Source organism: Xyrauchen texanus, chromosome 22 (genome assembly GCF_025860055.1).
Source record: "Xyrauchen texanus isolate HMW12.3.18 chromosome 22, RBS_HiC_50CHRs, whole genome shotgun sequence".
Taxonomy (NCBI): domain Eukaryota; kingdom Metazoa; phylum Chordata; class Actinopteri; order Cypriniformes; family Catostomidae; genus Xyrauchen; species Xyrauchen texanus.
Genome location: NC_068297.1, coordinates 11,363,620 through 11,471,119, shown reverse-complemented (window position 1 = coordinate 11,471,119; position 107,500 = coordinate 11,363,620). Strand labels below are relative to the sequence as shown.

General features: G+C 38.1%; 3 protein-coding genes and 1 pseudogene across 3 annotated transcripts; 2 read left to right on the top strand and 2 right to left on the bottom strand.

Moving 5' to 3' along the window:
* Positions 1 to 4,324: 4,324 nt before the first annotated feature.
* Positions 4,325 to 10,493, top strand: LOC127662221 (cytochrome P450 26B1-like). Its single transcript, XM_052153322.1, has 7 exons — positions 4,325 to 4,412; positions 4,869 to 5,226; positions 6,085 to 6,309; positions 6,786 to 7,061; positions 7,147 to 7,302; positions 7,669 to 8,076; positions 9,223 to 10,493. Exons 2-7 carry the CDS (start codon positions 5,023 to 5,025, stop codon positions 9,598 to 9,600), a joined length of 1,647 nt encoding a protein of 548 aa, XP_052009282.1. The 5' UTR covers positions 4,325 to 4,412; positions 4,869 to 5,022; the 3' UTR covers positions 9,601 to 10,493.
* A 9,005-nt stretch (positions 10,494 to 19,498) lies between these two features.
* LOC127662316 (solute carrier family 22 member 15-like) lies at positions 19,499 to 25,810 on the bottom strand (annotated as a pseudogene).
* A 12,770-nt stretch (positions 25,811 to 38,580) lies between these two features.
* On the bottom strand, positions 38,581 to 51,931 carry LOC127662216 (kinesin-like protein KIF11). The gene is made up of 23 exons (XM_052153313.1): positions 51,794 to 51,931; positions 51,500 to 51,626; positions 51,143 to 51,275; positions 50,946 to 51,043; positions 50,740 to 50,818; positions 50,142 to 50,327; positions 49,539 to 49,663; positions 49,336 to 49,426; positions 48,978 to 49,220; positions 48,787 to 48,882; positions 48,601 to 48,689; positions 48,170 to 48,257; positions 47,860 to 48,048; positions 46,669 to 46,876; positions 45,483 to 45,655; positions 45,164 to 45,289; positions 44,897 to 45,055; positions 41,324 to 41,463; positions 40,956 to 41,235; positions 40,428 to 40,650; positions 40,122 to 40,288; positions 39,221 to 39,331; positions 38,581 to 39,100 (listed from the first exon to the last, which is right to left on the bottom strand). The coding sequence occupies exons 2-23, from the start codon at positions 51,571 to 51,573 to the stop codon at positions 38,990 to 38,992; spliced, it is 3,189 nt and encodes a 1,062-aa protein (XP_052009273.1). The 5' UTR covers positions 51,574 to 51,626; positions 51,794 to 51,931; the 3' UTR covers positions 38,581 to 38,989.
* Positions 51,932 to 53,602: 1,671 nt separating this feature from the next.
* LOC127662215 (endoribonuclease Dicer-like) lies at positions 53,603 to 103,842 on the top strand. The gene is made up of 30 exons (XM_052153312.1): positions 53,603 to 53,689; positions 54,272 to 54,353; positions 58,330 to 58,392; positions 60,374 to 60,477; positions 63,373 to 63,561; positions 64,767 to 64,920; positions 65,449 to 65,576; positions 65,724 to 65,858; positions 67,494 to 67,654; positions 69,937 to 70,105; positions 70,230 to 70,702; positions 74,415 to 74,547; positions 74,625 to 74,867; positions 74,946 to 75,094; positions 78,218 to 78,350; positions 78,742 to 78,817; positions 78,905 to 79,044; positions 80,262 to 80,441; positions 80,627 to 80,840; positions 80,971 to 81,124; positions 82,769 to 82,951; positions 84,473 to 84,578; positions 84,752 to 84,927; positions 87,758 to 88,577; positions 91,826 to 91,978; positions 93,822 to 94,602; positions 95,678 to 95,946; positions 96,602 to 96,764; positions 96,943 to 97,018; positions 98,639 to 103,842. The coding sequence occupies exons 5-30, from the start codon at positions 63,448 to 63,450 to the stop codon at positions 98,802 to 98,804; spliced, it is 5,649 nt and encodes a 1,882-aa protein (XP_052009272.1). The 5' UTR covers positions 53,603 to 53,689; positions 54,272 to 54,353; positions 58,330 to 58,392; positions 60,374 to 60,477; positions 63,373 to 63,447; the 3' UTR covers positions 98,805 to 103,842.
* The last annotated feature ends 3,658 nt before the right edge of the window (positions 103,843 to 107,500 follow it).

Below are 107,500 nucleotides of genomic sequence, written 5' to 3'. Positions count from 1 at the left end.
ATATATATATATATATATATATATATATATATATATATATATATATATATATATATATATATATATATATATATATATATGTATATATATATATATATATATATATATATATATATATATATATATATATATATATATATATATATATATATATATATATGTATATATATCAAATAAAATAGTAAATGAAATAAAAGTTTAAAATATATATATATAATTTTAAACTTTTATTTAATTTTCTTTCATAATATTTTGTAATTAACATTACTGACACCTCGTTTTTAGTTTATTTTTTATTTCTCTTTTCTGTCACTCTTTATGTGAATGTAATGGCAAATAATTAATCCAGAAAAATCATGACAATAAATTGAAACTTCTTAAATAGTGAAAGAATAGAGAAGAAATATTATTCTGTCTCTTTATGTGTTTCTCTCTCACTCTTTGTCTATCTCTCTCCATCTCCTTTTTATTTCTTTGTACTATATCATTTCTCATACACCCTATAATTCTCATAATCATCTCTCTGCTTTTGTACTCTTTTCAAGTGTCTGATATCCTGGAGCCTTTGCGCACTGAGGGGTGTCTCTGTTTAACAGGAAGTGGTTTTTGTACTGTTGACAGATGAGGCTGTACCTCTGATCATTGGAAGAGACACTTTCTCTCCCGCTGACCCCTACACTGAGTCCAGAAGCTGCGGTCAGGAGCTGATGATTGAGCAGCATTAGAGAGCAAGGGATAGGGTGACCACTTAAAATGCAGTTGTGTGCATCTCTTTCTGTGTATTGTGTTGGGGAGAATTGTTGTGTGCTGCTCTAGATTTCAGAGAAACACTATATGGTTTTCTGCTAAGATTGCACATCACTTGGGTACTAAGTTTGAGCAGAGTTCAGGTTAAATTCCATGTCTGCCTTTGCAAGGTCAAAACTTCTGAAAATGTCCCCAGAAGTTAGCTAAATCTGAGAGATGTCCTCAAAATTAAAAACAAATCATAAAGCTGCTTAAAGGAATTTTTCAGGCTCAAAAAATAATTTTGACTCATTCTTCGTTTATTTAAGATAATGTAAAAGATGCAGTCCCAGTGAGGCAAATTACAATGGAAGTGAATGGGGCCAGTCCATAATGTTAAAATACACACTGTATAAGTATAGCCATGAGATGTAAAACATTATACACATTTACTTGATTTTGATGCAATAAAATCAGAAACTTACTGGTGTTATGGCATTAAAGGGTTCACTGGTGTAACATTGTCATGACAACAAAATTGTAATATTGGATGTAACTTTACACAGATAAAATTAGTAAGCAATTTTATCATACTAAAACCATGTTAATACAATGTTTATGTCTTGTGGGTAAAAATCTATTGTTAGCACCTTATTGTAACTGCCTATTGTAAACTTTTTTAAATAAACAAAGTAAAACGAATTTATAAACAACTTTATGCAACAAATGCTGTCAACTGAGCTGGCCTTGAATTGAACCTGGAATGTTAAGTTAATGTTTTTATTTCCTTCTAAAAATGGCAAAAGTGAATTGTAGGGTTAAGGTTTAGGTTAGATATTGGTTAGTGCAAAACTCACCAAGATGATAGGGTACTGTGGGTGGTTTCTTAGTGGTTGCTACGGTGTTCTGGGTGGTTGCTAGGTGGTTGTTTACTTGCTCAAAAAGCCCATTCCCAAGTTTCCATGATTTTTTGGTCCCTAGCTCAAGTCCATCCATCCATTTTAAATCAATGGGGTTTTCTGGTCCATTGATCATCTGCCTGGCAAAAATTGTATGTTTGATTGCTTAAAGTAATGGCACATCTCTCCTCAACGTGTCGCGCAATTTGAGACTTACAAACAGTGCAGGATGAGATATGCATTGAAGATTAATACTTTGGGATTTGTTTAAATCCCTTATCCAAGTATGAGTGATAGTATTGATTCTTGACTTAGCAAACAAAATTAATAATAATCGTTATGCTTGCCTCAGCAAGCACTGTTAAAAATATGCTTATTTTAAAAACAATTGAAGTCAATGGAATTTTCCAATTTAGAAAGCAACATGTGTGTTCATTGTCAATGCACTTAATTGCCGTAAAAAGCCAACAGGATGTTAGATCTGTCATGAAGAGCAAGTCTGAACAGAGAGAAGGGACATTTTCAGCACGTCACTAACCAGCCACAGAAAAATGATCCTCCAAATGTGTGTAATTACACACAAGTTGATCAAAGCCGATTTTTTATATCAAAGATGAGCGTTGTCAGTGAAGGCACTGAAACACTCTTTATATGTCTGTTTTAGCAAGTGGAAAAATCAACAGAAAGATATTATTGCCTTAGATAACGTCAACAGTTTCACGTTTAATGTTAATTTTGATGAATTTCATACAGGCATACTTTTGTTTTGTGATGTGGTTTTGGTGACTTGGGATGATGTCATCCTTTTAATATGATAGATGATTTGGTGAGAGGGTCAAAATGTTTCGGTGTAACAAATAGTTTGTCAGTTGACCTAAAAAACATGCTTTATGTGGCAACAGATAAATTAACTGTTTTTTTTTTTTAATTATTTATTTAAATTGGAATAGTTTTATTTTTTTAAGATAATCAACCTGAATACATTATGGTCACACTAACGAAGGTAATTTTAAGAGTCAGAAATAGATAAAAACTTTGTTCATCAACATTTTACAGTTTATTTTATAATAGAGTGTGTCTGTGAATGTGTGCATTTGTTTGTGGTATGTGTGTGTATGTGTGTGTGTGTGTGTGTGTGTGTGAGGGAGAGAGAGAGAGAGAGAGAGAGAGAGAGAGAGAGAGAGAGAGAGAGAGAGAGAGAGGAGTCCTGGCCATGAGTGTGTTATGTGGCAAGCCCTTGCATGTCTTTAACCTGACTTTGAGCTTTAGTTGGTATTCTGAGTCTCAGTTGTTAAAATTAATAAGGGGATTTGTTCACTCACCCCAGACAGGGAATGTCTTCAATACTTCTTCTGCCCTTTCTCACTCACCTAAAAGTCTAAAAGAAGAGAAGAGAAGAGAAGAGAAGAGAAGAGAAGAGAAGAGAAGAGAAGAGAAGAGAAGAGAAGAGAAGAGAAGAGAAGAGAAGAGAAGAGAAGAGAAGAGAAGAGAAGAGAAGCCTAATCAAACAGATCTGCTCACAACAGAAAGCTTGAGATACCACTGTGACCTGAGGGAAGACAGACAATTTATTTTTTTGTAATCATGTCATTACAATGTTAATATGCTGCATGTTTAATGCTTACAATTATACTTGATCCTTAAAATGATGATTACACAAGACATGTATTAAAGTCAGTTAATGTTAATTGCAATTAATTCATGGTTAGGTGTTGTGACTTTTTGTGAGTTTATTATTATTATTATTATCATTGAAATACCAACACAAATTATTTTGGTGACGTTCATGATACAATAACATATCAGCAAGCTTTGCTTTAGGCTAGAAATAGATGCCTTTAATTTATTTAGATACATTTTTTGGTCAGAGCTGCCAATGCGCGAACGAATACGATAAATGTACATCTCATTCAATTTTGTCAATGTCATAATTTGTATGACTATTAATACTTGAAGTCACCGAAAGAAAATAACAAACTTGAACACACGTCACGTTTGACTCATAATTTGTATTAAATTCCATGTAAATTAAGGGGAAATGCCATCCGTTTCATAAATTCTTTAAAGCAGTGTCGGGCATGTTTCTACGGCATGCGACTGTTTATAAAAGTCACGTTTTTTTACGTTTCTCAGGAATGTATCTATCTACTGTTTTTCCTGTTTAACGTTCGATAAAAACGTAATTTTAATTGTATAATTTTAACTGTCTGTGCCAATATCGATTTGAAATTATTCAGAAAATAAAAGATCACGTTTTTACTACTAAATGCTTTCCGAAAATAACGGATCAATAAAGGTTCTCACGGTGTTCGACCACTGGATTTGGCAATAAATACATAAAGTATAGGTATAATAAACTATTTTAAAAACGTAAATAAAATATTTACCATGCCTTTATTGTGTCATCTGACTTTAGAAAATGTTATGACAAGTGAAAGGAATCTAAATGAGGAAACTCTCTCTCTCTCTCTCTCTCTCTCTCTCTCTCTCTCTCTCTCTCTCTCTCTCTCTCTCTCTCTCATTCCAATTGTTGGCGCAATATAAAAGCTCAAAACTTCCCCATCCCCTGTGATCTATCCACGACCTCTTCAACTATTAGAGAGAGAGAGAGAAAAAAAAAAAAAAACCTTGATACGTCACTGGTGAAGGTGGTTCATAATTTGTGCCAATACTTATAAAGCCTGAGCGCGCGAGATGCAGTGAAGATTGCACACATTAGAGAGAAAGACTCAAGAAGCTTCAAGAGCTCACTGAATGTCATCGGTATGCTTTTACACTTGTTCTGAGGTGAGTACACAGTCATTGTTTCACTCTTAGCTCTGAAATTAAAGATGCGGTTATTTTCGATCAATTATGCCATGTTTTAAACATTTAAACACACAGATTTGAATGGTAGAGCCTACATTTGGGCACATATAATTTCACTTACTCGGAAGTGTTCTTAGAACAGAAAGGAATAGCACTGTTTTTTTTTCAATCTCTAGTATATTTCAAGTTCATTTCGAGTCATGGGTGAGAGAAAAAGGGATGTCCCATTGATTTTGGCAGCCCCCAAAAAGGTGGCTGAACTCGGATGAAAGACATGCCAGCGCATGCACTTGTAAAACTGTTTGGAATAGTTGTCAGTTTCTTGTCATTCTTTGGGAAGCTGGAAAAGAGATTATATGTAGCGTAGATTTTCTCTCATTTTAGTGCTGTGGACTGCATGAAACGTATGTCAAACCCATCTATGTTCATTCCTAGATATCCAAGCGCGTAAAGGGATCTTTTGGAGTGTTGCTCAACTTTTGGAGGCGCTCCATCAAGAAGTGCCCACGGGAACGACACGCACAAGCGCACGTGGATATCTTTTTTATTATTATTATTTATTGTTATTATTATTTTACTATCGTTGGAGATGTTCTGGCACGATTTCTGCCTCGTGCCTACGTTGCTGGCGGCTGTCGGTGCAGTCTTACCGGCGCTGCTGTTGCTCGTGATTTCGCGGCTGCTGTGGGAGTTCAGGTGGAGCATCACCCGTGATCGGGCGTGTAAACTCCCTCTCCCGCAAGGCTCCATGGGCTGGCCGCTGGTCGGAGAAACGTTCCATTGGCTTTTCCAGGTAAGACTTTTGAAGTAGCCTCAATAGAAGTCTAAGAAGCGTTCCAAAACTCACTCCCTCTCTCTGTAATAACACTTTTAACCTAAAAATGTGCCTCACTTGGTAACGTAAATCAACTGTTGATTCAAGTTAGAAATATTATTTATTATTTAACAATATCACTGAAACAACCTGAATGCATTATTGCATTATGCACACACATAAATAAAAAATAAACAAATAAATAAAGGGTTAGATCAGGCAGAAACAACTCTTTAAGATGACAATTGCACCTTTTATATTGTATGTTCTTTATATCTCAATTAGGTCTACATTTTGTAGCCCATCAACTATAAAGTCAAATCTTATATTACAGTGCTGTCAGTGTATTTACAAATATTATTTGACTTATAAACTACATGTGAAATTATCTCGTGCATCCTCTATGCATTACCCATTGTTTTTGGCATTGTAGGCCTACTATTGCTGTTGTTTTAGTGTTACCAATGATTATGGTAAACACTATTTAATGTTGTCACCATAAAACGTAGAAAGAAGGGTATGAGCCAGTTCTCTGCTGCCCAAAAAAAAAAACAAACGCACGAGGGAAATTATACCCTGGCATGTGTAAACTTGATGCGGGTGTTATTTCCTAACTGGTAAAAAAAGAAAAAGAAAAAATTCACCGTGATTTCCCTGTGCGGTGCCAGAACTGATCATTCCATTCCAGAAGTTGCAACAACAACTTCTAACAACTACTAACTACTAACAACTAGTCTGAAAGCTTTGCTATAAACCTCTCTCTCTCTCTCTCTCTCTCTCTCTCTCTCTCTCTCTCTCTCTCTCTCTCTCTCTCTCTCTCTCTCTCTCTCATAATAGGGGTCCGGCTTTCACATCTCCAGACGTGAGAAGCATGGAAATGTTTTTAAAACGCACCTTTTGGGCAAACCCGTTATACGGGTGACCGGCGCAGAAAACATCCGCAAGATTCTGCTGGGTGAACACACGCTGGTGTGCACGCAGTGGCCCCAGAGTACGCGCATCATCCTCGGGCCCAACACCCTGGTCAACTCGGTCGGCGACCTGCACAAGAAGAAAAGAAAAGTAAGCACAGTGCCTAAAATGCATGCAGACTATCCAGTTTAGGTGTGATGAGAAACTGGCTGGCACAAATCTCTGATACATGACGAAGTATCAAGTATGACTGGTTTATTTAATTGATTAAAGCCCACGCTTATTTACAAAACCACTCATAATGGGGCTGAATAAATAAGTGTTTGTTTTGCAAACGTCACTTTCACTTTAACAATTGAGCCCTGAACTGCTTTTTTAAAAACCAGTTTGTCTTATTTACAATTATTTTTAATGAACGTAGCTGTTCACTCCATTGCATTATCATGCATTCTTACAAACTCTGCTTTATGAATGCGTCAATGAAAAAAAAGAAAAAAAAAAAGCCTGCTGTGAATTTTATATGGCTTTTCTATTTTACTTGAATAATAGAATAGAACAATAGAATAGAAAAATTACAAAAAACGTTTTGTGTTTTATAAATAAACTATTTTTAATTTGCTTCTTAGATCCTCGCAAAAGTGTTTAGCCGTGGCGCACTGGAGACGTATTTAACGCGCCTTCAAGACGTCGTCAAGTCTGAAATCGCCAAGTGGTGTACCGAGACCGGCTCTGTGGATGTTTACGCCGCGGCAAAGTCACTCACTTTCCGCATCGCGGTGCGCGTCCTGCTCGGTCTGCGCTTGGAGGAACAGCGCATCATCTACCTTTCCAAAATCTTTGAACAACTCATGAACAACCTCTTCTCTCTTCCCATTGACACCCCCATTAGCGGACTGCGCAAGGTGAGAATAAATATCTCAGTCTGTGATAAAATCCTGGTCTCTTTATAACTTCTAGGCATGACCATATAGTGGCTTCTTGTTGTAGGGAATCAGAGCCCGTGAGATTCTGCACTCTGCCATGGAGAAGATTATAGAGGAGAAACTGACAAAGCAGCAAGCCAACGATTACTGCGACGCTTTTGACTATATGCTGAGTAGTGCGAAGGAAAATGACTACGAACTCACGATGCAGGAACTCAAGGTAAAACCTCAACTCATGGATCAGTCCAAACATCATAACGAGAACTGAACGTAAATTCCACACACGCGTTTATCTTCGTGCGCTATAAAATAAGGTGAATGCACCATGATTTGACTGTTACCCATTTTATTCAATTTAGTAGCCTAGGCAACGACTTCATAGTCACCCAAAATGCCTAATTAATCATCATTATTTTTTTATTATTATTATTATTAAAAATAACTATATTCTCAATATAGTTTGCATTTACACCCTTCAGAAAACTTTAAATGACCAGTCGTTTGTATTGTAGTAGGCCCTATCTCTATATTGCATTTCCCTTTAAGAAAAGCGCTTGCTGAATAAATCAATTCAAATGTATTTCAGGAGACTGCGGTGGAGTTAATCTTCGCTGCGCACTCCACCACCGCCAGCGCATCAACATCCCTCATCCTGCAGCTGCTGCGCCATCCAGACGTGAGCGAGCGCGCCAGAGCGGAGCTTGAAAGCGAGGGGCTGATCGGTGACGCGCACAGTTGTCAGTCTCGTTGCCATGGGAACGTCATCAGAGAGGCAAGCGATGCTTCAGAGAAGAGATCAGCGGTGAATAAAACAACGTGTTTTGAAGCAGGGGAAATGGAAGAGGGCCGTCGCTCTCGGACCCACGTCCCTTACCTAAGTTTGGAGAAACTGAGCCAGCTTTCATATCTGGACTGTGTGGTCAAGGAGGTGCTTCGGTTCCTCCCACCTGTGTCTGGGGGATACAGAACAGTGCTGAAAACATTTGAATTGAATGTGAGTTGATTTTTTTCTTCTTCAAAAACATTTAGAGTAATTAATTCACTGATTCCATCAATCACCCTTTCCTCAGGTTATATATATTTACCCGAGTAGGTGGTGACAAATGTGCATCTTTTATATGTTATTAATGAGTTATAGGATCGTGCATGATCTAAACAATGGAAGTCAACAATAAGATTTGTTTACTTAAAAATGAACATTCTCTCATCATTTACTCACCCGCATGCTATCCCAGTTGTGTATGACTTTCTTTCTTCAGAAGAACACAAACAAAGATTTTTAGAAGAATATCTCAGCTGTGGGTCCATAAAATGCAAGTGAATGGTGATCAGACATTTGTAGCACCAAAAATCACATAAAAGAAACATAGATGTAATCCATAAGACTCCAGTGGTTACATTTCTTCATAAGCAATATAACAGGTGCAGGTGAGAAACAGGTCAAAATTGAAGTCCTTTTTTTTACTCTAAATCTCCACGTTCACTTTTACATCTGAAAGTTACATGTGGTGCCTGTTTAGTTTCACATTTGAAAGTGAAAGTGGAGATTTAGAGTAAAAAGGGATTCGTTATTGTTCTGTTTCTCATCCACACCTATTATATTGCTTCTGAAGATATGGATTTTAACACTGGTGTCTTATGGATTACTTTTATGTTTCTGCAAATGTCCATTCACTGTATGGATTTACAGAGCTGAGGTATTTTCTTAAAATCTTTGTTTGTGTTCTGCTGAAGGAAGAAAGTCATACACATCTGGGACAGCACGAGGGTGAGTGAATGATAAGAGAATTTTCATTTTTTGTGTGAACTGTACCTTTAAATGTTTTTTCAAAAACACTGAATCATTCATGAACGAAATATCGTATTGTATAAGTAAAATTGCATTCTAAGAGAGCAGAGTTGCATTGATTTTCCTCAATCACAAATGCATAATGTATAATTTGATATGTCTAGTTAGTGTTAGGAACTCATTTAGTTTTCTTGATCGAATGCTTATGCAATTTGTAGTGTTTTTTGTCCACCAATCACTGTATGCCTAATTATGTTATTTATTTAGTTAGTTAGTTATCTCAGGAGGATATGCAATTACACATTTTGTGCTTTGGCTAACGTATAAACCCCCTCTATTCTGCATATGCAGGGTTATCAGATCCCGAAGGGCTGGAGCGTTATGTACAGTATCCGTGACACACACGAGACTGCAGAAGCGTATCAGAACCCGGAGCTTTTTAACCCAGACCGGTTCTGTGCTGATCAAGATGAGAGCAAAACTGACCGCTTTAGTTATGTTCCTTTTGGTGGCGGCGTGAGAAGATGCATCGGACGGGAACTCGCTTTGATTGTGCTGAAAACTCTTGCCGTGGAGTTGCTCGCCACAGCGGACTGGACTCTGGCAACGGAGAGTTATCCGAGGATGCAGACGGTGCCTATCGTGCATCCGGTCAATGGATTGCACGTGTTTTTTAACTACAGAAACCATGGGATTGAGAGAAACCGGAGGGAGTCCACTCATATATAGGAAAGAAAATGAAATTAGACACTGTTTCGTATAGAAATTGAACAGACAAACGACAAAACTGCTATTTGGAATCATTCAATTAAATGCAATGTCCCTCTTGATACCAGTGTAAAATAAAAATCTCATTTATCCACTTAAAAAACAGTGGGATGAAGTGATGGATATGGACATTAGACAACTGAATGCATGCAACTTGCTTAAGCCTGAAAAACCAAGCCATGTTGATGTGCATGACATCAAAACCTTTATATCTTGTTCATAGAAAAGAATATAGAATATAGATGCATTTAAATCTCAGCCTTGTTTGTGATACATAAACAAAACCAGTTTTTGGTTTGTGAAATGAAGTAGGAACATTATTAAGCTCTATTTATACTTATGTTAAGAGGACCAGCATTTTTTCAAGGAGAATAGTTCACTAAATAATAATAATAAAAAAAATATATTATGCCACTTTCTTTAGTTTCTAGACCACTGTCTAATTAAAATGACTGGTTATCTGTACATGCTGTCTTTGTGTACTCTAGTACTTACAGAAGTTACATATTGCTTTAATAATGTAAATAGGCTACTAATGAATAGTTGTTTGTGTTAATTATGAATGTAAGCTGTGAAAAACGATCCTTGTGTTGTGAACTGCATGGGGGATCGGAATAAATACAGGGAAGGAGAAAACAAGCAGCACTTTTTCTCCAAAATAGGAGTATATGTACTTGTCTTGTCAATAAATGTGTGTAATATGTAGTTCATGTGCTCATGTGTCTTGATGAGTAGGTGCTCAGTATTCATATTAATGTTATATATTCTACTGTACCTACTGTATTTTGAAATGTGCATTCAGAGTTCTGCTAGTGTTTAAGGTATCTCTGTTCAATAAAGAGATTTGATGTGTTTATAAGCAGTTTGTTCTCTATGAAATTTGTCTCTTTCTACACTCATAAAATGGTTCCCATTTTGAACCTAAATGGTTCTTTCGAAAACTCTCTATGTATTGGTGCTTAAAGAACACAGAAACCAACGTGCTGATCTGATCTGAAGAACCTTTAATGTATCATCAAGAACTTTCCGAAGAAATCTCTGAAGAAACCTGCATAATGTTCATGCCCAGATAAAGATTGCATTAAGCCTCCAAGACAATTTTCTTCTTCCAAGGCTACAGCTTGCAGTGAGATATGACTCTTAACAATGTTTACATTGTAATGCAACCATTGTCTGAACACATTTTGTGCTGTGTGAGCTTTAACAGATCTAAGGGTTAAAAGAGATGTTATGAATCGGTCTTTCGGGCCATCGGAAGGTCAGGTGGGACAGGAAGGGAAAATGGAAGCTGGCTAAACCCAATGCACATTGAAATGGCATGACTAAAGTGTGCATTTGTTCTGTCTGATGCAAAACATATCTAAATGATGAACCAAGGATTAAACTAAGGGCACAGGCTCACTGGCCTTAAAAGGTTCATGATAATTTGGAGATGGGTGTGCGTGGAGCCCATTTGCCTATATTGGACTCTGGTGATTAGTCAGGTCACCATAAAGAAAAAGCAACTTGTTGCAAAAATACAAACAGAAACTGTATATTAAGCATCTGATACTGTCACCAAACTTCTCAGAAGTCAATAAAGTATCCCGGTGTCCTAGCCAAATTCCCCCATTGGCCCCTATCTATCATGGCCTCCTAATAATCTCCATCCCTGAATTGGCTACATCACTCTACCATCTCCTCTCCACCAATAGCTGGTGTGTGGTGGGCGTTCTGGCGCACTATGGCTGCCGTCGCATCATCCAGGTGGATGCTGCACACTGGTGGTGGTTGAGGAGATTCCCCCTATACTATGTAAAGCGCTTTGAGTTTGAGAAAAGCGCTATATAAATGTAAGTTGTTGTTGTTTAGTTGTTGTTACTGTCCAATGTCACACATTGGCTTTTTATTGAAAATAACTGGCCAAGTCATCACACTTTCCACTGAATGAATCTCTCATCCTCTGATTGATGTTGTCTCGCATGGACAAGTGTGAAGCCATCACCTTTAACTCAGAACTACTCTAGAGCATGAAGGCCAGTCCTGTTTACATAAAGCAGAGCTGCCCCTGAGACAACAGTAGTAGACATGTAGCCTCTCTTATCAATACAAACCATTTAAAAGATTTTCAGGTCACTGAGCAAAAGAGCTACCAGCTTGCACACATGTATGGACATAAAACTGACAGAAGAATTTGTCAGACATGGACTAACACACCCTTAAGACTAGCAGCCGTAGGGCATACAGACATACCAGATGGAGAATGTACAGTGTGTTGGTGGTGGGAGAGATTTTTAGAGAGAGCAGGAGGAGAAATGGGGAAGGGTAAGTGAGGCACAGGTAGAACACAGAAGTGGTATATTGAAGGAGAGACAAAGAGAAAGAGAGAGAGAGGGAATGAAGGAAATGCAGCAAGTTGAAGGGGTTGAAAGTAATCAGAATGGAATTTCAATTCAACAATGTAAAAGCATAATGAGCATATAAACTGAACACTTTGCAAGTAGTGACTTTGTAGTGATCTTAAACTTTGACATTGATTGCCAAACATGGAGGAAATTAATTCAGCCTATACAGTAATTTTCAAATCTAGAATTAAAACAATTTATATAAAGTCAAATTAACACAGAAAAAAGTCACAAAGAATTCCCATCTTGCTATCAATGTTGCATCATCTCCTTTCTCATCGTTATTGTTCCGTCATGCCCCGGGCCAGTATCATAGTTCAGTCGAACTCCTGAACTGGATGACTTTTGTGTATGCGTGTATACACAACGTCACACCTACAATCATAGACTGCCAGCGGCATAAACAACATGATTTGTAAGTGCCAATAATTTAATCAAAGTGAGAGAGACTGGTAGGGCTACCATTAGCCATCCTAACTAACCCACCTGCAAATCTGTTGATGTCCTAAAACAAGTTCAGATGTCACTGTCTTGAACTTCCAATTTCCAAATGCATAGTTCCAATTAAAACAGCCTATCAGCTGCAATCTGTCCAAACAGCTATAAGTAACATCCAAAGTCTTTGTTAGGGGATCAGTCACGGTGGAAGCTATACGTGTCATGACCTCTGTTGGCAGCATCAGTGTGTGTGTGTGTGTTGGAATGCAGAAACAGCAGCTGGTGTCTACACTGTAATTACCCAGCAGCGCAAATGCTTCCTGCCCCAAACACACACTTCTCACCTTTATACAGGTACTCACGCCAGCCCTCTGAACACAGAGCGTGAAAAAAAGGGCAAAGGTGCACACACACACGCACAGATTTTTTCATCATCCACTGTTAATGCCTTCTTCTGATCAGAAAGTCCAGATAAAAAAAGCAAATAGGGGACAGAATAGTCCTATTATAGGAAAACTGATTTAGTCAGAAATTTGTGCAACCTTGATGTACAGTCCACATTACCTTTACCCATGTCATCCATACCTTTTGAGTAAAATCCCAGAATCAGTTAAATCTTAAATGTACAGGGTGTCAATACAGTGTATGTATTAAATAGCGCATAAATAATATACCGAATATTTCAGTTGAATTCACATATAATTTAAGGCGATGTTTAAACAGTAAGAATAAAGAGGATTTTGTAAAAATAATTAGTTTATAGTCTTTGATTGAAGCCTATCCTAGATTAGAATCCCATTTTCCCCTTGCGGAGAGACACTGTAATTTATTTATTTATTTCAATCTCTCTCACTTTCATCTTTATAATTAATTACACCTCCAGGCAAGATGTACTGTAGTAATCATCTGGCAGGTTCAAAGGAAGCCAAGTTCCCCAAAAGTGCATGTGCACACCGACCCTCCAAACATCCTATTACAGTGGAAAGGTGTGTACAATACCACATATCACCTCTACATGACCCCTGTTTCTTACTATCTTCAAATAAGGTAGACAATAAAGTTGATTGCTGATGCATTTGGGGACACTTCATGTGCAGATGTCATTGAGCACTTCCTTCACCAGGAATAGAGAATGAAATATCCATGAGTCAATGCTGAATGTGATGGGACTTGCTTTTCTGAGTTGACGTGAGATCGCTAACTTTAAGACAAAAGAATGGGAGAGATACACAGAGAAATTCTTATGATTGCCAACTGCAAGGCTGATATTTTAAAGCCACATTGTTCTGCAGTTTGACACATACACAGAAGTCGGGTGGGTTTTCAGGGTTCAGTAACAAGGTGACTGACACGCTTTAATAAAGAAGAATTGGTGCAATAAAACATACTACACCCATAAGCACTCTGTCGTCATATCGGCCTAAGCTTGCATTGATGCTGCAAAAATGTATACAAATGAATACAGTAGGTTCAGCCCGACTGAGTGTCTTCAACTATTCAAAAAGGAGTTTCATGTGTAAATGTGCTTTTCAGTTCTGAAATTGATAGGGAATACAGTATAATGGCATCTGAATAGATCTGTCATCAAACTTGATGTTTATCAGTGATGCTGTGTCACAACTGTCAGCTTCACATATTTCAATGGAAGTCTCTATAGAAAAAAAGAAGGAAACCTTTTAAATTAAACACTGTTGTTGAGACTTGCTTAGTATGCTCCAGGCATTAGCTTCAATGCCATATGTTATGTCAGTATTTTGTATTATTTTGCTAATAATATGATTCTAAATTAATGCCCTCATTCATTCTCATAGTGAAATGTTATTAGAGTCATTTCAGACAGGTTGACTGGAGTTGAAACCCCTTTCACCATTATAGGATCACTCCTTTCCCATCTTTCTCTGGAAAGAAAACATCACATGAAAGGCACATTATGGATCAACAAAAAGGATACAATCAACCTAGGATAGAGGTTCCCAACCTTTTGTCAGCTGACCACCAATAATCTAAATTGAATTATAGAGATTAGAAGTATAGAGATTTCAATAAATATAATGAATAGATCAATTTAATTACTGATTTTGTTAATGATACTTTTGTAAAATGTTTTATAAAAAGAAATATATATATATATATATATATATATATATATATATATATATATATATATATATATATATATATATATATATATATATATATATATATATATATATAAATAATACTGGATTTATTTATATTCATTTATTTACATATTCCTTGTTTACTTATATTGTTTTATTTTATATATTTATTATTTATTATAACTATTTAATGCCAAAATTGGGTAGTTGACATGTAATGCTTTTTTTTTAAACATTACATTTCCAATTATGACATGCTATATCACAATTATACACCATTTACAATTATAAACAGCATACTAATTATTTTATGCAGCTTTATTACCACAATTAATTAATTGAGAGGCTACATGGAATATTTGTTTTGCAAGACATTCCAGGCCCATTCAAAATGTATTTGTGAGGGCAAAAAGTTTAAAATAGTGAAAATACTATAAGAAATCACTGCTCAAAGTAATTGATTTTATTAAGCAGGGAAAATTAAATAATGCTAATTAGTTTAAATAAATTAGCCTTGTTCAGTATTTAAAGTTTAGTACCTAAACTTTAACCAAGTGACCTTAAATGAACTAGGTTGTTTCAATGCTTTCAAGCTTTACTTAAACTATTTGTGTCGGGAGAACATTATTATTTTTTTTGGTTGTTTACCTGAAACTAGGCAGGGGATTTCTAATTTCAAGCATTCTTTGCATGGCACTCTTTGTGCAAGATGAATGTAAAGAGGGAGACTTGTTAGTGTTTAATGTTTTTTTGTGTTGAGATTTGTAAGAGTTTCTGTTACACTGGACTCTTGGGGGTTACTATAATGGGGAGTGAAGCTTGAGTTTAGGTTGAGGACAGGTACAAGTTAAGAACGCTTTAAATAGTTTAACTCATTGAGCAATTGCTATACTAATCAAAGCATGTTTTCAATTAGCATGCTAGCATTAACTTTGCTAGTATAACAGAAAGAGAATTTAACATGTGTAATTAAATTGGGTTTAAAATACCCTCTTCTTGATTTATTTAACTTAAGATTGCATGGTCATTTTAGTTTAAAAAAACTAATTTCAAACAAGAGAAACCGCTGTTCATGACTGAATCCTGATCAGCCAAATAATTACATTCAAAGTTAAGTTAGATTTGAGTTAGCTTACTCAATATATAAAGTTAAGAGTGTTTAACATGCATGTGTAGTACAAAATAAAAATCTGAATGTTCTACTGACTTAATTTATTAACTTAAAAAATTGTATGTAACTGATGACCTCCATATTTTTAGTTCTGGTAACTTATAAGGGTTTACAGTGAATGGTGACCAATTACAGGACCAACGATATACAATTTGGCAGAGTTTTGAATGGCATGCTACCACACTAATCTACTATTTTTGTCATAGACAGATATAGCTGAAGTAGTAATAGTATGGGTAGCATACTGTACATTTCGAACTCAACCTGTCTTGAAAATTCATATACATTTTGACCTAAAATCTTGATGTTGATTTAAAAAAAGTCCATGGATATGCAATGAATCAACTACCCCACTAAATCTTCCTTAATTTAATTTGGCATTTCTATCACAATCTCATAAATGGCTGGATGAGAAACCTGCTTTATAGGGAATACAAAACTACTACTCACCACCTTTACATTTCAGCATGTGCACCCAGAATGCTCGCAGGCTGCTGGCACCAAGGAGCAGTCCTATTGGGCAAGTCTTTAAAGGAATATTCCAGGTTCAATACAAGTTATGCTCAATCGACAGCATTTGTAGCCTAACGTTGATTACCACCAAAATGTATTTTGACTTGTCTCTCTTTTTCTTTAAAAACAGCAAAAATCTGGTTTAAAGTGAGGCACTTACAATAGAAGTAAATAAAATAAGTTGTTTCAAAAGTATAGCCATAAGACGTAAACAATATGCATGCAAACTTGATTGTAGTGTGATAAAATCGCTTGATAACCTTGTATCCAACTTTATAACTTTATTGTTTGCCCCAATTCACTTCAATTGTAAGTGCCTCACTTTACCTTGATTTATTTACTTTAAGAAAAGTGTCAAAATTATTCTTTGATTGGTAATCAATATTATGCCACAAATGTTTTCATTTGAGCTTAACTTGTATTGAACCCGGAATATTTAAGTTAAAGGGACTGTGAGAACTGAGCAAAAAAGAAAAAGAAAAGAAACAGTATCAGTTTTCCTCTGAGTTTAAGAGTTCATACCAGTAAACAGTTCGTATGGTAATTCTTTATTTTATTCTGAAGTTTTTTGTTCTTTGATGTTCATTTGCTTATTTATACAGACACAACCAGTACAGTATGGCCTGAAGCAATATTCTAGCAGGTTCAGTCTTAGGTCATATTTTTCGGATTTTCCACAAATCTGGCTTCCTCCTCAGACTTCATATGTGTTGATGGCTCACCTCTCTCTAACTCTCGCTTCCCACACCCACTTGTTAACACAGACAATGATACTGACCTGATATTGAACCCAAGGTACTTTTTCTATACCAGGTGTGTCAATTTTTGTACTTTCCACATATGTTTAGGTACTGAAAGCAAGAAAACGACATCACCCCAGGCCTACAGGCTTCCATTCAAGATTAAGATGCCAGAGATGTTTATATGTTCATGATAATTCGTGGAAACTCAATCTTTCTGGAAACTGCAATCAGTTTGCTCATCCATAGGAATTCTTAAAGCTCATCCAATCTAAACATAGTGCAAATAAGCATTATATTTCCAAACACTGATAAAAGGAAAAAAGTTTAGTAGTTATATATATATATATTAGGCCTAACAAAAAACCTTAAAGGAATGTTCCGGGTTCAATACATGTTAAGCTCAATCGACAGGATTTGTGGCATAATGTTGATTAACCGCAAAAAAAAAATTTGACTCGTCCCTCCATTTCTCAAAAAAAAAAAAAAAAGCCAAAAAACAAGGTTACAGTGAGGCACTGGGGACTAAATGGGGAATGAAAGTGAATCTGGTCAAATTTGGAGGGTTTAAACAGAAACATAAAGCTTTGTTGACATTACATCATCATAGTTACAAAGTTGTAAAATGTACTATAACTTTACACAGAAAAGGTTAGTAAGTGATTTTATCTCACTGTAATAATGTTTAGACACATATTGTTTACACCTTGTGGCTATACTTTTGAAAAAGTTAGTATTTTAATGTAAAAAAAAAAAAAAACATTCTGCATTAGAAGTTTTACTCCTAGAGAAATGAATAGTCATTTTTAAACATATGTAAAATCAGGACAACATGAGATGACGAATAATTTCACTAGCCTAATAAAAGCCATTTTATTTCTACATAGAAAGGGTCCCTTCATGGGGGCTGCCATGTTAGAATCACATGACCAGCCAAACACAACTTGCTTAACCTCAGTATGTGCTCTGTTATTGGACACTTTCAATCATGTATTTAAGTAATCATGACAAACTGTACAACGACAAGTGAATTTCTACAATGGCATTAGTAACTGAAAACTACTGCATTTGATTGATGCTGTATCCATACCACTAGGTGTCAGTCATAATTGTAAGCCTTTTTAATGAGGAATACCTTACTGAGTGCAACAAGTGGTGACCTATGCCCTTAGCGGAATGCAAAACATAGAATTATGTTAATGTCAGAGACAGACATAATAACAGACACACTTGTTTTTGTTTTAAGTTGAACACAGGGTCTAGTCACAGATGATGCAGACGCGAGACTACACCTTCCCTACCTGCTATTTATCTCCCTGTGCAGGGTGATATAACGCCCGCCAGGCCTTGCAGGAAAACATAAGCATTTAAGAATGAAAACAGTTATTACAGTTACTGACTGCTCTCTCTCTCTCGACCTGTTCCGTCAGCTCAATGCAGCGCCACAGGCTGCGATTACAGCAAGGGAAGAGAGACGGAAACAAAATAAAACAGGTTTGCGGTTGCAAGTTATGTGTCGGCTTCTCTGAAGCTTCCAGCTCCCAAATCCTGTGGTTTACCTGAGCACGGTTCAACTGCGTCAATGCTGACATCATCACCATCAATGCAAGGAATGGGTCAAAGGTGGCCTGAGTTCAGGGTGGAGATGGCTTTCCACACGGCGCCATCTACTGGCCACAGACAGGATACGTTTAATTACAACAAAGGATTTGTTCATTTAAAAGCGCTTCCGTTAATTTTAGCGCATATTGATGAACATACAGAAATATGCACTTCACGTACGCTTCAGTTCTACCTTTGGATTAAGTATTGGCCTCTTAAAACAGTCTAAAATTAGATTTAGCTCTAACAAAATCTCATCACTGACGCTTGTGTTTGTATAATTGACTGAATGCTAACAAAACATATGAGGGTAAATGTGTTTCACAATTCAATATTCAAATAACAAATAAGATTCAAACAACCGAGCAAGACAAACACGGCAGTAAACATGAAAGTATTAGAGCTGTGAGAGAAGTGGTTATAAGAATCAGCTTTATTGCAAAGTATGTTTACACAAGGAATTTGTCTTGGTGACAGGAGCTTCCAGTGCACAACAATATAAAAACATTACAAAAACAGCAGCAAGACATAGATAATAATACATAGAAAAGTACATACACATAGAGAGAGAGAGAGAGAGAGAGAGAGAGAGAGAGAGAGAGAGAGAGAGAGAGAATGGTTGCATTTCCTGTATCAATAAATATGTTTGACAACGTTGGTCCTCTTGCATTGATCATAATCCCCATCCATTAGTTGATTGAATCAATCCACTCTCTCCTCTCCGCCAACAGCTGGTGTGTGGTGGGCATACTGGTGCACTATGGCTGCCGTAGTCCATAAGGGAGTCTGTGTATGGCACAATATTCTGATACTGGTCATTTGTGGTAAAAAAAAAATAAAAATATCAGTAAACTGGAATGCCTGTTACAAAATGTCTTCAATGGTCATGTCTCAATCACAAGGCACAAATGGAGCCAGAATCCCTCCTACTCTACAGGACATGGAACACATTCCCAGGCCTACATTTCTAATGAACACACACACACTTTCAGACGAAATCAATCCTACAAAAGCATAAAACAACAAATTATTTTGATTACAGTGCAGTTTATACTAGAGGGCACCGTTTGCTCTAGCACAATCTAATTATGCTACGAAACAGTTAATAATCTATGAAAAATTATTCAACATAAATTGAGCCAAACCACAAAAGGAATTTAAAATTAAGCAGACAGCTACCATGCTGTGTGATAGTACCTTATAATGGTATAGATAATGTATATAATGGGTAGAGCTCTGAAGTATACACATATACAATATTAAACCGAGCACTGACCAACAGTTTTCCCATTAGAGCCATTGACGTGGCACTTAATAGGGAACCTGGGGAATACAAACACTCCACTTAGGGAAAGCTAATAATACATGTATTAAATATCCTTTGAAATAATCATATTCTGTGGCCCAAAAATGTTTTTGGACACTAAGCTACACTTCAAAATTCCAACTGATCATAAACTAAAATGTGTGGTTGTATGAAGCCAGTTCCCATCAAGTTGTTAGTGGTGTATAGTGGTTCATCAATTTAACTATGGACATGAAGCACTAAGTTTGACAACTAAAATCTAATTCAAATACTTTTTGTTTTCAATTTGAACTGTATATGTAATGTCTCATAATTAAAATGGATATCTCACCCAAAAATTCATTTATCATTTACTCACCCTCATGCCATCCCAGTTGTGTATGACTTTCTTTCTTCAGCAGAACACAAAGATTTTTAAAAGATTATCTCAGCTATGTAGGTCCACACAATGCAAGTGAATAGTGACTAGAACTCAGAAGGTCCAAAAGGACATAAAAGGTAAAGGGGCAGCATAAAAGTAATCCATATGACTCTCGTGGTTAAATCCATGTCTACTGAAGCGATAAAATAGATGTGGGTGAGAAACCGATTCATATTCAAGTCCTTTTTGTTTTACTATCAATCTCCACCTTTGATCAGCAGTAGGTGGGTGAATGTGAAAGTGTAAATTTTTTGTAAGAAAGGACATAAATATTGATTTGTTTCTCACCCAAATTTATCATATCACTTCAGAAGATATGGATTTAACCACTGGAGTCTTATGGATTACTTTCATGCTGCCTTTATGTCCCTTTTGGACATTCAAAGTTCTGGTCACCTTTCACTTGCATTGTGTGGACCTACAGAGCTGAAATATTCTTTTAAAAATGTTTCTGTTCTGCTGAAGAATGAAAGTCATAAACAACTGGGATGGCATGAGGGTGAGTAAATGATAAGAGAATTTTCATTTTTGGGTGAACTATCCCTTTAAAGCTTGTTATTACTCAGCTCTCTGAAATACTCGATTCTGATATGCCAGCCAGGGAAAAAATTATTAATTTCTGAAACCTTCGGAGCAGAATTATTCTTTTTTTCCAGTTCCGGCATTCTGCAGCCAGTTTTCCAAATGTTAACCCATTAAAACTAAATAAAAGAAAGGCAAATAACATTCTTTTTAAAATGACAGTACTCTGTGCTAAGGGTCGGTGATATACCAGTTGTATTTTTTCCAGATTTTGCAAGAGAAACAAGGCACATGCTTTGGAAAATCAAGCTCAAAATAAGAGACTTGCCTCACCCAAAATAAGCACAAAAAAAGCAATAAAATGTATTCCAATGTGGGGGAATTTCAGGATATAAATCATAAGCTTTGTACACAGTAGCCTATATAAATAAACAGATACATTTCAATAAACATATTCTTAATGTTAAATATAATATAAATATTATTTGGGCAACAAGAAGGGGTGTAATTCTGAGAATTTAACTCGTTGGTCTATGGTTTCATGAAAACATTATCGGACCACAATTAACCGGTTGTTGATGGGCTAACAACATTTAAAAATTATGTTTTCACTCTGGAACATTGAAAGGGACTTTATTCCCATTTTCGGTTACATTCTGCAAAAATAAAGTTTGTTTTTTGGTTTTCGTTCCTTCTGAAACTGTTTTTAGTCCCCGATTCCAGCAGTCCGATATTTCTGAATAATGACCACACATCTAGGTGACAAGTAATATTTCTCCTGTCATCCGGGTATTGCAGGTCAGACATTTAGTCTCACTACAAGTAAGCTAATAAAATTATTTCAAGTCAAATTAATATTTCATATCCATTTATTTATTTAGTGGTCTTATTAATTGGAATAACAAACAGTTATTTTCACAATTACACGCATTACAGATCTACGTAAACTGGAGGTGGAATTAAGCTGTTTCTGGAGATGGTGCAGTCTCTTACTACTCATATAATAATTTAATTTCAACACAAACCTTTATTTTATGTCCATACAATTATTAATTTGGCAAGTAGCTGTGTAATAAACAGGACAATATACAGTCAGCCAGTTTTAATCTCAAAATAAACCTCTTCAAGGTGATACACGACCTCCTGACATCACTGTCGGGGTTTATAATGACCAGCAAAATGTAGATGATCCCTTACACAAACATCTTCTCTGAAACTCTTTGCATGTGAATTCTTTAAAAATAAATGCCAACTGGGTTATGTTCATCTATAGCTCTGACATTCATATGTTAATAAGTGTGGATTAAGTGTCCAAAAACATTTTGAGACTGTTTGAAGATTTGTTGCACCATACTTTTTGGGACCGGGTATTGACTGCAGGCATTCGCTGTGCTCTACACAAGTTTCAGCATGTCTTAAGGTTATGTCATATCTACATTCTGTGTTAATAGAACAACAACACAAGTTTAGAAGGAGAAAACTAAACTAAAATCAGTTTAAAATGTTTACAGTTTACCCACTAAACTATGCTGACAGAAATACCCTGTGGCAAAATGGGGAATTTGATTCAAATGAAAACTTATTTGGAAAAATTATCACCCGATACAGGTACAATCATTTAAAAGCACAAGAAGCACAAGAAGGACAAGGCTGCAAAGGCAAGAAAATTCCCCATTGACTTCTCCCTACCTGCCCTGAAAAATAAACATACAAACACACATGCACACACTAAATTAACACTTAATTGTGGGTAACATCAGAGCTGCATATCAAACAATACAAGACAGATCAGAAGTGTGCTGTAAGTGTGGTGAATGTATTTACCACTGTTTGTTAATGAAATACATGCAGTGAGGGTATGCAGGAAGTTCCACCAGGCCATATATGGCAACACTAAGGTAAGAATTACCTTTGTCCTCACTGGCATTGAGGGCCAAGCAGTCATACACAAGGCTATGGGAATACCTGCAATACACACATACACAGCAATGTAAATAAACATGCACAAAGATTTTAAGAAATTATGAACTATATTTTCACATTTTGTGAAGAAAATCTATGGTATAAGGAATTTTTAAGTATCTAAAGTAATACATTGTGTAACAGGGCGGAGGGCGGGGCCGGGTCGTGATTCTACATACCCGGTCCCTTATCAGGCTAATTAAGCCTCAGAGAGGGATAAAGGCTGATTGCGGACGGTGGTGCGACGAGAGAGAGATCGTTTACGGACATGTCCGTCATGTGTGTGTGTGTTTGTCTTTTGTTTAAGTTAATCATTAAAGTATTGTTTATTTCCCTAACCTCAAGTATGAGCAATTATAATACTCATTTCAAACTCATAAAATACTGAATGATATTGTTAACATACTCACCAGACATACATGAGCACCACAGTTCTCCAGCACAGTATGGGATGTGTGACCATCTGTAAAACCCCCGGGTTGGGTGCATCCAGGATGCTGGCACTAACGGTACGGTGGAGCTTAACTGGAACTCTGCCTTTCCCATTCATCACAGCAAAATCCTGCAGGATGTCCTCAGCCTGCTCCGTATGACCCTGAGAATACAGCCAGCATGGACATTCCGGAATAATCAAGGAAATATACACACTCAGATTCCAGAATGTTCTTGTAATTACAAATCGTGTGGATGCACTCAGTTTTAATTTAAAAAAATAAAGTGTGTGACTTTTTCGGTGTTAAAACGTATCCTCCTATCCCAGCTTATCATGCAGAAACCATAATAAGTAAGCCATTCATCTGTTATGAAAATTCCCGCTTGTTTTGATCAACCTGTAAAAGCACAACAACACTGACTTGACTAATGGCGTGAGTTTGGGGCAGGACTGTTTGTTCAATCAATGGAAGCGTATTCAGAAAACTGTTTTTAAAACCATGTTTATTTTTGCAATTCTCTTTGAGAGAACAGAAATTACACACTTACACATTCAAACGCGGGAGACAGTTAACGCAAGATCATGCGAAGAAAGTGAAAAATTGAGATTCAGAGTAAAAAAAGGACTTGTATTTTATGGATTCTATGATTCCTTTTTGTGATTTTTGGATCTACAAAGTTCTGACCACCATTAACTTGCATTGTACGAACCTACCACGTCTAGTCACCTCATAACTCAGGGCAGTGCCATACCCAAACAAAACCTAAAAAAAAAAAGAGACCTGAGAGAGAGAGTATTCACGGAAAGTGAGGTTGCCCAATGTAAACATGTTTCAATAGAAGTCACCATAACAAGAGCTTGTTTTATTCATAGAATTATAACTGTGCATTCGTCATGCGATGTGAAAAACCGGCTTACTCCCCTTCTTATCAGAAAGCGGTTCAAAGAAAACATTTCCAACCAGCACACCCGCAAAGAAGAGGGATCCCACCAAATTCACCTTATAAGCTTGCCGTTTAACCAGAAACCACTGCAACCGAAGACCAGAAAGATAGTCAAACAGCAAAGCCACAGATACAATACATACATATGCCGTATCACAATTTAATGGGGCCTGGGTTGCTCAGCGAGTATTGACGCTGACTACAACCCCTGGATTCGCGAGTTCCAATCCAGGGCATGCTGAGTGACTCCAGCCAGGTCTCCTAAGCAACCAAATTGGCCCGGTTGCTAGGGAGGGTAGAGTCACATGGGGAAGCTCCTCATGGTCGTGATTAGGGGTTCTCACTCTCAATGGGGTGCGCGGTAAGTTCTGCGTGGATCGAGGAGAGTAGTTGGGCCTCCACATGCTGGGAGTCTCCACGGTGCCATGCACACCGAGCCACGTCATAAGAAGCATGGATTGACTGTCTAAGAAGTGGAGGCAACTGAGACTTGTCCTTCACCACCTGTGCCACCACAAGGACCTACTAATTAGTGGGAACTGAGCATTCCAAATTGGGGAGAAAATGTGATTAAAAAAAATTAGATTAAAAAAGGTATCACAATGTAAGTGTATCTTCAGTATAGGAGAATATGTAAGTTTAAGGGATGGATGGATGTGTGGGAGGGTGGATGGATGGATGGATGTGTGGATGGATGTGTGGGAGGGTGGATGGATGGATGGATGTGTGGGATGGATGGATGGATGTATGGATGCATTGGAGGGTGGATGGATGGATGCGTTGGAGGGTGGATGGATGTGTGGGAGGGTGGATGGATGGATGGATGGAGGTGGATGGATGGATGTGTGGGAGGGTGGATGCATGGATGGATGTGTGGGAGGGTGGATGCATGGATGCATGGATGGATGTGTGGGAGGGTGGATGCATGGATGCATGGCATTCTCTTACCTCAGTCATAATCAAGCTAACATCCTCAGTGAAAATGATACTCTGTGTTATTTCAACAACAGCTTCTCCAGTAGCTGGTTCTACTATATAATCTGGCACAGCACTCACTAAAACGATCAGCATGGACTGACATGCCATGTAAATCTGCAAAAGACATGGGTATACTGTATCAAGTTGCTCACAAAAATGAGGAACATCCAAACTGATCTCAAATCTGTGCAAATATAAACTTTCTGGAATGGCAGAGGTGTCAATTAGGCTAGCCTCTCTGAATTAAAATAGTCTTTAAACCTGATTCCAAAGGCTTAAAATGAATACAGAAACAATCACATTATTCAAAATCCTCTACTTGAACTAAAAGATTGACTGAATTTAGGTTGAATCAAAGAAAATTCATCCCACTGCCAGCAGATAAGATGAGACACTGCACAAACCAATGCAAACATATCATGGATTCAGAGAATTTGACACACAAATAAGTGTTTTGCATATATTATTGGCTTGTGGAATGAGAAAATAAAGATATATACTTAAACAAGTATTCCAGTGCAGTGTTTATTGATTTGCACGTGTCATAATTTACCTGTAGAAAAATAAGGATGGTCACCATCCGCTTCTGGTGCCTTCCGAATTCTCCAACCACCTGGAAAACCTCCTCTAGATCCATTCCAGGGTCGTATCATCAGGAAGCATCATGTCGCGTCAGTATTTTTCACTTTTAATGGGTTTGACAGGTTCAGATGCTCAACTATAATCCTCGCTCAGACTTTGAATGAAACCCTAGAGTGCGGTGCGGCATCCAAGCACGTGTCACATGGGACATTTTTCGTTGGCCAAAACATGAAACAGGGAACTCAGAGCCATAGAGAGAGAGAGTTGCGACAACGAAAGTTCTAAATGCTTGATCGTCACGTGAGTCACGTAGACTTCAGATAGTTCCAGGAAGTGCTTTGGCGGGCATTTAAAACAGTTAGAGTAGAGTGACAGAACTGCGATTTCTGGTAATTAGCACTGACGTGCGGTCTGGGTAGGCAAACTAGGCACTGCCTACCCTGCCAAAATTCAAAAATAAAATGTTTATTAAATAATAAACTTGTATTTATATTTTTACTTTTTATTCTTGTGATTTATATATGCAATATGTGTTATTCCAATTGTTTAGACGTTATGATGACAAATGTAGCAGTTACGCATAATCAACTAAAAACAAATGGTAGAATAAGCAGTGCTTTTACGGTCCATTCATTGCAGGCGACAAGCGGAAAACCCATGTTGCGCATGCGCGCTTCGATCCTGTATTCTTTAACACGTACGGCAAAAAGCACAAATCTGCTGTGCCTTTTGGCGTAAATATGTTATGCCCGTAATCATCTCCGTTACGTATCAGACATGGACCAATTAAAATCAAGATATTCCTGGACATTTGCGTAGCTAACGTCATTACACCACAGCTAGCGTACATGCCTAATCCCCGCAAAATTCAAAATGACAGCACCAGCCGTAATCACGGAATTAAGAAATTTTTCCAAGCTCGATTTTAATTCCAAATAGGAGTTAATTGCAAGAGGGAGGTCTACGCCAGCCTTAGATGGACTAGTACAGCAAAAGGGCCCAAAAATTATCCGATCATTTCAAACTGATTGGTATGTAAGAAAAGATTGGCTATGTGGCTGTGCGCTTGTGTGTGTGTGTGCGTGAGAGAGAGAGAGAGAGAGAGAGAGAGAGAGAATACACGATATACATCCTGATTTGTACATTTCTTGATATGCCGCGCTTGTGCGTAACGTTCACTGTTTACGCGCGCGTGCGTGTGTGTGTGTGTGTGTGAGAGAGAGAGAGAGAGAGAGAGTACACACTATATACATCCTGATTTGTACATTTCTTGATATGCTGCGCTTGTGCGTAACATTCACTGTTATTACGTATTATTATATTAAACAATCAGGTAATCTGGCTTTCATAACCTCTTCTTTAAGACATCACCGCACGTCACTGGTAATTAGTAGTCAATAAATGCATTTATTTTATATATTTATGTAACACACCGACATATGTATGTAGCATGAGTATGTTGTTACAGCTGTTTTTTAAAGATCAAATCAGCTAATATTTGAGGATTAGTGTTCGCTTACCGTTATTTGCCTCAACTTATTTCAGGCTAGGGTTTCTGTTGACTTTTTATGTTACCTCATGTTCATTGTTTTCACTAATCTCATGGTAACTAATGTCATATTTATGACTTTTCAGATAGTACAGAGACAGGCTGGTGACAGGTGATTTCCAGCTCGCACCGCACAATGGGTCAATGAACTATTAACTATTAGCAGCAGTTACGTAAATGTAAAATTTAGTGAAATTAAGCTTATTGTTTACAATTCTTACAATTCTATATATAGTAATATAATTATTTATGTATTATAAATATTATATATCCTCTCCGGGAACCAGCACCTTATCGTGGTGGAGAGGTTTGTGTGCCCTTATGATCCTGAGGGTTGTGTTGTCTGGAGCCATGTGCTCCTGGTAGGGTCTCCCAAGGCAAAGTGGTCTCAGGTGAGGGGCCAGACTAAGAATGGTTCGAAAATGACTCATGGAAAAAGCGGCAAGAGGAGGAGTTACCCTGCCCGGAGGAAGCCCGGGGCCCCTGTCTGGAGCCAGGCCCAGATGGAGGGCTCGTCGGCGGCGCCTGGTGGCGGGTTTGTCACGGAGCCCGGCCGGGCACAGCCGAAGAAGCAGCGTGGAACCCCCTCTACATCCCTTGGGCCCACCACCCATTGGAGGAACCGCGGGAGTCGGGTGCGCTGCCATATGGGCGGCAGTGAAGGCCGTGGGCCTCGGCGGACCAGACCGGGCAGCAAAGGCTTGCTCTGGGGGCGTGGAATGTCACCTCACTGGGGGAAGGAGCCGGAACTAGTGAGGGAGGTGGAGCGTTACCAGTTGGATCTGGTGGGGCTTACATCGGCGCACAGTTTTGGCTCTGGATCCGTACTCCTGGATAGGGGATGGACTCTATTCTTCTCTGGAGTTTCCCAGGGTGTGAGGCTGACGGGCGGTGTGGGGATACTCACGAGTCCCGGCTGGCGCCACTACGTTGGAGTTTACCCGGTGGATGAGAGGGTCAGCCTCCCTACGCCTACGGGTTGTGGGGAAAACTCTGACTGTTGTCTGTGCATATGCACCGAACAGCAGTTCAGAGTATTCGGCCTTCTTGGAGACCCTGAATGGAGTCCTGAATAGGGCCCCAGTAGGGGACTCCATAGTGATGCTGGGTGACTTCAACGCATGCGTGGGAAATGACAGGGACACCTGGAAAGGCGTGATTGGGAGGAGCGGCCTCCCTGATCTGAACTCAAGTGGATGTTTGTTATTAGATTTCTGTGCTAGTCATGGATTATCTATAACAAACACCATGTTCGAACATAAGGATGCTCATAAGTGTGCGTGGTACCAGAGCACCCTAGGCCGAAGGTCGATGATCGATTTTGTAATCGTGTACGTGGGATCTGAGGCCATATGTTCTGGACACTTTCGGGTAAAGAGAGGGGCAGAGCTGTCAACCGATCACCATCTGGTGGTGAGTTGGGTCAGGGGGTGGGGAAAGACTCTGGACAGACCTGGGAAGCCCAAGCGAGTAGTCTTGGGTGAACTGGGAGCGTTTGGAGGAGGTCCCTGTCCGTGAGATCTTCAACTCACACCTCCGGTGGAGCTTTTCAGGCATCCCTGCGGAGGTTGGGGACATTGAACGGAGTGGGCAATGTTCAAAGCTTCCATTGCCGAAGCAGCGGTGGAGAGCTGCGGCCTCAAGGTTTTAGGTGCCGCAGGGGTGGTAACCCTCGAACACCGTGGTGGACACTGGTGGTCAGGGAAGCCGTCCGACTGAAGAAAGAGGCCTTCCGGGATTTGTTGTCCCGGAGGTCTCCGGAGGCAGTTGCAAGGTACCGACAGGCCCGAAGGGCTCGCGGCCTCGGCCGTGAGGGAGGCAAAGCAGTGGGTGTGGGAAAAGTTCGGAGAAGCCATGGAGAAGGACTTTCGGTCCGCACCAAAGTGCTTCTGGAAAACCGATCCGCCACCTTAGGAGGGAAGCGGGGAACCATTCAAGCTGTATACAGCAAAGATGGGGCGCTGTTGACCTCAACCGAGGAGGTTATTGGTGAGTGGAAGGAACACTTTGAAGAACTCCTAAATCCCAACACGCCCTCTATGGTAGAGGCAGAGCAGGAGGATGATGGGGGATCAGATTCTATTTCCCTGGGGGAGGTCACTGAGGTAGTCAAACAACTCCGCAGTGGCAAAGCCCGAGGATTGATGAGATCCGACCAGAAATGCTGAAAGCTCTGGATGTGGAGGGGTGTCATGGATGACACGCCTCTTCAACATTGCGTGGAAATCTGGGACAGTACCTAAGGAGTGGCAGAGCGGGGTGGTGGTTCCCCTCTTCAAAAGGGGGATCAGAGAGTGTGTGCCAACTACAGGGGTATCACACTTCTCAGCCTCCCTGGTAAAGTTTACTCCAAGGTGCTGGAGAGGAGGGTTCGGCCGATTGTCGAACCTCAGATTGAAGAGGAACAATGCGGTTTTAGGTCCTGGCGGTGGAGCAGCCGGACCAGATCTTTACTCTGCAAGGATCCTGGAGGGGGCCTGGGAGTATGCCCATCCGGTCTACATGTGTTTAGTGGATCTGGAGAAGGCGTATGACCGGGTCCCCGGGAGAGACTGTGGGAGGTGCTCTTGAGAGTGCGGGGTGGGGGGTCCCTTCTTAGGGCGATCCAATCCCTGTACGTCCAAAGCGAGGGCTGTGTCGGGTCCTCGGCACAAAGTCGAGTTCATTCCATGTGGGGGTTGGTCTCCGCCAAGGCTGCGCTTTGTCACCAATCCTGTTTGTGATATTCATGGACAGGATATCGAGCGTAGTCGAGGTGGGGAAGGTGTGCTTGATTCGGTGGGCTGGGGATCTCATCGCTGCTTTTGCAGATGATGTTGTCTTCATGTCATCATCGGTCCGTGACCTTCAGCTCTCACTGGATAAGCGGCAGTCGAGTGTGAAGCAGCTGGGATGAGGATTAGCACCTCTAAATCTGAGGCCATGGTTCTCAGCAGGAAACCGATGGAGTCGTACTCCAGGTAGGGAATGAGGTTTTGCCCCAAGTGAAGGAGTTCAAGTACCTCGGGGTCTTGTTCACGAGTGAGGGGACAATGGAGCGGGAGGTTGGCGGAGAATCGGGGCAGCAGGGGCGGTATTGCACTCGCTCTATCGCACTGTTGTCACGAAAAGAGAGCTGAGCCGAAGGCAAAGCTCTCGATCTACCGATCAATTTTTGTTCCTACCCTCACCTATGGTCATGAAGGTTGGGTCATGACCCGAAAGAACTAGGTCGCTGAGTACAAGCGGCGAAATGGGCTTCCTCAGAAGGGTGGCGGGCTTCTCCCTTAGAGATAGGGTGAGGAGCTCAGTCATCCGTGAGGAGCTCGGAGTAGAGCAGCTGCTCCTTTGCGTTGAAAGGAGTCAGTTGAGGTGGTTTGGGCATCTGGTAAGGATGCCCCTGGCCGCCTCCCTAGGGAGGTGTTTCAGGCACGTCCAGCTGGGAGGAGGCCTCGGGGAAGACCCAGGACTAGGTGGAGAGATTACATCTCCACACTGGCCTGGGAGCATCTCGGGGTCAGCCCAGTCAGAGCTGGTTAATGTGGCTCGGGATAGGGAAGTTTGGGGCCCCCTGCTGGAGCAGCTGCCCCGTGACCCGACTTCGGATAAGCGGTTGAAGATGGATGGATGGATGGATATTATATATCTAATGTATAATTCTTACAATACTTATTCATATACGCAATATATTCAGCTTTAAAACAACTTAAGCATACTCGTTATATAAACTGCCGTTCAAAGTAATGAGGCTGAAAATTCAGCTTGGCATCACAGGAGTAAATTACATTTTAAAATACATTAAAATAGAAAACAGTTATTTTAAATTGTAATAATATATTACTGATATTACTTTTTTTGTATTTTTATTCAAATAAATGCAATAACTATTTACAGCAATTCATGAATACATTTCTAATAAATTAAATAGCAAGCCAAGCATTTTGTATGTGTCCTTTCTTTCATGTTGTCGTTGCATAGTCTTCACCATGGTTTGCTGTGCTGCATGGGGATGCTCCAATCGCTCAGAGAAAGGTGTGCAAATGTATGGCTTCCCCACTGACATGGAGAGGAGGAAAAAATGGTTGGCTCAAGTCAGCAGGAGCAATCTAAATATAAATAAAAATTACAACAACAAAAAAATATGTGAGGTAATTATACATTTATTTGCACTTTTTCACATGGAAATACCCCAATGGGAATTTTTTTTACTAGAAATAAGGACCAAGCAAAGCCTTGCAAAACCCAGGGAGCTAAATCTCATGGTAAGGGTGCAGTCACATTGCAGGGAGTCATCAGTGTTACCTATAACTGTGCCTTTAACCATCATGCGATAAGTACAGTATGTGGGTAGACAAAGTTGTGTGTGGAAACTAAACTCAAATCACTCTGCAGGCACATTTTGAGGCAAACCAATTTGTCATGACAAAAAATTAAAGAGTAGGCTGAGACCAGATGCTATTCCCACCATCTTTGTGCATTGTCCTGTGGTCAAAAGAGGAGGGCCCCTGCACCACGATGCACCCCTAGACCTGTAAACATACAGCACATCGCTGCTGATCACAGCTATAGTATTACAGGTGACACATATATAATAAGTACAAACTCGTACTAGTTGAAGTAATATTTCTAATTTTGAAGTTATGTGATATTTTCAGTACTCAAAATTAGCAATACCATGTATTCTGCCTCTATCAGTTTCAAAGGTTGAGGAAAAAAAGGATGAGGACACTCAGAGAAGGGAAAGTGACAGTGAAGAAATAGAGGACATGGCTAGAGAGGAGAGACAGGGACAGGTGACACTACCCAGTCAGCCAGCAGCCAGTTACCTGGGTCTATTAAAAAAATTAAAGAGCCAAGAAAAAATATCAAAAAATGCTAAGGCAGCACTAAGAAAAATAAAGAAGGAAAATGCAGCTCTCAAGAAAACAATTAAAATTAGGGACAAAAATTTAAAACAAATTTTATCAAAAGACCAATTTATGTTATTAGGAAGACGAACCACAAAAGGGATGAAATGGACCAATGACACAATTAAGAAGGCATTAAAAATTCGCTTTGCAGCTGGTCCAACTGGTTACAAGACCTATTTTAAGAGTTTTTTGTTGTTGTTGACATAAATCCAAAATTCAGCTGAGCTGAAATATAGACAGGTAACTGTTAATAGTCAATTGAATCACAATGCCTAAAAACACTCCACCCATATGTTTTGCAAACTCAATTCACACTAAATTTATATCAATAGGGTGTACTTTATTATTAAGGAATTGTATTATTTAATACGTGTAATAGGGAACAAACTTGATATCCTCATTTTTACCACTTCCACCCACCGCTGTCACACGTGGTCAAACGTTATATTGAACTAATATGCAACTTACCTCACCTTGCAAAACATATATGTTTAGACTCCGTTTCTCTAATTCCAAAAACGATGGATGAAACTGAATCAAGAGAACAGATTTTACAATTAATAGGGTGTTCGTTACTAACTTTATCCAGCTCCAATCCTTGCCTAATCTGTTAGTTATCCGATAACATCCCTTATCTCCTAATTTAATGAGTAATACTCAACTATAAGGTTTTAATTTACAAGTTATTTTTATTTAGATGTACTGATAATATACAGAATAAGATAATATTATTCTTTAAACGTCTCACCTTTTAAAAGTGCGTCGCAAACGGTTTGTCTCTACGGCGCGGCATGTGTTTGCTGCTACTTCCGAGAACTATTGAGAGGCTCCAAGAGCCGCCATTGCTGTAAAAAAAAACGTTCCATTGGAGTCAGTGGAGTTGTCGCAACTCTCTCTCTCTATGGCTCTGAGGGTACTGAAGTGTGTTATATGGAGATATTTTTATTTTATTTTTAATTATTTGCATTTATTTATTTTTCGTTTTTTAATTTGGGCTCTTTGCTGTATTTATATCCCCCGCACTGTTTCTAATTTAAAATAAATGCATTGAATAAAAAATAACAACAAGAGCAGCAGCAAATAAACAGGAAACTACAAAAGGGTGGGGCTTGTAGTCCAGACGTCGTATTTAATTGTTCGGTTATGATTAGTTTAAACAAAATTTCCCCTATACTCTCCACTTTTTGGCTTCCAGTTAGCGGCTATTATAGTTTATCAGTGTCATTATTCAAGTGCAAATTATTGTCAAAAATGCTGCTGAAAGAGCCCGAATACGGTGATACCTGATGCCTTTTTTTCAATCACAGCCATTTGTTATTATTACTAGACATTATTCACAGCTGCGCCATCTTTCATTTGTGATGGGAATGACAAGGAGTCTGTGAGGCATAGACATACAGACATTTCAATGAGCTGAGCAGCAGTTTAAAGTGTTTTTGGATCTTTCCGTGGAAAAAACATTGAAAACAAAAAACTCCAGACATCATGAATTGTGGAAAATCAGATTTGATCTAAGAGCTTTTTTCAGCTTTATACAATGCATGCCATTGAAGAGATGTAAGTCTGTCCCTCACAGCCTCATTGTCATTTCCATTAAAAATCAACATTAAAATCACAGGCGGGGCCTGTGTAGCTCAGCATGTATTGACGCTGACTACCACCACTGGAGATGCGAGTCCAGGGTGAGCCGAGTGACTCCAGCCAGGTCTACTAAGCTACCAAATTGGCCCAGATGCTAGGGAGGGTAGAGTCACATGGGGTAACCTCCTCATGGTCAAGATTAGTGGTAAGTTGTGCATTGATTGTGGAGAATAGCATGAGCCTCCACATGCTGTGAGTCTCTGCGGTGTCATGTACAGCAAGCCACGTGATAAAATGTGCAGACTGTCTCAGAAGCAGAGGCAACCGTGACTTGTCCTCCGCACCCAGATTGAGGTGAGTAACCATGTCACCACAAGGTCCTAATAAGTAGTGGGAATTGGAGAAAAAAGGGGATTCAAAAAATTAATAAATCAACGATGGTGCTACCATTGAATAAGGTCTGCTGCGGTGGATTTAATTTGTTTGTCACACAAATCCTCCGGATTATATGTAAACAATTAAAACAATAGTGGTCAAAACGTCTTGCATAAGGATTTTTAAATTGAGACAATATGCATGGCACATGCTAATATTTGCACAGTTTGCTCCCACTTTCCAAGACAATATTTGAAGGCCCTATTCACTTAGAAACCAGTGTCAATGGATTAAAATAACGAATCACAATTTATCTAATGATTTCAAAAGTTTAATGAGCTGTTTATCTACAGTTTCCCTGACTGCTGTGGCCAATGTGAATGCAGACTGTTTTCTGGTTCCGGTCTCCATAAGAAGCAATGTAAAAACTACCAAAATGAGCAATCTAGATGGAAAGTAACTATTTTAAAGGTTCACTCAGTGATATTTTCCTAATTAAAAGATTTTGACTCCTAATTAAGTGAATAGTTATTTTGAAACTATTATGGGACACTTTGACTGATTGATTAAATTAATATGGCTGAATGTGAATAGTGAATTTCTACAAGAGCATCAGTAACTGAAAATGAATGCATTTGAATAATGCTGCACACACATCGCTAGGTGTCAGTGTAAATTCACCCTCATAATTTCAAACAAATAGTAGACTCAGTATAGGTCCTGGTCTGATATCCTTTTTGAATAAATGTCTGTTTACAGAATCACTCAAAATTGCAGTTGTCACTCCTTTACTCAAGAAGCCTTCACTAGATGATTCTTACCAATCTGTCTTACCCTTTATTTCCCAAATAATGGGGAAGATTGTGCTTATGCAGCTTCAGGTATTTCCTAAGAACAACCAAATCTTTGAAACCTTTCATTCTGGTTTTAAATCTTCACATTGCTCAGAATCTGCTCTTCTTAGAGTTTTAAATGATATTTTAGTAGCTAGAGATTCAGGTGATACTGTGATTTTAGTTCTTTTAGATCTGACCTCTGCGTTTGATACTGTTGATCATGATATATTACTCTCCAGACTTGAATCATGTGCGGGCTTAAGAGGGAATGTTCTGAAATGGTTTAAATCCTATTTGGCTGATAGAACATTCTCTGTTAAGCTTGGCAAATTTTCCTCTTCTGTGGCCCGCCTCACCTGTGGTGTGCCTCAGGGCTCTATACTTGCACCAGCACTTTTCTCTCTTTACATGCTTCCTCTGGGTTCCATTATCAGAAAGCATGGTATCTCCTACCACGTCTATGCTGATGACACTCAAATCTACTTACCGGTTAAACGAAATGATCACATTGCATTACAATATCTAGCTTGTCTGGATGAAATAAAAGGTTGGCTAGCCAAAAATGTTTTGTTTCTGAATAAAGACAAGACAGAGGTGATTGTATTTGGTCCTATAGACAATTTTGATGTCAGTAACGCTGATTGTGGAAATCTCAATGCTTTCCTTTTGCCTCAAGTATGAAACCTGGGTGTCCAGTTTGACAGCCAGCTTAAATTTGACAAACATATTAGTGCTGTCATAGGTTCCAGTTTCTTTCAGCTATGTCTACTCAGTAAAGTTAAACCCTTTTTGTCAGAGAAAACATTGGAGATAGCAGTTCATGCTTTCATCACGTCTCATCTGGACTACTGTAATTCTCTCTATTGTGGAATTTCCAAATCTCTCATTGCTCGACTTCAAGTAGTTAAAAATGCAGCAGCAAAATTTGTAAAAGGAGGTCAGAAGTACGATCATGTTACCCCCATTTTAAAATCACTTCACTGGCTGCCGGTTCAAGCTAGAATTGATTATAAATTGTATTGTTTGTTTACAAATCATTACACAACCAAGCTCCCAGTTACTGTCTGACTTACAGTATTACATCCTTACAATCCACCTAGAAGTCTGAGATCCTGTGATCAAAATCTCCTCGATGTACCATGCTCGAGGCTAAAGCGTAGAGGATGGAGAGCCTTTTCAGTTGTGGGTCCTATTTTATGGAATAGTCAGTATCAGATTGTCTCCTTCATTATCTGTTTTTAAATCTTCTCTTAAAACTCATCTCTTTTCACTGGCTTTTAATAGTATGTAATGTCTTGGTCTTAAATTGTTGTGTGTTTTTATAATTTTGTATTGTACAGCACTTTGGTCAGCCTTGATGCTGTTTCTAAATGTGCTATATAAATAAAATAACTTGAAATTCCAAAATGAATATTCTCAGTGACAGCGAATTTCCAGTTGGCTTGCTTGCGTGCCATGAGGTTAGATAATTGCTTTTTAATTGTAAGATGTCTCCAAAATTTCAGTTAATGCAGTTAATGGTTATCCAAATAATCAAGCAAAATTAAAGATTTATCTAAAACAGCAATGTTATGGTCTGAAACCATTTGAAAGCACATCGCTCTTGTCCCAGATGCTGCTTCTTCCTTCGACTTCCTACAGAAGGATTGACTTAGAAACATATGTTTGTAAAAGCTTGGAATAATTTGTTTGTGTGCTCTTTTCACTTTATTGGTAAGAAGTCAACAGCGGGGACTACTTATATTGTCCACTGTTACGCTCTGGCTGCAATAGATGTCCAGAAACAGAGCCCAATGAGAGCATTATTGTGGTAACAGGTGTGTGCACATATGCTGAAAGTTCATTAGACATTTGGAGAGTTTGTTCTTTTTTTTTTTGTGAGTGCTTCACGTGTTTTGAAATAGCATTATTATGAAGTATAAAATGAACAGTGTTTTACCTTAATTGTCTGAGTAGTGATGATGTTTTCAACTGTTTTCATGCTGATATACTAAATGGATAAATATTACAGTGGAAGACCATAACTATTAGACAAGACATGTACAGTAGTGAGATGTTTGCATTTCACTTTCTTTTGAGTGTCTTTGCAGAATGTGTATGTTTCCCTTAAGGAAAAAGGTGTATTGGATAACAGTGTTCTTGGATTAATGCAGTATCAATTACATTGTTTTTATTAATATATACTGTTTTATAGTTGTTTTACAGAAAACATTGAACTGTTGTGTGCAATGTAATATATGTCCAAATAAATATGTTTATTTGTATTGCATGTAGTTCTTTTTGTATGGTAGTTTTTAGTGTGGCTGTTAATACATTGTTATTCCCTCAACAGGATCAGTTGACACTAAAATATTTCATGTAAGGGTATAGCATTAAGATTAAGTATATAAATCGACAATTATAAAGATAGACTGAATTTACTACGCATTCATCGCCCACAAAAGAATTGTATTTCATCAGAAATACGGCAGCATGACAGATTCATCAGTCCTGTATTACATGAGCTTCCTGCTGTCTGGGCCTCCCCTGTATCAGCTGTAAGGAGATGCTCTCGGTAAAACAAACTCTTCAGGTTCTGACTAGACTCAATATATGCTTTAAAGTAACCATAATTATCTAGGGTTCCCAAACCTTGTCCAACTTTGTAGCTGTGAAGGCGCTAATATAGGCTACATAGCTTTTCAGATTAGTCTAGATAAAGTCTCAACAAAATAACTAAAATGCTTCTATTTGGCCATCATTCTCAAACCCATAATCATTAGCAGATAGGTGGGGAATATCATGGGTCACCTCGCTACAATCCTGCAATCATTTGCTATTGATTTTGTCATTTATAAAGCTGCCTTATTACATAATGATTGTTTAAGAATAACCGGAAGTTCCACCCACAAAGCGTCATGGGACTCAGGAATATTGTGGATTATTTGGTATAAGAGATAAACTGTTGTCGACTGGTCATTGCAACTCAAAGCAGTCAATGATATCAGCATAACTAACCATAGGTTGTAGCCTCATGCCATATCACTCTTTTGAAATTGACAAGTGAGGAACTGTCAATAAACAGTTATCGTGACTCTATACTATGAATCCATGTGCTTATAATATATATAGCAGTTTTAACAAATGTAATACACCAAACATAACATTGTCCACCAAAAACCAATGCCGTTGTGAGTGAAAACACCGGAGACAAAAAAAAAAAAAAAAACATATGTAATAATTCATGGAGCACTTCCATATTCAGGAAAAGCTGTAGGCCTTAATTTTTGTTTAAGTTATAAACCAACTTAATTTAAATAATTGGAGTCAACTTGGAGGTTAATTGATGCCTCTAGTGGACCCTGACCCCCTAGTTGAGAACCACTGCCTGCCACACACACACACACACACACACACACACACACACACACACACACACACACACTGATTACAGACCATGTATTGTTCATTATTAACTATTGAAAGGCTCCCTATATACATAAGGTTTAAGGCCATTATTAATTTTAATCGCTCTTGATTTAAAAGCACCAATTAGATGTCTTTCAGAATACCTTATGTTATTACCTTTATTATTCTCAAAAACAGAGCCATTCTGTTGAGGAAAAAATATATAACTACAAACACAAGGACCAATATTACACAAAGTGTCTAAATAAGTGACTAACAGAATACATTCAAGAATAACTTTGACCCAAAACATAGCACCTGAAAATATTTTTAAACCACCCTTTAAAAATATTTTTATTGGTTAAGATGGAGTGGATAATTAGTTCTTAAACAGATCAATACATTAAAATGTTCTGCAAAAATATACCACAAATGTTCAAAACTCTAGTGAAACTAATAGGACAATAACAACCACCCTGAACTTATAGCTTTAGTAATTTATTATTACCAACTGTGACAGTGTGGAAACAGACAAACATAAAAGTTGAAATACATACATATGCTAAAAAGAACACAATTTAAGACAGGAGAGTATAAAAACCAGAGCATTCTTGGTGTTAATTTTGACACCTGAGTGGTAGTTTTGAACGGGGTGGCGAACACATGTTCTCATTTTCCACCTTTGAACGGTTCACAGACTTATTGCCATTTTCCTTCTTGCTTTTCTTCTGTTTAGGGAATGAGAACAAAATATAATGTCAAAAGTTGCATAATCAGCCAACAAATGTATTATTTGTGGCCACAAGCTATTATCAGTCTTGCATATCATAATGTGGGAGATGCCTCACCTTGAAAAAGGGAACCCTTCCGCTCTCATAACACATCAAGTTCTCATCAGAGCAAGACTGTTCTGTGATGTTTCCATCACTTGAACCACTGACTTCATCCTCCAGAGAGTCCTGAAAACAGCCATTAATGAGGTTTGTCAGGACAAACAAGATAGAAAGAAAAGAAAAAAACTAGTCAAATTTATGAAATTTATGCACCCACCCTCAGGCCATCCCAAATGTAAATTACTTTTCTTAAGAACAAAGATGTTTAGAAGAATATCTCAGCTCTATAGGTCCATAAATGCAAGTGAATGGTGGCTAGAACATTGAATCTCCAAAAAGCATATAAAGGCAGCACAAACGTAATCCATATGACACCAGTGGTTAAATCCATGCATTCAGAAGCAATATAATAGGTGAGTGAGAAAAAAAAAATATTGTTTAAGTCCTTTTACTATAAATCTCCACTTTCACATTGTTTTTTTTTTTTTTTTTTTGGAGATTCACAATCTTCATGCATAGGCTGGTCAAAGGTGAAGATATATAGTAAAAAAAAGGACAGAAACATTGATCTTTATGACCCACAATAGTGTATCTTCAAGACATCATATGGAGTCTTATGAATGACTTATGCTGCCTTTATTAGCTTTTTGGAGCTTCAAAGTTTTGGTCACAATTCACTTGCATTCTATGGACCTACAGAGTGGGGATATTCTTCTAAAAATCTTCACTAGTGTTCAGCGGAAGAAAGTCATACACATCTGGGTTAGCATGGGGGCAAGTAAATGATAAACATGTTAATTTTTGGGTTAACCATTCCATCAACACATTGAGAGCTATTACAATGTATTTACTAAAGAACCATTGATTATATCTGCTCCTTTCAAAACTATGGGTGATATTAGACTGATTTTAGTACCTGATAGAGAGGTTTGTCCTCCTCTACCTCGATGACGGGCTCACACTGGCTCAGTGTGCTCTGAAGCTCCACCTGCTGAGCTCTAAACTCCTCTTCCAGCTCCTCTCGACTTCTAGGCTGATTCAGCACACGTGGGTACTTGTACTCCTTACGCTGAGGGGTCGTTCCTACAACAATATGCACACCATAAATTTATTTCCCAGTAGACATAGGAAGATTACACACTCTGGCAGAACAGATGTGTACATACACCAAACACATTTTTGTCCATTAGATGGAGCATGCAATCCAAAGCTTCTCACTCACCTGTAGGTAAATCTTGTCGGAGCTCAGAGCTGAGAAAGTTGTGTACAGTGTCTAGTGCCCGAGTGCTAATGGAAGAGAGGGTCTCTCTGTGCTCCTGCAAGGTTGTCTCATCCTTGCCTGTTTGCACTTCCACACTACTCAAGATTCCTTCGACTTCCTGCTGTATTGGACTCAGACGGCCTTCACAGTCCTGAAGTGCTTTCTCCACCTTTTCTTCAACAGACTACATGCACACAGAAAATAAATAAATATAACTGTACACATGCAACTAAAAGTGCAACCTCGTATTATAATTCAATGTTTCTCAACTTGTGGATTGCAACCAAAAAATGTATCATATAGCTATGCAATCAGCCATTTAATTGTGCATTTTTTCATCAACATATTGCACAAAGGCTCACAATGTCCGATTTGAAGGACTTTTTTTATTCATTTATTTTACTTTTTGTAGTTGTGGACCACTTTTAGTTAAATTTGTTCCTCTGACTAACAAAATGTCCAACTAGTTCGGTGTTCACACCAGCTAACCTTAAGCAGGTCTTGCATAGCAGTCTCTGTCACTCTGATGTGCTCGAGCTGCTCCTGGGCTTTGCTCCCAGTCGAGACTTTGGCTTCATAACACCACTTGAGTCCTGACTCAGCTAGCGAGCCCAAAGAAGTTTGCAGATGTCCACAGTAGCCAGCACATTCCTCTAGCGCCCTCTCTCCCTCTTCTGTTACTGCTTTCATCTCTGATATCACTCCATCCACAGAGGAGCCCAACCGAACATGGACAGACACCGTGTGCTCCTCAGCTGCAGTGCATTTACTGAAATGAAGATGCAATGTGTTACAGGTTTACTTCAAGTTATAAGAAACCTGCTAAACAAGGTACAGATTTGTACATCACTTCTTACCTCTGTATGGTGTTCTGTAGCATTTCTAGTGGCTCATTCTGGGCAGATGTTGCCTGGGTAAGTCCTTCAAAGTCTGTTTGAGTGTCTAAAGCCAAGAGATTCAATTGGTTCTGCAAACACTGAATCAGCTGGGCCACACGCTGTTGAAGGGAAACAATTTGAGTGCAGATCACAAGTGGTGCGCTAATAAAATGTAAATGTTATGGGAATCTTTGAAGTCAACATGAAATGCAGTTCTCAACCCGTTTACTTGCTTAAGGGATAATTCAGCCGAACATGAACACGAACGAACACACACACACACACACACACACACACACACACACACACACACACACACACACACACACACACACACACACACACACACACACACACACACACACACACACACACACACACACACACACACACACACACACACACACGTGTTTTATTGCCACAAACAAAATCTACGATTGAGAAAATGTCATAATTACGAGAATAAAGACTTTGCATTACAATATTAAAAATGGAATAGTTTGAGAAATTACCAGAAATGCCGCGTCATTATCACTACGATAAAACGAAGAGCCAGCAGCTTCATCAATGCAAGAAATGGATGTACATGATTTAGATAAATCATACTGCAAGGATATTTTGTATGCAACATTTAGAAGGGTCTCTTTAAATTATACTGTCCTTATTGTACATTATTAGGTCATGAAATGTATAATGGAATTAGTCTAGTTAGACACCATTATAAATTAGATAAATGACAAATAAAATCATAATACAATGCATCTGCTCACAAATTCTACTATAAGGAATTAGCTTTAATAAGTGAATTGTGATTCATTCACTTATTGGAGTGATATTATTCTTATGGCTTATTGAAAATAATATCACATTTATGTACAGCTTTGAAGTGAAATCTTTTAGAAACAGGGATGAGATTCTTTTTCAAAACATACTACGGTCATACATCTTTGAATACAGACAAACTTTAGATTTATGTTTAGAATATCAATAAAGAGTCTGTTGACAATACCTGAAGAACCATTTACAATTTTTTTTGTCTACATCGATATGCTATCGGATTACCCAAAGTATTTAGCAAATACACCAGCACTTGGAGCACAATATTGGAGATGTACTTGCGTATGGTGGCGTTTCCTTGCATTCTTTGTGCCGCTTTGTTCTTGGTCGAAAGTTTGTTCCGTTGATGTTTTAGACCTCTGTAAGAGTTATTGTCTGTATGAATGATGAGGTTGGCTTTGAAGCGAGGCCTTCTCAGGGACCACAGAGTGAGAGGCTTTCTCAGGACTTTGAGTCCTGAGCTCCCTTGGACCTCACATGGCATGGACCTGGTTCCGACGAGATCCCGAGAAGACCACGAGGGAAGAGTCAGAGCGAAGTCTGAGCAGTCAGACGAGCAGAAGATGAAGCACGTGAAGGCAGAAGAGAAAAGAGAGCGTGTTCTTCCTGTTTGGAAACATTTAAACTGAAATTGGCCGGATCCCCCAAGGTGTCCTGCACCAATCAGAATGTCTGTCCCGGACCATCAGAGGCAAAGCGTGCACACGCACAGAATCCACAGTCACTTCCAGGACAGCGGCGACATGTGGCAGGGCATCCAGGCCAGCACCAACTACAGGACAACATCAGTTGCCTGTGACAAAGATGCCTCCTTCCAGATGCGCTGAACAACTTCTACGCTCGGTTTGAGGTGCAGAACGACATGGTGGCGAGGAAGACCACCCCTCCTCCCAACGACCAGGTGCTCTGTAGAGTTTTCTTCACATCGATGTGGTAAGAGTCAACCCACGGAAGGCTGCTGGACCAGACAACATTCCTGGCAGAGTGCTCAGAGGATGTGCAGACAAGCTGGCAGATGTTCTTACAGTCATCTTCAACATCTCTGAGCAACGCCGCAACATGCTTCAAGGCCAGCACCATCGTCCCCATGCCAAAGAAGTCTTCAGTGTCCTGCCTCAACGACTATTGTCCCTTCGCACTCACACCCATCATCATGTAGTGCTTTGAGTGGCTCGTCATGAGGCACATTAAGACCCAGCTGCCTCCCTCACTAGACCCACTGCAGATCGCGTATCGTCCCAACAGACGACACCATCGCCACCACCCTCACTTGGCAGAGAACCTCACCTGGTCCCTCAACACCAGCTCTATTACCAAGAAAGCCCAGCAGCATCTCTGCTGTCTTCGAAGGCTGAGAAAAGCACATCTTCCAACCCCATCTTCACTGCATTCTATAGAGGGACTATTGAGAGCATCCTGAGCAGCTGCATCACTGCCTGGTTTGGGACTTGCACCGTTTTGGACCGCAAAGCCCTGCAGAGGATAGTGAGGACAGCTGTCTCTCTTCCCTCCATCAAATAAATTTACACAAAACACTTCATCCGCAAAGCAACCAGCATTGTAGATGACCCCACCCACATTCTCTTGCCGTGTGGCAAGAGGTAACGAAGCATTCGGGCCCTCACGGCCAGACTGAGTAACAGCTTCTTCCCCCAAGCCATCAGACTCCTCAATACTTGTACTTTAATTCATTGTCACTTTATACCTGGCTCCTACCTCAATAACTGCTATGTCCATAGAACACCATTTCATAGCATGTCATGTTTACATTCAGCATTTTAGAAAGGGTCATCTTTTTGCACTACTCGATTACAAATGTGTACTGGTCGGCGCTGCACGGTCCCTTACTGTAATTTATTGTACAGTCATGTACTTTTTCCACACGTTTGCACATGCACTACGGTATGTAGAAATGTTATCAAGTCTGTGTAGTCTCATGAGTTTGTCCTATGCTGATTTATGTCTGCCAAATGAATAAATGTAAATGTAGCACCATGGTCCTGGAAGAATGTAATCTTGTTTTGCTGTGTACTGTACTAACTGAATATGGTTGAACGACAATGAATGGCAGAGGATGAATCTCAGATAGAGATACTCTTCTAAAAATCTTAATTTGTGTACAGCATAAGAAAGTCATACATATCTGGAATGGCATGTGGGTGAAAAAATGAGAATTTTCAGTTTTGGGTGAACCATCCCTTTAAACTGTTTAAAAAGAGGATGTTAAACAATAACAAAAATGAAGGGCAGAACTTGCATTCATCGGTAATTGGTTGGATTATGAAAAGTGGGTGTTCCATACTACAATAAAAAGAGGGGTTGAAAAAGAAGAGTGCTTGGTGACATCAGCTGAGAATGGAAAGTTGTCTCAGAAGTGGAGCAAGTTATATTATTTCAACTTGTTACTAAAAGAGCTCTCTCTTCTGTTAACATTTATTTTTCCTGGCCTAGTCTGGACAGGGAGAAGCTGCTTTTGAAATCTTTCCAAAATACTTAAGTCTGCTAAGAGCATTTCAACATTTACAATAACAGCTTGTACAAATCAAATTAAATTCCTTGTGGTCTCTTGGTTACATTTAGAGCACCCATAAAGTTTGTGAACATCTGAGCCAATCACCACTTCAGAAATGTGGATACAACACTGTCAGGCATGATTGTTTGATAACCTAGTCCAAGAAAATGTTCTCAAAAATCTGTCCAGCAGAACAGACTTACCGTCTGATGGTTGTTTCCTGCTTGGCTAATCTCCTGCTTGAGCTTGTCATGTTCAGCATGTAGAGCGCTGGAGCCTTGCACAGCACATTGTCTCATACTTGCCAATGATTCAACATGGGAGTCAAAAAATGACATCATCTCTGCTTTCAGACCCTGCATCTGTGAAAAAGAGAAAGAAAAGTTAGTACAGTCTTAAAAACATCAAAGATGTATTTATTGTTTTAGGCCAATGTGGCAGTAGATGATGATCAGTTTTAGGTCACATACCTGCTCAGCCAGAGTGTGGTATGTGTGAAGGGTTTGCTTCAGACTGTCATTCATGGCTATGATGGACCTGATACCTGGCAATGACTGGGCAACCAAAACCTCCTCTAGATGATGTTTGTGTTCATCCTGAGAAGACATTAAAAAGTACTTATTTAATTTCTGAACTCCTGCGTAATGCCTTACATTAATGTTTATGCTATTGTATATTCAATATCACATATCTCTGACAGGCCCACATTACAGTAAGTGTGACTATGTATTTTACAGGTTGAGATGCATCTTGCTTTTATTATCTATATTGGAGGTATGGAGTCCTAACCAGTATTTCCAGCATGTTGTTCTGTGTCTCCTGAGAGAGTTTCTCCTGCTGTAGCACTTGTTGTTTACACCGCTCCACACCTTCTCCCACAGTACCTTTAATGTTGCTGTACGACTCGCACACAGCACCTAATGTCTCCTTAAACACCCTGCCGTTCACATTCAGGAGCTCACCTGAAAAAATAAATCATTTTGCTGCTTGGCAAGACTTTCTACCTGGAAATTATTTCTAAAAACAAAAAATAGGATATTAGACTTCAAGAGTAGAGCCCTGTAATGTATTAGAGCTAAAAGTTTTACTCAGTTTAATTTTTGTAGCATAAAGAAATAGGAATGCACCGAAATTGAATGTCTGGACATATACTGATAACACACAGCTCATTGTGGCTGATACAGATATATTACAAACGTATGCCGATTTAAATGAGAAATAAATAATTCACTTGAAGAAATTATGGTGTCCATTTATGCACGTTTATATTTATTCTCGTTACTCGCTCAAAGAGAGACAGTTGTAAAAATGCATTAAACCAAAATAGTGTATTATTAGTGCCGGCATTTGGACTGTGAGTGCAGCGTGTGGTGTGTGTGTGTGTGTGTGTGTGTGATAAATGCGCATGCTTGTGCTTATGTCATTGACAGACGCTTGCTACGGTGCGCTCATCTGTGACAGTTCCACTTTATATCTTATGAAATGTGCCATTTTAGGTTGTGCTTGGATTTGTTTTAATCACAATGCAAGTAAGTATGTGGTATTTCCCACATTCCGTTTATATTTCATGAAGTAATAAGCGAAAACAATAGCCCCATTTTAACAAATGTCATTGTCTTGTTTCATTTAAAGCCTCATGAAGCAAATAAAATATGGGAAATGCCATCATTACTTACAGCAGATAACTAAAACCAGCCCTAAAAAAATCAGAAGGGGCAGAGATGTCAAAATAATCCTCAGAGCAACATGAGCTTGGCTCTCACTCACACAGACACGATGTGTATGTGCACACACGGTCACTTGAGACTGCATGAGTCCTTGTCTGAGGGAAAGACGCTGCAGACAGTGCAAGCAAATAAACTAAACAAATTTTCACCGCAATAATAATAATTCGATTTTTCCGGTTACCGGCCAATTATATATCTGCCGCCGATATATTGTGCATCTCTAGAAAGAAACAAAGGTGGTTTCTTACCCACTGATGAGCGGTAATAGTCAATTATAGAGGCTTGTTTGTGGCCCTGTTCCTGCAGTGAAATCTGCATGCTGTTGTAGCAATTCTCCATGCGCTGGACGAAACTTAGCTGGACCTCCCCATTATGAAGCTCCACATCCTTTTTCCGCTGCAGCTTAGCATGGAGACCACTGACATCCTGTGTGCTGGTTTCAGCCGTACTTAACAACTGGGGGTAAGAGAATGAGTTAGGATGATGTTTGATTGAAGCCCCCAAAAAAAGTACATTCTGGTCACCATTAATATTTTACTGGTCCGTCAATACAATAAACCAACCCAACAGCACTCGTGCATTACTAATAGTATTAGGTTGCCGCTAGGGGGTGTAAATCGGCAGTTTAATCTCGATACAATTGTGTATCAATTCTCAGAGACAAAGATCCAATGTTTGCCGATAACTCAACATCTGCCACAATACGATTTTGATTCCATTCAGGGGCCTTTGGTCGATAATACAATATTATGTGCCCATTTTGCACAATCAATCAATTACATTATGATATCAAAAATGCAATAATTTTTTTTGAGCCACCTGAAGTGCAAATCCAGTCTCCACACTGGGACAACAACAACAAAAGGTACTTCAGTTAATACAGAAAGAAAATGTCATGCAAATAAAAGGTGCATCTTTTATAAAAATAATAAATTATATATACAGTACATATATACAGTACACACATATATATATATATATATATATATATATATATATATACACACACATACAGATCTTTTAAATATATATATATATGAGCAGTCTCCTTCACACATTCACTTAAAAGCACACAGCTCATGCAGACTTAGATTGCAGCCTTTCTTGGTTTATTAATCACACTAGGACATATCACAAATGTAATTAATGGTGCATTCCTTTTCTTTTCCAAATGAGTCAAATTGTTATGCGAGCATTTGGAAGCATTCTTGTGTCAGTCAGACAGCGCACAGGTATTGAATTGAGTCAGTACTACCCAAACACTGGTATTGTGACATCTTTTATATTTTGGTATCAACTTGGTACAAAAGTACTTTTGTCAAAGTTACAAATATACTTACTTAGAGTGAGCAGTGCTAGTTTTAAACAGGAATATAGCCCAAATAAAATATTAGTAACCCTTTGACAGTCAATTTATTTTGCCATCTTAGCCTCCCCACCTGGTCAGCAGTGCTGTAGAGCTGGCACTCATTGCTCTGGAGCTGTGCAGTGATGTACTCTTCCTGAGTGAGGCGGTGCCTGGTATCTGTTAATTCTTTGTTAACCACTTCTAGTCTCTGGTTCTTGTCCTGCAGGTCCTCAGTGCACTGCTCAAGTTTCTGCTTACTGTCCGTGAACAAGTCCAGTATCTGCAGCAACAACAACTGCATCAGACATCTTAAGCACAGTGCATTGACATCACATACTTAAAGGGGAAGTTTGCTAAACTTTGTAAAAAGCAGAAGTAGAATTGACTTCAAAGATGCTAACCCGCTTGAGCTCCTCCTCTGCAGCCGCGATCTGCTCAGTGTATTCTGTAATCTGCTCTTCCTGACACACCAGTTTACTGTTAATACTCCTGAAAACAATGTAAGAATGTTCTATTAAAAATTCTACAGTTGTTCTATAAAATATCTATGCAGTTCTATAAAGTAAATGTCAACATTTCAGATGCAATTTGACAGAATATTTTTGTCATTATGTTCCACCAATAAAAATGGACAAAGTCAGTGAAAAACAAGAACAGTAACAAAGCTGCACACCATAATTAAATTGTATGCAACAAATAAACAAGCAAAGCAATTACAAACAGTGTAACATTCTAGTGCCAGTAACACTCTTGTAATGCTGCTTGTCCAATAAAATGAATGATTTGGAACCAACTGTAATACAATGATTTATAAAGCACATATAGAACTCACTCATAGTTATCAACTGAGATGTACACTCCATGTTTGTCACGGGTGGCAGCCAGATCTCGTTTCAGACGCTCAATCTCCTCTGTGTATTCCTGGATCATTTCAAAAAGTATTGGTAACTAAACAGGCAATGTATAAATGTTTGAATATCATGAAACAGAATATACAGCAAAGTCCCAAGCAACTTGCCTTGATAAGTGTTCTTTTGGTCAGTTTCTGGTTGACCTCTGGCTTATTCATGATATTCTTGGCCCGGTTAGCATAGTCTAACGTGCTCAGGGTTTCCTACAATTAGAAATATATATATATATATATATATATATAAAAAAAACACATTCTTGAGAGATCCAGAAAACCTAGTCTAACAGAGCACGACATACCTCAAGATTAATGGAGGCAGGAGAAACGGTGGCAATGATGGAGGTTTTGGTACGTCCTCCCAGGGAGTCCTGCAGTATGCGGGTGAGCTTGGACTCTCTGTAGGGCACGTGTGGCCCTCTCTCTACCAGAGCCTTGATAACCCGACCCAGAGTCAGCAGAGACTGGTTTATGTTGCCAGCTTCACGTGCCCGCTTATCCACAGCACCAGATCGCCCGATGTTCTCACTACCTGCAAGATCCACCTGAGCATAGAGGAAATGGGCGATACTCTTAGGACACAGAAATTGACTTGTGTATTCCTCAGCCGGTGGAATTTTACATGAGAAAAACTGAATTGAAAAGATTGAATCGACTCACCAAATTCAATTTTCCAATCTTGACCAACTCCTCTCCATCCAGCGTGATCTCCTTCATGTGAATAGTGACTGAGAAAACGGAGTGGGATCGGCTGATGGAATTAAAGTGGTGTTACAAACACAGTACTGTTATGCATCAACTTGACTTTCTGTCTCTCTCTGAGGCACGTAATTAATTGGGATGTTGGTATCCTTTGTGATTACCTGGAGTAGGCGTTCATGAGCGTGGAGGCAGTCTTTCTCTTGGCTGCTCCTCTCTCCAGGATCTGATAAACCTCGTTCTTGTTGTGCACTGTGATCTCCTCCAGACCTTTAATGACCACACCTCTCTGAGAAATATGCAAATAGAACGGTCTCATCTTAAAAAGATAGTTAATTCAACGTTTTGGATTATCTCATCATTAACATGATTCATGCCATCATAGATGGGTTTTTCTTGCCTACTTCTGCAGAAAACAAATTGTGTATTTCTGAAAAAGACGACACCGATTAAACCACTGGAGTCTTAAGGATTACTTTTGTGCATTGGAGACAAACTTTGAAGCTCCACAATTACTTGAAATGAATGGACCTACAGAGCTGAAATATTCTTCTAAAAATCTTAATTGGAGTTCTGCAGAAGAAAGTCATACACATCTGGGATGGCATGAGGGTGAGGAAATTATGAGAATTTTCATTTTTGGGTGAACCATTACTTTAATAAACAGAGAAAAATATAAGCCAGGCTTCAGAACAAACTTAAATTGCATGGATGAAACATATATCATGAATGGCAGCAAATGATCTAACGAAAAACAAAAAACATACTTTGTTTCTGGGATCATCAAATAGTTGTAGTCTCTCAGTGACATCAGGAGCAGGGCTGAGCAGGTCAAACAGTTCCTCATTATAGATTTCCAGAAGAGACACCTTAACAGAGAATTCTGTGCCATTACTGGACAGTTTCTCAAAGATCTGATGAAGAGTTCTGGGGATGATTCCAGCCAAAGGGTCCTATAAGGGAAATAACAAAAATCCATAAGCAAAGTCAAACAAAATGACACTTAAAAAGATAAAGATAAAACAGTCACATCATGTAAAAGGGGTGTTTTCCATAAAATGACTTATATTTTAGGTGTCATTTTATTACGGTCCATAATAAAAGTATCATTAGTACTTACCATAACACACACAGTTTATATAAAACATCTTACATAGCATAGATGTTTGCATTAAAAGTGCAGAAGTTACTAGGTAGAAAAACCATTTAAAAGGTCCAAGAGACTACGACCACTTTTCGTGCAAGAAACCTTGACAATCATGAGTGGGCTCAGACAAACACTTGGCTGTTTTAAAGAGTCATCAAACTGGTCAGTGTACTTTAATGGAATCAGATAGAACTGGCAAACATCAACTAAAACATTACCTCTTCCCAGGTAAATTCAGCATTGGGTGACCTCTCGCCCTCCATTGTGAAGGTTTTCCCGGTTCCTGTTTGCCCATAGCTTTAAAGCAAACAAACAAAATCGTAAAAAAAAAATAAATAAATAAAAAAATCAGTTGAAATTACACATATAGCCATCAATACACTTGAATGATCAGGTATTTCAAGAAGCACTAAAAGCTACTTACGCAAAGACAGTACAGTTATAACCCATGATGACCTCATCTAGTATGGGACACACAACACTTCTGTACACATCAATTTGTTTGGCAGATGGACCGAACACCTAAACAATAAAAAAAAATGAAATACATATATGCGAAAAAGCTTTGGGGGTCATTGATGCACAGGATGACAGGGTGGGGGAAACAGGCCAAAGCATCACCATGTCAAAGGTGTATGATTTCCTGGCTGATTTGTCAGTGATGCCTGCGGTACGGACTGTAACCTCTTTTCGGTTCTGGTCACATTCGACAACTGTATGAGAAGCAGATTTACGCTCCACTGTGTTGAATGGTCTGTGAATTAAAAAAAAAAAAAAAAAAAAAAAAAAAACAGCATGAAAATAACACCCATGTACACAGAGAGAGAGAGAAAAAAAATCACATTTTTATTTTAGTGAACATGGGCAATGTCACATTATATTGTGCTACATTATTAAATATGTTTTACCCCTCACTCTGTATATGCGGAATTCGGACATATTTACCATGGTTTTGAAATTATAAATAAAATTATATACCTGCATCGTACAACCACTTGTATATTTCTGCCTTTCTCATCTTTTTTGGTTGCTGGTATCTGAGATGATGCCATGTTAAAAGGGCGTCTTTTACTCTCCAGATTTGAAAACGCCCTTTAAATGTAACCTGTAAAACAAATGCAAAATACAAGCAAGTAACTATGAGGCTTTAAAATATAACATATTACAAACCCGTTACACGCACCATGTCAAACCTAAATGGCGCCTAACAAAAAATAAACAACGAAAACAACAAGCCGCTAGCGCTAATCCACATCTGTTAAGTGCGCGTACCGTTTAATTGATCTCTTTCAAAAGAAAACCAAATAAGACACAAACGTTGTTTAAAACCCTCCAGAAATGTAGTTTATATCAGTTCAGTCTCTGTATGTAAAGCTCCGACTTCGCGTTTTCTCGAGCAGCAGTTAGTTTACTTTGAATATTGCGCATCTGCAGCTTTAAGCCAATCAGAAGCAAGAATGTTCTTACCCTCCTCCTCATTGGCCTAAATGCATCGAAGTGGAGCTGATGCATCACGGGAATTTGCAGTTTTTTAAAATAGTGCTGGAAGCAGGAAATATTTATATGCTCACATTTAAATGGATAAATTAAGCTAAATTAAGAAACTGATTTAACTTGGCAGTACTGTCGTGTCAATAAAGACACCAAGAGACAAATTTGATTAATTTTAATTAGTTTTAATGTAGTTCCCAAAATTACCTCAACGTGGTCAGCTGATTTTAAATATTTTTTACGATGACGCTTAGAATATCAAAGTACTTTGCGAAAAAATTAAAAGTTAAATAAACGCGCAAAAATAATAGAATTCAATAAAAATGTCCAATAACAATACAGCCACTGCTATCTATTTCCATCTATATCCTAAATCCAGTAATAATGCTATTACTACTACTACTAATAATAATCAGAATCAGCTTTATTGCCAGGTATGTGTACACATACGAGGAATTTGACTCAGGATTGTACATTGCTCACGATGTGCTTACTCATACAAAAATACAATAATAAAATAAAATTAGATACAGGCTATAGTGTAGACAAAACAAATATACACACTATGAACAAAAACAATATACATATTGACAAATAGTGCAGTGATCAGAGTGCAAAGGATGCAGGAGTAAAGTTATTATTATCATTATTATGTACATGTCGGAGGTGGATGTGATATACAGGTACACATACATGCATACATGTACACAGTGCGATGAAGCATAGTGCAAAGGATGCTGGAATAAATAGTACAAGTATTTTGTGCAGGAATTGTGACTTGAGGTAGGTGGATTGGTATACAGTATATACAATATGACAATATAACAATATGAACAGTATGAACATAATGAACAACTGTGAAATATAGAATGATGAATACAAATAAGTAGTAACCAGTAAACAGGTGGCTGATTAGAGACAGAGTTACTGGGTTATTGCACAGGAATTGTTCCTGACACTGTGAGTCAGAAATCAGCTGTAATAATAATTATTATTTATGACAATAATAATAACAAACATTTAGAGCATATTTAATACATGTAGATCATTTTACTGAAGAATTTCATAAAATAATTCCATAGAAGAACACTTTATCAATGAAATACTCATAAAACTTTACAAAGAATTTAAAAGTTAAGTAAAGATATAAAAATAATAGAATCAAAATAAAATATAAATAACTATACGGCTTCAGCAAAATAAATAAATTACAATTCACAGAAAGTTCAGCAAGTATGTATTTTCTAGATTTTCAGAAGGTTATTTAGAAATATCCTTTATAAATATGTGCAAAATCTCTCATTTATTTTTCATTAGTCACAGAAAGTGAGGAGAAGAGGGGCTTTTATTTTAAAGAAAAACAATTCATCAAATATAGCATGCATTCAAATATTTATCTGTAATGATCAGTTTGAAATAATGATATACAATATAAAATACAATACTCTGTTGACTCCTTTTCATTTCCGTTCAGTCAAGCGTTAAAAAGTTTGGGCTTTTATATTAAAGAAATATAATGTCTCGGAATAAGTTGCAGTCTCATTGTCGCTGGCTTCACACGCATGCAGCAGTCTGACAACAGCAGCAGAAGGGAATGGGGAGAGAGAGAGGGGGGCACCGCACCGTTTAACAAGATACTTTTCAACACAACGTGACCAATAAAACAATTCACCATCGGTGAGCACGAGACTCTCTCTGCAAAACAACACACGCACACACTCTGATCGCTTGTGTTTTCTATTTCGAGATCCCGAAATAATCAATAAAACATCCAAAGCTAACGCTAGCTCGCGTGCTAACCACTCGGGCCAAATGTGCTGTGACATTTCTAACCAATGTGCATTTGTTGTAAACCGTTTGTACACTAAGTCCGTGTTTGTAATTGAGATATGAGGTTAATTTATTGGACTTTTTAAGTTTAGTTAAACAATGCATAGTGTATTCTTTTTGAATGACGGTGCCTATTTAGCTGCACGCGTCTGTTGGCTCCCTTAAAATTGATGCACATGGCAGATGCAGTGACTAATAGTACAGCTTCAGATCCTGTGATGTATTTCTGGTGTAACGAATAATATTGGTAACGCAAGAATCACGTTTGTATGATACATGAGATTTGAGGGGCCTCGTATATGTTGCAGGCTCATTCCAAGGCCAAGGTCGCAATGAGGCCTAACTGATCTGCATGAATAATCATCTGTAGAGTACACTGATCAGAGTTTAAAAGCTACTGATGCGATATTTATGTTGTGTGTTATGCAGCTAATATTTGCTCGGTGGAGTCGTGCTGGAGGACATTGGGTTTTCATCAGTTTGGCTGGGTGATTCTGGAATTATTAAAAAGGTATTTGTTATCCTTTTTAGGTGAGCTGAAGAATAAAGTAAAGGTGGTGTTACATTAAGATTATTTTGTTAATAAAATATTTACATTGAAACATCTAAAAATATCATTTGTTGGATTTATCAGGACAACGCTAAAAATAGTTTTATTTTGTGCATTGTAATGTAATGATTTTGAATATGAATATTCTTTTAGTACTATGTATATCAAAGCTGCTTGGCATTACTATTTGATACCATTACTGTGCCATTCTACTAGAACTGTCACAGTACAGCATATTTTGAAGTAGTGAGAGCTGTTAATGATTAATTTGTTGTGCTTGTGTCTCTTTTGATTTTATTGAACTGATAAACTGATAGTGCCAGCTCAACTGGCAAGTTGCTTACTGCTGTATATCATTAGAATATTGCACACTTTTGAACACATGCTCTGCAAATGCTGTATCCCACTAAATCAACATGTTGCTTTCCACAAAATAAAGTGACAGTAATTTAAGCAAAATGAATTATTGATGAGAATACTTGTGTGCATGTGAGCCGGAGGTTATAGAGACCCGCTCCTTATTTTCAAGATCAAATCAGGTGACCTGCTGGATAGGTTAGTCTGAAGCGCTCTTTCATGTGACAAGTGTGAGTTCAGAGGCCCAAAATCAGGTGCGGTCACATTTGTTTTCATATTAGTGATCCTGCATGTGTATTGTGGAAATACTTTTAAGCCAGTTTTTGTTTTGTTTGTATATTAATATATTTTAGTGATTGTTTAATTTGATTGAATGGCTGAAGTGGACAACAAAACTCATAATTCATGTTTGTCCATTTATATTGTTTCCTCTGGCTCAGATTAAAGGGATAGGCAACACAAAAATGAAAATGTCTTTATTATTTACACACCCTCAAGCCATTTCAAACTCAAATAAGTTCCATTAAATTACATTTTTGAAGAATTTAATCTCCCCCACATATAATGGAAGTCAATTTACATGTGTTTCTGCAATAGTAGGCCCTAGAAGTAGCATTTTAGCTTTCTTGGATGGAATTATAGTAGTAAGCGAACAGTCCTCATATCTGCTGCTACACTCAGTCATTCACATGGTAATGTAGGTATTGCTCAACACTTTGTTCTTAATTTCGACTGGGTCTGCCGGATGCAGTCAGTCTGGCCTGCTCTTAATATGCCTACAGTGAGGCTGGAGGTTAGCATGAAGTCTAGACGTCTACGGCGATTTGTTAGAGCAAAAATAAGACTTGCATGCTTCGCAATAAAGCAACCTTGAAAGTAGTCGATGGTCATAACCTGATTTTGGAGAGATAAAGTTTTCTCTCCCTCCAAAATTTGTTAGGTTAATCATAGTTTCCACCAAAATACTAGACTGCAATTTTTACGATAATAAATTATAATAAATGATTATTAGCCTAATTATTATTAGCCACCACCATTGTATCCAAAATGAAAATAGCAAATTTCAAAATCTGTAATTTTTAAAGACTCTTGCACTGTAAGAACCAGAAAGTATATCAATTTATGATTATATTAGTATATATATATATTTTATTATATTAGTGACGATAAACATAGTAACCAGGGATGGAATGGTATGACTGCAATAGAAATGTGTCTGTCAACTAGGGGTTGGTAAAAATATTGTTTTTCCAATTAACCACAATCTTAATTTGAAGGGTCTCAATATCAATTCTTAATCCCAAGATAGATCTTTCACTCAATGCTCAACCCTCTACTACAATGAGAGGAAATCACTTGCATTTGCAACCAAATTTTGGGCTATGCATCTAAAGTGAATATATTTGTCAACTGGCTTGTAAATGTTTACGTTTCTCTCGCCAGTAATTGTGTAGTTTAGTCATCACCAAGATTCTTTCACATCATGTTGAGCGTAAAAGTTGTTCTGTGTAATGTGTGTCCAAGACGAGATCCACGAAATCCATTTTTCATTGAATACAAAAAAACATTTAAATTGAATCATGCTTCGCTCAGATGAGGTAAAGCCAATCGAGTCCTCTCTCATTAACATGCACTCATTTAAAGGTGCTGTTTACAGAAATGCAGTTTTTTGTAAAAGGGACAGTACCGTTTTTAGCACGTGTTCAACAAATCAATGTAAATACTTGTTAGTAGTAAAAATTTTGCAATTTACAATAAATATGTAACAGATAGTATAGTAGATATACATTTATTCAATCAATAAATAAGATATTATTTGTTCATTTTTAAAGAGCCAAACTGTGACAAATGATGAATAAAATATCATTAGTAAAATGTATATTTTCCTAATGTACCTTGTTCAAAGGTCCCCTACATAATTAACTGCATTAGCTGGGAGATAATTAATTTTATATGTAAGCAAAAGGACATTATAACTGAAATGAATAGATTTTGAATCGATTACAATAGTTTATGACTTGTCCCAAACTATTTGAGATACGTTTGTCATTCACAGTTTCCAATTAACATCTATGTAGTTCCATGTAATTAAAATATTTAACGGATGTGCGATCACAAATGTGTGTAAATTGGCTATTTACTGTGCCTTCAAATGTAACCCCTCCAATCAGAATTTAGAGTTGAAACTACAATGAATGTAATGCAATAATTTTTGTTAATTTGCTATGATTAATCCTATTATTTGTTTAGTGTCCAAGTTCTAATATAAAGAAAATAATCACATTTGATGTTGGCCTCCTAATTTGCATTTGTAAAGCATTCAGTTCTCTACTAAGGAAAACAATTTTATTTATTTATATATATATATATATATATATATATATATATATATATATATATATATAAAATTTTATTTATATAAATAAATGGTATACATAAATATTTGCAGAGATTGCCCCTCAAATACCAATAATTCAATTAATATATATTATAAAAATTATCATTCAGATAAATAAAATGCATTACATTATTGTGACAATACAAAAAGTGGCTTTATAATGCAATATATTTTTTATTTCCTTATCATTGAACTGCAGCCTATTTGGCTTAGTCCACAGTAATCAATTTTGTAATTTAATCTGTCTGAGAGATTTATCGGCATTTAAACGCAGCGTTTTAGGTTGCTGTGTCAAGTTAAATTAAGTTTGAAATTTAGAAAAACAAGTTTCGAGATCCCAGCATTCAGATTTTTGTTCTGTCCAGCTGTGTTTAAACATAAGGACATTCCTCATCTTGTGCTGTCGCTAGTGTCGAACAAGTGTGAGGTTTGTTATCTGTACAGCTGCACATTGCCTATACAGCTGGATTTTGTTTACTGCCCCCTGCTGAAAACTGGTGGTACTTTAAGCTTGAATTGCTCTGCCATATTGGGGAAACAATGAATTGCGTTAATCTTTTTAACTCTTTTCGTATAATTATTTGCAATTAACGCTTCTAATTGATAGCCCTAAAAATGGCGCATACTGTGGTATGACATTTCGCCCACCTCTAACTGCAACTATTTTTGCAAGGATGTTGCCCTCACTTATTCACTAAAAGTAACCACTGGTTCATAAGTAGTTCTTGGCCTTAATTTTCAACACTTATAAATTCAAAATCTGCTTGTGTATTGTGGAATTGGGCAGCCGTAACCCAGCCAGCTGTTTTTCAGCCAGGCATTTAACATAGAGTCGTTCATCGAAACAGATGTGTGTCAGCGTTTTAAAAATCTGAAAGTAAATAACCTGTGTTGTTGCATTAGCGATGCACAAACCTGAACATGGAGTCGGAGAGCAGATTTTAACTAAGAGCAAATGTGTTCGCTCACTGAAAATGAAGCCTTGTGTGACTTGAGCTGAAATGACTCGTGGTGATTTGTTGCAGCTGTGCTGAACAACAGTGTTCAGAAGGAAAGTGTGGGCTTCATCTCAAGTGGCAAAAATGTGTTGACAAGCCAGTTGTCATCCAAATTCAGCCGTCCTCTGCTTGCCAGAGATGTGTCCATTATCACATTCTATATTTTCTCTCTCATTATTTTCAGGGCATTGAACGAATATTATCTCAGGCTTTGACTCGAGCCCCCTCCCCCATCTGCAGCATAACGGTACTTTGTTTGTATCTGCTGAAATAGTAATTTAATTTAGTATTCAACTGAATCATGTGTTTTAATCTGTATGCTATATAAAGTAGTCAGTAAAAAAAATATTAGTAAATGTTTTTGGTGTTTTGGTTACTGTTTCATTTATTTATTTAAAAAAAAAAAGTTCATTATTTTCAAAATATGTATCACTGAATACAATTTTTGATTTAAAAGTGTGTATGTGTATATATATACACTCACCTAAAGGATTACTAGGAACTTCAATTTCACATGGCAGTTGCTTCAATGCATTTAGGGGTGTGGTCCTGGTCAAGACAATCTCCTGAACTCCAAACTGAATGTCAGAATTGGAAAGAAAGGTGATTTAAGCAATTTTGAGCGTGGCATGGTTGTTGGTGCCAGACGGGCCGGTCTGAGTATTTCACAATCTGCTCAGTTACTGGGATTTTCATGCACAACCATTTCTAGGGTTTACAAAGAATGGTGTGAAAAGGGAAAAACATCCAGTATGCGGCAGTCCTGTGGGCGAAAATGCCTTGTTGATGCTAGAGGTCAGAGGAGAATGGGCCGACTGATTCAAGCTGATAGAAGAGCAGCTTTGCCTGAAATAACCACTCGTTACAACCGAGGTATGCAGCAAAGCATTTGTGAAGCCACAACATGCACAACCTTGAGGCGGATGGGCTACAACAGCAGAAGACCCCACCGGGTACCACTCATCTCCACTATAAATAGGAAAAAGAGGCTACAATTTGCAAGAGCTCACCAAAATTGGACAGTTGAAGACTGGAAAAATGTTGCCTGGTCTGATGAGTCTCGATTTCTGTTGAGACATTCAGATGGTAGAGTCAGAATTTGGCGTAAACAGAATGAGAACATGGATCCATCTTGCCTTGTTACCACTGTGCAGGCTGGTGGTGGTGGTGTAATGGTGTGGGGGATGTTTTCTTGGCACACTTTAGGCCCCTTAGTGCCAATTGGGCATTGTTTAAATGCCACGGCCTACCTGAGCATTGCTTCTGACCATGTCCATCCCTTTATGGCCACCATGTACCCATCCTCTGATGGCTACTTCCAGCAGGATAATGCACCATGTCACAAAGCTCGAATCATTTCAAATCGGTTTCTTGAACATGACAATGAGTTCACTGTACTAAAATGGCCCCCACAGTCACCAGATCTCAACCCAATAGAGCATCTTTGGGATGTGGTGGAACGGAGCTTCGTGCCCTGGATGTGCATCCCACAAATCTCCATCAACTGCAAGATGCTATCCTATCAATATGGGCCAACATTTCTAAAGAATGCTTTAAGCACCTTGTTGAATCAATGCCACGTAGAATTAAGGCAGTTCTGAAGGCGAAAGGGGGTCAAACACAGTATTAGTATGGTGTTCCTAATAATCCTTTAGGTGAGTGTATATGTGTGTGTGTGTGTATATATATATATATATATATATATATATATTATAAATATTGGCTGTGTTTTGCTCAGCTTTGTGAGATTTGCTAATTTTTACAAGCCGAGAATATGACTACTGCAATAGAACAATATATTGGTCTGGCAGATTAGCCAGACGATATTTGGCCATTTTGCAAATATTAAAATTGGATAAATTATGATAGCTTAGTCGATTAGCAAAAATGCTAGCTTCCTGATTTTTGTACATTTCCTGTTTTTAAATATTTTTTTAGTGAATTTACTTAATTTTTTATGTAATATAGCTTTTATTTCTATTCCAATTCTCTCTTTCTATGATTAAGTTGTATTTTTCAAAAAAGTTTGAAAAAGGTTTCAAACCTTTATTTAGTATCTTTTCGATTTTGCTGTTACATTCTTGCTTACATTCCATAATTTAAAAAACTGAAAGCTATTACAGTGTGATGAGTAATCTGAACATTTCAGACCTATTTACTCCAAACATCTTTATTTCTATTTTACAATTTGTGAATGTTCTCTGTTGTGTCTGTTTTTCCATCTACAGACAAACTCTTGGGGGAAAAGCATGAGCTGATTTGCAGATCACTGATAATGACTCCCAGAATAAATGTGGCCTGGTTACACAGCATAGCAGGGAACGTACATGCTGTGAGTAGTAGGGCTGAGTATTGATGCAGGTTTCATGATTAGATTCCAGTTCACAAGCTTTCAATTCCGATTTTGATTTGATACAGATTAATACGGGTATGTTTAAGTTATAATGTCCCTTTTGCTTGCATATATAAGAGACTCTTATATACTTGCATTGCAAGTAAACTGAACATAATTTTTAAATAATGTTAATTAGTTACAAGTAAGCATAACTCATCTATGATTAAAGTATTGTTATTTTGATTTAATTATTTAAATTGGGTTATAATGTATTAAACGGTATAAGGGAAATTATGACTAGACTCTAGGTTAGCCATATGGCACACTGGATTTTACTCCGTACTACTTGGTGCACATAAATCTGCACTTTTGTAAAGTACAATTGAGTAAAGGGGACGGGCTTAACATTAACAGGCTCCAAGTTCACCAGAGGTAACACTAATCACCCTCGTGGTGACAACAATTGTCATAAAAATTAAAACTAAATATATTTTTAAATAAAAAAAAAACTATTATTTTACTACATAAGTTCCCTTGTTTTGAGCAAACAAACATAATTTATTAAAATGAATTTAAAAGTGTTTATGGGTATTCCACACAGCCGAAATGTTGTACTTGGTAATTTTGAGTTATTAGTACTCGACGCCAAAGTTTAAAGAACTTATGTATTTGAGTTATGATTCCAAAATGTGACATTTCAAGTAATATTTAATTAGGACCTCTTAAATGTTTTTATTAATGACTACTTTAGGATTTGGAGAGTGAAGGTAACTTAATTAAATCTAGTAAGAATTGAACTGCGTAAGAACTGTGCCTTTAAGCAGCTTGGAAAATTCCAGAAAATTATGTCAAGCCTTTAGACAGTTAGTCAATTAGCTTCTGATAGGAGGTGTACCAGTGGATGTGTTTTAAGGCCTACCTTCAATCACATCATGGGAAAATCAAAAGAAAAAAGCTAAGACCTCTGGAACTCATCTGTACAAACAATAGTATGCAAGTATAAACACCATGGAAATACATTGACATCATACCGCTCAGGAAGATCTCCTAGATATGAGCATGTTTTGTGCGAAAAGTGCGAATCAATCCCAGAACAACAGCAAAGGAACTTGTGAAGATGCTGGAGGAAACAGGTAGACAATATCTATATCCACAGTAAAACAAGTCCTATATTGACATAACCTGAAAGGCTGCTCAGCGAGGAATAAGCCACTGCTCTAAATCACCATACAAATCCAGACTACCGTTTGCAAGTGCACATGGAGACAAATATCTTGGAGAAATGTCCTCTGGTCTAATGAAACAAAAATTTAACAGTTTGGCCATAATGACCATCATTATTTTTGGGGGAAAAAGGGTGAGGGTTGTGAGCCGAAGAACACCATCCCGACTGTGAAGCATGGGGGTGGCAGCATCATGTTGTGGTTTGCTTTGCTGCAGGAGGGACTGGTGCAATTCACAAAATAGATGGTATCATGAGGAAGGAAAATTATGTGGATATATTGAAGCAACATGTCAAGACATCAGCCATGAAGTTAAAGCTTGGTCACAAATGGGTCCTCCAAATGGACAATGACCCCAAGCATACCTCCAAAGTTGTGGCAAAATGGCTTAAGGACAACAAAGTCAATGTATTGGAGAGGCCATTACAAAGCCCTGCCCTCAATCCGATAGAAAATATCACATCACGTGGCTTGTTGAGTGCATTACCGCGGATGCATAGCTTGTGTGGAGGCTTCACGCTATTCTCCGCGGCATCAACGCACAACTCACCACGCACTCCACTGAGAACGAGAACCACATAGTGACCACGAGGAGGTTACCCCATGTGACTCTACCCTCCCTAGCAACTGGGCCTATTTGGTTGCTTAGGAGACCTGGCTGGAGTCATTCAGCACGCCTTGGATTCGAATTTGCGACTGGTAGTCCGTGTCTTTACTCACTGAGCTACCCAGGCCCATGACATTTAACAGTCTTAAAATAAAGTAGTGAAATAAAGTAGACAGGGAGTGTTTTCTATGATTAAATGTCAGGAATTGAGTTTAAATGTATTTGTCTAAGGTGTATGTAAACTTCTGACTTCAACTGTATTAGTATTTATAGTGCAGCTAACGCTGATAATTATTAAGGGGACCAATTTGACTAATTACATTTTATTAGTTTTTCATAATTTTGGTCACATTTTGGCTTTTTAAAAACGAAAAAATCCATGTATTCAGTCAAAACATTTGATATTTATTAGATTTTATATATTATTTTTGTTATTGTTTAATTGCATAATTTCTACTATTTACAAGTATTTACATGAATTTGTTTAACACGTGATGAAACCGGTCTTGTTTTTATCAAAATGGACATTTCTGTAAAGAGTGTCTGTAAATGAGCTCATGTTAATGAGAGATACTTGAATAATTTTATGCATGATTAAAATAAAAATAAAAATTGTTTTGATCATCAACTGACTGTAGAGAACTGACAGGGTATTAAAAGAGACATTGTTCAATGACAAATGGGTTGCGTGTATCTCGTCTTTGGACACATTACACGGAACAACTTTTAAAACTCAACACACAGTGAAACGATCTCACTGCTGAATACTCCACCACGATACTATACTTTACTATACAAAAAAAAATGATCTCGTGATTTAAGAAATGAAGATCACGATGCATCGAAAAATCTATATTTTTACGCACCCCTAGTGAGTAGACCCATCAATAATGGAAACCCACCTAATCCAGATGGCCCCTAAACAGACCTGAACAACATATTGCACAAATGCACTTATACCCTGGAGCTAACCAGCGCAAAATGCCACCTATTTTACTGATGTTGTAAAATGTTGTTTGTGAATTCCACTAAACTGATTGATGTTGCATGGTCCCCTTACAGTGAGATTTCGAAGGCCATGATGCAATGAAATAAACACTGGATGACTGGAGGTCCCCTGCTTATCAGTCTCTAAGCATGGCTGGACTACAGCTGGTGACCCCTGCCTCCTCACCCATGGGGCCCTTCTTTGGTCTCCCATGGCAGCAGGAAGCTATCCATGACAACATATATACACCAAGGAAATATCAGGCAAGTATTTTGAAATTGTTCTTGGGTTAGAAGATTACTTTACAACCGAAAGCACTGGTGGAAGTGCAGCAGGCAATAATGCTCTGCTGGTTTAGACCGCTACCTGTGCATCCGATTAGCTGTTCTTGCTAGCCATTTGCTTGTGTTTTGTTGTTGTTGTTGTTTTTTGTCTGTGTGGCTTCGTGTCTAATTAAAGGCATAGTTCTCCAAAAATCATGAAAATAGTCATTATTTACTCGTCCTCATGTCATTTCAAACCAGTTTGACTTGCTTGCTTCTGTGGACCAGAAAAGGAGATGTTTTAAAAATGGTCATTGCTGCTTGTTTCCATACAATGAAACAATGCAGTGAGTAGGTTATGTCAAGCTCCAAAAAGAACAAAAACAAAAGTGCCAGAAATGGACCATAACATTCATCCATATGACTTGTGCATTGTATAACAAGACTTCTAAAGCCATTAGATAGACCTCTAAAGGAACAAACCAAAATGCAAGTAATTTTTACTGAAAAATAACTTGCTCGCGACTCAATTGGACTTGTTTAATACATAATGCACTGTCATTTGTGACATGCCGCTATAATGGACATTGGCGTTTTTGATATCTACTTTAGTCACTGTTACTATGATTACAGCTGTTGAGATTAAAGCTTGACTCCCGCCCCCCAAAAAGGCAAATACAGAATAATTCAGCATTGCTCACAGCAGGCAAGTACAGAAAGGAAAATCAATTTGCAATATTCAAGAAGTGTTTTTATTATTCGACTAGCTGATGCAGAACAAGCACTCGATTAGTGGATTAGGTGTGCACGTCTCTAGTTTGTATATGCGGATGTGTGAATGAGATTTGAGAGCTGTTGCTGACTTACATTTTTGTCTGTTCCCCTCACACAACTAATGCGTGGTTTTAGAGATTTTAATATAGTGCACGGGTTGTGTGGAATATTTTTATAGGGCTTTTTGTTGTTCCTTTTGAAACTTGACAGCCCATGCTCCCTGTCAGCTCGAACGTTCTGCCAAACATCTCATTTTGTGATTCATAGAAGAAAGAATTCGTCCAGGTTTGAAACGGCATGAGCACAACTATATTGATCATCAAATTTTCTTTTTGTTGAACTGTTTTTTTTTTTTTTACATTATTTACATGTTACTTGTATGTTACATTTTACTGTTTGAATAATTTCACCCTATTTTATTATCCTACCAGGTTGAACTTCTTGAAGCAGCTCTTGAACACAACACTATAGTCTGCTTAAATACTGGCTCAGGGAAGACCTTTATCGCAGTACTCCTAATCAAAGAACTCTCCCACCAAATCCGTGGAGAGGAGGGGAAGAGGACAGTTTTCCTGGTGAATGCAGGTGAGGAACATACTTGTCTCACAATTTCAGCATGCTTTTTGGGTGGGGGGGTTCCTTTCACCCAATTTGGAATGGCCAATTCACAATGCACTTTTAAGTCCTCAATCTTCAATCCGGATGGCGGAGGACGAATCCCAGCTGCCTCCACGTCTGAGACCGTCAACCCACGCATCAACCCGCACATCATGTGGCGTGTTCAGCGTGTTGCCACGGAGACATGGCACGTGTGGAGGCTTCACTCCATCCACTGCGGTATCCACGCTCAACTCACCAAGCACACCACCAAGAACGCACCACATTATCTCGACCACGAGGAGGTTATCCCATGTGACTCTACCCTCCCTAGCAACTGGGCCAATTTGGTTGCTTAGGAGAACTGGCTGGAATCACTCAGCGTGCACATAGCCTGCGTCTTCTACCACTGAGCTACCCAAGCCCCCCACAATTTAAGCATGCTTTAATGAAACCAGTTGAAAACATGATTGTCTCGCTGAATATTTTTGTTGGTTTGTCTTTTTCGGATCAAAGCATCATCTGTGGTTCAGCAAGCATCTACTGTAAGAACCCACTCCGATCTCCAGGTAGGCGACTACATGTCAGAGGAGATGACATCATGGCCCGAGGAGATGCGGAACAGAGAGATGATGGAGAATCAGGTGTGATTATACACCCTTTTAACATGCTGCTGAAATGATTTGAATAATTTCTATTGCCGAATGTCTCAATTAGGTGTCATCGTGCAATCTCTCCTATACCATATTCTCTCATCCCATCTGTTTTTCCCATAATGTCTGTTCTTTCAGGTTCTGGTGATGACATGCCACATCTTCCTTCATGTGTTGAAGAATAGAGTCTTGCCACTATCAAAAATCAACCTGTTGGTTTTTGACGAATGCCACCTTGCAATCACGGACCATCCATATCGGGAAATAATGAAGGTGAAATTGCAGTCCGTTACAGCTTTGAACGACGACTGTGAAATCGCATCTGTCACCGTAAAGGGAGGGATGATGAAGGCCTCACCTAAATGTCATTCCACTGAAATGCTAAGAGGTGTCAATCCATCGGTCTGGTAATAATGGGCATGTATTTAGTTCTGGAGATTGAATATAGGAGGTCTGATAAGATATTGTTGCTGGCCTGAAACATTCTTTCCTGGACGGTTTTATATAAAGGATAACAATCATGACAATACACAAAAGCATAGTTCACCATAAGATGAAAATTCTGTCATTATTTTCTCACCCTTAAGTTTTTCCAAAACAGTATTACTTTTTATTTCTTCCTTGGAACACACAAGGAGATATTTGGCAGAATGATAGCCCCAATTACCATTGACTTTCATTAAATATATTTCCCATTCAATGAAAGTGAATGGCTGTCAGTCTTCCTAAAAGAATTGTGTTCCACTCAAGACAAAGTCATACAGGTTTAGAATGACATGAGGGTGAGTAAATGATGGCAGAATTGTCATTATTGTGTGTGCTCTCAATTCAGGTCCAGGGATTAGCTGAATGCAAATTTGATTTATATATCCGGAACACAAACAAAGATTTTTTTGAAGAATATCTCTGCTCTGTACGTCCATACAATGCTAGTGAATTGTGACCAAAAGTTTGAAACTCAAAAAAAGCACAAAATGGCAGCATAAAAGTAAGCTATATGACAAGTGGATTAATCCATGTTTTCTGAAGCAATCCTGTCGATTTTGGGTGAGAACAGACCAAAATGTAATTCTTTATTTACCATTGCAGCCTCTAGATGGTGCTAGGAAGTGTAATTGAGCTTGAAATCATGATTGCCAAGGAGATTGCTGATGTGAAAAAGGAGTTATTTTTTGGCCCGGTCTCACCCAAAACTGAAAGGATCGCTTCATGAAGACATATCACTGGAGTCATAGAGGTTACTTTTATATGCTTTTTAAAGCTTCAAAAGTTTGGTCCCCATTCACTTTAATTGAATGGACTAACAGAGAGCTGAGATTTTCTTCTAAAAATCTTTGTGTTCTGCAAAAGATAGTCATGCACATCTGGGATGCCACGAGGGTGAGTAAATTAGGAGAAAAATGTCATTTTGGGGTGAACTATTCATTTAAGAGTGGGTATAGTGCCCTGGATTAAATTTTTATTCAGGGATAAATTATTCAATTTAATTCCAAAACAATTCTCAATACAGACAGTAAAAGGGTTTCAAATCCTTTGCAAATTATGTGGCTGGGTGCCAAATGCTGTGTGAAGCCATAATAAAATGTCTGTTCTGACCGCCAGTAGAAATATTTTAAGTAGGTGTAATAAGCTAGTATAAGAGGTGGTTCTCCAGCTTTTGTTCTTTCAAAAAATAAATTGTTGTACTGGAGCGACCTTACATTTTCTTTTTCAATCAGTCTGCATCATTCTTTTTGTGGATTTGCATGATAATGATCAGATTTCTAGTGTGTGAAGCATTAGGTCCTGTGACTGTGATTCCTGTGTAAATGTGTTTAGTTCCTTTAAACAGAGTTTGTGTCACAGAAAATTGGTTCAATGATGCAAAATAAAGATAATTCAGCCTTTTGTCCTTGGCTGTCTTTGCAGATTTGTGAGGGTTGCCCATGCTGTCCCCGCATTCTGGGTCTGACTGCTTCCATTTTAAATGGCAAATGTGACCCATGTGACCTGGAGGAAAAGATTCAGAACCTTGAGAAGATACTGCAGAGCAATGCAGAAACTGCCACTGATCTTGTGGTGCTGGATAGGTACATTTTTCCTTACAACTTTCCTGCATTTTTGTAGTGTTTCCGTTAAAAATCTTTGTTATGTTTGCAACAGGGTTGAAATGAAGTGCATATGTCCTTTTAAAGGAATAGGTCTCCCACTATTTAAATACTGTCATAATTTAACTCAAGTTGTCCTGAACCCATATGACTTTCTTCTTATTCGGAACACAAAGGATAGCATTTTAGTGAACAATTCTGGTTTGTGCTTTCAATCCAAAGGCTTGTCATGCACTGCAAAACTGAGTATTTATGTCTTGTTTTCCAGAAAAATGTCTAAATATTCTTGAAACAAGATAAATAAACTTGAGTCTGGTTTTCAGAGAAATCTGACATTTATGCTTATCACAATAAAAAAAAACTTTGCTCAGTGGGGTTAGAAAAAAAAAAACTTGATTCAAAGAAAAAATTTGCCATTGCCAAATATGTTTTTCTTGTTCTAAGCATAAACCCCTCCAAATGTTGTTCGTTTTCTGAAAACAAGACAATATCTTGTCACATTTCTACCCTTATAAGGGCACAGCATGGACTACTTTTATGATTCTTTAGGGTTTTTAAAGCTTTAAAGTGAGCCACTATCAGTTTTGGAACGACAAGAGGGGTATGTAAATTATTAGAGAATTTTTGGTGAAGACATTTCTATTAAGATGCTGAAGGAATGTTCTGGGTTCAATACAATTTAAGCTCAAAGTTTAAAGGTTACGGTGAGGCACTTACAATGGAAATGAATGGGGACAAAGAAGGTGAATTGTGGCCCATTTTTGGAGGGTTTAAACACAGAAATGTTAAGCTTATAATTTTATGAAAGCATTTGAATGAATTATTCTGTTCAATTGTGTATTTAAGCTGTAAAGTTTAAATAATAATTGTAATTTTTACAGACATTTTAGGGTTTGTTGACTTCGTCATTGTAACGAAGTTGTAAAATTGGCTCTACTTTTACACAGAAAAGGTTAGTAATCGATTAATCCTGTTTAAACGCATATCCTTTAATGTCTTGTGCCCATACTTTTGAACGGTGAGTATTTTAATGTTGAAGAATTGGCCCCCTTTTACCTCCATTGTAAGTGCCTCACTGTCACCTCGATTGTTAAGGTTGAACAAGTCTAAATCAATTTTTGTGGTAATGCACATTATGCCACAAATGCTGTCGATTTGACCTTAACTTGTATTGAACCCAGAACATTCCTTTTTAAGATTTTCCTAGAGGTGTGATTCTTCACTGGCCTCATGATTCAATTACGATTCAAAGGGTAACGATTTAATGACAAAACGATTCTCGATGCATCTTATCCTTCAAATTTTTTTATCAATACAGTCAGATTTAAAAATAATATTCCTTTCAACTTATAATTTAACAGCTGTTTTCAAAAATCAGAACGAGTCGCAGTGTATAAAAACCTAATAAATTAACTGATTATATTAAAATATTTTTTACCATTGTTGATCATTGTTATTTAGTTTTTTGTTTGTTGAAATAATCTATTCCTAGCCTATAACTTGCTAATCCAGGATGGCTACATGATATATCTGCTTCTGTGAGAGTGGAGACGTCAGCTTTTCCTTTCCTCACCAAATGTGATAGTAAAGTGACACCAATAGCTGAGTTGTTGCTTAAGAGATCAATCAAGCATTTTAAAATGCACACGGTTTCTACGAGCGAGAGCCCAGCAATGATGAACAGCCAAAGAATTAGATGCGCAAGAGGAGAGAAAGGCACTGGGAAACAAGAGATAAAAACATCACCCACGTCCTGAAACCACAGTCTCAACGCTATTTTCAGCAGTTTTATCCCTTTCTGTGAAAATCAACGCAATAACTGGCACATGCCCATATGTTGTTTTTTGACGTGCTATCATGAATAAGCTCTCCCGTTGCAGTGTATGTGATTTCAGGATCATGGTTTCAGTCGGGGACGATGGCCATGTTCAAAGAATTGTGTGCCAAGGTCAGACCTTACAGTGGGCTTGTCACATCAAGCTATCGCACACTCACACGTGCACGAATGGTCAAAACATGTCATCATTTTGATACACCCTGTCTGCGATCAATATGTGTATGTGTGCATTTCTAGCATCTCACTTTCTCTCTGGCATGTACATAAGCGTCACTGCGCTTCAGCAGTTTAAACTGAACTCTGAATCTATTCTGGATTTGAGAATGGATTTCATTGGATTTTCTCACCCCTAGATGTCTATTATTTTCCCTTTAAAATAGCATTTCTTAAGATGCTTAAGATTTTGACTGTGTGTGTTTTTGTCCAGGTATGCGTCCCAACCTTGGGAGGTGGTGCTAGACTGTGGACTGTACCAGGATGAGAGTGGACTCTCTGATAGGCTTCTGGGCGAGCTGGATGAAGCCCTTTATTTTCTTAATGACTGCAACTTGTCTGCTCATCGAGAAGACCGAGACCCCACTTTCATCTCCAAACAGGTTCTCTTTACAGAATTTATAAAGCAATAAAGTCCTTAACAGGAACTCACCGCTGCAGTTGTATGATCTCAAACTATTGATGTTTTTCTTTATGCATTTTTTTTATTTGTTTTGACTTCTGAAGGTGCTGAATGACTGTCGGGCCGTATTGACTGTGCTGGGTCCGTGGTGTGCCGATAAAGCTGCTGGAATCATGGTTCGGGAGCTGCAGAAATACATCAAACACGAACAGGAGGAGCTGAACCGCAAATTTCTGCTCTTCACAGACACCATTCTTAGAAAAATCCATGCCTTGTGCGAAGTGCATTTTTCTCCGGCCTCTCTGGACCTGAAGTTTGTCACTCCAAAGGTCATCAGACTTCTAGAGATTCTCCACGAGTACAAACCTTTCGAACGGCAGCAGTTTGAGAGCGTGGAGTGGTACAACAATCGCAATCAGGACAATTATGTTTCATGGAGCGATTCTGAGGACGATGATGAGGATGAAGAAGCAGAGGCAAAGGAGAAACCTGAGGCAAATTTTCCCTCACCTTTCACCAACATCCTCTGTGGAATTATCTTTGTGGAAAGACGATATACAGCGGTTGTTCTAAACAGGTTTGTTTAGAATCTCTTTCTTTTAAAGCAGAATTTACAATGTCTTGAAAGAATGGTGGTTCTTGGGTATCTAGCAGTGTGTTAAGCATTTTTCTTTTCTAAACCATTTATAACAAACCTCTAACTAATTAGCAGGTAAGTATCATTTTAATTACAGAAGACTTGTATATATATTGATGCAGAACTTATTCTGGATCATTTGTACTTCAAACATGAATGATACCTAAAAATAAATGGCTTTTGTAGAAGAGATGTGATTTCACTTTTCTAAGCGATGAGACTTGAAATTTTATTGGCATACAATAAAAAGGGCAACAAAAAAAAGTCCCATATAGTCCAGGTCATATCTAATAGAAATTGACTTGTTCATAGCTTTTTATATATATATATATATATATATATATATATGTATATATATATATATATATATATATATATATATATATATATATATATATATATATATATATATATATATATATATATATTAGTATTCGGTGCTGGTCAGGGACTAATATGGTTCAAGGACCCAAAAATATATTTTTGCAGAACATAACCAAAAACTGATTTTAAAGTGATTTTCAATTGTTACGGAGTGATTTTTTTTTTTAAATGCTGGTAACGGGTTATAACCAGATAATTTAGTTCTGATATTTTTTAGAATATGAAGCCAAAGGGTTTATCACAGTAAATATTTGGAACTACACTTCATGTTGCCCGAAATAAAGTTCTTTGATCCTGAAGGAAACTGCTGCATCTCACATTTCTTTGCCTAATTTCCCATTGTGGATGTTGCATTCTCTGAATGAAGACCTTTTTGATAACTATGTATAATTACTACATATACGTGCACTGCTAATCCAGATACAATGAAATCTTTATTAGAGTTAAAAATTGCATTTCTTAGATGTTTCCAAGTCTTTACTGTTAGATATGATGCATTAATACAGATTGCATGCTGGCAGGTTTTGACTGAGAATCAGATCTGTAATTAAAATGATACTTACCTGCTAATTAACTGTATGCTTGTTTTCTATGCTGATAAATGCTTAACAAAATCCACTAAACAGGAAGAAATATAGATTTGTTTCACTTATTTTGGTGAGACAAGTGACTAATTTTGGGCTTGTTTTTCCAGACCAGGTTGCTTGTTTTTGAGATGTGGCAACACCACCATTAGTGTTTCACCCAACCCTTAGCGCAGATAGCTGTCATTTTAAAAAGAACGTTATTATGCATAATTTTTTGTTCTAACCGGTTACCATTTTGAAAGGAGGCTGCAGAACTTCTGAACCAGAATGGAAAAAATACCGTTTTTGCTGGGGACAAAAAACATTTAGTTTTTTTGTCCCTTGTGCTGATTTCTTTTTTCTTTTTTTTTTGGAATTATCAGTTATTCTATGATCGATTTGTTGCATATATACACTGCCATCCAAAAGTTTGGAATAATGTACTGATTTTGTGCTCATAGGAAGAAATTGGTACTTTTATTCACCAAAGTGGCATTCAACTTATCACAATATACAGTGCATCCAGAGAGTATTCACAGCGCTTCACTTTTTCCACATTTAGTTATTTTACTGCCTTATTCCAAAATAGATTATTAAATTTTCCACAAAATTCTACAAACAATACCCCATAATGAGAACGTGAAAGAAGTTTGTTTGAAATCTTTGCAAATTTATTAAAAATAAAAAAATCACATGTACATAAGTATTCACAGCCTTTGCCATGACACTCAAAATTGAGTTCAAGTTCATCCTTTTTCCACTGATCATCCTTGAGATGTTTCTACAACTTGATTGGAGTACACCTGTGGTAAATTCAGTTGATTGGACATGATTTGGAAAGGCACACAGTTAACAGTGCATGTCAGAGCACAAACCGAGCCATGAAGTCCAAGGAATTGTCTGTTGACCTCCCAGACAGGATTGTATCGATGCACAGATCTGGGGAAGGGTACAGAAACATTTCTGCATCATTAAAGGTCCCAATGAGCACAGTGGCCTCCATCATCTGTAAATGGAAGAAGTTTGGAACCACCAGGACTCTTCCTAGAGCTGGTCGCCCGGCCAAACTGAGCGATTGGGGGAGAAGGGCTTTAGTCAGGGAGGTGACCAAGAACCTGATGGTCACTCTGACAGAGCTCCAGCGTTTCTCTGTGGAGAGAGGAGAACCTTCCAGAAGAACAACCATCTCTGCAGCACTCCACCAATCAGGCCTGTATGGTAGAGTGGCCAGATGGAAGCTACTCCTCAGTAAAAGGCACATGACAGCCAGCCTGGAGTTTGCCAAAAGGCACCTGAAGGACTCTCAGACCATGAGAAACAAAATTCTCTGGTCTGATGAAACTGAATGGCAAGCGTCATTTCTGGAGGAAACCAGGCACCGCTCATCACCTGGCCAATACCATCCCTACAGTGAAGCATGGTGGTGGCAGCATCATGCTGTGGGGATGTTTTTCAGCTTCAGGAACTGGGAGACTAGTCAGGATCGAGGGAAAGATGAATGCAGCAATGTACAGAGACATCCTTGATGAAAACCTGCTCCAGACCTCAGACTGGGGTGAAGGTTCATCTTCCAACATGACAATGACCCTAAGCACACAGCCAAGATAACAAAGGAGTGGCTACGGGACAACTCTGTGAATGTCCTTGAGTGGCCCAGCCAGAGCACAGACTTGAACCCGATTGAACATCTCTGGAGAAATGGCTGTGCACTGATGCTCCATATACAACCTGATCCTGCGGTGAAGATGGTCCTGCAATGAAGAATGAGAGAAACTGCCCAAAAATAGATGTGTCAAGCTTGTAGCATCATACACAAAAAGACTTGAGGCTGTAATTGGTGCCAAAGGTGCTTCAACATAGTATTGAGCAAAGGCTGTGAAAACTTATGTACATGTGATTTTATTTATTTTTTTTTCATTTTTTTTTTTTTTGTTGTAAATTTGCAAAGATTTCAAACAAACGTTCACGTTGTCATTATGGGTTTGTAGAATTTTGAGGAAAATAATGAATTTAATCCGTTTTGGAATAAGGCTTTAACATAACAAAATGTGGAAACAGTGAAGCACTGTGAATACTTTCCAGATGCACTGTATTGACGGGACATTAATTATGTGAAAAATTGCCGTTAAAATTATTATTTTTTTTTCAGAACTTCTTAAACTACTTCAAAGTGTTCTCGTCAATAAATCCTCCACGTGTCAAAATAAGAGCCCCTTGTGTTATTTTTGTTTTTTTTTACAGTTATTATGTAATACGTTTTTTTCTAGTTATTAATGGGATTTTTGTTAATTAACTGCATCTGAGATTTTATACATGAGCCTCTGTGCCTGTCATGGTAAGGAAAAAGTTTGTAAAATCGAAATGTTTTCAGTTGTTCAATTGGTTATCTGCCTTTTTCACCACCTTAGTTTTTGGTATCACAAAATCCACTATCGATCAAGCTCTAAAATCTTGGAACCAGAATATCATAGAGAATTGGGTGGGCTTTATTTGACTTGGGCCAGTAAGCAACCCCCCATAAGACCCTGACAACTTCCTATCAACCAACCAGGATATCCTAGCAATCACATAGCAATGCCCTAAAACCCACTCTAAATTTCTTCAAAAAATTTAATATTCTTCTTTTCTGATGGTGACTTCTGATTGAATTGCAAAAAAATTTATAGATCTCTCTCATTGCTTGTATTTTCTCTGTGTATTAGGCTCATCAAGGAGGCGGGGAAGCAGGATCCAGAGCTGGCCTACATCAGTAGCAATTTCATCACAGGTCACAGTATTGGCAAGAACCAGCCACGCAACAAACAGATGGAGGTGGAGTTCAGGAAACAAGAGGAGGTGAGTGGGTTCTGCAGACATGGGAAGTCACTTCCTGAACTTGATCCAATCAGCTTCATTGATTTGATTGATTCCAGGTCCTGAGGAAGTTCAGAGCCCATGAAACCAACTTGCTCATTGCAACCAGCATCGTGGAGGAAGGCGTTGATATTCCAAAGTGCAATTTGGTTGTGCGGTTTGACTTGCCGACAGAGTACAGGTCATACGTGCAATCCAAAGGTCGCGCCCGCGCTCCAGTCTCCAATTACATCATGCTAGCTGACAGCGAACAGAATAAAACCTTTAAGGAGGATCTTAAGACCTACAAGGCCATAGAGAAGGTCAGTACTTTTCATGAGACCTCCTTACTGAAAGTGGTTTGGTGTAATTCAATTATTCTAAAAGATATTTCACCTCAGATCCTCAGAAATAAGTGCTCAAAGTCAGCAGAATGCAGTGATTTGGAGCCGGAGACCGATGATGACAATGTTCTCCCACCTTACATCCTGCGCTCAGAGGATGGCAGCCCCCGCGTCACAATTAACACAGCCATTGGACACATCAACAGGTAATTTTCCTTTACTGAATAACTTTTTTTTTTTTGGTGAAGTGTGTAAATGTTTGTTTTGGATTTTAAAAAACTTGCACCAAACTCAGTTTAATGTAAAGACAACAATAAGTAAGCCGTTTGTAGGTTCATTTCTGCAAAAATTGTGGCTTTGTTTTTTCCTAATCCTGTAAAATTAGCCTAAAACGCCTAATCAAGGCATACCCAAAGTAAATTTAAAGCTGTTCTTGAACCTTTTGGAGTACATGCATGGTTTTGGTCACATTTGAAAGGGGACACTCTGAAGTTGTTTCCCCAGCAGTCAGAATTACTGTAAGTGCTACTGATTTTGAGTAATAGAAGTTTGAACACAATGAAATAGAAGTTTGTTTTTCCGCCTGAAATCTTTTTTTGCATACAGATGCCTGCAGATGACTATAACTTGTAGCTATTAGCTTGAGAACACAATGGGATCACAGCATGAAGCCTTACCTAGTCCAAGTTCAAATGTTATAACAATACCATAAAAAATGAATATTTTACACATGTTTTTCTAAGGGTACACCCAGGTGTTTTACAAAAGTGCCTTTTGGATACTCCAAAAGGACCCTTTGGTAACCTAGGACAAATAGGCTACTACTTTTGAACGCTTCAACGTACAGTCATAATTTTGGGCTCTAATGAAAGATGACACTTGGAGCTATCATATTCCATATCCAGATCCACTATTAGTTTTGCTGACACAGAGTAACTGATGCATAAACACATTAGAGTGCCTTTTCCCTTCTTGAAACTAAATGTTGTGCATATAAAAGAGTCAAAACTAGTGCTATGGTGGACAATTTGTTTATATAAAAAATACACAACAAACTATTTACATGAATTTTTACACAAAGTATTTACAAACCATTATAAAATTGTACATGTTTCTAGCAACATGCCAGTCACTGTAGCAGTCACATTTGGGTACAAAGCACAAAGGCACATCACAGGAAGAGTACTTCACTGGTGTCTTTGCATGACACTGCCTGCACTTCAGATGACCAGCGGTGCAAGATTTGGTGATGTGCAACGGCCTGTGATGTGCTCTTCGTGGAGCAGGAGATACGGGTCTGGCTGTGGAGTGAGACCCCCAACTCTGCCAGCTCCTCAGCAAGGGTCTCTCTGAAAGCCTTCTGGTTCATGGGGCTCCTCTCTTGATGAGGTGCTGTCCTGCTGCTCCACTTTATGTGGTCGCTTGCTGAGTGGGGGAGAAGTATCCGGCTCCCAATCGCTATCTGATTCAGTGAGAATAAATAAATGTAATTTACAAAGCTAGACACAACTTTTCCATCTTTTCTGTATTCTATATATATATATATATATATATATATATATATATGTTTTTCTTTTCGACTGTGTAAATATGTATTATTGTATGTATATTTACTGTAAATACTGTATACTTTGCCAATGTACTATGGAACAAATAGATGGGCCTACACCTCCCCCCATGAATTCAGCATTGTACAAATAGATGGGCCTACACCTCCCCCACCTCCCCGCATTGTAACAAATAGACTCTCAAACACAACATATATTCTTATTTTCAACTTATATTTATTGATTTATTTATATATGTATTTCACGTCCATTTATATATGTATATATATATAAATACATATTTACAGTAAATATACAAAACATCTAAATAGCATGTCAATAGATCTGAAACAAACAATGAACTAAAACCTCACACACGCACAAACAAATACAAAAAACACACAAAAACGGTTCAAACACTCACTGAGGAAACACACGACAAAGGGTAATTACAAAATGTGTATTCATTATTCAAACTAAAGCTTATTTATGCGGAATATACAGTAAGATATGTTATAAAACACAAGAAAACACTTACTTGTCCAGAGCAATGTCTCATCTCTCCATAAACATTTCCTCTGCCTCCGAATTATCCGTATTGTTTTCAGAAATTTCATCTCCAAACTCTTAATTTAACCTTCTTATATCACATCCTGGGGTGAAAATCCTGTTTTTCGCGTCCGTTTCACCATATTTAAATCTCCAAATGTGTAAACAGTTCCAAAACAACACTTCACCTTTTTACGCATGGACGCACAAAACACTCGGTAATGGCAAGGCAACTTTGCGCACACACATTACAGAACCGTGCTCTAATCGTCCCACTAAAGCCGCATATCACTGTTTTCAGAATTTCATTGGCTATACGATGCGTCAGTCATTTCCACTCTTCGATGTAATTGGTTTGATCAGGGAACAAAGGAAAGTGGGGAGTCCCTTACATTCGACACAGACAGTGGTTGGCTATTGAAGGCTTTGGACAGGACATGGAAGCTCCTATTGGGTCAAATGAGGTGTCAATCGAATGGTCAGAGTGCGTGCTTCCATTTTGATACCGGATATAGGAAATGTTTACATCTGAACTGAAGTTATTACCGATAATATGTGAAAGTTTAGGTACATCTGCCAGGTGCTTTGAAATGATGCAACAAGAGTCTGTGGATATTTATTGATGTAATAATGTGATTTGGACTAAACATTTTACTTGATTTGATCGTTTGGACATTTGACAATGAAACAACACCGTTTTTGTCGGGAAGTTATGGATCAGTGGAATACTATGAGGCTTCATAGGCGAGTTGCCTAAATTTTGTTATTGGTTGTTTATATGTTGGTGGTCTGACAAAGATATAGATTGTACCTGCTGTTGTGATTGTATCTTAAAATGGTTTATATCAATAGAAAATCAAGAAATGTAGCTTTCCAAAGATATGTGGCATGTGTACCAATGTACACACAGCAGTTTTGTTTATCGCATACTTTTATTTTGTACATTTAAGGGCCCGTCCGCGGGCTGTCTCAGTCCATAAAGTTAAGCGTCAGTCATAAGGTGGCTTTCAATCCAATTTTATGTGCATTTTGAAATTGTGCATAAGAAATCCTGAATGGAAATGCTTGATATGCGAATATCAGGTTTGTTGTGGAAAATCTGAGTTTTGCAATACCGTTTGGTGACACTAGTGGTGCAGATATTACACACTTCACCTTAAAATGGACAAACACTTTATTTTATGGCCCATCATGCGTTGGCACCTGAATGTGTTTTTTTTTTTTCTTGTGTAGATATTGTGCACGGTTGCCCAGTGATCCGTTCACTCATCTTGCCCCTAAGTGTAAAACTGTGGAGCTGAAGACTGGAGGTTACCAGTCAACTCTCTTCCTTCCCATCAACTCTCCACTCAGAGTTCCTGTCACTGTAAGTGCTGGACAAAACATCACTTTTCAATCAAAATCTGACACTTATTCTTCTTGACTTGGAGTTAAAGGAAGGTAAACTCTATCGAGAGCATGTGTGGCATAATGTTGTTTATGACAACAGCTTTGTCTTTGTCCTTCCTTTTCTTTAAGAAAGCAAACATCTGTGTTTTAGTGAGGCACATACAATGGAAATAAATGTGGCCAATTTTTGAAGGGGTTAAAGGCAGAAATGTGAAGCTTATAGTTTTATATGTATAAAAAAAAAAGCACTTGCATTAATTCTTCTTTTAATACTTATTTTATTTAAGCAACTTTTAACATGCATCCCTGATTGAGTAAAAAGGACAAAAGGAGGTAAGATTTTTAAATCTGTTTCTTCATCTTTTTAGGGGCCAACAATGAACTGTGCAAGACTTGCTGAGAAAGCAGTCGCTCTTCTCTGTTGTGAAAAACTGCACAAAATTGGTAAGCATGAAAGATCCCAATGATAGCTGATTTATGGTGCATTCTGGGACTGAAGATCACTGGCTGATGCATGATGTCTGTTTATAGGGGAGCTGGATGATCATTTGATGCCGGTGGGGAAGGAAACTGTGAAGTATGAGGAGGAGCTGGACCTGCATGATGAGGAGGAGACGAATGTGCCAGGAAGACCAGGCTCCACAAAACGGAGACAGTGTTACCCAAAAGCAGTGAGTGTTTTTCGCAAAATCATAAAGTGGTTCAAATGTCAGAATACTTGGATCATTAAAGGTGCACTTATTTATCTTTTTTTTTTTTTTTTTTTTGTGAATTGCTTAACTTTTAAACAGAAAAAAAAGGAATAATAAAAAAACTATGATTCTATATATGATGCTGGCCACACATTCATGAGCACCACAGTATTGAGATCATGTGACCAGCCGAACATAGCTCACTTTATATTGATAATCCAGTATAAACAATAGAAACATAATGAGTGCACCTTCATTTTTGTAAAACATTTTAGTCATAATAAGACTAGGACTGTCAATCTATTAACATTTTTTATCAAATTAATTATATGATATGCTGATTAATAGTTGGCATATATCAATTTCTGCCTTGAAAGGCCCCCAAATAAAAATAATTTAATGTGATTTAAATTATTATTCAGCTGTGTTTGATTGCAAAATGAGTCTTCATTTTGAGCATCTGTCTAGATTTTGTCATACGGCCCCCTTCTGAAAACATAAAGCTGGTACTTCAAGCTTTATTTGCTCTGATGGTAGGAATATTCCTTATAACAGTCTGGGGGTATGTTTATTTTGTGTAATATATATATATATATATATATATATATATATATATATATATATATATATATATATATAAGTATTAGTATTTTTTTTAAATGGATGACCTGGACTGAATAATTAAGAAAGGAAGCCACTAAGTTCACAGTATATAGACCGGAACTCCTTCAATACTGTTTAAAAAGCATCCCAGGGTGAAACCTCAAGAAGTTGGTTGAGAAAATGCCAAGAGTACATTTCTGCAAAATGTGGCCACTTTGAAGATGCTAAAATATAACACAGTTTTGATTTATTTTAGATTTGTTTAATATTTCTATTTCATTATTCCATAGTCTAAAATGTGAAAAAAATTAATAAATAATGATTAAGTGACCCTAAACCTTTGAACAGTTTGTATATATAATTAATCACATTGAATTAACGTGTTTAATCGACAGCCCTAAATAAGAGTAATTCATCGGTCTTCTCAGTATGTTGCACTCTGATTCTGTGGAGAGATGCCGTTTCCTTTTCAAATTTCATCATAAAGTTGTGTTTTATTTGTGCAGAAAATGTAGACTTGGTGTGAAATAGTGCATTTACATTTTTTGTAGTGTTACATTTTGAACCGTATGAAAATGTGTATGTTCTCTTAGATACCAGAGTGTCTGCAGGGTTGTTACCCTGTGCCAGAGCAGCCTTGTTACCTGTATGTGATTGGGATGGTTCTCACCACCCCACTTCCTGATGAGCTCAACTTCCGCCGGAGGAAGCTGTACCCGCCAGAGGACACTACCCGATGTTTTGGCATTCTGACAGCTAAACCAATACCTCGGGTAAACGCGTTCTGTACCATCTCTTCCTGAAAATGGCCCTCTTTGTTAATGAACAGTGAACTTCCATACAATACTCTTTAAGTCAATGAGTTATTGTTTCACAGTAGCTCCTTTTGCATAATTTCTAAGTTAGGTTTTTGATTACATTTTAACCTCCTTAAACATATGTCCCTGGATTTGGACAGATCCCTCACTTCCCTGTGTACACACGCTCTGGTGAGGTGACTATCTCGATTGAGCTGCAGAAGTCGGGCTTCATTCTGAGCACAGAGCAGCTGGAGCTGATCACTCGCTTGCACCAGTACATTTTCTCCCACATACTCCGCTTGGAGAAGCCAGCACTAGAGTTTAAACCTACAGAGGCAGATTTTGCTTACTGCATTCTACCTCTCAATGTCGGTGAGTGCTACAGACGCAGTCAGATGTTCAAGCTTTCATGACTTGTCATATCACTGTTTGAACAGTTATTCCCTTGATTTTGCCAATATATATCTTACGGAAACGGTTTTGTGTACGGATTTCTGTTCAGTTGAGGATTCCAATATGTTGGACCTGGATTTTAAGTTCATGGAGGATATTGAAAAGTCTGAAGCACGCATCGGCATTCCAAACACTCAGTACACCAAGCAAAACCCATTCATTTTCAAATTGGAGGACTACCAGGATGCTGTCATCATTCCGAGGTAAGACAAATTACTCCTGGATCCTTTGAGTTCCTCTTATTGTCGCTGTAATTAAGTTCTTATTGATTACTTGTTAGCTCTGATCCAAAACTTAATAAGCTGCGCACTGCCTACATAGGCAGCTGCCTTCTATGGCAACAATGTAACCATCATGAAACCTCACAAGTGACTGATTTGGAACACACTGCATAGGTAGCAACTCTGCACGCAGTACAAGTAGCACTCCAAACCTCAGTAGCACTTTATTTTACTGTACTGTTCTTCATTTAAGTACTATATTATTACAACAACTACAGTAATTACTAGGTACTAAACCTAAGCTTAACCTATATTAAGTACTTTAATACGCAGTTTGTAAACAGAGTACACATACTGTAAAATAAAGTGCAACCCAAACCTCACTGGTTCTCATCACATCTTTTAACCAATCATGTGATATGTGTCATGATATTTGGTCATGTAAATGACAGATTTTTCATTTTTGGATTAAAGGTTATGAAACACTGTTATCAGATATGTATGTGTTACACATGATAGAAGACAAAGTAGATATACATACATTTTAATTTTAAGACAAAAGTGGTTCATTTGGGATTTTTTGCCCTATTTTTGTCTTCCGGGTTTAAAATCAACATCGAGTCAACGTCATACGATGTGACGTGTCCGTGTACTATAGTGCATAGATGCTTCATCATTGTCTCATAAATATTAATGAGACTGCGTGGCCTTATCCAATTAGAATGGGCTATCTCATAATTATTATACCTGTGACCAGCCCTTCAAACTCTCAAGTGCCTCCGTGTCCTCCACCACGCTCTGCTGACAGGAACAGAACCATCTTTCAATTATTGCCAAAACCTTTTAAATGTTCGTGCAGCATGCTATTATTAACGTTAGTGTTTGGAGATATGCAGTGAGGTGGACTGTTTATGACTGGGGCTCATTTGCGTCTCTGTTAACATTTGATTGATCCATCCATCTGTCCGTCCGTCATGGAATAAGTCTCAAAAGTTATTAAAATTTAAAAAACAGAGTACATGGCTTGGCATTTATTTGTGCATTAATTTGCAGATATAAAATGACCAGTTTGATTCTGTGTACTGTATTGTGATCTTACAAATCAGTGTATATTTTATTTGAGCATTCTGTTATGAGCATTTTTGAAAAACCTTGATGTTAACTGCATTAGTGAAATGATGCTCTGTGACTGGATCAGACAGTCGTTGTGTTCCTTCTTCCCTCTCTCTGATGGCTGTATCTTTTGAAAATGTGGTGAGAACTCCACTGTGCTGAAACAGGCGATGCTGTGATCCTTCAAGGGACACAACAGATGGCGTTCCATCATATTTAGTTAGACTTTAACTTTACCAGCTAAACAAATCATACTATTTGACATAATTTATCATAATATTTAGTAAGAGCTGGCATGGGCAACTGAGAGATGACATATTGCTCCCCTCATTCTCCCCAGCCCTGCCCCACCCACTAGGGGAGGGATGGGCCCTTTTTCCCATAGCTGTCCACACCCAGTTAAGTTGCATTTTTCAAAACAGTTTTGAGGCTGAAGGTGGAGTGTTGGATGACCAGATAACTATTCCAAATGTTAACTCAATCCTATCCTTCTGCCCATTTTCTTTCTCCTAGGTATCGTAATTTTGACCAGCCACATCGGTTCTATGTGGCTGACGTTTACACAGACCTCACGCCGCTCAGTAAATTCCCCTCTCCAGAGTATGAGACTTTCGCTGAGTACTACAAAACCAAGTACAACCTTGACCTGTCCAATGTTAACCAGCCCCTACTGGATGTGGACCACACATCTTCAAGGTAGGTTAACAAAAAAAATAAGACAAATTATAGGATTGTGTGTGCTCTCTCTCGCTCTCTCTCTCTCTCTCTCTCTGTTCATTTTCAATTTAAAGTACTTTATTGGCATGATTGTGTTTACATGCAATTTTGCCAAAGCATTAGTACACAAAACAGATAATGACAAGACAAATAATAATAATAATAAAACAGTAACAAATAACAATAAAAATATAATTAAAATATGGTGCCAGGTAATTAATAAAATAAAAACTATAATAACAGTATACACTATACAATATAAAATAAGCATTTAACAAGACATTATGAACTAAAAAAAACACAAATTAAAATACTGTGACTGAAGTGCATTAAGGCAGTAATTGGTATCTGAGGGTGTGCATTTCAAAAATGAATTTAGCTGCAACTGACGCATGATTGTCCTCCCCAGTAACACCTGCATTTGATCCGTTTCTGCTGTACTAGAAAAATTTGGCACAAGTTTTGAGAGTTTGTCAAAGTATTTCTGTCTCACCTCTGTAAATTTCTCACAGTGAATGAGAAAGTGTGTCTCTGTCTCGACCTCACCAGTGTCACAGTGAGCACAGATTCGTTCTTCCTTTGGAAGCCATGTTTGTCTGTGTCGGCCTTTTTCTATGGCCAGACTGTGATCACTGAGTCTGTATTTGGTGAGGATCCATCTCTGTTTTGTATCTCTTACAGTGTGGAGATATTCTGCTAGATTATACTTTCTGTAGGGCCCAATAACATTCCAGTTTGCTTTGATTTTTACTTTCATTTTCCCAATGGTCCAAATCAAATTTTTTGCTTTCGTTTGTTGGTGGGTTTGTGAGTTTCAGAGCCAGCTGACAAAAGGGACTGGTTTTAAGGGCTTCATGCTGCAGTGTGTTAGGGGGAACTTACATTTAGGTGTGTCCAAAATTTGAGGGATTGTTTTTCAATATGTATAATGAGGGGGTATCTGCCTAGTTCGGCCCAGCATGCATTTGTAGGTGTTCTTCTCTGAACTTGTGCAGTAGCTGATAGCAGCACCTGATCATCTGCATAGAGAAGAAATTTAACTTCAGAATTATTTAAGAGTAAAACCGGATGTTCCATATTGTTCCAGTAGCACTAGTAACTCATTAATGTAAATGTTGAACAGAGTTGGACTCAAACTGCAGCCCTGTCTCACTCTACACCCTAGAGTGAAGAATTCTGTTTTTTTATTGCCAATTTTAACTCTGCACCTGTTGTCCGAATACATAGATTTGATTGTGTCGTACATTTTACCCCAATGCCGGATTGTAGAATTTTATAATATAGACCATCATGTCAAATGGAATCGAATGCTTTTTTTAAACTTTTTTCAACAAAATATTGCTGATTTTGATGAACATGCTGGTTGACTATCATGTAAATGTGGTCGGTGGTGTGGTAGGAGTCCAGTCTGACTCTTACTCAAGACATTGTGCTTGGTAAGGAAGGCCTTACCCCCCCCCTTTCATTAATGAGTTTGTTTGTGGTGGTCTTTTCCTGTAGATTGAATCTTTTAACTCCCCGGCACCTTAATCAAAAAGGCAAAGCCCTTCCGCTCAGCAGTGCCGAGAAGAGAAAGGCCAAGTGGGAAAGCCTACAAAACAAACAGGTACTAACTGGCGAAAAGAATTTGTTGTAATAATTACAAGTCATCATACCTGAATTAGTTATAAACACACTGTGTGTAAATATTTCCTCCCACTGAGAGTGTTAACAGTTGAACAGAGTTTTTACTCACATCAGATAGCAGTTTTAGGATGTATTTATGTTCCATCTGCTCAGATTTTAGTTCCGGAGCTCTGTGCCATTCACCCCATCCCCGCCTCTTTGTGGAGGAAAGCTGTCTGCCTTCCCAGCATTCTCTACAGACTTCACTGCCTTTTGACGGCTGAAGAGCTGCGGTCTCAGACAGCCATTGACGCTGGCGTAGGGGCTCAAACACTGCCTCCTGATTTCAGGTCAGTTAAACGCCTCCATGCCAGTTGTAATAAAGGAATATTCTGGGTTCAACACCAGTTAAGCTCAATCAACTGTATTTGTGTTATATCCAATTTTACAACCATTTTAGGACCATAAAAGCATTGATTTAAACAACTTCACAGCTAAAATAATTCAGTTTTATTGGAATAATGGAAGTGCTTTTATAAAATTATAAGATTCACATTTCTGCCTTTTTAAACCTTCCAAAAATTGGCCCCATTCACTTCCATTATAAGTGCCTCATAGTAACCTTGATTTGTTAAAGAATAGAATGGATGAGTCAAAATTGTTGTTGTTAATCGACATTGTACCACAAATGCTGTCGATACAGCTTAACTTGTATTGAACTCAGAATATTTCTTTAATCTGTTAATCACTGTGTTTCTTATAAAGCACTGATTCTTGAGATAAGGGACATAACATGTATTGCATACAAAAGTCATCTTTATTAAAAATCAAGGAATTCATACTAATAAAAATAATGAAAATTTAAGTAAGTAAATGTGTATACTCGGGGCATTTATTACTTATAATTGTATTTTCATTTTTTTGATAAGGGCTCTATATTTGAAAGCACATGTAACTTAACCTGTCCTCCGCAAGAGGTCACAATGCTAAACTTCCAAACAAAGTGTTTAAAAATGCAGCACATTCATAATTATATAATTATATACACTCACCTAAAGGATTATTAGGAACACCATACTAATACTGTGTTTGACCCCCTTTCGCCTTCAGAACTGCCTTAATTCTACGTGGCATTGATTCAACAAGGTGCTGAAAGCATTCTTTAGAAATGTTGGCCCATATTGGTAGGATAGCATCTTGCAGTTGATGGAGATTTGTGGGATGCACATCCAGGGCACGAAGGTCCCGTTCCACCACATCCCAAAGATGCTCTATTGGGTTGAGATCTGGTGACTGTGGGGGCCATTTTAGTACAGTGAACTCATTGTCATGTTCAAGAAACCAATTTGAAATGATTCGAGCTTTGTGACATGGTGCATTATCCTGCTGGAAGTAGCCATCAGAGGATGTGTACATGGTGGCCATAAAGGGATGGACATGGTCAAAAACAATGCTCAGGTAGGCCGTGGCATTTAAACGATGCCCAATTGGCACTAAGGGGCCTAAAGTGTGCCAAGAAAACATCCCCCACACCATTACACCACCACCACCAGCCTGCACAGTGGTAACAAGGCATGATGGATCCATGTTCTCATTCTGTTTACGCCAAATTCTGACTATACCATCTGAATGTCTCAACAGAAATCGAGACTCATCAGACCAGGCAACATTTTTCCAGTCTTCAACTGTCCAATTTTGGTGAGCTCTTGCAAATTGTAGCCTCTTTTTCCTATTTGTAGTGGAGATGAGTGGTACCCGGTGGGGTCTTCTGCTGTTGTAGCCCATCCGCCTCAAGGTTGTGCGTGTTGTGGCTTCACAAATGCTTTGCTGCATACCTCGGTTGTAACGCAGTGGTTATTTCAGGCAAAGTTGCTCTTCTATCAGCTTGAATCAGTCGGCCCATTCTCCTCTGACCTCTAGAATCAACAAGGCATTTTCAGCCCACAGGACTGCCGCGATACTGGATGTTTTTCCCTTTTCACACCGTTCTTTGTAAACCCTAGAAATGGTTGTGCGTGAAAATCCCAGTAACTGAGCAGATTGTGAAATACTCAGACCGGCCCGTCTGGCACCAACAACCATGCCACGCTCAAAATTGCTTAAATCACCTTTCTTTCCCATTCTGACATTCAGTTTGGAGTTCAGGAGATTGTCTTGACCAGGACCACACCCCTAAATGCATTGAAGCAACTGCCATGTGATTGGTTGATTAGATAATTGCATTAATGAGAAATTGAACAGGTGTTCCTAATAATCCTTTAGGTGAGTGTACGTATATATATGTATGTATGTATGTATATATGTAAAATGAAAGGTAGGGAACTGTAAGATATCAAATAATACATAAAGTAAACTTGTTTTCCATAAAAAAAACTGTCAAAGTTGTTTCCTTTGTGTCCATTTTTTATAATCCTGAATATATCAGACAACGGCATGCTCAGCTATAACTCTTGAGTACCCCGCTTCCTGCTCATGGTGAATGCAACAGTAGGATGCTTGGTCTGGTAAGTTTTAGATTTTTTTTTAGATTTTAAACAAACAATGTTTAAATCTCTGCGGTCACCGCTTCAAAATTTCAACAACATCATCCCTTTGTGATAATTTTAAATAATTGTGGAATTTTATTTTAGGTTACAGAGGCAGCTTTAACTGCGAAAGAAAAAAATAATATGGCTCCAGTGTACAACACATAGTTAAGATGGAATTTTGTTTTTTTTATATTTTCAACTCAAAATATTAGAATTTTCAGAAGTGTTAAAAAAAATAAATGTATGGAATGTATTTTATCTCTTCACTCCAATACTGAAAACCTTTATTAGATCATTAAAGACTACACTCTTGTTGGATGAGGCAAGAATAGATTTAAATAGTTTCCTTTTTATTGTGTCTGGCAGAGTTGGCAACATTTACAGTAAGATGATTTTCAGGAAAAAGCGTTTTTCATAAAAACCTGTTTGTTAGCCGAGACCTTTTGTCTACAAAACAAATCCATTGCAAATTAATTCAGTATTAAAAAATAAAAACTTTTAAACATGTTTTGTCCCTTATCTCAAGAATCAGTGAAAGAACATCACAATGGAAACTAAAAAAAATAAAAATTAAAATCAGCTGCAGCAAGCAATCAGAAAAAGCATTCTGATTTGGTGTGAGATTCCTAATCTTATTAAATATTGACAACAGGTATCCTAACTTGGATTTCGGGTGGAAGAAATCCATCGACAGCAAGTCTTTCATTTCTTGCTCCAGTGCATGTATGGAAGAGGATGATCACTGTAACCTCGACACAAGCTCAGATTCAGACCACACTGTCCATGAGGGCTGCAGCACGGAGGCCTCCCAGTCTCCAGAGGGCACTCTCCCTTGTGTCAATTGCAACACACCAGATGAAAAGCTAGAAACCCACATGCTCCCTGTGACTGATCACCAGACGCTGAACAAAGATCCCAGCAACTGCGTCTATTCCCAAAATCTCCCTAACGGCACTCGATCCGACGGTGGCGACCTTCCACACCAACGTGACATTTGCCAGTGCCCTCAGCTGGGCCCACTGGAGAGTGACCTATCAATGCAAACCACTACCTCAGTTCCTGTGTGGACCTCTCCAGCCAGTGAGCCACAGCCCCAGCCCGGTTATGAATGTAACCCAGGCAGGAAATCGGATCTCTGTGACGGTCATGTGAAAAAACCTACCTCATACTTTTGCCCCAAACTGGAGATGGCAACCAGCACCACAGCACCTTCAGCTGTGTCTTCAGAGGTCTCTGACTTGACTTCTACATCTGCCTGTGTAGGCCCAGCATGGGATTCTCCGAAAAACTTGGGCCCCAACCCTGGCCTCATCCTGCAGGCCCTGACACTCTCCAATGCCAGCGACGGCTTTAATCTGGAGAGGTTGGAAATGTTGGGGGACTCTTTTCTGAAACATGCCATCACCACCTACCTGTTCTGTACATATCCTGATGCCCATGAGGGCAGGTTGTCATACATGAGAAGCAAGAAGGTGGGATTTAATTAGAAATACTAAAATTAATAGTGGTGCTACAGCAAACTGATATTGCTATTGCTCATACTTGGGACAAACCCCTAATTATTAAACTTTTGCATTTAACAGTCCAGCACTCTTTGTGCTATGGACAGATTATGTGGCTTTATTTATTTATTTATTGAAGGGATAGTTGACCCAAAAAAGAAAATTCTCATCATTTATTCAACCTCATGCCATCCCAGATGTGTATGACTGACTTTCTTCTGCTGAACAGAAGCAAAGATTTTTAGAAGAATATCTCTGCTCTGGTCAGAACTTTGAAGCTTCAAAAAGGACATAAAGGCAGCATAAATATAATCCATAAGACTCCAGTGGTTAAAGCATGTCTACAGTAGTGCTATGATAAGTGTAGTGAGAAACAGATCATTATTTAAATCCCTTTTTACTCAACAAATCTCCTCCCTGCCCAGTAGGTGGCAATATACACCAAGTATAATAAAAGAAGAAAGTAGAAGTGGAGATTTGTAGTACAAAATTAACTTACCGTAAATATTGATCTATTTCTCACCCACACCGATCATATCTCTATTGAAGACATGGAATTAATCGCTGGATTACTTTTACACTGCCTTTGTGCTTTTTGGACCTTCAAAGTTCTGGCCACCATTCGCTTGCGTTGTATCGTCCTACAGAGCTTAAATATTATTTTACAAATCTTTGTTCTGCAGAAGTCATACACATTTGGGATGGCATGAGGGTTAGTAAATTATAATTATACATTTTTAGTTTAAGGTTCCATTGAAGACATTGCAAAAAAAAACAAAAAGCGAAACATCATAAACAGTATCACAAAAAATAACTATATGATAAGAAAAGGGAATATAACATAGCAACAATTAACATGCATACAAATAAACAACAAAACCACAGACTCCATAATATGTATGACCCTTAAGGGTGAAAACACTCTTTAGTATCATCCATATTTTGGACTCTGTGGTCCTCTTTAAGGGTGCTTTCACACTGGCAGTTTAGTTTGAAACGGCACGGTTCGCATGAAAAGTTGGTAATGTGAAAGCGGTCATGCGGACCGGGAAGCGCACCATGATACCGAACCCGAGACTACCTGTAGGAGGTGATCTGAGTTCAGTTGCAATGGAACTGTAGCGCAATTTGCGTGAATGTGAAAACAACTCAGATTCAGGTGCGTACTCGTTCAGGAAGTAAAGTAACTTGCGCGTGCGTTTTTCATTCCTGAAAGTCCCAAAAATTTAATGACACCACAATGACATACAAGTACAATCAACATTATAAATACTGTCTGTCTGTCTTATAAATACTATATATAAATTCTATTATAGGTTATAAATGTAGGGTATAATAGAAGATAACAGTGGTGATAACTTCACCTTAGACACAAGCGATGAATTCCTTGCAGTTAGCTGTCTCCTCAAAAAACACCCTTTGCGAGCAGCAGCAAGCCGCCTTCCCTGGGCAACTGATGAGATACGCCATGAAGAGCCTATATACACAGTTGTCGTTCACTTTGCTGTGAATAATGGCACCAAAATAACAATAAAACAAAAAGTATGAGGAGTCACGTTGTGTTCTCCATGCGTGTTTGTGATGACGTAAGATGAATGCAAATGGACCGGGTTCGATAGAATCAAGAGAGTGTGAAACCAGACCAACACTGCGGGGGGGCACCTGGAACAATCGCACTCTGAACCACACTGCAGCAAACATGCCCAGTGTGAAAGACACCTATAAGAACCAAACTCGGACCCCTTTAAGTGGACCAAAAAGTGGACCGAGTGAAAAGGACCCAGTTCTCTCTCAGACAACTGCGTATATATGCGGCTTGCTGCTGCTCGCAAACAGCGTTTTTTGAGGAGACTTTTTTGACTGCAAGGAATTCATTTGCATCTTTGTTTACACTGCACGCTCTACGCTTGTGTCTAAGGTGAAGTTGTAGCCACTGTCATCTCCTATTATACCCTATATGTATAACCTATAAAAGTATTTATATATAGTATTTATAAGTTGTATAGATAGACAGACAGTATTTATAGTGTTGATTGTACTTGTATGTAATTGTGGTGTCAATACTTTTTGGGACTTTCAGGAATGTGTTTTTCCTCGCGAGTTGTCGAAACTAATGATGTCGTCATCTGCTAAAATGCATGTGCAGGTTACTTTGTGAACGAGTGCGCACCCGAGTCAGAGTTGTTTTCACATTCACACTAATCACGCTACAGTTCCATTGCAACCGAACTCAGACCAGCTCCTACAGGTAGTCTCAGGTTCAGTACAACGGTGCACATCCCAGAATGACACACCCCAGAATGACAGCTTTAACCTTACCAATTTTTTATTCGAACCGTGTTCTGTATCGAACTAAACTGCCAGGGTGAAAGCACCCTAAGACTACTAACCAAAAAGCTCATTTTTACTTCCCAAAAAGTTAAATGCACCTTACTTTTTAGAGTAAAGTCACATTTATGATATGCACTTATGCTCACAATTATAAATATTAAAAAAGTAATTTAAATATTTATGATATTGGAAATAACCTTAATCTCAATCTTCAAAAAAAAAGTCATTAATTTTGCCGATTCTCTAAAAAACAAAAATATCTTGTCATTCTGTCTAACATTTAATAACATGAAAATAATGATAAATGAATGCTATTCATTTTCTAAGTGATTGGATATATGATTTTTAGATGGTGGACAATTAAACGAGTGAACAAATTCCATGCTACATCCCAATTTCAAACTTTGGATCCATTTAAAGTTTGTATATGATTTCAGTCTTAGCTGTGATGTATTTTTGTATTTCTAAATTATAAAGTTTAGGAATTGTAATCTAGACTTTGTTAGATTGATGATGTCGTCATAATATTTACATTCTGAATTGTGATTGGCCTTCCAAGTACTGATATTAACTGAAGTAAATGCCAATCCTTTTTAACTTAAAACGTACTGCTCCTGCATGATACGCTGAAAAAAAATACACGTTCACATTTTTTTTTAAACCGTGCTGATGGACGCAAAACGGGTTCAGAGTGAACGGCCCCTTAGGAATTCTGAAAATGCAAGCAATTTACCAGAATTAAGTCAATGAATTTGGAGCGTCACAATACTGAATTTCAGATTATATTAAAAAGCATTATTGGTCGCTTTTATTTTATTTTTTTATAAAAATAACTTGCTTCCTACCTTATTTGCAAAATAAGCCTTTTTTGTTTTTGAAACCTCCAGGTTAGCAACTGTAATCTTTACCGTCTGGGCAAGAAAAAGGGCCTTCCTAGTCGAATGGTGGTGTCTATCTTCGATCCCCCTGTAAACTGGCTGCCTCCAGGCTACATTGTGAATCAGGACAAAAGCAGCACAGACAAGTGGGACTCAGATGAGGTATGACTCACAGAACCTCTCCGTTTGTATACACCATGGCTCAAGTCAAGCTTAACCCTTATCAATATGCATCTTCATGCACAATTACAAGTCTGTTTAAGTGGCTCTGCCATGAGCTGAAGAACATGTTGGCAGCATTGGGTTGCAACTGTTTCCTTTCATGGCCACTAGAGGGCAGGTCCATCCTTTCTGGGAGAGCCATAGTTGCAGAACAGAAGACATGGAAAAGATCAGATTAATAGTCCTGTCAGTGTGGAGCACCTTTGGTGTATATTTATAACTCATTCCAAAATAAAATTCTCAATTCACTTGTCACCAAGAAATTCCTTTCAAACCTCTGAATACAAGAAATGGATGATGGAAATTGTCGCAGCCCCAACTCATTCTAAATTAAATGTAATAATGGCAACCTACTGAAATTGTTAGAGATTAAGGGAATCAACTTTTTTATAATTATAATTGATAAATTATTTTACTAAGTAAAAGTCCAGGACATTTATCATATTGGGCAGCACAACATAAACAAAAAACTATTGAGTCAAAGAGTCAACTTAAAGTTAGTTATTTGTTGGTTGGTGTCTCCAATTTTAATTTTTTTTCCAACAGAGCAGTATTGGCTCAACCAATTTGAGGCAGGGTTTTCTTGTTTGTCTGACCAATGGTAGATGAGGAGTGTTTGTAAAACTTACTTGACTTCAGTCATTATTTTTGCAACTCTGTTTGGTGCCACTATTTACCTTTAAAATTAAAAAGCTAGGCTATTTATGATTTAGTAGAAGTCACAATTTTCAACTGTGTTTTAGCATTTCCATTTGTATTAGGGCATTTGAACAACAAGTAAGAAAAATGAAGACAAAAAAAACAACTCGATATGATTCTGGTTTCTGCCATTGGTTTCATCAGAGATGATTTAGCTTTTCTATTAAAATAAATAGGAGAAATTGGACTGCTCAACCAAGGAGCTCTGAGCGCCTAACGGTCAACAGATGTAGAAAGGAAGTCCCACCTTACAGTTCAAAAGAGCCAATCACCTTTTAGATACAGACATCACCTGTCAGTCAACTCTAGAACATGCATTAGTTATACAAGCTGGGAGAATTTTCTTTAATATGAGGTAAATAATCACAATTTATGAGACCAATATTGTAAGATTTTATTGGTGATTTGAAATGTTCTTTGATTGTAATCTTGACCAACAGTTTTTGAGATTTTGTTCTTTGGTCTACATTCAAGTAGATAGGATCTACACTGGCATGACTGGAAATAGCTTCCCAAGAGCGTTCCAAAGATGGACTACATTATACAGGGCTGCCAACTGTCACGTATTGAGCATGTGACTCAAGCAATTGGCACCGTTCTCATGCTCTCATGCCACACGTCCCTTTTCTCACACAGTGATAACATTGCGGAGCAAAGAGGACACTGACAGCACACGAACAGATAAGACAGAGCAGGCAGCACCGTGCAGCAGCAAGCTATTCAGACCAATCATGGGGAAAGCAACAGCACAGCATCTCGCCCTCTCCTCTCGTGCACCACTCTTGTTGATAGTTCACCCCAAAATGAAAATTCAGTCATTGTTTACTTACCCTGTGTTGTTATAACTCCATTTGACTTTTGTTGACTTTGAACAACCCGCCTTCAAGCATTGATATACCACTAGATAGCGACAACACCGAAGTGCATTAGAGGCAGCACTTATATATTAAAACTAAAATAAAAACTGAGAAGTTATAATAGAAAACTGAAAAAAATAACATTGAGTGAAAACTGAATTGAATGGACTAACAAATAAATACAAATAGAAAACCTAAAATAACCCAGATTTGCTTTTGTTTCTTAGAATAAAGATTTGCACAATGGAAAAGCCAGTGATGATGATGAGGAGGAGGAGGAGGAGGAGGAGGAAGATAATGAGGGAGAGGTTGCGCCATCTAAGGATGAGGTGAATGTTGATGATGAGCTGGAATATGACTCTGATCACATCAGGTTCATCGATAACATGCTGATTGGCTCCGGCGCCTTCGGGAAGAAGATATCCCTCCAGCTGTCCGAACCCGGATATGAATGGAAAACGCCCAAAAAAAACCACAACGGCCCCTTTCCCCCAGACAGTGGTGCTGATGAGTTTGACTACAATTCCTGGGATGCCATGTGCTACCTGGACCCCAGCAAAGCAGGTGAGGAGGATGACTTCGTGGTGGGATTCTGGAACCCTTCCGAGGAAAATTGTGGCACAGATATCGGAAAGCAGTCCATCTCCTACGACCTCCACACCGAGCAGTGTATCGCAGATAAGAGCATTGCTGACTGCGTGGAGGCCCTGCTGGGATGCTACCTCACCAGCTGTGGGGAGAGGGCAGCCCAAATGTTTCTTTGCTCCCTCGGCCTGAAGGTGCTCCCGGTGGAGAAGCAGAGTTCCGTGGGGTCAACTGAGTTGCAGTACGGCTGGCTGAAGATCCCTCCACGTTGCATGTTCGACCACCCAGATGCTGAACGGACCCTGAACCACCTCATCTCAGGCTTTGAGAACTTTGAGAAGAAGATCAACTACACGTTTAAAAACAAGGCGTATCTTCTGCAAGCCTTCACCCACGCCTCGTATCATTACAACACCATCACAGGTCTGTGGGTTTAATTTTTTCAGCGCAACCCTTTATTATTTTAACCGCTGAATTTAAACAATTCTTTTTCCAATTTCGCATAAGCAACCAAATTTCCTGCTCTGCGACAAAGTCTATATCAGATTTTACTTGCCCCAGTAATTGAGTAGTAGTGACAGCGAGGTTTTGTACAGAGATCCTTACACTGCATGTTGAGAGTAAAAGTTTTGTTTGACTCGTTCCATGCAATGTGAGTCCAAAGACAAGATCCACACAATTACAATCATAGCACTTTAGCACTTGTTCTACATATCAGTTTAAATACTTGTAAATATTACAAATTATGCATGTAAAAAAAAAACATGTAACAAAATACTGTATATGCAATAAATGCCATTTCCAGACATCATATTTAACGATGGAATATATGGAATTTGTTAATTTTTAAAAACAAATGTTAAAATAAAATTAAAAAATGTGTAATTAATATTTTTTAAATATACCCAAATGAATCTGAATCGAATTCATTTTGAGGAGCTAATGCTACATCCACACTAAATATGTTTTCATTAAAAATCACATTCATTTTGCTAAATTTATGACTCCTCCACATGGGAAATGTGTTTTCTTGCTTCGATGTCAGGTAACTGAAGACTTTATTAGTGTAGACGTGGCAACAATACTATTTTGGGTAACCTATTTGAATGTCCTTTTTTCTTGTTATTAAAGTACCATTTCTCGCAACAAAATTCCAAAGGATCCTGTATGTGAGTTGTTCGATGGATTCAAATGTATTTAGTAAACCACCCATGCCACTCACTAATCTCTGAAATGTGTTGTATTTACATTTACATTTATGCATTTGGCAGTTGCTTTTATCCAAAGTGACTTAAAGTGCACTTATTATAGGGACAATCCCCCTGGAGCAACCTGGAGTTAAGTGCCTTGCTCAAGGACACAATGGTGGTGGCTGTTGGGATCGAACCAACAACCTTCTGATTAACAGTTTTGTGCATTAGCCCACTACACCACCACTACTCCTATATTAATGTTCTAATTTTTATCTGTTTTCCCCCCGATCCTGAACCTCGGACAGATTGTTATCAGCGGTTGGAGTTCCTTGGTGATGCAATTTTAGACTACCTCATAACAAAGCACCTTTATGAAGATCCACGGCAGCACTCCCCGGGTGTGCTGACCGACCTGCGCTCTGCACTTGTCAACAACACCATATTTGCTTCCCTGGCTGTCAAGTACGATTACCACAAGTACTTCAAAGCTGTCTCACCCGAACTGTTCCACGTGATCGACGATTTTGTGCAATTTCAGCTTGAGAAGAACGAAATGCAAGGAATGGATTCCGAGGTCAGTTATCACCCCAGAGTTATCTGGTAAAGATATTAGGTCTCGCAAATAATCAAACCCTCCAACATTTAATTTCTACCATTGTCAGCATAGATGTATAATATTTTATAAAGATTAAGTACCATGACTTCCTATCATTGGCAGTCAACGGCAGTCTGTTCTGTGTTTGTATTTGTTTTCGTTTTTTGGATTGTAAAAATGCAGTTGGATTTAATTTATTTTGAAATGGTTATCTTGGCACTGAATCTAGTCTTGTTTGACTGGAAAGCAATTTAGGCCTTAGGGACAAAACTGGATACCGAAAGAGGAAAGACAAATTGAATAAAATAAGTAATGTTCCCCTTAATTGCATAGCTGGGTAATGTTGTCCCTAATATTGGACGGATAGGTCTTTTGTTAAGTCTAATACTAAAAGTAATTGATCGCAGTTCATTTTAAAAACATAGCAATTCTGTCAGTGCACATTTTAAATTACGACCGCAGCAGTATTTTTATTTAATTTTTTAAAGACGTTTCCAGCTGTCTGTTGTCCATGATTTGTTTTGGGATGAGAATTTGACATGGATAAGCACAGTTTTCTGTCCTTAAAGAAAACATTTATTTCCAATTTATGGGAAAGGAAAAATTAACTGGAACTGTTTTTACTTTCTTTTAGCTTCGCCGATCTGAGGAAGATGAGGAGAAAGAGGAAGACATTGAGGTCCCCAAAGCCATGGGAGACATCTTTGAATCGCTCGCCGGTGCAATTTACATGGATAGCGGGATGTCAATTGAAACAGTTTGGCAAGTGTATTATCCAATGATGAGGCCACTCATAGGTAAGGGCCAAAGTCATACGGATGGGTAAATCAGTTCTGAATTTCTTTTCTGTCTGATTGTCTCCCAGCTCATGTGGCGAGGACCATAAGTTCAGTCATTTTAAAATATTCTGCTGTTTTTTTGCATGATGAAATGTCAGATTGAAGAGTTCCGCTTTTCTTATATTTTGTTTTTTAGAAAAATTCTCTGCTAATGTTCCTCGTTCACCGGTGCGTGAACTCTTGGAAATGGAGCCAGAGACAGCCAAATTCAGGTGGGAACGTCATTTCGATTAATCAAGCTACTCCATCTACCTCTTATCATGATTTGCAACATACACACATAGAAGTGGTTGTTTGAATGAAAGTTATGACATTATTGTGTGGTTCTTTAATTTCAAGGCCATACGGTCTCTATCCCCTTTGGCGATAAGAACTGTAATGTGAGTAATGTTGGTTTGATAGCAAAATCTTGCTTTTAGGATGATACCAGCCTCTGGAACCTTGATTTATGGAGAACTAAATTGATACGTTAACTGATGAAAATAAACTATGGTTGTTGGATTCTGTGTTGTTAATTTCAAGACACCTAAGTAGATTTCTGCAACAGTGCTCATATTTTATTTTTCACAAACTGCATCAAAACAAACAGGATGCAAACACAAATGTTAAATCATAATTAAATAAAATAACTTTTTCTAGCATTTTACTTATATGTAAGATGTTTTTGCTGCTGTCTCAATGTTTATACAAAATATAATATTTTGAACTTCGAACTTTGATATTTAAAATTTAAATCCAATTGACTTTGTTAAAGGAATAGTTCTCCCAAAGAATTTCTCATCATTACTCATCCTCATGCCATCCCAGATGTGTATGACTTTTTCATCTGTTGATCTCAAATTAAGATTTTTAGAAGAAGTTCTCAGCTCCTTTGGTCCATACAATGCAAGTGAATGGGTGCCAAATTTTTGAAGCTACAAAATTCACACAAGTCAGCATAAAAGTAATCCATAAGACTCCAGTCCAATCAACAGCATTTGTGACATAATATTGACTACCTCAAAAATAAATTTTTACTTGCCTCTCCTCTTTTAAAAAAGCAAAACTCAAGGTCAAAGTAAGGCATGAAAGTATTTTTTTACTTTTAAAACTATAAGCCACATGACATAAACAATAAGGATGTTGACATGATTTAAGTGTGATAAAATTACTTACTGTTTCTTTGTAAAGTTATATCAATTGTACAACTTTGTTGCCATGGTGAGTTAATATCAACAACCCTTAAAACCCTAAAATTACTGTTAAAAATTACATGATGATTCAAACCTCTTTACAGCTCAAATAATACATGTTATATCAGAAGAATAATTATGTACGTTTATAAAATAAGCTTCACATTTCTGCCTTTAAACTCTCCAAATATTTTCTCCATTCAATTCCATTTTTAAGTGCATCACTGTTAACTTTTTTTTTTTTTTAAGAAAAGGAGGGACAAGTCGAAATTCATTTTTGTGGTAATCAACATTATTCCACATATGTGGTCGATTGAGCTTAACTTCTATTGAACCCGGAATATTCCTTTTAATGAATGTCACGTGTCAATGCATTAACTTTTACACAATTAGTCACATTGAGTAATGAGCTGAATACATCACATTGTCGTCTTGGTCAGGTACCGAAATTCGCAAAGTGATGAAATTGTACCGCAGCACCTTTTGTGCCGGCATACCATTCAATTCTAAATGTGCGATGAAATATTCTCACATGTTGCTCTTTTTCATAGTAATTATAGTTTGTTTGTTGCATCAAAAAGCACAAAGGCCTTTTTTGTTATGTCTTTTTTTTTGTCATATTTTTAATTAGCAAGCCATCTCTTTTATCGCTCCCAACAGCCCTGCGGAGAGAACCTACGATGGAAAAGTACGGGTGACGGTGGAAGTGGTGGGGAAAGGCAAGTTCAAAGGTGTGGGCCGCAGCTACCGGATAGCCAAGTCAGCGGCCGCCCGCCGAGCTTTGCGCAGTCTCAAAGCCAATCAACCTCAGGTCCAAAACAACTGAGCTTCAGACAGCAGAACCCCTCTCGACACCATGTGAAGACTCCTCGCTGACCACGTTCTCACTGGGGTTGTCAAATGAGATAAATTAAGCGTCAAAAGATTTCAATATAATCCACATAGGGTTCATTTTTCATTTTCTTCTTACGTGCGCAAACACAATCTTTCTTTTTCTCCCCAGCTTTGTTTGATCACAAGTGCTTTTTTATGTATTGCAAGTGTTAAAAAGGTCAGGTCTTTTTCCCCCTTTTCCCTCTTTTTTTTATTAACATTAATAAATTATATATGCTTTGCTTTGTGGTAGTGAGTAAAGAAGCTAAAGCTTATAGGTTGTATTAGAATGTACATATTTAAACTCCAGTGTATCGGATAAATAAGAGAAAAAACAAAACTGATTTAAAAAAAAAAACATCATCAATCTGTGCACTAGTGCCAGTTTTGCGGCGGTTTTTAAACGCTTTGGCAGAATGGGCACACAAAATGTTGTTGGAGTGAGATAAGTGGGTTTTTTTTCCTCTCTCTATCTTGAGATGATATTCTCAATCATAATTGCACTTCTCTAGGGTCCGTTTGTATTTTTATCAATAGTTGTGAACATTTTGTCAACACCAAAATCGTTTAGATCTTTATTCTAGCGAAAGAGAAAGGCCCTCACATTCTTAAAATGGATAGGAATTTGACATTCCCGATTACTGTAATCAATGTAGCTGTAAACAGCAATTGAGGATGCATCTATTATCGAAGCCAACTGGATGAGTTGTATAGACGACATAAAGCTGCCAATCTACATTATATAGAAAATACAATATTAAATGTCTGACACATTAATATTTGGGTTTCAGTAATGTCTTTTTGATACCGATATTGATCAACATATATTGATAGTCTTTATGAATATTAGATGTCTCCATAGACTGACTGACTTCATTTTGATATAAAGATATGAACGAAAAAAGGAGGACATATCACCAGGGCAAATATGCTGCAGATTTTATATTAACAAAGGAAAGAGAAAAATAGGATTGGATAATAAGACACAAAGCACCTTTACGTACCGTCTTTAAGACAAACCGATATTTCGCTAGATGACTTCACTTGCATCAATTACCAAAGTCGATACTGATGCAACGTTGTGAGGTTGCACCTATTAAAGGGATAGTTCACAAAAAAAGCTGATTTCTCATTTTTGGGTGAACTATGCCTTTTAAGTCAATCCCTCAACATTCTCACATTTTTCAAGATGTGGTAACCAGCCTTTATTTTAGTGTAAATGTGTTGTAGCCTCTTGTCTAGCGTAAATGTTTTCATATTAATAGGCATTCTTCACTTGAATACCTCAGTTAATTGCATGCATTTTTTTTTCTTCGGTGCTATGTTTAAGCTTGAATTTCTCATCTTTTTGCACTGTAACTGTATTACCTCTTAATTTTACCTTTTGAAATCTGTTGGGTTGGTTATTCTGTTCTGTCAGCTGTCAAGCTGTAGAAATTTAGTTTGAGAATCGTTACCCCATTTATATTTCTTTTTGATTTTTATGCTTGAATGGGGAAAAGCTGAGAAAATTGTTCTCTGCACATAAGCTTGATGCTTCTCCATCATTGTGCATCCGATTAGAAGGGTTACTTAACGCTTGAGAAAATCGAAAGATTGCACTCTGATACGTTCTGCGTTTCCATCTTAAAAGCCATGCATCTCGTCTTTTCACTTTCCTCTTTCTGCAGCCTTACTAGGTAGGCTAACTGTAATAACTTTTCAGTCAATTATGAAGTAGTATGTCGACAAAAAAGTGGGCACACTTAACCATGTTTACTCTAGGAGTAAGGGTGTGAAAACTGTAAACTATTTTTAATTTTGTTGGGACACATCTTGAAGGCTACCTAACTTTTTCCGTTCCTTGTTCTGTCTGCATCTCCTTTACTTCAGTTATGTTATGGACAAACTATTCCTGAAGTTACATAATCCCAGGCATTGCTACCTCAGAAGACCCCTGCGAATAGTTTGACCTTATCATAAACCAATGTTTTGTGATGTACCTTTTTACAGTTATGAATGGCAGTTAGGCACAGTATTGTATACGTCAATCAGCACCTTACAAGGGGATAAATATCTCTTTATATATACAGTATATGTATACACACACACACGACTATTTGCACTAGAAAACATTCCCACTGGCATTGAATTTGCGTCTTTTAATGGAGTATGCTCTAAAATAGTGCCTTTCAACCCTGAAACAATAATGTAACATCTAGATTCAATGGAATCGCAGATTTTTGCTACTATAACAATTATTTACTATACAGTAAAGGACTTTTGGTGCCATGCTTCATACTAGATATTTTCTTCAGGTTATTTTGAACATGTGGCATACTAATCTGACGTTTTTCTGTGTCTGAAACTCGTAGACAATTTTGTTTTCAATTTATTGGCTACAAAATTGTGTTGTGGGCCAATTTAGCCAAGATTTTTGTTAGTTTGAGGCTGTAATCAAAGTAGGCCGCTGCCCCATCTTGACGGGGAGTGCAATCTGGTTCCGTTTTAGCAAGAGTTGAGTGACCCTCTTTACATGATCTCGGTCGCAACCCCAGAATTATTCTTGCGATGTGAATATAGAAAGTAATTGGAAATTAATGGTTTTCCACACTCAACCCTCAGACTATTGCAACGTGTTTTTTTTTTTTTTTTTTTTTTTTGGTGTTTTTTTTTTAAGCATGTTACAATGTTTGTCCAAGCCTCTGAATGGCACACACAGATTTATTATAATTTTTTTTTCACATTTCTTTATTGTAAACTTATTCACTTGGATTTGTTTTTATGTCAACTTTCAAAGAATGTGAAATCACACATATGGTTGCACCACATAGATACAGATTCATTCTTTTTAACAAAGCAAAATAGATTTTCACGACAATTAATTAATTATTTATGCCAGTGCTAATCCCACAGAACAGATATCAAGCTAAGTGATATCTTAGTCAAATGAAAAAGCTGAAATGATTTTTTTTTTTTTCATTATCTGTGAGTGTTGACAAAGTGGTCCTCCATCGTATCATATGCTGCAGATTGTTTTCCTTCATGGTGGGAAAATAATGTTTGTTTGTTTATTCTTTCTTTTTTTTTCTTCACTTTTTTTTACATGTAGCACAAATAAGCATTGCACTCGGGCGCCATACTTTACCTCATGTCAGAACGAAAGAAAAAAAACTAAACAAAACATGTAAATATGATGTCGTAATGTTTAAAGGAATAACTTGTGGTTTTGGCCTGGCTGCTGTTTGCATCGCTGGTATTTTACCAGTGTATTTAAAAGATCACAGAGATACAGTACAACGTGTCTGCAGGATATCAACAGAGAAAATACACTGTAGAAAAGTTTTGAATCTCTACAATCTGGATCTACATATGTGTCCTGTGTACCTTCATGTCCTGCCTTAATGTAATTCTTTAAATGTGGAATTGTAATTTAATCCATCTAGTCCTTTGACTGACATGATTTTAAAATGTTTGGGGACCACACTGTCTCTCAACCAGCACACCCTTCCTGCCCATAATATTTCGATTAACAGTCCAGATGTTATAGTGCATGTCGGAGACGACCCCTTCTTCCCACACGTTTTTTCTTTTATTAGACTAAAACATTGTACAGATCTGATTAAATCAGCCCTAAATTTATTTAAAAGGGCTTTATTTCATTGCAGAGTGTCATACTTTTTTTTTCTCTCTCTCTTCTTTTTAAGAAAAAGAAATTGCCTGATTAAAAGTCAAACACACTCACAGTAGCAAGGTGTTCAAAGAGAACATAGCAGCACATGTGGCAAGCTCCTATTGAAGCTCCTGTTAACCGAATGGGGAAGACAGTTGTTAGGGTTTTAAATGGGGAATTATGGGCTACACATTGCAGCGGAATCTGTATTTTTAAGGGATGCGCATTTAAATGATTTTCTCATACTGTATCCGTGCTGCAGTGGTTTGCATTCTGCACCTTATGGATCACAAAAACTTTTAAAATTCTGTTCTCCCCCCTCTTTTTTTAAGTAATTGTAGCTGAGTATATCTACAATAAATTTATGGTATGGTTGTTCAGATGTGTGTGTGTGTGTGGTATTTTCTTTCCTGTGTGTTTGAGAAAATGTCTGTCTTTTGCTGCAGTAGTCTAGATGTGTTTCCATACACTTGAAGGGGAAATTATGTATTGCGTTGTTTTATAAACTGCATGGCTGTGGCTACTAATACCCTGTGAAAAGCAGGTCAGAGGCCACTGTGTAAGTGTGGGCTTTGCAGCGCAAGTGTGCGTTGATGACCTCAGTATTTTCCTAACCCAAGGAGCGCTTTTGCCTTCCGTTTATGAGTGCTCGGAGGCTGTTTGGATTTAGATGGTCTCCGCAGCCATGACCGATGTTTTAATCACATTTGCACAGAGTCTTATGTAATAGATGAAGTAGGTATGAACTGTGTTTGCAAGTATAATTTTTCACTCTCCGGGATTTTTTTATGGCCTTGTGTATCCAATTTGGTACTTACACAGTTTGTATCGCTGTAGTGATGTTTGCCAAGTAGGGGGGAAAAACATTTGGAGTGCTCTCTCTCAGTAGGTGAGAAATGACCTCACATCAGCTTTGTAAGTACAAGCAGTGTAGAACTTTTTCGGATAGTCTTCTTTGGCCACTGTATTTCAAAATCTAACTAATTGAATTTGGATTCAAAATGTCATTTGTTGATTTAGGGCAGTGTTAATTTCCATATTCCATGCATGATGCTCCTGTGTAACTCCAATGTACCTATTAAGGCCTCATAAAAACTGCAGTACTCAAGAGTTTCAGAACCTAGTCTTGCTCCGCATCTGAATATGCTTACTTCCCTACTATATAGTATGCCAAAGACAACATCAATGCAGCTGTATGTCTGAATCATAGTGATGCAGCAGAATCTGAGAAACTACATCTGAAGAGATTCTTACATGTGCATCCATGAAAATGCCACAGGAGCTGAGATGTCATTTTGAAAAATAATTTTAAAAACTTTTGGATAATAACATTAATAAAAAAATGTCAAGATAATGTGAGTTGGATGGCTCATTTCAACTGAAGTGCTATAAAGACCAAGAAAATACTTATCTGTGGTTAAAGGGATAGTTCATCCAAAAATGAAAATTTTACTCACCCTCATGCCATCCCAGATGTGAATGACTGTTCTCAAATCATGATTTTAGAAGAATATTTCAGCTCTAGGTCCATGCAATGCAACTGAATGGGTGCTAACATTTTAACACTCCAAAAAGCACAATGGCAGCAAAAACGTAGTCTATAAGACTCCAGTGTTTTAATCCATATTTTTAGAAGTGATAAGATGGGTGTGTGTGGAAAAACAGATCAAGTCATTTTTTTGCTTGCCCTAAAGGGGACGATATGCATGAAGAATGTGCATCACCAAAAACACAAGAAGAATGTAAAAGTGATTGGTTTCTCACCCAGACCTATCATATTGCCTCTGGGCCCATATTAACAAAAAAACACATCAATTAAGGAGCAACTATTAAAATAGGGGGGGTGTCACTCCTAATTTTAGAACTCATAATTTTTTTTTGTCTAAGAGTAATTCATGATGCTTTTTAACGGTAAAAGTATCTCCAAAACCCATGCCAGAAGTCCTCCTTAGGACTTCTAAATCCCCAAGAGTAACTCATAAATGATCCGAAGCATGCTTTCTGTCATCAATCCACATTAAAAACAATGTAGGCTATTAGAATATTATCACATCAACCTTTTAAAATATCACCTGGATTGCAATCGAATGGATTTATTTTAATTATATAACAATAGAATAGTATAAATATTTAAATATTGGGCTTTAAAAAGGTATTGGCTAAATCGCTGTGTTGATCAAAATGTGACGTCATCCGTAGCAATGAGGTCAATTCCGTCTTACTCTTATTTTAGGATTTCCTTAGTAAAACTTGCTCTTAGCAGTTTTGTGAATAGCTTATAAGCAAAAACTCTAAGCTAGGAACTCTTTGGAGGACTACCAGTGGTAATATATAAATCTTTGAATATGGGCCCTGGAGACAGTGGCGGTTCTAGCTTGTGGTGCCCTGGGCAAACCCCCACACCTTGGGGGTGTGCAGACTGTATGATTTTATATTATTCTTACGATTTCACACAAACCAGTGGCTTCCAGTGGTTAGACCTGAACTACCCCACCCCCCTCCCCATCTCGTACTTCTGAGTGGGAGAACTTCCCAGGTAGTAGCCTGCCTAGTTCACAAAAAAAAAACTAGAATCAGGGCGCCCACTCCGACAAAGTTAATTGACCCACAGTCCCACAGGGTGACATGATATCATTGATGTGACGTGCAAATGAGCGATAGAAAACGGATTGCACAAATGTCACCATTCAGATTTTTTTTTGTGCTGGCGCCCCGTGCCGCCCCCCGGCATTGCCGGCAAGATGCTGCCCTGGGCGCTTGCCCATGTTGCCTATACCTAAATCCGCTAGTGCCTGGAGACATTGTTTTATCCACTTATGGAGTCTTATGGACTTCTTTTATGCTGACTAATGTGATTTTTGGAACATTCAAATTCTTTTGGTACCCATTCACTTGCATTGTATGGACATACAGAGAAACTCTTCCAAAAGTCTTCATTTGAGATCAGCAGATGAAAGAAAGTCATACACATCTGGGATGTGTATGACAGACACATCTCTTAAAGACACATCTCTTAAAGCTTGGACAGCAAAGGTTGTGTGGGCAGATGTGAAGCATGTAAAAAGTGGATAGCATGTGCTATAAATGAAGAACTGCCCACACAGAATTCACTGCCAAACCAAGCAACTTGCTATTGATCAACACTGAAAATTAGCATGTCAAAGTTCACTAGACTTGAACCCGATTTAAAATTCGTACAGGGAAATGTCTTTGCCACAGGAAGTCAACACACTGACTACCACATCTTCAGTTGCAATTGGCCCGGTTGCTAGGTTGGGCAGAGTCACGTTAGGTTAACCTCCTCATGGTTGCTATAATTTGGTCCTGGCTCTCGGTGTGCGTGGATGCCGCGGAGAATAGCGTGAGCCTCCACACGCACTAGGTCTCCGTGGTAACACGCTCAACAAGCCACGTGATAAGATGTGCAGATTGACGTCTCAGACACGGAAGAAACTGAGATTTGTCCTCCTCCACCCGGATTGAGGTGAGCCACCATGAGGACTTTGGGAATTGGTCATGCCAAATTAAGGAGAAAAGGGGAGAAAAAAAAATCTAAATTACAGTGAGGTATTTACAATGGAAGTGATTGGGGAGAATTTATGGAAAGTTTAAAGGCAGAAATGTACATCTTATATTTTATAAATACACAGTTATTCTGTTGAAACTCATGTATTAATAAATATACTGTATATATTTGATTATAAAATTGGGCGTAAATTACACAAAGTCTAATAATTTTATAAATACACTAAAATCGTGAAAGTGTATTTTAACATTTACGGATTTACTTGTATTGAACCTGGAATATTCCTGCTCTGTGTCTTTCTGCAGTACCAAAAATTGTACAAAAATATTACCAGTACACCACAATTGCACTCCAAGCAGAACACAGGGGATGCCAACTGAGATAATCTGGGAAAAGTTGAACAAGGTTTTCTTCATTAAGATGCAGATAAAGGAGCAAAAGAATGACATGGATATGATTTCTGGGTAATATATGTAGGAGGAATGCAAATGGCGGCTGGTCTGGGATCAGGCGGGGCTGATCTGGTGAGTGTGGGAATGAGCGGCTAATGGTGACTTATTACCTGTGTTGACAATGTGCAGGCTTGCGGCATGTCATTTGAGCCATTTATTCTCCGCGCTATAAAAACAAAGAGATGACGAATAAATATGCAGAGGGGGCTCATTGTTTTCCACTTGCTCGGTTGCCAAAACTTTTACTGACCTTTCGAGCTCTGGTCCCAAACGAGCGTGAAACCGTCTGTCACTCAGCACATGCAATTACACAAGTCGCCCTTTCAACCTCTGCATCTTGTTTTTTTCTCTCTTACAAGCCTAGGCGACAATCTAAATTGTGCAAAATAGGCATTCGTGTACACCCCTTCATCCTCATGCAATCATTTGTTTTCCTCTTTTTTACTCAGTCTCTCTCTCTCTCTCTATTCCCCTTCACATGAGGTTTACAGTACATTAAAGTCAGCCCGTTACAATGCGCAGAACTAGAATGGGTTATTAATACGCAAGTTTACAGATGGCCCTTCAGCCTCGGAACAGGCCTGCACTTCCTCATGCGTAATTAGATCCAGCTCCATGCACCCTGTCTTAAGGGCAGGCCGAGGAATAACCCCAGCATCAGGAGAGATAAGGATCGCACACGCTTCCACATGTATAGACCCAAATCAGCAATCACATTTAGCATCACTCTATCAGTCAGATATCTCTTCTCTTCTGGTTTGTGTTTCTTTTAATGGTATGTCGTGTCTGCAGCTGACAGAGTGCTCTTTCTAGGAATAGTGTGTGGCCTGAGTGGAATGAAGATACATCAGTTGCATCATCAGTTTGATGGTGTTTTCACACTTTGTTCGTTCCAGGGATCTGATAATGTTGTTCACAGATTTTTTTGCCCATATGTGAACACTTACACTCGCCCCAAAAAGTATTTGGACACTTAAGCCACTCTTCAAAATGAATCTTTTGCATAGATAAACAAATAT

Coding starts and splice junctions, on each gene's coding strand:
- LOC127662221 (XM_052153322.1), top strand. CDS start 5,023: ATGTTCTGGCACGATTTCTGCCTCGTGCCTACGTTGCTGGCGGCTGTC. Junction 6,310..6,785: donor TGCACAAGAAGAAAAGAAAA/GTAAGCACAGTG, acceptor TTTGCTTCTTAG/ATCCTCGCAAAAGTGTTTAG. Junction 7,062..7,146: donor CCATTAGCGGACTGCGCAAG/GTGAGAATAAAT, acceptor TTCTTGTTGTAG/GGAATCAGAGCCCGTGAGAT.
- LOC127662216 (XM_052153313.1), bottom strand. CDS start 51,573: ATGGCATCATCTCAGATACCAGCAACCAAAAAAGATGAGAAAGGCAGA. Junction 45,656..46,668: donor CTATTACCGCTCATCAGTGG/GTAAGAAACCAC, acceptor TTATTTTTTCAG/GTGAGCTCCTGAATGTGAAC. Junction 39,101..39,220: donor GAAGGGTTCCCTTTTTCAAG/GTGAGGCATCTC, acceptor TTCCCTAAACAG/AAGAAAAGCAAGAAGGAAAA.
- LOC127662215 (XM_052153312.1), top strand. CDS start 63,448: ATGGCTGGACTACAGCTGGTGACCCCTGCCTCCTCACCCATGGGGCCC. Junction 65,577..65,723: donor GAGAGATGATGGAGAATCAG/GTGTGATTATAC, acceptor CTGTTCTTTCAG/GTTCTGGTGATGACATGCCA. Junction 79,045..80,261: donor GACAGTGTTACCCAAAAGCA/GTGAGTGTTTTT, acceptor ATGTTCTCTTAG/ATACCAGAGTGTCTGCAGGG.